The 143,963-nt window shown below is 39.3% G+C and overlaps 1 protein-coding gene across 2 annotated transcripts; it reads left to right on the forward strand.

The window, feature by feature from the left end:
- Positions 1–5,532: 5,532 nt before the first annotated feature.
- Positions 5,533–117,576, forward strand: scn5lab (sodium channel, voltage gated, type V-like, alpha b). 2 transcript variants are annotated; one of them, XM_036522610.1, is made up of 27 exons: positions 5,533–5,799; positions 13,205–13,323; positions 16,752–16,841; positions 18,702–18,830; positions 21,707–21,798; positions 24,532–24,774; positions 27,062–27,125; positions 42,142–42,283; positions 42,632–42,829; positions 43,397–43,576; positions 44,267–44,617; positions 52,051–52,180; positions 55,466–55,704; positions 60,343–60,516; positions 61,486–61,842; positions 83,935–84,360; positions 87,380–87,388; positions 96,884–97,001; positions 102,781–102,935; positions 105,150–105,323; positions 110,372–110,494; positions 112,994–113,266; positions 114,354–114,407; positions 114,802–114,943; positions 115,122–115,222; positions 115,644–115,914; positions 116,342–117,576. In XM_036522610.1, the coding sequence occupies exons 1-27, from the start codon at positions 5,533–5,535 to the stop codon at positions 117,574–117,576; spliced, it is 5,856 nt and encodes a 1,951-aa protein (XP_036378503.1). The 2 variants fall into 2 exon arrangements, with proteins under 2 accessions (XP_036378503.1, XP_036378502.1); XM_036522609.1 differs by lacking the exon at positions 87,380–87,388 and having other exon boundaries at positions 96,881–97,001.
- Positions 117,577–143,963: the final 26,387 nt, after the last annotated feature.

The following is a 143,963-nucleotide window of genomic DNA, read 5'->3' on the forward strand; positions in this document are numbered from 1 at the left end:
ACACATAAATTCAGAGAAGATGCAAAAACTACCTCCTAAAATAATTCAGTATGCAAAGGACGGAATGATGTGCTTGAGACTCAGGGCAGGAGATGTAATGGGAGTGAGAAGAGTATTCTCATTTTATATCTCACAGATTAACACATCTGGCACTTACTCCATATAAGTGATGGATTTACAGACCAACCAATCATGGAAAGGAAATAAATCACATCCCCAAGCTGGTCTATCCATCAATGAAGCCTCCAGAGGTTTTTTTGTGAGGAATTTCTTCATGAACGTCCGGCCAAGGGTGTGTGGCTCTCCTGTTCACAGAGGATTTCCATTGGCTTCTCAATGAAAGAATCAGTAATCAAGGGTGTTGATGATTTCCTGTGAATGTTAAGTCCTTAATCAATTAGCACACTGAAAGAGGTTCTGCTAAATTGAATGTCCTCTGTGAAAAAGGTACCATGTTCAATCAATCAGACTGCCTAAACTGATATGTTCATTATTATCAGCTATTGATTATGGAGGGAGACCTTGAATCCCGATTGCATTAAGGATAGGTCTCATTCCGCCCCCCATACCCCATGCAGCACAACCCCCCCCCCCCCCCCCCCCCCCCACACACACACACACACACACACACACACACACAAGACTGAATGTTCCCTGCTGTATTTCCCTCAAGTCTCACACTCCCCTTTGTTAATTCATTTGAATGACTGCAGCAAATATTTTCATTACCCACTGATTATTTCCCTGTCTGCTGATGACAGATTATTCATCACTGCAACTGTACTCAAACTGAACTCTGTGTAATCAACTCTTTCAATCTGCTTCATGATGGAAGTCCTCCGGTCCTCAGGAAAAAAGCTTGTTTTCATGCGTGGCAGCTGATAGAGGAATATCTTTACCCGGCGCTCCCAAATCCCCTGAAACAGCTTTTGTATTTAATCCTTGCTGTCTGATTATTCATATTTTCCTGGTAATTTTTTTTTGCCATACTGATGTTTTTCAAGGCATTGATTTGTTCTACAACGATTACAAATCTTTACATTACATCATTATATCACCCCAAACTCTTCTTATACTGTTGGGTTGACAAATAACAATGTGAATTGTATTCTTTTCTTCCTTTAAAAATAAGAGAATATAATTACAATAATGACTGTATGGAGTGGTAAAGAATGAATGAATGAATGAATGAAGTTGAAAAGGAGCATAATATGGTCTCTTAATGGAATCTCAACATATTAATTCCTATTCTATAGCATGATTTCTCTTTGTCAGTTTTAAAAAGGAGTGACATACTGCATTAGTTACACATGGATTAGCCCATAAAAGAAGAGAGCGGGTTGTAACTTATTAAAAAGCTCTGACTCTGTGTGAAAAAGACATGATAAAAAGTTGCATCATTTTTTTTATTTTACATGGATTACAGCCCATATTCCTTAGGTGATACCATCTGTGAGCATCTCAGTCTGAACATGTTGTTTTTCTTGCTGGTTCTTTATGTATGTGTTTGGAAGATGATCCATAGATTATACCTATTGGTCAGAAATTACATCAGTCAGATGGTGATCTGACTGGCTCATGTAACTGTCACTCTCCTTCAAAGTCGAATGCATGCCCGTCCCTTCGGCTGACCTTGGTGACTAACGACCATTGCACACCAAGTCTTTTGCTGTTTATTGTCCACCACCTGAAAAAATGTCAGATGAATGTGCTCCCAAAATGGGAATGACTTCACATGGAAAATGCAATTAGTGAAGAAAGGTGTACCCTAAGCAGCAGCTCCAGTGATAACGGGAAAAAAAATTGGTCAGTGGATTGTCATTGCATGAAAAAATGACCTTATTTCACTTGCAAAATTTATGGCCCAGGACCTCATGAGTGTCAGACTTGGTGCGGAAGAGGTCACAGAAGAATCACATATTTGTCATTTATTTCCATTGTGCAAAAACAATGTCTGTGAAAAATCTGAATTTGAGTGCAAGGGCCTTTAGAATAAGGGGTAGCAGGTGAAAACTCACAGCAAGACCCTTCCATTTACACAACCCAGTCATTCAAACTGGTTTAAGAAACCGAAAGCTGAAAATTAAGTCCTGGCTGTCCAGAACCATGGAGTTAAACAGAAAAATAAATTAATATATTTGGCATATAGTAAGACAGTAATAGTACAGTATAGAAGTATGATAGATTTTTACCAGAAATGTGCTATGTGAGTGGTGTAATTATTTTGAGAGTTGTGATGTATTTGCATGAAAATTTGTTACTTTTTTATTTTTTATTTTTATACATTTATTTTTGGATTTTCAAATATAATGGTATGGCAATTTTATCAGTGTTTGCCATCATGCCTGTCAGTTTCAATTATTGTAAAATCATGAGTGCATTAGCCCACCATAAGCATTCATTTTGCCATGCAACATCATTAGTTGTTTTTGTACTGAATATATTACAGCTGGTTTACTAACTACAATAATAAAAAATGGCAACACATTTTGACAAAAAAGGTCTGCCTACACTACTGTCAGAGCAGAAACTTGAATTGCAGAGAAACCATTAATGGGGATGCATATTTTAATTGGGTCAAGCAAACAAGAAATGTAGCATGATAGTTTTAGTTCTCATCACAATAATTGTCCTTTCTGACCCATGGTGTCTTGTAGGGAATGCACTCCATTGAGAAGATCCACATTCATCCAGGATGATTTGAGGATTTTTAACAGTAGAATTCCAAATTAACATTTTTTTCTAAATCTATTGGGAAATTTTGTTCACCAAGCTCTTCAAACATGCAACAAAATGAATCTGAAATGTTCAGTACATTTATACAATCAAAATAACATGATTCAGATTAATAATTTTTTAGTGTCTCCATGATAATTGGTGCTGTGATGCCTTGCCAGTTTACATTGATTTCAGGATGTGCCCCTTCTGAGTTCCTTGCAGAATCTTATACAGTTTGGGCTGTGGAAGGCCAGATTTCTCAGCTGCATTTCCTTCAATGGTCTTAAAACTTTAGTAAGACTCAGGAAGGCAGCATGTTTCATGTGCAGGAAGTGTGTTTTTTTTTTTTATCTCTTCTATATCGACTGGCCTCCTGGCACTTCACTAAACTGAATAGTTTTTTTCCTCAAAATATTTTACCTGCCAGATGCTTGGGTAATTAGCTGAAGATATATTAAAAGAGATGTGTAGTATTCAACATTTTATGTCTTTTTTCATTAATTTTGCACTGTTGCACTCCATTTAGTGCAAGCTTATTTAATATAGGATATTTTACAGGCACGGTTGTTGCAAAGTGCTGTGCAGAGGTTATCCAGAGGTTATATAAAAAACAGAAACAAACAAACCCCTTGCAAAGAGGCAATCAAGTGAATTATGAGCACGGGAGATCCCTAAGATAGAAGGTTTTACTTGTTCATTCTAACTCAACAGGCACACACAATACTCAGTGCCCATGTCTTTGGGATTCTGTGTCTTCTTTTACTGTGAGCCTGTCTACATTTGCCCGTATTTATAATCTCAACACTTTCATGCATTCTGAAGCCCATGAGAATGAGACACATTTAAAGAATATTGGAATGGACTGGTGTTAGCAGCACAAGCCTTATGGATTTAAATTCACTTCATATATCACTTCATATATGACGTCTTGTTTACACCTTTATAGCACAACACATGGCCAAAACAGGCATCTGTAACACCCCTCTACAGGGATACACATGAAATTTGCCTCGATTCCATGTGCTGGGTGTGTGGATGTGGGTCGATGGGTGCACTTTTAATTCCGACTGCTAGGTGGAAGATTTAGTGACTGTGGTTCAGTTTAAACAAAAAAGGCTTTTTATCATTTTGATTAACTTTAATTAACTTAATAAGTCCTGAAAATGGCACATTTTGCACAATGACAAAAGCTGGTCCCCTATCAAAGAAAGTCTGCAATCTGGATGATTTTGAAACCTTGCTGCCATTTAATTATGTGTACAGTATGGTAGAAATTACATGCACAAGAGTGCATACAGTATATATTTGTGAACTGTAGTTTGAGCATGATATTCTCTGCTTCCGCCTGAAATTGGCGAATCTTCCAGAAGGAACAATGATAATGCAGCAGAGTGCTCTCAGTGACAAGCCGTTCGGGTTAGTAGACATCAGGAGAAGCACCTCATGAAGAAATAAGCTGTCCTCAGGTAACCTCCAAACACAAAAACCACATCTTATCCACGTTCTTTTGTTCAAAATTTTTTGGACGTCTCTGCTCAAGTGCTCAGAAAAAAAATGACTGTGGAGACTGGTTATGTAATGAGTTTGAGCCCCATTTAACTTGTTCAATGCTCACAGTGACCTATTCAGTGTATTATAGTGTAACACTAGGTACTGCATTTCCCTAACTGGCCGTCTGATATCCTTGAAGTCAGTTGCTGTTATTTTTTTTTCTTAATTCTATTTTGACCAGCAAGTGACATAATGTGACAATGTGCAGTGGTATTTTTTTTTTTTCGGTTAGTTGTGGTCAGAAATACAAGTGGGAAGAAAACAACAGACTGTCAGCAATAGTGTAATTTCTTGTGATATTCGTGTTATATAACCCATCAACAGAAATCATGATAAGCTAACGGGTGAAGCAAACTTTCTTATTGTGTCGTTTATTAAATATTTCTTGTTTTTTTCACATTCATGTAACTGTCACAATATAAGATAATATGATATAATATAAGTATATTATATATAATAGTATATACTGATGTATTGCTTGTAAAAGATATTTTTGACCTTTCCCAAGCTTCTAGAGCTTTCTTTGCTTACCTGTTTAACAAGGCTTACTTAAGAGCAGAGTCAGTTACTCTGAGGTCACTCCCTTATCTGTTAGAATGTCACAGTTGCCTGTATTGGAAAACTTAAGGCTGAGTGGATTGAGTGTTCTTTTGGCGACGCACATGCCATTGAGGTGTACAGGAGATTGATTTGTGTCCAGATCTAGGCAGACCATGCCAGCTGCACACAAACTGGTCTTAGACAGTCAACATGAATAATACATTTAAGTAACTTGCTGCGGCATCGACAATGTCATGTGATGGTGTTGGTCTAAATTAGTTCATTTGTTGTTTGAACACATTATAAAACAACAAAACCAAAATGTAGTCTAATTTTGATATTTACTTTAATGCGTTTCGAAATTAAAAGGATGTGTGGGGGGACCCCACTTGCATGCTTCAAAATGAATTCATCATCTGTTCATTCATGAGCAAGCATAAATAACAGTGTAGGCTTTCTGACCTTTTTGTCACCACAAAAATAGGATCACATACATTCTTTGATTTTAAACTTGGGGTCCTTTAAAGGGGGAGGTGTACCAGTGTTAAGATACGACCTGATTCGATGACATTTGTGACTGGCAGCTTCTCTTGGATCAGGCCTATTAAGTGCAGGATTGTACGACATTTGTCAAGCAGGCAGGTATATGTATTATCTCTTTGTTTTTCTGCCTGTCTCCTCAGCTGTAAGTAAACACGAGTACAGGAGAATCAGGATGAAAAGATGGCAACCATGCTGTTACCACCGGGTCCTGACACCTTGCGCCGGTTCACTCGTGAATCCCTTGCTGCCGTCGAGCAGCGGATTGCCGAGGAGCAGGCCAGGAATGCCAAGGAGTACCAGGAAGATATGGGAGACGTGGAGCAGCCCAAGCCTAGGGCCGACCTGGAGGCTGGCAAGCAGCTGCCCCGCATCTTTGGTGACATTCCCTCTGGACTCGTCGGTGTGCCTCTGGACGACATTGACCCTTTCTACTTCAATAACCGGAAAGTAAGCGTGGCCTGTCTTCTGACGAAGCGTGTGTTCATGTGTGTGTGTGTTTGTGTGTGGTTGCACATGTGTATCGTGTGTGTATATACGTGTGTCTGATCTTTCCTCTTTGGGGGGCGGACGAAAAGCAATGTCGCAAGTCTTTTTATGATTTTCGATTTATGTGTATTTTGATGGTTGAACAAAGGTATTAGGAAAAGGACATTTTTACTGAGCTGAGGAAACAACATACAACAACTCTATGATGAATTTCGCTGAGGTGATTGAATTGTGATTGGAAAGCTTTGAAGTAAGCAGGCTACAATGTGAGTCATGGGCACTGATTCAGTGGGACGGACAAAGAGTAATTACAAAGCATTAAGAGAGCTGAGGACAAGCTTTTTGACAGGCACTGCTGTTGTTAAAGACCTTAACTTTAGCTTTCTCTTAAATATGCTATTGCCTTTCATTCAAACACAAGCAGCTGAAATCATGTCTTCTCAGCCTGTCAGTCCAGTGGCACTGAAAGGCTTGTGTGGAGGTCTGAATCACCTTATCCAGTTCTCAGCTAGCATTCATATGAATGTGTTTTCAAAAGTGATGTGTCTTGGATGAACAGTGATCTGTCCTCAGTGCATGTCTGACACATCCCAGAACTATCGCTGTCACTAACATACAAGTGTTTTGGACAGAAACCTTGTGGAGGCAGAGTACAAACTAATAGCACTCATAGATTTGATAAGGACTACAACAACTGATGTGGTGTATGATCAACAGCCACTGATGCAGTAAGGTCAGGTTCATTTGTTGATTGTTATGTGAATGGTGCTGTGGGTCAGGACAGTACTGCCACCAGTTTTTATAGCACAATGAGCTGTTACCTTGCTCTCTGTGTGTGGGGAGTCAGGCAGATGCAAAAGGTCAGAGTGATCTCCTTTAGCCCAAAAACTACACTTTGGCTCCTTTGGGCTTATGTATGCACAACCCAATGAGAACCCAGGAAACTTTCCACTGATATGTAGTGCATAAACCATGTAGTACAAAACAATCACCCCCTTGACTGTGGCTTAACTTCACAGAGCATTTGGAATGATACAGCATATCCCCAGTTCAAATAAATGCAGAGTACCACCAAGGGACAGCTAAATGCCCAAGGGCATCGCAGGAAAGGACACAGAGTAAACACAATAAAAAGTAACCTCCAGGAGGACAAGGCATGGGTCAGTCCCCTTGCATGAAGGAATGCCATAGTAAAAAAAATCATACCCCTCAAAGACCAGGTCAGTCTAAAACACACAGAGGCAGTTGTATTTGTCAGACTGAGGCTGTACACTAAGAGAGTCTCATCACACAAGACCTTCTTCAGCAAATGGGAGCATGAGAAAGAATGAAGAAAGCCCTCCATTTTGAGTTTTGCCATCCATTTTATGTGTAGAATATCACATTTAGAAGGAATAAAGTAGTATAAAAATTTAACATTGGCTGCCATTTCAATAAGGGCATATATATCCTGAATCAAGAAAATTTTGAACCTTTGAGGATGGCTCACAAGATACCCTGCCTGTTTCTGTACAGTTTCTATTTTACTTTTTTCCCTTTATTTCTTCTGAAACATAAATTAATTTTAGGAAAAAATGAATTGGAGAATTTCTCCTCAAGTGCCACTAAGAAAGGATTGGTGCAAAAAGAAAAGAAATCTCTTATGTGTTGCATTATCAAGTAATAGCCTAGCCATGAATGATTGAGTGATGGTTAAGAAACACATGTTGATGGCATACAAAAAATATCAGCTACTGAATATTACATTTAACAGAAACCTTTTACTATGTAATTCTCCAGTTAAAACACTTCATCCCTCTTGTATAGACTGGGTAGAAACGGTTCACTGTGTTTCAGACTGCCTTCAGGTGGAGACACAGTGTGGCAAAGTGTGAACAGCTAAATGAACAGAATCCTGGTCCTGCAGCACTGTGCTGGTCCACAGTGCCCTTCCTTTGTGACAGCAATCAAGTCCAAGGGATTAGTTAGCCATCTGCATTTTGTAATGGAGTTCATCCACAAGAAACATGCAGTTTTCATTCATTCTTCAACAAGACTTTCGCAGAGGATGATAGACTTTTTCTAGTCTCCAATCAAAGTCATTCTCTTTCTCTCAAGTGGAATGCCACCCCTTTGTGGCCCAATTATAGATCCATATGTTGTGTGATCTGTAATTGATGAATGTGAATGTGATTTTTTTTTTTCTCATCATTTGCTGGCTCATATACACGGGTGAACACCTCACAGGTGAACCAAATAACGCTGATCATCTCCAAACAAGCGCACTTGTCAAGGTCTGGGTAGATTAGATGGTAAGCGAACAATCAGTTCTCGTAGTCAATGTGTTGGATACAGGATAAATGGGCAGGATTAAAGACCTGAGTGACTTTGACAATGGCCAAATTGTTATGGCCAGACAACTGGGTCAGAGCATCTCTGAAACGGCAAGGCTTGTGGGGTGCTCCCAGTCAGCAGTGGTGAGTACCTACCAACAGTGGTCCAAGGAGGGACAAATCACAAACTGGCGACAGGGTGTTGGGCACCCAAGGCTCATCGATGTGCGAGGGCAACAAAGGCTGTCTGGTCTACTGTGGCACGAGTCACAGAAAATTTTAATGATGGTTACTGGAGGAATGTGTCACAACACATAGTGCATTGCACCCTGCTGCGTATGGGGTTGCATAGCCGCAGACCAGTCAGAGTGCCCATGATGACCCCTGTCCACCATGGAAAGCGCCTACAATAGGCACATGAACCTCAGAACTGGACCTTGGAGTAGTAGAAGAAGGTCGCCTGGTGCGATCAGTCCCGATTTCTTTTATATCACGTGGATGGCTGTGTACATGTGCACCGTTTACCTGGGGGACTGATGGCACCAGGATGCACTGTGGGAAGACGACAAGCCGGTGGAGGGAGTGTGATGCTCTGGGTAATGTTTTGCTGGGAAACCCTGGGTCTGGCTATTCATGTGGATGTCAATTTGACACGTGCCACCTACCTAAACATTGTTGACAATGGCCTTCATGACAATGGTATTCCCTGATGGCAGTGGCCTCTTTCAGCAGGATAATGCACCCTGCCACACTGCACACATTGTTCAGGAATGGCTTGAGGAACATGATGAAATGTTCAAGGTGTTGCCCTGGCCTCCAAATTCTCCAGATCTCAATCCGATTGAGCATCTGTGGGATGTGCTGGACTGACAAGTCCGATCCACAATGGCTCCACCTCATAACTTACAGGACTTGAAGGATCTGCTGCTAATGTTTTGGTGCCAGATACCACAGGACACCTTCAGGGGTCTTGTAGAGTCCATGCCTTGGCAGGTCGGTGCTGTTTTGGCGGCACACGGAGGACCAACAGCATATTAGGCAGGTGGTCATAATGTTTTGACTCATCGGTGTAAGTTGTACCCATCTGTTGTCTGCCTTTGTATATCTGAAACTGTACTTATCTGAAGCACTGGAGCAGTTGGTTGGACTTATGGAACATTCTGTGGAAAGGAAAGCTATGTCAAAATGTGCAACACTCCTCCTTTTCGAACATCAACATGGTGTAAATTGGAGATTGATTTGAAGGTTGCGTGTTAAGACTTGTTTGGATGTATCTCGGGAGAACCAATGTCACAGCTATTCTACTGAAGAGCTGTACAGATACAGTGTCCCTGAAGACGTCTGACTTGTAGTCCTCCCATGCTGATTCTGACTGCTGCTCCCGCAGAGTGACTGTGGCAGTGAGTAGGAGAGGTGTGGCCTTTCTCCTCTCCCGAGGATCCCATGGATACCCTCATGAGCGCTGTCAACAAGCTCCATCTCATTCCAGCATCATGACTGCTTCATGCGTCGAATCAACCGCTCGGCCCCAGCAACATTTGTCAGTTTAATAAGTGTCCCTTCTGACATTGACATGGCAGGTCTGGATTGAATTAAATCACAGAGGAACATGTGAGGGGCAAGTTTGTCAGGGGCTCCACGTGTCCATGGGAGTCAGAGCAGGGCAAAAGGTAATGTTTCTTTGAGAAAGATGCCGTAAAAAAAATGTTTTCCACATATCTTCAACTGGAAGTCTTGCATTTTTCCTTGAAGTGTGCCAGTTGCATATCCATTGCAGATAATTATAGGAGAATTGCAAATATTAATCATAATTTAAAGCAAACTTTTTAAGCACATACTATTTTCTGGCTTTTATGAACATGCATTAACAACATCATGTACATATGATGTGTATATAATATAAGAGTAAGAGTTCAGAGTAAGATGTGTGTTCATGATGGACCATGACATCAATGTTTGGTTTTCTCACCTACTATTTTGTCAAAATAATTTTATCCTCTATGCAATTTTTCCAGATGTCCAAAATGTAGAGCTCACCCCTCAGTGTTTATGTTCCATGAAAAATGTACTCAAACAGGCTAATATTTATCATAGATATATTCCAAAATGTATACGTTTGGGGGGCAGTTTCATTATATGTAAAAAGATTTGATGTTAATCTGCCATTTCATAAAATTCTGAACTTTAGTCTTCAAAGATTATGCTTCAGGGATTTAGACTGTGTGCATAATTACCTTTGGATGAGGTTTAGGATGGATTTGCATCTCAAAGTGGATAGAGACTACAACTGGTTTGTCTTGAATAGTCTCTGGTTTTCATATTAGCTTTGTCAGAAAGTATTATGAGAAGGGGGTGTGACCGGAATGAGATAAGAACGCAGGTGTTACTCTGTCAAGGCAAAGGAAAAAGGGCAGCGCTGATTCAGCTAGTTAGCCTGAACATAAATTACATGCTATATAGGCTAAGAAAAAAACTAACAGCTAAACAAAACTTACATGAAATCCAAAGTGGGCCAGTGCAGCATTTTGGGATAGTTGGGGTACAGTTGCTAGCTATACACCAACAGCCATAAGTTGTACTGCATGCTGTTTCAGAGGAGAGGAAAATTATAAAAGGAAGTGGTAACAAGGCTTAGCATTTGAAACATTTTTGGCAAGCTTGTGACAAGCATTTTTTAGCTCTCAATAGAGAGCTAAAAAATAGATAATAAAATGAGGTGTATATCATTGACTGCATATGTATCTTGAAAAGTATGCAGTGATGGCTAGGTAGCTAATAGTGTGTTTTGTGTCATTGTGAGTAAGTGTGATGTCACTGTAACATCAGCTGTCATGACTCAGCTATCTGAATTTAATACAAAAACCAGAGACCAGAGAGATTCTGAAATGATTTTGATTGAAAAAAAGTCTCTTTTTGCTGGCCTGATTTAGTTGTCTACAATGATTTTGAAACAGATGTAGCACTGAAATGAGTCTGTCTTTTTTGAGGGTGGGTTGTGAGACATTGCTGGGTAGGATTAAGCAATGATAACTCAGAATCTGTTCTGTTTTGGTTTTATTTGTGATTGACTTGTCTGTATTCAGAGAGAAGCTTATCTGTGCTGGCTGCCGCTTAGAGACTTTTGGAATCTGAACCCCCCCCCCCCCCCCCCCCCCCCCCCCCCCCCCCCCCCCCCCACCCCTCCCCCCCCCCCCCCCCCCCCCCCCCCCCCCCCCCCCCCCCCCCCCCCCCCCCCCCCCCAAACACACACACACACACACACACACGCACATTGTGAATGTGCACGACTAAAAGCCAACATGGAGACTGACTATAGCTGGGTGCTTGATTTTGACTGTTACCCCATAAGAGGAAGCTGGACTAGAGTGAACAAAACTCTGTATAACATGAGACATTTCTTCATTTGGAGATATGGATAAACACTAGTCAACACTTATTGGGTTGAGAAAGACAGACCATAATAAAGTTATGGAAGGATTTTTTTTTTCCTGGGTCAGATATATGTGGGAAATTCTACACTTGGCAGAAAATATTAAATATTTTATTTATTGAAATTCCTTTAAGAAATATTTGGTTTTCACAAATTTGAAACATGACATATGAATATATTTCAGGTCTGTGTTGACTAACAAGAGAAACATTATCAATAGAAGAAAATCATTCAGAGAGCTTTAAACATATGTTGGCAGTTAGGGTCTACAGAACTCAGTGTGACTCTTGTCCAAATTACATGGGAGAATGAATTGTTCTCTACTGAAAATGGTCTCAGGCGTTTTTGATCATGTCTCTTTTAAGTAGGGAGTATTCCTCCTTTGTTTTGAACATTGCAGTTGGTTGATCTTACCCTTTTCTCTTGAACTTTGCTTATCACCCCCAGTCGCCTACATCAGAAATATATTCCTGGACAAAATGAAAAGCGTTGGATTTCCAATGCATTTGATACATTCATAATCACCTTTCGTGAAATATGTTGCTCTCCACTGGATCACCACAACACAAATGTTGCTTTTTTCATCCAAAGTGCTTGATCCAATGATTTGGACAGATTTAGACTTCTGACATCTTGTTTTTATGCTTGGCTTCTTGGCAAATCTCAGATTGTAAATTTAAATTCTAAAGGATTTTTCCAATTCTGACATTTTGGGAGAAGTTTATAGCATTATTGTCTTTTGGTTTTGATTTCATACTTCTCGGTGTTGCGTAAGGAAATGGCGGTATGACTACAAGAGAGACATACCCTTCAGTTAGTATGCATTGTTGTTGGGAAGGCATATTGATGCTTATGAAATAGGTGGAGGTAAATGCACTGACATTTGTCAAAGGAGGTTAAATGTCAAAAGGGTGTGATGCTGTGGTAGATTCAGATTGCTTGACAACTAATGATCATGGGACAAACATGCCCCCAGCTGCCATCTTATACAGTATTATATACTACTTCACACAGTTCTCTAGATCTACTGTCATACTTGGCTCCTGACACCATATTTATATACTTACATTTTACTTAGAATGCAGCTTTACTTCTCTGAATTTCCTGTCAGATAGAGGAGGCATTATCTTGTGGACTCTAAAATTATTTAACATGGCTACCATCCTATTTTTGATGCAGGTATGATGCAGGATACTGTACTACAAATGCAGTGTTGTCAACTCAATCACTTGTCTGTGGTAGTCTGTGGCTCCTTACATAGATGGCCCCACATGGTTATTCAACGGGGTTGGCTCATCTTACCCACAGGCTCAACACAGCATGGTCTCCCCTAATGCATTCTGTCTTTGTGCTGAGAATCAGGTCAGCCCTTGTGACAATACAGCATATTTGATTTGAAGTTTGTTTTCCTCATTTGTAGTACATTTTTAAGACTAAAGAAAAGAACTGATCAGTGGTATTGCTTTTAACCTTATACCACTTGTTGATGTTGTTTCCTCAGTCTCAGCAATTTCCAGGAAAGATTGAAGAAAACACATTTTCAGTGCTGGAGTCATATTTTTACTTTTTTTTTGTCTTTTTAACTTTAACAGCAATGTATGTTTGTTGTGCTTTTTCTCCACAGACTTTTATAGTACTGAACAAAGGGAAGGCCATCTTCCGATTTAGTGCCACATCCGCACTGTATATTTTTAGTCCTTTTCATCCTGTCAGAAGAGCATCAATAAGAATTTTAGTACACTCATATCCTTTTCTGCTTGCTTTTTAATTTTCACAGAAAGTGTATTTACTGCTGAAGAACTGTGAGCTGGAGATCTACATATTATGTGATGTAATGTCTGGTCATATTTGTAACTTCACCGTGATTGTCACTGATGGAAGCTAGCTAAGTTGCTCTATCCTTTCTTGATTGATTGGCACTATTATTATGTTTTGTTTTTATAATCCTAGAGTAGTAATCATGTCTGGAGCACCTGCCATTGATAAGAATTGAGCTGCACATTACATTCGCCTGCTGAACTGCAGCACAAGTATATATATATATATATACATATATATGAATCATGAATATGCCCTAAAATCATTGAGACACAATGCTGTTATACAGTCTAACCATTCAATGCAGACTGCTGTGTAGTGAGCTCTAATATTTAAAAGATTTGTTAAAACAAAATAGTATCTACCAAGCAGAAAACAAAATGGTTGAAGACATGTAGCCTGTCCTCTATTCATCCATTTAATTTAACTTAATGGTATTGTTATGAATAAGTAAAATAAAACATCTGCTCATAAAAAGCATATGAGGAAAAGAAAAATATTTTATGTCTGGACAAACCTATGGAAAGTGCAGTTTAGGTTTTTGCTTCATAATGAAAGCAATCAGGATCATAACATTAGTTTATGCATAAATATATAAACATCCAAAGTAGCCATTCCAGTGGAAATATGTCATATAACACTTAATGCAGATCTGATTCCTTTCTGCATCTTCTCTTTTAAACTCTATTTAGCAAAGCAAGTGTTTCAAAATCAGGCTTAATTAAGACTTGAGATGTTGGTGCTTACAAACAATCTGGTCAGCATGAACTAATATACAGTATGTATGTCAGCAAGCATGAAACAATTATTTTTTAAATGAGGAAAAATAAACATGAGAGCATGGATTTCATCTTCTACTAAACTGAATCCATGATTAAATCCAGTTAGCAAAGCTTTGCAAAATAAATGATCAAACATCATGAAAAAAGATGCACATATTACCAGTGGTATTCCGTGACACATAATAAAAAGTATTAATATAGTTTATCAACTCAAGCCCCAAGATGAATCAAACATCATAGTTGCTTTGAAGGTTTTGATGGCCAATAAAAAGTCTCAATGACAAAATGTGCAAGGTCAGGCAACATAGAATATTGTCTCTGTTTAGACAGACAAACAACAAGCAAGCCATTTTAAGAAAGAAAATGAAATAAGCTACCACAAGTTAATTGACATGTCCCTTGCACGTTCTGATGCGATTGCTAGCACTCTGACATTTCAGAACGCTGATTGGGAACCATTTTGCATTCCATGCCAAGTTTGAATGGCTGTTCTCCCACCTGTATCCTGGCCAAGGCTCCACCACCTCCTCTTTCTTTATGGTCAGTTACTATAAATAAAAGGGCTGGTGTTCGCGGGTGTTGAGAAATATTAGGCTCGTGGACACTTTGTTCATGTCACTCTGATACGAGGGTGAAGAGGCTGATTCTGGAGGTGTCGGCCTGAAGGCAAGTGCATCCCGCTGCATGCGGCTCGAAAGTCACACGTCAATGCCGTCAGCGCCTACTCCACGCCACACCCCACTGTTCCGGGGTGAGCGATACAGAATACCACCCCGAAACGTGCACCCCCCCCCAGCACCCCCATTGCAAACGCAATCCACTGATATTCTCCTCTTGATTGTGGTCATGAAATAAGAGTGGGGTGATTTAGAAGCGTGTGACCGTTGCCTGTTCGGTTTCTAAGCTCCTCACTCTCTCACTGTGCATGCTTGGGAGATTGGATAAACATTGGCCTCTTCTAGCTTCATTAATTCTGACAAAAGGTTCCTGGCTTGTAAAGGAGCACAAGAGAAAGGGACTGATCATTAGCCAGTTCTATGAGTATTTTTTTTTTTTAATTTTGATTGACAATATGGGGTACTAAATTGCTTTAAGTTTTATATACCTCAATTTTTAAGTTTTACATAGATAAAAGTTGGAATAACAAAGCAAAGGTGGATAACTTGTTCTGGAAGGTTTATTTGCCTACAAATTTGAAATTGATGTCCTATAAAGGAAGAACAGATGCTTTCCAAGCCTTGGTAGAGCTTCATAAATGACCCATTTTAGTAAGTGCTATTCATGAAAAAGTCGTTCAGAATATATAAAGAAACAGAACATTTCATAAATTCAAATGAGGATAATAATACCTTAATAGTGAGTTATTTTACCAAATCGGAACATGAACCTGTGTTCCAGGAGGCTTATTGAATTTCTTGAAACTGTAAAATGTCTGAACTTACGTAAGTGCTCCTATATTTGTATGGAATTAGTGCCTCTTTGCTAAATCAGTGAAACCTGAACAATATGATGAGTCAGTAGAGGTCACATATTTAAGGAAGCAAAGAAAAAACATTTCTTTAGTCTGATGTCAAATTGTTTTGTCTTAAAGATGCATTATTTATTTATGCTTTATTTTTGAAGAAGCTAAAGAAAATATAAATGTTCATATTAGAGCAAAAATTCAGGTTTCTCAAAGAGACCTCTTCCCAAATGAATAACATACGCATCAAGTCTTTGATATTGTGTTTGTAATTCCAATAATAGTAATGTTTCAGCTTATAGCAAGGTTGCAGGTTTGCTGTCAGTGCCTTGATTTACTGAGCAATTGAAATACTTCATTTGGATAAATTGATACATGGCCTGAATCATTCAGGTTAAATCTTATACCAGGACAGTGGAACTCAAGAACATAATGTGCTGTATCTTACATTACTGTCAGTGAATGTGCTTCCTGGCATTCCAGTGTTTATGAAAGGGTTGTATTACTGAAAATTGCTGGACATTCCAAAAATATGTTAAATGCAAATTTCCCCTTAATTTAAATGTGAAAATTATGGTTGCATATTCATAACCTATCACATATTCATAGCATGAGCAATCCTATTTTTCCTACATTATGGAGGATAGCACTAGCACGACAGATTCATTGCGTCAAATTATATTGTTTGTATGAATAAATGATACTTGCTGTACAAACTATCGTAATGTCTGTTAGCTGACTAGCTATATGACCGTCATGGTTTTTCACATTAGCTCAAAATGTATGACTGTGAAAGGATCTTATTTATACAGAGAAATGTATCTTTTTGCCAATGACATTGCCTGAAATTTGTTATTTGGTTAGTTTTAAATTAAGGAATACCTGTAGATTTATGCTTGTATTTTCTGTTTACTTTCTGCATTCAGCAGCATCAATGTGATGAATACAATACAGTAATTTAAACAGTGTTTAAGCATCCGAAACAATAATGAAATTTATATATACTGTATATATACATTTAATTGAATGATTACTTCATGAATTCATATGCTTAAAATTTTTTTACAGACAGATGCTTCTCAGAATTTCCTTAACTTACTTTCCTGTACTTTATTCAGTTTGTTTATAATGTGCACTATTTTGACCAATTGTTGTTTTATGGCCATGTCTGAACCAGCGCCATGGGCCAAGTATGTTGAGTAAGTATGCCTTTTACATCCCTTCACTCAACACGCGCTTCTCCTGGCTAAAAATATGCTGTGTGAATTCTTCTCTGTTCTGTGCCATTTCCTAACCCACTTTGACTGTATTGACTTTTTGAACTGTGCCCTATTTGTCCTGACGTTAAGCTTTGCCAGGTGTTTGTTGCCTTGCCAACCTCAATTAGCAAGTAAGTTAATGATTTCAGTGTATCCAGCCCATGACTTTGCTAATTGCACTTGCTATGCTACATTGGAATGAAATCATGGTATGACGTCACATACCGTTACACCTTCCAGAATTTTCATTAAAGGGATTTACCTCAAAAAACCAAAGGTGAAGGAATGGGAATGGACTTTTGGATGAATTTGGCAAAACATTATTTGTTTATAATCATTCTGGACATGGGTTAAATCCATTCTTGAAAGGAATAATAACCAAACAAAACTCATTTAAATATTGATGTGGAAGGCTCAAACCATTCAGATAGTGTTGAGAGCAATTTTACCATATTTTACCACTATTTTTACACTTAATGATAATACATATTGTCATGCATATTTCATAATTTTCATGTAATTGTGCATTTTTTTCTCAATGTCAATACATTTTCCCAAGGGTTGCATACATGACTAAAAGAAAATTCTTGCATATTATATTCTTTCCAGACCTGTTTGGCTGATTGGTAATGTAACTGAAGATATCAGTTATACAGTCACCAACTGTAGATACACATCACCCAGTTGCTGAAATAGTCTCAAATAAACTAGTGTATTTGGTTCACAGAGACCTCTGGGTCATGGTATGTCACTGTTCTGGATGTAATCCATGTCCCGACTTGCAGCCGATGTAGTTTGCTGTATTCTGAGATCATTTCACCCCTAGAAGGTGTGTAGGACCTCAGACTTGGGCATCTCCCGTCTGAAGTGAGAACAAGATATCTATTATTACCTTTAATGAAGAAAGACTTATACCTTATGGAATCTGTTCACGATCAACACATATTGAGAGATGATTGTTGTTTTGTGAGGGAGAGGGGCTCATTGGCACACAGCATGCAATGAATCCCAGCAAACCATGACCTGCTCCAGCAGGGGACCGACTCGTACCTCTCAGCTCCTGACTGCACGGAAAATAGCTGGCACCAGGTTAAACACATTGTCTCGCAAGAAGGCCTCCATGTGACATCATGTCTTCACACAATTGTACCCATTACACAGTTAAAATCATTGTAAAACAAGCCTCAACTACTTGAGCAAACTCTGTAGGCAGAAAAAGCTGTTTCTGCAAGTGGACAGGAAACATAGCCAAAACCTGAGATTTGGGCTCTTGAACCAAACAAAGCACACATCATATCTGCACAGAAATACAGTGTTTGCTTTAACTATTATCTCCATTATTTTAACACCAGTCAGTCTTTCATTTTGAGCTCACAGGGTTGAGAGGTATGATATACACAACATCTCTTGCACAGCACTAAATCGGTGTCGAGAGAATAAGGGAATATGGTCGTGTGAATCAGAATGCTGCATCCTCCATCCCAGTCTCCATTGACCTGGCTAAAATATTATTTTGATGTCAAAAGTGACTTGCTAGATCAATGTCCATTCTTGTCTTGATGATCGCCCATTCATCAAGCAGTAATGTAAAATAAAAGCTTGCTTTTCATTCTTCTGGGGCTGACAAGTAAACACGCTTACCACATTACTGTCCCATGTACTGTTCTCTACCGTTTCCTGTGTTTTTTGTTTGGTTGGTTTTGTCCTTGCGTCGATGGCCGCCCATGTTAAGGATGGGGTTGACCCACACCATTGACTGCTAATGCTCTGAATTTCTCTTTCCCTGCATACTTTACTCAGGTACACTTTCACTGGCATTTACACTTTTGAATCCCTGATAAAAATACTGGCGAGAGGATTCTGCATTGGGCCCTTCACCTTTCTGCGAGACCCCTGGAACTGGTTGGATTTCAGTGTAATTGTCATGGCGTAAGTATTCTATTACATGCATTCTCAGACGCTGACCTGTGTTTGCCCCCACCCCAACTCCACCTATAGATACTCTGGTAGTTCCATTTGTAGTTTTCTTTTCCTCTCCTTGTATGACAAAATTGAATAACTGAACACATTGTGAAATGCTAAATGTTAACTTGAAATCCTCCCCCTTACCTCAGTGAGTTTCAGCTTTCCCTCTGTGTCTCTCCCTTTCAAACCTCAGTAAAATCCTTTATGTTTTCACAGAAAAAATGTCACAGGGAATAAAAGCTTGCTGCCTTGTTTGTTTTATTACCCTTTTGAAAGGACGTTTTGACTGCGCTGTGTGCTTTGATTGGTTCTGCCTGCAATTTAAATGAGATGAAAGGAAACCACGAAACAGTGGTGCTAGGAAACTCCCTTGATTTTTTTTTCCCCATACTAACATGGGATGACTAGACATTATGCTGGTATTGTACTGGTACTGAAACTGAGCAGCTACTGAAAACGGCACATAAGTACAGTATGAACGCTGATTTAGAATAACAATAAAACCTCCCTGAGATCTTATCATCATGTATGGTGACACAGATATGGCCTTGAACACCAACACAAATAAAGATTAAAGTATAATGCCTGATAATGAGAATAAAAGTCAAACATTTATTGTTCCCTGAATGTTTAACTGTTTATATATAAAAACAGTCAAATGTTTGTCGTTTAGCAAGTATGTATATACAATTAAAAAGTTAGAAGTTACTTACTTACCACCTATATATGGTAAGATGAAAGCAACGCAAGCTTTTGTTTCCTACATTTTTAATGCAACCTAAAATGTGTTTATTTTGTATCTTTCATCTCAATTTACTTCTGTTGCGAATTACATCGTATTTCACTAAATTATATAGCTGGTGAAAACCAGGAGAACTCGCGCTTTAGAAGTTGTTGATGTTTATGGACAAGAGTAAAATACACAGACACACAATCTTGATATCTTGAGGTTCTTTTCTAAAGTCACCTTTTTTGTAGCTGTTGCTCCTTATATGTTTTATGGCAAAGACAGTTTACTTTGAGCAGAGTTTTTCAAGGGAATGTTTTACCATTGCAGTGGTTTCAACAACAAATGTATCAGGTGGGATTGTGGTGAAAAATATAAATGCTGCCCTCTTCCCTCTTTAGCAAGCATGCTCTTGAGTAAGTGGTAAAGTGCTGATGTTTCTGACAAACTACCCCTCTGGCCCCTGAGGGACAGCAGAGATAGCCTTTCCTCTTGGGAAAAAGAACAGAGCCCAAATGTGACCTAGAAATCTGTCATTTGTTTTTCCCTCAGAAGGGATTTTTGAAAAAGTCCAGAGGAGGAGATTAGGACATAAATGGTGTCTATTTGAGGAGGTGACAGCAGGTATAAGCTTTACTAGAGGTGTAAGAGGTGCAAGTCTTACACTAACTTTGTATTCAGACAAAATGCCTAATTGAATGTGTGTTATGCTGTCTGTGCCCAGTGAGACAGTGTGGAACAGAGAAACAGGTACCCTCTTTGGGATTAAGCATAAAACCTGTCTATGCCACATTATGGCTCAGGACAAATCAGAGGAGGATTAGCTGAATAAAAAAACAAGGGTCACACATCACAAAAAGTGGGCCAAACTTCAGAGGCAATTTCCTTTTTGCATTTTAATCAAATGCTCAGACCGGCTGTCTAGTTACCTATAATGACTTTTCTAAAGCACAATGAGACATAGAAGATCTTAACCACATGCACAATGTTTTATCTATATTCATATATATTTTTCAATTCCTTTTTGCCAGTTTGATTGTTTAATCAGGATGGATTATTCATTAAAATGTAATCCCTGTCGATCAAAACATTCACAATGTCCTTGGAGATTATGCGTAGAGACAATTCATAGTCCCCACTGTGATCAAGTGCTATTTTCTCATTATAGTTTTATTTCTTTTCCTGAACAGAGCAGTCGTCCTTGAACTAGATACTGCACAGGGTCAGGTGAATTCCTAGCAAGCCTGTGGTACATAAGTCAAGCCACCTCTCAGATGCTGAAAGGCCAACTTCCCAGTGTCAGCCTTATTAAATCCAAACTGATGGCTGGGAGGATAGCCATTAAGGTGATATCTGTTATGAGACTCAAAACCTCAGATTCTTATATAAAAGACTATCTGGGTTATGGACTTGATGTGCAAATGTTTGATTAATAATATACGCAATATATTTGCTTTCTAATGCTGCCCAAGCCTTGCCATTACATCTGTTGACACTACATGTGATACATCTTGAATTTGCCAGCATACCCATGATACTCTCCATTTTTATTTCAATCAGTGTAATGGTCAAAGCGGATGAAATCACATATGGAATAAAGCCCTCTGGGTCCAGATGACTTGATTTCTCCTCCAAATTTAAGCAGCTGGTGGAATAGCACAACACTGGCATTTCACATAATATCTGATGTCAAGGAACTTATGTGAAGAAAGAAAAAAAAACATTCATGAAGCCTCTGCAGTTACTTTGGGGAAGGGATCACCAAATGACATTTTTTTTTTTACGTGTCCTGTTCTTCCAAATAACTCTTAATTTGATCCTGCAGGTTTCTAACCGAATTTATAAAAGTAGGCAATCTTTCAGCGCTACGAACATTCAGGGTCCTCAGAGCTTTGAAAACTATTTCGGTAATTCCAGGTAAGAGATTCTGCTCTCTGGAAGCAGGTTGCATTGTCGCTCTTGTCCAGCTGAACATGCCACGCCCCCTACGGCCCCTCCCCGGCCTCTCCTCCTGTCCTCTCCTGAACCAATCCCATCCTGTCCCCTGTCCTCTCACTATGTTTGCCTGTTGATGGTGCACTGTCATTGTATGTGTGACTTTCGCTTATTGCAGATATGTTACTGAGTTTGTGGACCTGGGCAATGTCTCAGCGTTAAGAACGTTCAGAGTGCTGCGAGCACTGAAAACTATCTCTGTCATTCCAGGTGAGAAGGGAGTTAAACACTAAGGCTGCCTTTAAGGAAAAACAAAACCTACCTGCCATTTCCTCTTTTCTCTAACTAGAGATAATCATGTTGTTTTTTTTTTAATGATGGGAAATGTCAAAAGGTGTAGGAAATGAGACCTGCGAGTGGTGTTGTGCCTTAATAATCTAGAAAAACAATGGCGGATCTCTTTAGGCATGCATTTAATTGTGCTCACACAGAAGCTCAGATAACTGGTTAGGAATCCCAAGGTATGAATACCCCAGCATTATTGTAATATATTATTTGACCTGAAAGTACAATAAACTTCAAGTTACTTCAATGATATTAATTGAACCTGATAATAGAATATTTATTTAAAGCAAAATGCTTTTTGCATAGTGGTTAAAATTTTCTAAAGCCATTTGCAAGAGCAAATTTATTAATTTATCGTTGAACACCATATTGTGTATGTAACAGTTTTTTTGTCCTATGAACCAGAAACTCCTTTATAACTACAAATAATCCTACATACAAATACAGAAAAAATAGGAGAAGGATATTGTTTCAGTTGACCTCTGCCAAAACGCTTGAGGCTTTTGTCACCTCATTCACAGGTTTCATTCAACCTTAGTGTTTAACATTTAACAGGCATGGGTAGTTAGACAGTTACCAGAGTTTGCATGGTAAAAGCACCATTCACACCAGACGCTGTCTTTCAGTGGAAACTGTTAATGAATAAACATTGTGCAGGACATAAAATGGTCCATTTCCATTTGTGTCATGAATTAATGGACTTTTTATTAAGAAAATTTCTTTTGAAACTTAAACCAGTTTTCAGATAAGTACCTAATGCCAATGAAAAGTAATGATCTTTTCCAGGACCAGTCTCCCAGTAGACTCTTTCCAGGGCCACAGCATCTTTGATTTACAGTGATGTGGGAAGCCATAATAGAGCTGTGGGGATGTGGCTGTGCTGGTGTGTTGGGCTCAGATGGCCGACTTCCATTGGCCTATACCTTCTGCTGTACAGGGCAGAACTGAAGTGATGGTTTAGAACTGCCTGCATTACTCAATGTTTATACTGAGCTCTACATGAAACCACATCTCCAGTCATTCTAATGTCAGAATCAGAATGTAAAAACAACCATCTAAGTGATAAGAAAAAAGGAGGTTGTTGTGTACACAGTTGTCTAAGCTCAATGTAGGACCTGTAAGACTGTTGTCTCAATTGACATTTTTATATTTTGATCACCCGGCATTTATGGTCAGCGTCTGTTGTTAATGACTGCATATTGTGAATTAACAGCAGGAATATTAATACTGCACAGAGAAACAGGACAATGTTTCACACTGTACAACATTTTCTGTAGGGGACACAGTTTGTGTGGGCTTTCTCTGTCTTGTGTTGTGTGGTATGTGCATGTGTCTCCTTTTTGTGTTTGGTCCTTCGTTACTATGATTAATGTTAGTGGAGTACATGATATAATTCATTCATAAGGAGGTCCCAAAACTCCATATCATTACAAATGTCTCTTCCCATGTAAATTACCTCAACAATTAATATCAGCCCTTGACATAACATGTGAAAAAGTTCATGTTATAACAGTGCACGTCTCCCTTTTGGGGAAATACTGAGCAGCACTAGCATTTAAGAAAAATTACACCTCTGGAGCAAGTTTGTGTTAATCTTTGCAACTTTTTTTTTCTGATGCTCCATTCAAAACACTTTACGTAAGTGTTTTGTAGTAAGTAGAGAAAATGAAATTGTGAAAGTGAGTGGAAAGAAACAGGTGATCATCTCACTTTCAGGAAAACATTTTCAAATAGCAGGTGCTCTTTCCTGAAGTATCTTAATTTTATGTTTGTATAATGTGATAAGAATACAGAATGAATTATATTTGGCATTAATTTCATATTTGTATCGGGTTTTAACAAGAACATTCACAATCTAGAATGAGAAATTCAAAGAGGTTTTTAAAGATACATTTACTGTAATTTTATATAAACAGTAATAAATCATTGCTGCCTTTGGAGCTCTTCAATATGATTGGACCGGATCCAGTAAATTATTGCCACTGTAAGGGACCAATGAAAACTTAATGAGCTGATGTACATTGAGCTGATGTATACAAACTAAAAATCTAGCAACAAAAGTAGCTAAAAAAAAACCACAGAAATAGATGCTTTGAAGATTGTGAATCTTTTGTTAAATCTTTGTGTGATGTCAATAAAAACATTATTATTTATTAATGATTCTCATTTTAATGATATTTATTTGTCGTATATCTTTTAAAGATTCCTTGGTTCATGTTCCTGTGCTGGAAGTCTGATTTTTATTCCTGTATTCTTCACTTTTCTTGATGCACAACAAATAATAACAAATAACATGTACATGAACATATAAATACCATACATTCTAACAATAAACAGCAATTATATACATTTAGCTTATATATTCTTAGATTAAGAAAAAAATACTTTATTTGTTAGCCATTCAAATGTTTACATGTCATTATTTGTAGTAGTTCTGACACTCTTAATGGACAAAATCAGGCACCCTGTAGTTCTGCCTCCAAAGCTTCCCAGAGCTGCCTACAAATCCAAAGAAATTAAGAGTTGCTATTACAAATTACAAAATTAGTATGACACTCACAGCCCACAATTCATAAAGGACACAGACCGGTGACTACTGGGTTGCTGGCGAGAATGTCTGTCCAAGGTGTGTTGTGACGATTTGATTGGTGTTGTCAGGCCTGAAGACCATCGTGGGGGCTCTGATCCAGTCGGTGAAGAAGCTTGCAGACGTCATGATCCTGACTGTGTTCTGCCTGAGCGTCTTCGCCCTGATTGGGCTGCAGCTCTTCATGGGCAACCTGCGGCAGAAGTGTGTCCGCAGCACCGCCCACTGCCTCAACGCCACCCGCGGCAACGACACCTTCTTCTTCTGCAACAACAAGACCTGGCCCTCTGTGGATGATTTCATTGAGGACGAAGGTAACTTGCCAGCTCTCGCCGAGTGCTTAGTCCCCCTGTCGCAGGAATCCACAGGGGCAGATGCTCCACAGAAATGCCCTCTTCAAGGAATTCCTATTCTAGGAGGCATGGTTACGCTTTAACTTGCATCCACTTCCTACCGTTGTCATGGCTGTCAACCTGGGCTGTCTTCATTAATGGGCAATGCAACCTAGATAGTACATTGTGGGAACATCTGAAATGGTTTTGTTAGTTTTTTTCTCAATTTCTGTGTTTGTGTAAACACAGTCTTTTCAAGGTTACTATTTAAATAGGACAATGAATTTGAAATTACAGCTTTTATTGTGAGGGCAAAGGGTCACATGACAGAATATAAGTAGTGAGAGAGCACACATATATTATACAGTGTAAACACTGCCTCTGAAGATACATCCTCTATTTAGCCTTTTTTCTTGAAACACATTATATGGACACAAAAAAATGTCAGATTGAGGGTATCCCAACATGTTTAATCCATATAAGCTTTGTGCCTTTTGCAAATAAAGAATTGCTTCCAAATTTCTGAGGAAAGGCTCTAACATGACAGACTAAAGCTCTTTGGACCAAAATGCAACTTCAGCATAATCCAGATACTCCCTGTCTGAAGTGATTTCCTGTTTATATTAGGCAGCAGTGCAACACTGTGCCAAAATGAAAATTGAATATATTTGCTGCCTCTGGCACAATTCATTTGGTTTATATAATGGCATAAGCCTGAAGTGTCCTGCACTGGAGGGCCAGGGAAGGTGTGGGGGAAATTGGTGATATGACACTAAAAAACCTGCATGTGTGGGAAACAGTATGGAACCAAACCAAATTATTAAACCTGCCAAGGGGCTTTTGTCTTTGTGACATTCGTTCATAGAGAGAGAGCTTATACTTGATCTGCTATGTCTGCAGGTTGACCCAAATAGTAATACTGGGACCATATTGATCAGGATACAGTACTCTCTGTGCAAACTGCCGGTCTTACTGTCTTACTGTTGTGTATAAGGAAAGCCATTGTTACTTGTAACATGTTGGCTGCATATCCTGTATGTTGCGAATGAAGAATGATGTCTCAATTTCCCCTGCATCTACTTTTAATACTGTCGGTAATTATCAAACCAGCTTTAAATTTGTGCTTTGCGTGGACATTCAGGGGGCTGTCAACAGCTGGTTAAATCCAAGGATAATCTTTTTTATGATATTACATAAGATGCCTTGCACTAAATAGCTATCATTCCTACTAGATCATTAATAATAATAATTTATTTCAGTTGAAATACTTGGCTTTCACTATAATGCTTAGTTATATTTCCAGTCCTGGCTTGCAGCTTAAATCTTTAAAACATCAGTTTTTGAAGCTCAACATTAAAAAATATACAAAAAACTGCACAAAAACAAACAACAACCTCAGGCAGTTTTTGAGACTAACATGACTCTAGCCTTGGCATGAGACTCTTATCTCTCCTTGTTTCAGAAAAAAAAAGTAGCACCTAATCAACCCCACTCTGTTGGATGGATGAATGTGCAATCTAAAAATTGACATTGAAGAGCAGCTTTGAGACTCCATTGAGTCAGAGCATAAAGAAGAACATTTAAGGCCATGTTGAAAAAAGGAATGCCGACAGCTGAAGACGGGTAGGGAAAGTTGCCAAAGCACTCCCAAACCCTCTTAAGTCCGGTCGCCCATGAGCACTTAACTAGTGGAGTGGGACAGAGTGAAACTGAAATCTTGTGAAAATGAGGGAAGATAATTTGAGGGTTCTGTCTGCTTAGCAGAAGGAGGGCGGAGTGGACATGGAGACTATTGTACAAGTAATCTCTCAAGGTCCAAATCGCATAGAGTGGGTAAAACACAGCCATGCTATATATTTATTTATTTCCTTAAGTAGACTGAGCTGATATCCCCTAAAATTACACAAATGCACAATATTCATTTGAAAAGCCAAAAGTGAAGAATGCTGCTCTTAATTTCATAGGTAGTGAATGTTACGTTTGAGTGTTGACCAGTTTAAGGTAAGATAATGTTTACCTTGCTTTTCATACCCAGGAGACAGCAGAAAGAGCAGCCCTGCGCAAGAAACACTGAATCAACAAGCTTTACAAAAATATCTATACGTATCTATTCTGGTTGAGGATTTCAAACCCAAAAACTTGCAGATACTAATGTGAGATTTGACCTTGGAAAAGTTACAACTCAGTTATTCTATAGTTATAGTGCTTGAGTTAAAGGGAAATGTATTGGTTTAAATCTTCACTACAATATTGACTTTTTCATTTTCAGACAATTTCTATAAAGTTGAAGGAGCCAAGGATGCCTTAATTTGTGGAAATGGAAGTGATGCTGGGTAAGTGATATAAATTTAATCTTTTTCACATCATTTGGGTAATTATGTGTTGAGATTTGCTCTTAAAAACGTATATGTTCATTTCTATTTAGGTCTGGGAATATATTAATCTATAAAGTAAAGGCACCTGCATATTTTATCTCCGAATTCTTCAGCATTCTTTCCAGAGGGACATTGTGTTGCATTGTGGTTTCTGTCACAAAGTAAGAGAAGAAACATAGTTTAATGTGGGAGTTGGTTTTGAGAGGTTTTGAGGTTTTGAAGGGCATGTATACTTCATCACTCTTTATTCAGCCCTGATTAAGATTTCGTGCTTAGTGTTTGAGACAAGATTTCACAAGGTAAAAATGAACATAGCTAGCCTATGACAATAGCAAGTGCTCTGCGTTTGATAAACAGTGCATGGCTGTGACACAAGGGATGACACTAACCTCATTTACATCCTTAAAATGTGCCGAAGGACAAGTGCTGACAACAGTCAGAGATAGGGCCTAAGTGCCAAGGTAATTTCTGTTCATCCAGTGCACTCCACAAAGGCATGTCACAGTTTCCCCAAAAGTGGAAGGGACATGATTTTGTCCAACAGAAAGCGGTTTAATCTTTTTTTCATTTTAACTGAACTTTACCACAGAATATTGACAAAAATTGAAGTGGTGAAATATATAATATTTAGAAGAAGATGGACACACACTGAAGTCCATTTTATCATAATTTTGATGATGTGCCAGCAATATAAGCTATCTGAGTGACTGACAATAACAATGACTGTTGTAGACATGTCGGACACATATACCGTACACTTATACATGTATTTCATTACGTTTTCCACAAACACAGGTACTTCTGCTGTTCTCTTACTGTTGTGCATTCATGGTGACATTCACAATATTCAGAGCAGTGCTGTCCTCTCTATCATGACTGTTCATTGGGGTCCCCAGTGATGTTTTGCATGGATTACATTGTTTCCATGAATCTGAAGGGTGGCCATTCTGAGAGAATGCAAATAGTGCATATATGGTAACATGTGTTGGCTAATCACTCCCATGTCCATGATCCTTTAACATGCTAATGCCCAGCTGCCACTTTAGCGACAGCATCAGGGGCTGGCCATTAGGGACCATGGTTAACATTTCCAAATGTGACCTATGACCCCTGTCTAGCCATCTGCAGGTACTAATTTGCTGTCTATTGGAAATAATCCTTTCAGCAGTCAGTTTCAAGAAAGCACGGCTGATGTTTGAATTGCTGAGGATGTACATGGTAGAGGTATGCAGAGCTTGCCTGACTTAAATTTAACTACTTTTTTCTTATTTTCCTCCATGTGGTTTAATACAAACAGTATGTTAGTCATATGTTGGTCAGTGTCTGAGCTTTATTTATTTCTTTATTCAAAAACAATTTTAATGGAAAGATATAGCACATTATATCGTAAGCGTATGTGCATTATGGAACAGTGCTTTGAAAATATCTGTAGAAAAATGATACATTTTGTATGAGAACAGCTATTCTAAATTTAAAATTGCCCATGTGACCTAACTCCTACCTGTAGCTACTCACAAAGAGGAAAGTGAATCTACTTATAAGATAATGTCACTATTACTATCATTAGCAACAGGCAAGATTATCTGCTCTAAACATCAGATACAAAGTGCTTTGTGCTGATCATTGGCTGTGTTGTCAGGAGTTTAATCATGCTGAATCATGTCAAAGAAGAGATTTAAAGCTGGGATTTTGAGGTTTTGTCTGTTTTGTCATCTGTTTATGCACAAATGCAAACTGAGAAAATATGTTTCATACAAATTGAATTACTTTATCTGAGAGCTTAAAAAGCACAATCGGAGGTTCTCTTTCAAACAGGGAAAGGGCTTGCTCTGACAAACAAGCATTTATAAACCAGACCAGTTAGAACCGATGTGTAGTTGGGGACCATTTAATTTCTGCCTTCCATCTTTTTTACATAACTCTGATTCTATTTTCCCCTCTTATGGACATGTATGTGATTGTGTTCACAAAAGCTTTTTTTGTGGGAGAAAAAGAGGACTGGATTGATATCTGTATTGCCTCTCACAGTCGTACTTGATTGCATCTTCAAGGATGAAGAACACTCCCATTCTCTTGAATCATCAGCAGCCCTGATGCAAATTAAACAGGGTTGTGTCGTACATGCTAAATATTCCCACACATCATCTGCGTCACTAATCCCATAAACCCAAGCGTTTTTGGAACCAGAACGGGTAGATGATGCCTATGTTGCCAGGGCAAGATCTGGGTTTTTTTTTTAACTAAATACCCATCTGCGTTAAGGTTTAATCCCAAGGGGTGGTGCACACCAAGTTGCCATTTTGTAAATAATCAAAAGAAAGTGCTTCAAGAAGTCTCACAGTCTAGAACGAATGGTACCTAGTGGGGTTAGCATATGAGCATATGAGATGAAATGTCACTTGAGGTGAGACTTTTGTGATTACCAAAGAGATCCTTATGGAAGTTTTCAAATCACTCATACCCTGTGCTAAGACATGAAAGGCATGGACAGTATGCAAAGTTTGGAATTGGGAAAGATGAACAAATACTATGAAATGCATTATAATCCATCATTGTGTTTTAATATATTTGTTCATGATTCCCTGGCATGTAAAATACATTAACATTAACAACGTTTATATCCAACCTTGGCATTGGTTTCCATTGGTAGTAGCAACTTAAAATAAATGCAGGCACACTCACAGATACCATAGAGATGGAGTGATTCATACATTGGCCCAACTGATTAATCAGGCTTTTTTTTTGACATCCCCTTTTTTCATGAAAATTGACTTCATTAAGTACATGCAGAGGTCTGTTACAACTGTTCTGTCCCACTTTTTGGCTGCCTCCTATTTGTTATTGGTGTGGTTTTGGTGGGAGAAGCATGGGGCATAGATTAAATGGCCAGATAAATAAATTTGCCACAGTTTTCCTTCATGTGGCTAGGTTTAAGATCTGTATAACAAACATAGATAACTACATGTTTCTCAGTTCATAAGTCAGGTTATGATTGACAAGAAATAAAACTTTTATATGATTAATAACCAGAAAAATGAAGGGGAGGCTTCCACAACAGCTGATGTCACTGTTTTTTAATATTTAAAATCCTGACTTTATCAAACTGACATACCTTGCTAGCTACTTCTGTCTCCATATAGATTATAATAAGTAGTCAACCAAATAATAAAACAGTGTGAAGACAGAAAGCAAGGAAAACCCAATTATTGAGAAAATAATTGAAAAGATAATTAGGCTATACTGCTGACTGCCTGTCCTCCTTAATACGAATACTTGACGTTGAAATTGAGCCCTTGGTTAGATCAAAACGTCTAGTAAACTAGTTCTGCAATAGCACAGACAATAATGTTTCCTTACCAACAACAATTTTGTCAAAGTACTTTTCATTTGATTTAGTACTTACCTAATAAACTTCAACTGCATGTGTTTAGGTGTATAGTGGTGACAATTGTATTTTGAAAGTTTCACGCATCTCATCCTGTAAGACTTAAGGGTGTATTTCACGCAGATAACATATTATCCCCTTGGCACAGATGTATGGCAGTTAATCTTTTGTTCCCCTCTGAAAATGATTTGAGGTACAGTAGTGTGCTCATTTCTAGGTAGCTTTCTTGTTTTCTTGCTGCTTATTCTCATTTTAATCATTTTATAGTTTTGCATGGGCACATGCCAAATTATCATGCAGTAAGCTTAATCTTGATAATACCCTGCTGTGCATCAAGACTAAGTGCTCACTATGCTATTTTCTTTTTGGGCAAAAGAGAAACATATGTACAGCCATGTAGATTAAACCACATTCTGTCAAACTCCCAGATGGCACTTTGAGCCTAAATAATGTCTATCACCAATTTTCACTTTCACAGATGCAACAAAACACCTTCATGGAGAACAGCTATTGAGATAAAATATTTTTAAAAAGTCAGTAGTGTAGAGATGAAGACTAATTTCTATTTTAATATTTCTCTGTAGCCAACTGAATGTTTATTGTCCCAATTTATTGTGCAGACAAACATAAAAAACAACATTGGATATAAGATATACATTACTCTTACACTTAATTAACTCATTTTTATGTCTGAAGTTTCTGACACTGAAATGTCAAGAGGGGCATAATCGAATCATTATAGTCCCAATGAACAATTCGGAGTTGGGGGGGGGGGGGGTGTTGGTTGGGGGAACCATAAAATCCAACATTCAGTACAGAACATTAGAAATCAAGAAAAAATAAAAAAATCTAGATATACAGCAAAATAGGCCCACTGCTGTGGACAGAAATGTTAAAAAGGGATATCATAATAAATCATCGCTAGACAGAAATATACATTTCTGCCACGTGTGTATTCAGTGCTTTACCCTATTATGTTATAAGGGTGTGTGTGTGGTGGAATTGTTAAAGCTCTTCCAGGTGCCCTATGGTGAACCAACTGCTGGTATGCTGTGGAGACTGTGCCAGGATGGAAACCCAGACAACCTCCTTCTCTTGTTGTAGGCACTGGTCGCTGTGGTCGATGTTCTGTTTCAGCAGAGATCGCAAATGGTTAAATCAAACACATCCAATAGGTGACGGAAAGTGCAAAGCATTTCCACTGAATTATTTGCCTGGCACAGTGGTAGCTGCCTTGCTTAATGGTGCGTTGTTTTAAATTATTGCAGGGCTTGTACATGTTGATTGTAGCACCAGCCTGAAGCCAGCGCAAGAGAAAGGCATATCTGTCAGTCTCACAGGGAGATAACACGGCTTCCAGCACAGAATACAGCTTGTGCCCACTACAGATAAAATGTCCCATTGAGCAAAGTTGGGCTTTATCAGAAAGGAAGAACTGGTGCCCTTTTAGAACTGGAAAGGCTTATTTTATGTGTGAACCATACACTGTCACTGAGCTGTTAATCTGGGGTCTGTTTTTTTAACCAGTTAAAGGAAAAATCCTTAGACAAATACAGTCTATTGCATTATATGGGGCGAGGGACAAGTGGGGCAAAATAGGACCCAACTGAAACCCATGAAACACTGAAACACAAAATACTCTTATAAAATAAAAAAAGAAAATTGTTAAATTAGGATAATATAATTTACTACTTGACATTCAAGAGCAATTGAACTACACTCTATTAAAAAAAAAAATTATTCCACCAGAATGGTGTGAAATGGTATGAACTGGGCCAGCCCTGAGAACAGTCTTTTCAGCTTCACTGAAGTAATAGCCAGACTTAGATACAAATAACACAAATAAACAGACTCGGGGCATCATTCTCAAATACACAGTTTGTCAAACAAATAAACTGCAGACAAAACTGAATCACCTGTCGTGACACGTGCAAAAGCTCAAAGCAAACTCGAATCCTATCAGGCCCTGGAAAAGACAGCACATCGTGGCAGACTACCTCTTAAAACATGGCAGACTGCCTCTTAAAACTTAACAAAGTACAGGCTCAGTGATCACAGCCTGGCCATTGAGACTGGTCAGCAGAGTCAGACCTGACAGCTCAGAGAAGACAGGCACTGCTCTCTTTAGTAGAGGTTTCACAATGATTTCTCAGATTTAGAAACAGCCCCACTCTGCAAAAGAAACTGTCTGCTGTAGCAGTGTCTGTGAACTATCAAAATAAATACTTCATTAAATTAACTCAATGTGGTAACAATCACACAAGAAAGAAAATCCTGTCCAGCACTGAAAATATCTTACAACAGACACCTTTTTACAGCTTACATAATATATCTTTTTGCTATCACACACACTGGCAATTTTGCCAGTTTGGCGTTTGCCAGTTTGAATTGTGCTGAAAGGGACAAGTGTAGTCAGTTCTCCAAGTCACTTTCAGGTCAGAGGTCATGCTAATTTAATTTGTGCCATATAAACATGCTGCGATTAATTCAACTGCAAAATTTTGGGATTTTGATTTTTGAAACTTTCATAACGCCCTAGATTTTATCCATCAGTACTATTTTTTCTGACATTTGTATGGGGATTTGAAGAAGTAAAGTTGTTTCAGTATCCAGAAGCAGTGCTGGGTCTCTGTGTCACTACCCGATTTGGCAGTCCTGCCATGTCTATACATGCCTTTCTCTGTAATCAATTCCCCCAGTGCCTTCCAAAAGCTGGTCAAACACCACTGGCTGCTTGTTTTGGCTGCCTTTCAACACAGCTGATTTGCTCACATGTCCAATGCCATCGTCAAGCTGTGGATTTAAAACTAATCGTAGAGATGCAATGTAATGCAATACATCTAACATGCAAACATTAAGAAAACCCCTTACCCCCCCCCACCCCCCACCCCACCACCACCACCACCACCACACACAAAGAAATTAAATCTGAAAGCAACAAACATGGCATATATTGCTGTGCTTAACTCACACGTGAGTTCTGATTTAGAACATGCTTCCAAAAACTGGATGCTTGCAAACAGCAGTTCTGTTTAGCCTCCCTATTCACAGAAAGGATTTCCCCACTTTAGTCACATTTTATCCCTTTTTAAGCTCTTTTGCTTCTCCCTAATGGGTTTGTTAATGGCTGCTCTGACCTTAACCGCAAAGTGAAGATTACTGCCTCTATTTCTCTCCTATCCCCCCATTCTCTCTCTCTCCTTTTTCCTTTCTTCATCTTGCATTCTCTCATTCTGGAAGGGAATGTGTGATTATCACCATGGCAATGCTATAATGTTTAACACCTGCTGGAGAGGTATTTGAAACTTTAGCTGTTCAGATGAAAAAAAAATGTTTTACTAGTATAAACTACTGTGGGTTATTTTATCTATGAAAGTCCTCTCTGAAAGCCTAAACAAAATACTTTTATCATGGTGACTTTTTAGGTTTACAATATATAGTTGCTGGAAGTCTGTTGTTCTTGTTATTTTTTTTTTTTCAAATACTGATGTTGTCTGATTCTAATGAAAATGACTGCTTATTAGGCTTACTCTCTACATTCACGTAAAACCATATCCAATTTGTCCAAAATAATCCTTTATTCAATAAATTGCTCCTATTTGCATGTGTCCAAGATAAACATCTCAGGATATTCATATTGGCCCTTCAAAGTCCAAGATAGTGCAGAAATGGAATTCCAAAGAAATAGTTCAGATTTAATTTGTAATGTCTTTGATGTCAATGTAAGATCAGTTGGATCGGTCATATAACATAGCAACTATATTGAAAATGACAAATTTGTGTCAATTTCATTTAATCTAGAGAATTATTTGTATAAATCTCAAAGCTTGCAAACAGGTTCACCATGTGACATCATTTTGAAATGTGGATTAAAATATGAAACCTCAAATGGTATGTCAGCCATATTGCAAACATGCATACAGATACATATGAAAGTCTGGTCTGTGTATAACAATATTTTGGACAGGTTCACAATGTGATAAGACTATCATACGTGGCAGTCAGCTGGGTCCCATGCCTTTGCAGCCATATTGTGTTGAGCAAGTACATGCTCATGCACACAGAAACTGTTTCTACTAACCTTTGACTTGTGTAGCTGAATAAAATTTAGTAAGTAGGTATTTAAAGTGAGAATCCCTCAATATATGAATTACAAGTGTTTTGGTCATATGTCCTAGTGGCCATATTGCATGTGATAAATATACAGTATACATTACTGGAACCTCACAATGGAGAACACCATTCAAATACAAATTCAAATTAGCGTGTTGATCAGCAAGACATTTTATAGCTTGACAAAGTTATGCTTACTATGTCTGACTGACGGACTGAAAACCTACTTCTAATGTAACTTTTTCGTATACTGTTTTCTTTCTGTTGTTGCTTGCTTATAGCCATAGTTTTGATGTGTGGTGTTCAGTTGAGGCATAGACATAGTATTAGACAGATCAAGAGGGGAATTATTAGTGGAGTATTTTTAAATCTTCTGAGGACATGCCAACAAGTAATCCCCACCCTGGCCTCCACATGAAGGATACAATTAAGTTATGATGGCAACTAAATAACTCCTCTCTTTGATACTGTAATTGTTATTTTCTTGGTACTCCAACTATTTCTATTAAAAAAATAGACCATCTGCCATAATGTATTACACTGTTGATTACAGGGTGTGAGTTTGTTCTAATTATGCAGTGCATGACTATTAATAAACTGTAATTATGATGTATTTAGATGTTCAAAAGATTACATTAGTCTGTCAACTCATACTGTAGCTTAGTCATGCAATGTTAAATGATAGGTCATAGCTTTATTTTGCAAAACAGCAACAGAAAACAAGATTGTCTCAAAAGAGCTAGTTGGTAGCTAGTTGGTGATTCAAAATAATTGAAATGAACATGCAATGTTGATTTCTGAGCACCTTTCCAGGGGACTTGAATGTTCCTCTGAACTGTTCAATGGTTTAAGCTTTTGGCTCACTGAAAGTTTTAGAGCAAAGGACATCAAAGACCAGAGTTATAAAATCCTTTCTACAGTAATGCTAAAAATATGTACTTTATTAACTGTGAGTCAGAAAAAAAAAACAACTTTATTTTATCCCATCAATGATGCCACTGAGGGGCATGTAGATGCACAGATGTAGTCCTCTGAGTACGATGTATGTCAATACAAAATAAATATTCTGTTTATGTATGCATTTTTTGCTATTAATTCTTGAACACATTCTCTTTTGGGCAGTTTTGTTAGAGTCATGTTCTGTGTCTTTGAACATTATTATTGAACATTTGAATGCATTTAATTTAATTCTATTTAATTTCAAGTGGTGAGTCAATAATTTAGGCTTGCTAAGTCTGTCCTACAAATACTTTGCATGAAGATTTTGGTTGTTTTGGAAATCCTTGAGAATGCTGCTTTAGCCAGTAACTTGCCACATGATTAATGATTATACAGTGAATATGTATTGACAGAGAAACTGGAGAAGTCAATAAATTAATTAACATAAAAGCAGTGACAGGAAGTGCATGCAATCATCTCTATTAAATATTCATGTATGAGAAATACACACATGCAGATCTATATTGACTAATATTGCTGCATACCAAATTCAATTTAACCATCTGGCTGGGAAAAGCATTTTGATGAAAATGGAGTTCACACTGTGATTTAAAAAAAAAAAATCCCAATAAAAAAATTTTTGACCCTGGAACCAGAAATATTCCATATTTATCAGCTTTTCTGATGAAGTTTACACATGAAGTTTCATGGTTTCTTTTTTTACTTTTCATAATTTTATACTTTATTTATGTCCAATGGACAGTGATGAATTTTTGACAAATCTTAAATGTAAATAATGATATTACAGTTGCATTACCTGCCCTCTTAGAAACATTAGTGGAACCAGAGAGACAGAAAAACAGCACTCAGATGTAACAAGAAAAAATCTCCACGGGCAACAGCCTCCTGGATACTGTTGCTATAGAAACTTTAAGTACTTTTATCCTCATGGCAACCTTGCGATTCTAGTACCTTGGTGCATAATATTAACTCATATGCCTCTTATCATTCCATTTCCTGTCTGAGCCGAGATGTCACCGGCTTCAATATACAGTAGGTACGGCTACAGTAGGCTGTCTCATATGTAAATTCCAGTAGAGAAACTTTTAAATGCTCCCACATTACATTAACAAATGCTTTCAATATCAGATGTCACCTTTTACTGGCATAACTGTGCCTGTGACTCATTTTACATTTGATTAATATGCATTTAAGTGAGTAATTGAACGGAAGTTCTGTATTTTAGTTTTGGCCTCTGGAGACCAATTTACAAATTGTTCCTATCTTCAGTGCACCACAGACCCACACTGAGACACACCGAGATGACCGTGTAGCTTTCTGATGTAGCTGGCTGGTGGGGCTATGTGGTCACCCGGTGAACCTTTGCAGATATCTGAGCTGAGAGCATGGAAGGGCCCACGTGGGTGCCCCTGCCTCACATGGCTGGGCTTTGAAGCCTGCCCCGGACACTCTTTGTTGTTGCAGGGGAAAGGGTGACTCAACTTCAGCCAATGTTCCTTCTCGCTGACCCCTGAGAGCACAGATGCCAGCTCCCGCAATCCCCTCCGCGGGTCCTCTGCCAAGAATGGGAGCTCGCTTGTGGCCAGGAAGAGGGCCGGAGCGGGGGGCTGGTGATGTCCCTGTTGCTCGCTTCATCCAAGGCATGCGCTCTGATAGTCGTTCTTTGCTGTATTTAAAAAAAAAAAAATCTAAAATGGAGCAGGCACTCTGTCCTGCGCAGTCCAACAAAGTGCTTCCGAAGCAAACCTACCTGTTTTCGCACTGGGGACATCCCACAAGACTGGCTTGTAGAGTTTCATTAACTTTTTTCTTTCTTTTAAGGATGATTTTATGCTGTCAGGTACACCACTAGCAAGGCAGTTCAGGTCTTTATTAGTGCTGATTCGTTTCAAGGCATTGCTTCCTATTTGTGTATGAAGGGGATCTGATTGGTGTACATGTCAAAACTGCAATTTGAGCTATCTGGAAGAGTGCGGGTGTCATTTGAATTTAGGCTTGTGGCAGACATCCACAGGAAGTAGGTACACTCAATACTGACTGTCCCTAATGCTTAATAACACAGCCTTCTGGCATAGTGCACATTTGTGAAAGGGCAATCAGTTGGAAATGGCAAAAGGGGATCCGCATTAGCTTACAGAAAGGAGCACCTAACCATATTGTAAAACCCTCTCCTCCTGGCCTTGCTGTATCCCTGTTGGACCCGAACAGGACAGAGGGGCTCGGTGTTGTCTAAAATAGCCCCTGTCAGAATGCCGCTGCCTCGGCCATATCACCCATCAGGCTCCCAGCTGCCCTGGTGCTGAGTGAAAACAGTTCCTCTTACAGATTCTCCATGCAGCTCTGCGCCGAGCCTCAATCACTGCCACAACGATACTAATCGTGCCATATCGTGTTTATAGTCATTCATCTGAGGATTCAGAGAGATTTATGTTCACCTCACGTTGGAGTGTTGGATTTGCAATGTGTGTGTGTGTGTGTGTGTGTGTGTGTGTGTGTGTGTGTATGTGCACCCACCCTATTTTAGTGATATCCTTTACATACAGTATCCAAATAATACTTTGTAATTTGTCATGTGAATATAAAAAATATCTTATGGCATACCATAAACACACACACACACACACACACACACATATATATATATATATATATAGTGTACATACAGACATAATACACAAAGTTATTTCAAATACATTTATCTTTAGCTATTACTGTTATTTATTTAAAGAGAATATACTTCATTGCAACATTTTGTTTGGTACTTTTTATTAATTGTTTTGGTACTTTTTTGATTATTGATGCTTTTAAGGATCTCACTTTACAAGTAATAGCATATGTTTATTATTTATGTTTTCTTTCTTTCCATGACACTCATTAAACAGTGATCTAAACATCCATCTATTGAAGTAGTTTCACAGTGCATATGTAAAAACATTAAAGTCCACTCAAGGCTGTTTATCAAGTTCAGTGAGGTATCATGTTAAAGGAAAACGGTGTTTGAATATTCTCTTTAGGATAGGCTTTCATTTTAAACATTCATGTGTCCTAGGGTTAAATATTTTTTCTGTATCTGTGTGTCTTAGACTGAATTGGTATTGTTAGCAGTATTGAAGAGGTATGTGTATAATTCAGCATTCTTTGGACCAATTGCGAAATTTACCCTTAAATACCAAAGATTTACTATTCCTGTGTGAATAAAACTGTATGAACAGCATCACAAACAAGTAAGTAACTTCATACCCCCTCCAACCTTCAGCTTGAGTTTTGCTTTGGCATTTCTGTCTTGAAAAATTCTTGTCTAGCTTATATTCAGTAGGGTTTGACTCCAGCACAATGTATTTGTCATTTTTATTATGTTCATTTAAATTGTGGAGTAAAAGTTGTGGCTTTGTTACTACTGAAAATCTTACTCTCACCTCACATTCACTGATTAAACTTTTGGAAATTGCCTACCACAACAAAAATCACAATTATTTCAGAGCCTCTTTAATGGGCTTTTACAGTTTTACAGGTCTTGTGTCATAATTGTTTGGCTTTCTTCACAGTTAAAACAAAACAGTGTAGTAACATAAAATGAATTCATGTTTTATTCAAACTGTAGCCTCCATGACATGTGCTTTTGCATTAGTTGAATCTGAAAATGATTAAAATCACATGAATGGCATTGTAGCGCAACCCATTTTCTAAGAAGTGAGTTGAGTTCTTCTCAGGTGGAAGTGAGGATAAAGAAAATAACAGCAAGCTGTGATGCCAAGTGGATCTTTTTCTGAGAGCATTACAAAGTGATTATTTTTATTTAAAGTGACATTGTTTTGTGGTGCTGCGCTTGTTCAAATGGTAGGACAAGGGGCCTACAGTGTAGCTACCTGTTTGTTTTTTTCATCTCCATTTCATCTGCCTTGCTTGTGACACTGCAGGTTCCCTGTTTCCCTCTGTAAGTCATTGGCTGTTCTCTTAAATGGACAGCTGATACAGTGAGATTTGTCAAGTCAGTTTTGCAAATGTTCTGAAAATGGTGCACTTGTACTCAGCTGTGCTGGGCCATTACTAAATTACTTTGCTCTGAAACTGAGATGACAGCAGGGTTGTCATTAGCTTGGAGTACGGTGCTAACCTTTCCCATAATATCTCCACACTCTGTAAAGGGTTGGAGCCAGAGAAACATGGATGGTTCAAACTAAAACTTTCCCATCTGCCTCCCTCTAATCCCTTTGGCTCTGGTACATTTTAGTGCTTTCCTGAGGTCTGGTTTGGTTTTAAGTCCTAGCTCCAAATAAAACGAACATAATTCACAAAGAGGTTTTCGGACATACTTTCACTTTAATTTATATGCTTGCTATGACATGTTACTAGACTTAAAAGACCTAAAAATTCCTATGCAGATCTCAGTCCATCATTTGCTTTAAACAATGAGGCTATTAAATCTGGCCATTAAGCTGTGGTAGAGGAAAATGGAGTCTTTTTGGTTTTGATTCAGACTTGAACCCGCTTGGTACTTTCAGTAATATCATACCACCCTATTTACAAATTCAGAAGATAGCACTTTTTGCTGTTAACAAAGTCTATGAAAAACAGCCCGAGTTGAACAGATGCTGGATGCCATATAGTGTGCTACATGTACTGTGATTCTTGAAAATTGCAAGCTAGTTTACTGTTAGTGAACCTGATACACTGAATGACTGAGCTGTTGCAGAATCAGTTGAGTCGGGACTGACCTACAGTTTTGAAACTGGGCAATCTTATTGTGTTACCAATTCCATAATGATTTCCAAGTCATACAATGCTCAGTGGTCAGTGGTGCAGCTCTAGAAGGCTATGAAGCACTCAACATACTGTAACTTTAAAACGGATTGTTCATATATACATTGTTCTACATATGAGTGAGCTCAAGAATTATGCTATGTAAATTGTACGTTAAATGATTTTACAGCTTAAAAGTATACAGTTACTTTAATATAAACCCACGTGAACATATGTGAACATGTTAACATGGGTGCCTTTATATATGGTTATATATGTGCAGTTCATGCTGTAGAGTCAGGAGCAGAGGATGTCACTCAAGTAAAACTGAGGCCCCCCGTCAAAACATCATCGAGGCAGGCCTGTCCATTAACACGTCCTCCAAAGACACGGTGAGGTGCCTGGCGGCGATAGGGCCCATCGCCCCACACCCTGACACTCGGCGAGCTGGGGGGCCCTGGTGGCGGTCACACGCCGACGGCGCCATGTCCTCTCAGCTCCATCTCGCTCTCAGCCCCGCCAGCCACCATGTGACCGCATCACAGCTCAACAGCGCTCAAGTGCCAGAGTCGCTCGCCCTTTCCGCCGCTCTGGCTTTCACGTGGACGGAACCGAAGCTGGCCGTCTTGCGAGACGCGTCACGGAAGCTGCTTGAGTCAGTCTGTTTATTTTTAATCCAAAGGGCTCGCCGTGGGAAACCATGAGACGTCGGCTCTGTTTGCAAAACATTCAGCACAGTTTATGTAATGTTTGTTCTGCCTGGTATCACGGGCCCATGCCCTCAGAATATTGAGTCAAGTGTTGAGATAGATATTCACATCTCGGAAATGACTGAACAGGAAAAACGTCACACGAGTGCACTGTTAGCCATAAGGAATCTCCCCTCAACATTCAATGGAAAAGGACAAAAGGAAAATAAAGTGGCTGCTCTGATCCACTAAATTAAGGCTTATCTCCTAATTATTTTAAAAAACAAAGTACATGAGTTGCATAGCAGAAAAATTATTTAGCATTTAGTTGCCTCAAAACCTTCCCCCTCTTACAAAAACAGCCTAAGTCTGTAGGCTGTTGCAGTACATATTACTTTAATTAATGAACCTGATTCTCCCCTGACCTGCTGTATCCTCCTGTAACCAGTGCTACTAAAATTCGTTTTGCAGCTGCACTCCAGACCAGTAATAATGCACATTAACTCTTTGTGTGTGGATAAACTTGCTGGCCCACATATGGATGTTTAGCTTTATGACCTCTTCCTAGTGAGACAACAAGCGAAGGAGAGCTGGATGACAGAATAGTAATAAGTGAGTGTGTGTGCTGGGCAGACATGGGCAGCTTGTTTTCGTGGGAGGGAGAGTGAGCATTGTCTACACCCTTAAGAAAAAACTTAGCCTAGATTTCACAGGGCTGGGCCAAATCTAGCAGACGTAATTCGGCTGCAGTGGAATTTTCTTGTCCCTCATTGTTTTTTGTTTTGCATGTGCTGATGTTGCTGCTGTAACTTTTGGGTCACAACATTTGTGGATAAAGATTCACCAATGAATGTTAGCACATTAGTGCTGCTGGAACAGCTTATGTATGTCTGGAATCTACCATTGGGTTGAATTCCTGCAAGTCCCCAGCCCAAGAAGAAAGAGGAAGTTATTCTGGTGAATGTATCAGTGATTTTTAACAACAGCATCACTAACAGTGTTCAGCTCTGCTGTTAAAATCTTGTTCTGACACACAAGATGTACTATAAATATGCATTTGAGCAATATCGTTTGGTATGTTTTACAGGAAATGTCCTGATGGATTTGAATGTTTGAAGACAGGAAGAAACCCTAATTATGGTTACACAAGTTTTGACACCTTTGGCTGGGCCTTTCTATCACTCTTTCGTCTCATGACACAGGACTACTGGGAAAATCTCTATCATCAGGTAAATAATAGCAACATTACCCATGATGCCCCTGTTTTCCATGCAACACTATTGAGTGTTGCATGGTTTGAAAATATTTACTCCCAAATCAGTTGCCACTTGAACAAAATAAAGCCATTTTGTAGCAGAGATCGTATGACTCTGTGATTACATTCTAGTATTTTATTTACTGTACCTGCATGTTTTCCTTTTATACATATTACCATTAGTATATTTATATGTTCTATTCCATAGTGCCATAATTTTATTGAGCAGAGATGTTCTCATTAAGATGGGAGACGAGCAAAAATTGAGGAGGCTATTTCCTTGCCTGTGTTCTAATGCAATGTGTATCCCTTCTGATGTCAGACTCTCCGGTCGGCAGGGAAGACGTACATGGTCTTCTTTGTGGTGGTGATCTTCCTAGGATCCTTCTACCTGGTTAACTTGATCCTGGCTGTCGTGGCCATGGCCTACGAGGAGCAAAACCAAGCCACCATCGCCGAGGCTTGGCAAAAAGAACGGGAATTTCAGCTGGCAATGGAACATTTGCGAAGAGAGCAGCAAGTATGTGTCACATGGAAGGATTGCCAGTTTGCATCTCTCTTGTTACGTAGTTCTTGTTATATATCCTTTGTACATACATTGATGCAATCACTACATGATCTGGTTCTTAAAGGACCAGAATACAGTATAGTGCAGCATGTGCCCCAAGTGGCAATTTGATAGCAGCACATATGAAATCCATATACCTGTATTTTTATTTTTGGGTTATTCAGATGTTTTCCTTCAAATATTTTAGTGTTAAAGTATGATGTAAAAATGTGTGAGATATCCTGTACATACTTTTTGCATCAAATCATTTTGGGGAAAAACGTGTAGATTGCTTTTCATTACTAACAGTGTAGACAACAAGAAAGCCTCGAGTACTGTTATATAAAGAACAAAGCAGGAGAAAAAGGGGATTTCTCACAAGATATCTTGATTTCACCCTGAAAAAGAACATATTTCCTGACTTATCTAGTATAGTGGGGGCATGTTTGTACTGTACTTTTGAAATGTTGCCTCTGCTTGGACGAAGAGAATGATGCCATATGACACCATCCGTGAGTTTTCTCTCCTTCTGTCTCTAAGGCAATGGCGCAAAAAACTCACGAGACAGACTCGGTGCTGTCGCCAGAGTTATCTTCCTTCACTCTTCAAGATGCCAAGGAGCGGAAGAATAGGAAAAAACCCGAGAGGACCTTGTCGGAGGAAACTGAAGATGATGCAGATGAGAAGACAGCAAAATTAGAAACTGTGGAAGCACCCAAGGTAAACAAACTCACTTGCTCCAAAAGGAGACCACCCAGTATTCAAATGGGTACGATCTATAATTTATAAGAGCACAATGATTTGGATTGCCTTGTAAACTCAGTTTAGAACATGAGGTGAAATTCACAGCCTTTCTTGTGAAAACTTTATGGATGAATGAATGTTATATTTATTTATGAGTGTGACTTTTTCCCATGTTTGATGAATATATCCTTGAGGAAAATGCATAACATGCATTAAGTCCTGGATGCAACCACCATTTGTCTTTAGCTCTGACGTACAAAAAATGCTTGTTTTTTTCCTCTTCATAAACAGATTTTGGCTAGTTCAGCAATCACATAAATTCATAGAAAAAGAAAATTGTACTGAAAAAGAGTAACGCTTGCATTTATCTGTTAGTTAAGGAGAAATGATGACTGAATCCATGGGTAAGAATATTGTTAATCCCATTGAGTTATGTATAACTTAACAGGTTAGAACATAACCTAGGGCAAGAATTTAATTAGGACAAGAATTCAATCATATCATTGGAGCTCTGATATGAAGTTCAGTCAGTGCTGTCTTTCAATTCAGCACTTTATATTGCATCAATTCGGCCAAAAAAGTGCCTTGCTGATATGTTTACTGATATAGAAAGTTCTTTCAAAATTCAGGATGGGTCTGCTCTCATGTCCCTCTCTTCTCTCTCAGCGGACACACCCCCTTCTTGCCCGTACCCTCTCATCTCACACCAGAAGAGGAAGCCAGGTCAGCATCTTCAACTTCCGTCCACGAAACAAGGACTCGGAAGCCGATTTCGCAGACGACGAGTTCAGCATGCACGGGGACAGCGAGAGCCGCAAAGGCTCGCTGATCATGCCTTGGTCTAAAAGGCGAACCAGCGCCCAAAGCACAGCAAGCCACTGCTCCCAGGTCTTCGGCCCCAGCCTGAACATCAACGGCAGGCTGACCGTGGCTGTAGATCAGAACGGAGTGACAACGCTGGGGCTCACTCCCCTTCCGTTAACAGCCTGCACCATGGAGAAAGTCACTGAAGACAGCGTGAGTGCTCTGTATTGCATCATCATTCTCTAGAAGTCTAAAAACAGATGTCTATGTGTGGTGTAGCTTCATGTCTTCAGAGAGCTTAGTGTGTATGCAGTTATGTCACTGATGGTATCAAGATAAGATTATGATTACTGTCCTACATCAGGGCCATGGGTCTTTAGAATTTTATCACCAGCAGATTTGAAGGCCATGGGTTCAGTTCTAGCTTGGATTTGCACCCTTTATGTGTATGTGTTCCAAAGATAAATTCTTGATTATTGATAGGCCAATCTGACACATATTAATTCAGAGTATGCAAGGAACAATCATCAACGCAATTAGCTTTTTTAACACATCCCTTCATTTAGGTCTCACTCATGCCACTGTGGAGCTTGACATGTAGTTGGTTTGAGACCTACAGCAATGGGTTGACAAGGGGTAGGCGCTCAGCCAGTTAACTCACAATTTGACAGAATGTTCTTGAAACAGTATTAGCAGCTCGCAACCTTAGGTAATAGCTGATGATGTTTTTTTTTTTTTTTTTGTATGAGTCATGTGAAATGAGTGAAGGTACCTTGAGGATTCCATTTACATACTGAAAAAAGGAAGGCATCTTGGTCTCTGACTGGGCCTATTTTCTCAAGAATCACCTGAATATTTTCTTTCAATTTATATAAAAACACACATTTTTGCACCATACTTTTGTCTTGTAAGTTGTTATTTAATATATAATTTAATATATTGCAATATATGGAGAGATGTGTTGTTCAACCGAAGTGTATATTGCAAAATATTTAAATTTATGTATTTTCAGTTAAAAAATATATTCTCTAAAATATATTGCAAATATATTTTGTATGGGAAGCAGTGCAGATTCTGTTTGATTATAATGCTACAAACAATGGCCAGCATTAACAGTTGCATACTGCTTTAGTATCTGTATTCAGTGTCTGCACAGTTCACAGCACATATTCATAATATCGTTTCATCTCTTGCCTGTGTTATGACAGTTGTGAGGACAGTGGCTCTGAAACTTTGCTTTGGCTGCAACATAAGCAATCAAATACATTCAGAGGATGCATCCTAATATTCTTGTCAAGACTTAATTCTATTATTCTCAATATGGAAATAATGGGAAACAAGACATTTTTTGAATTACTAGGGTACACGTGCTTTTGAATTAGTTGAATTACTTTCGGCTGAAAGGTCCCCAGTAGCTCATGGGCATTTGGTTTTAGTAATGGCATTGCATGTGCCCTCCCATTCAGGCTACAACGAGACCCATATTTTAAAACATCCCCATTCATTTCATAGGATATGTCTGACTCTGACTCTGTCTTGTACTTTATAGTTTTGCTTATCCTTAGTTTTCTTTTAGATGATTGTGGCACAATCTTATTGTGTAATCCTATGTATTCTGGCACATTGCTTGTACATTATACCTTTAATACCCAAAAAGAATAAAGTAAAAAGGTAGCCCTCTGTATTTATTCTTGACTCTCTTGGACAAACCTGCACATTCCTGTCAATTGAGACATAGGATTGCTGGCTTACTGGTGAATGAGATTGTACTGAAGTACTATACTATAAGCTTACAAATACAGTGTGGTACTCTATTTCACAATGCTTCGATAAAACGTTAACCATCAGTTGACGTTGCCACTTGCTACTTCAACAGGTGAGTTTCATTGACAATATTTTGAAATCCATCTGATCTGATAAGGTGCTGTATGCCTACAAAATAAAACTAGAATGTGTCAAGTATGTGTTTGACAAAGGCCTCATAGAAAAACCGCTCATAAGCCTGCCTTTGAAATTCTTTTGGTCGTCTTCAGGACACTGGCATAAGGTCTTTGTTTGTTTGGCATCTACGTGAAAGGCTTAAATAGGAGGTGATCGGTGGATTAACTCCTTTTTCAATGGGGTCAGCACATCACAGACCAACTGTCCTAATTAGCATATGACAATCATTCTCAGAGAAGGTTCAGAGAGAAAGAGAGAGAGAGAGCAAAAGACAGAGAGAGGGAGAGAAAGAGAGAGAGAGAGAAAGAGAGAGCGAGAGAAAGAGAGAGAGAGAGAAACATCTTTCTGTCTTGTGGTTGAAAAACATATGCTGTGTAATCTCCAGATGTTAATTATGAGAGGAAAGCATTAACATTGCATCACATGATATGGTTTCAGATCCTACAACTGGTAATGAGTGAGCAGTTGAAATTTGTTCAAATGGAAATTTCATTTCAGTTTATGGGTATTACAATTATATTTTGAAAAGATGCTTTTAACTCTTTGTTTCTGCCTCTGTAAAAGTTTATGCCCCTGTGATTCATATGTGCAGCTGAGTCGTTCTCTCTGCAGAACCCAGAGCCTTGTCTGCCCTGTCACAACCAATGCTTTCCAGATGCTAATAGAATTTCCTCCCCTTTGAGTTCCTCAGCTGCAGTGCAGATTGAACAGTGCCATTATTCAAATGAGAGGGACACCAGCACGCTGTTTAAAACAAGCATTCTTTCCTGTGTCTTCAGCCACTGAAAACAGAGTTTGTTCCATTTAGGTAATGTGTCTCTTGAATTTGCTTTAGAAAGGAACCCAAAATTTAAACATTGTTTATATATCGTTGAAACTGAATTTCAATTCCTGGCATGGCCAGTATCTCAAATAAATGTCTCTAAAATACTTAGAAAAAAATAGTTTTTTATGATGATTTGAACACACCCCAAGCAGAAAGTCAAAATGCTCATATATAAATGCCTAGGTGCATCTAGACAGCCTTTTTTAGAACCTTTGAAAATGATTTTAACAGTATTATTTGTTACTTATCAGATTTATCATGAATGCTGTACAAAAACATTCATGTCATGTTTAAAGTTCAGCAATATGATACACACAAAGTCCTTTAAAGGATCTTTCATGGATGATGTTCACCATTTGATGAATAAAATTCCACCTGATTAATCTGAATGCACTTGGAAACATTTCTCAATTAAGTGCAATTTTGAAAATTGTAAACACAATTGTCATTCAGGGAAAACCTTCCCATAATTATTAATAATAACTGCCAGCAGGAATAAGCCTGTACCTAGACCTACTTTATTTTCCCTTGACTTTGGATGCTATATCCCTTGATGCACGTATGCGTTTCCATTCACAGCCATCAAACACTGTCATAAGTCTTTTCCCTCTATTTGATCATATCTGATTGATTTAATTGGGACATACATTTTAATGCCGCACGGCATCAGGGTTATCTGTCCCATTTACACAAATTACAAGGATTATCAGTCAATTATTCCATATTTGTCCTCTTTAAAAACCTTGCAATTATCTAATGTCATTCTGATCTCAGGTAATCAGGGTTGTGACAGAAAGCCACTTTGCTGCCACTCACACCCACACAATGTTTTGGCTAGTGGAGAAATTTTGGACCATTTTCATAGTCACAGACAGGCACCAGTGACACATCAGTTCAGGGTCTGTTTGTGTTGGCCCATTGCATTATTTTAGTTGCATTTATTATCATATTGTTAAATATTGTATTGTTTTGTGAAGTATTTTGGGAATTTTGTCACTAGAAATAAATTAGAGAAACTCCTAAAACGGTATGAAATGTTTTTTTTTCCCTCCAAATCTGTTATAATCTGCTAGATATAAATTCAGGACTGTGCTTGTCTCATTGTGGCCCTACAGACTTGAGCTGAAAAGGCATACTTAAAATCTTCCATTCAGTGTTGTCTTTGATAGAGTGCAATGAACAGGGACCGTGAGGACAGTGGTTAGCTCACACCACGAGCTTGTGTTGCTGCACCCATTATTATTGGCTCATGACGTCAGCCATACTGTTCCATTACCCTTCTTCCCCAGTCAATTGTCGACATGCAGGGCTGGCCAGCGCTGCTGTGACAGTACCACTGGGACAAAAAGATGACACAGTTTGAAAACAAGCTGCAGATAAAAATGTATACTGTACATAAACTATATACCGTAAATATGTATAACTTTGTTTGATACTGCTTTCGAAAACACAAACTGGCTTTTATTTTTTTTTTGAGCATGTGCTGCAAAACTGGGAAAAAAAACCTATCGAAGTCATAAACTCCAAAGTGGTCACACAGTTGTATTTGAGATACTGCTATCCTTTCTCTTCCTGTTTTTCAAATTGATAATGTTTATTTTAGCACATGCATTAAATATATACAGTATATATGGATACTTGTGGTGGTAAAAAAAAAAAAAAAAAAACCTGTTGAAATGATCTCTTTACCTTTTTGTTCCATTGAAGGCACCCTGGGGCTACTGCTGTGTATGTAGTCATCCAAATTGATATTTCCTATTACCTTATTAAAAAGCAATTTATAAAATCCCCAGAAGGGATGACAAAATAAGGGGAACAATGCCAATTTTGACAATCCATCCAAAGACATAGGGAATTTAAAATAAGTAGCTGGGCATTGTTATGCAATGCTGTCAAATAGGCCTTACAGGTGCTTGTATAGCTAAGGTATATTCTTAGCTCGGTGCATCACTAAACAACCATGTCTGTATTTACATCAGGTACAGCAACAAAAGAAACTTTGGTACATGTACCCCCATAACTCACTAAGAAAACTTACAGTAGTGAAGAGAGAGTGGAAAAGAAAAAGAATAAACCTAAATTGGAGACAGAACATGTCCATGTGAGATTTACCACCCCAACAGCCCTGACCCCCTTCCCTCCCACTCTCACTCCACCCCTCCCTCCTCTGTCATTCCACTGTGATTGAACAAACTTAAATAAAAACTCCCACCCTTCTCCCACGTCACAATCAATGTGAGAAATGTAATGTGCCTGGAGTGACTGTCAGTGTTGGGGTGCAGTTCATTCTGTACAGTGCTAGTGGGAAGGTGCTGTCTGCAGCAGGACTAAAAGCCCTGTTGTCACTTACAAAATTAATCGGCTTGACTTGTGACTTTAAAATGCAAGACTGATAAGGAGTCAACAACTGCTGTTTCATTCAAAATGTACTTAGCGCATATTGCTATCCAGCTCTGAAACCTTAGATTAACTGTTCCCAATGAGCGGCTGAATCTTTTTACTTGGTCTTTAATTTGTGTCTTCAGTTTTGATGTTTATGTGGTCTGTTTAACTGCTTGATTGTTGGATTTTTTTTTGTTCATTTCTTTGTAATATTTGCACATGGTCAAGGATAATTGAAGCATGTGAAAGGCAGCGAGAATGCTCAACCTATGAAAGGCTTGTCAACCATCAGCATTAGTGCTGTTTGTTCTTATTGAGAGCTCAATAATGTGATCGTGTTCTCTTAAGCCGGGCTGTTATTGCATTATTACATCACTATACTCTGCTTCCTCTAGGGTAGTGTCAACATTGCACTGACGTGCAACAGCTGCAGATAGTGGCGTGTTTCACAACTACAAGCGTATAAATGTAATTAGTAAAACAATTTTACCAGGAATAGAATGAGATATTGCACTGGGTTGTAATAATTGCAATCACAATGTTAATGTAATAATAGTCATCCTATAATTACTGTATGTGTTTACCAGTCCAGTATGTACGCTCAATTTTAGTTCCGGCTGTGATTAATAAATAAGGGCTTACTGAGATGTCATATATCTGCTGATCTGGATTTGATATCAAGTCACAATCATCTTAGATTTATAAGTTTTAAGCCGTTATTAATAATATATAAAAAGTAAAGGCACTTATCAATTGCTTTTCTCAATTTGTATTCCATAATAAATTGCTTTGAATGTAATGCATGTTACAGTCAAGACAGTATATTATTATTATTTTCTTATTCTATCAATAAATTGACTGATTGGCCCAGATTAAACACTTATTAAATTTAATTTAAATTTAATTCAATTTAATTAAACACTTAAATGGACTTAATTCACTGAGACTGTTGTCTACATTTAGTGGTGCAATAGTTTGAGGAAAAAATATATAACATTACTGTTTTTGTCCTGTAATGGCGGTTCATATATTCTCAGTGATTACCCCCAAAATGGCATCAGTATGATTATTAGACATGACTTATGAAATAAATTAGAAAAATACAACAGTCAGAGGATGTAATGCTGTACAAGACAGAAGCATATTGAAGTCTTGCTCCCAGGAGAAGAAATGTTTGATGTTGATATTAAAGGTGTTTGTGGGGAGTTACATACAATAAATGAAGTGGTGTTATCTAAAAAAACTGTATTTGTAAATGTAATGTGGCTAGCATTTTTAGTGTGATTTTTTGCTCTGCTGCCTTTTGGGTTACGGTAGTCTGTGGTGAAATGGCATGAATGGAGATGTAGGGGGATATGAAATTTGTCAGCACTATAAAAGGCAAATAGGATACTGAGTGTAAGTCAAAAGATGTCCTACAGTGACTTCAGCACATTGTCAGATCACATTTAGAATACTGTGTCCAGTTTTGAGTACCATACTGTCAGTAAATAGAGGCCTTTGAAGAAGTAAAAGAAAAGGGCAACAAGACTGGTCCAAATGATCTAAAGTAAAAGTTGTATGTAAGTGAAAACTGTTACTTTACTGATCTTTACAGATCTTCAGTCTCACCAAAAGTTTACATTTTTAAAAGTGATTAAATCATTATTTAAAGTAGGTTACGCTAGCAGATTTATATTTTGTTGCAGGTGAATATGCAGGTGAATATAAAAATGTCTTGATCAGTTTTCATTCAGAATGTCATTCAGAATGATGGTGCAATAAGGTGGTAGGATAAGGTGATATAAACCATAAACCTGTCTTATTATTAAACCTGTCTCATTATACTATGTATTAACTTACTTTAAGTAAAAAGGCTTGACATTGAATTTAAGCTGTTACATAACTGAAAACTTTCTATGCCCCCACCCCCAGTCTACATTGACTTTCAAAACAATATATTTTTTTTTGTTCTTGCTCTGAACTTTTTTTTCTTTTTTGTACAGTATCATTATGTTTTGAATTATTAATTATTATCACAGTGGGGGGTTTGCCAATAATTTTAGGTGAAAATACTTGTTCATGACTGTGCAATGCGTAACAAAATCTATGCTTGGAGACAGATCGTTCTCATATCTAGCTATGCATGAAATGAATTGTTAAATCACACTCGGGCAATCTTCAGCTTAATTTTCATTACACTTTGTGACTGAAAAAACTAAACAATTATCTCTTTCATTTCATTCTTGCACAGTATTTTTCACTAATTTCAGGAGCCTCCAAATTCATTGTAATAAGTAATATGTGGACAAATTCATTACTCATAAGATAAGAATGTAGCACTGAAGCAATAATACAAAATGTAGTGAAATGTTTATAATGGTTATCATGCCATCTATTGCTGTTCAGACCGTAAGCTCATTCTGTCAAATATAAAACATCAAGTCATCTGATTACAACTATAGTAAATTAGTGATCGTAGTGTTAATGATTAATGTTTCCTGTCTGATCTCTGCAGGTGACCAACTGTACAAATGAAATGAGCACCATGCTGATCCCTCGCAGGCTGTCACATGACATCCCTGAGGAACCTTCTAGAAGGGAAAGAGCGCTGAGCGCTGCCAGTTACCTCACTGATGCCATGGAGGGTAAGGACTGTGGCATCTCTGAATGCCACTTTCTTACTATTTATTTCAAATATTCTTTCCTTTTCTCTCCCCCCAAGCATGTCACGCACACAAGAATTAAACATGCTTACCAGTAAAGAGCACCATATAGCTGATGTGTGCTTACTGTTTGTTACTGTTGACGATACTTTTTTGAATTACAATCAAATAATTATACAGTTTCACCTTGAAAAGATACAGGAATAGCCAATTTGAATCAGTAACTTTACAGACTACGCAATCCTATCAGTGCTTTGCCAGTTGGGTAACAAATATGTAGGAGTAACTTGCTATGAAGCTGATTCCATGACTGTAAAGGGAAGTCAGTGAAAATAAGCAGGAGCAAAAGCTCTGATGTGTTTCTGTAGATGCAAAACTAGTGATTATGCCAGTGTGGGCCTTGCATGAGTCAGACCATGGGTTACAAATTGTGATTGCACTTACTGAGCTGGATCAAACTGGAAGGAAGTTGTGTTCAGGTCTGATTTGAAATGATCGTTTCTATTGTATGATGCAATTTGGTGTACATATATGTGTCTTTTGGGTGGAACACTATTCTGATATTCCGGCATCTTTAAATTACATTAAGACAATTACACGGGATTGCTTATGCCATGTGTGTATAAAGACAGCTGAGATAGACAGTATAGACTCCTTTGACTGCAATGTGTCCTGTCCCTTGAACTAACTGGCTGAGAAACTAGCACACCTCCCTTGGTCCCTGTGCGACTGTCCCAAAAACACCCAGTAGGATTGTGCCCATCTGGTCCCTTAGATGTACCTCCCTAGAGGTATCTTTTTGTTGTTTTTAATGCGAGGTGTAATCTTTGATGAACTCGATTAAACATGAAACCGTTGGGCTGGAACTCTTCAGAGACCAGAAAGCCTTACCGTTTTCAAAATTTACAGTGATCCTCAAGGCAGGACGCTCACTTGACATGAAAAATTTCTCCGCAGCTATTGTTTTAAGTTGCTTATGATGTTTCTAGAACATTCTGTCAAGTTGCATGTTAACTGGCTGAGCACCTAACCTTTCAGATGTTTATCCAGTAGAGGTCATATCTGTGTGCCAAGCTCCAAAATGGTATACTGTAAGTAAGTACTAAATTAGTTGGCTTCATTTATCAGGGAGAGTATACAACTTAAAAGCATTAATGTCACATCATGTGATGGATTGTACCAAGGTCAGCCATGGGAAGTGCTTTATTGGTAGTCTCAATTTTTTTGGTGATGAAAAACACACACAAGAGGTTCTTCCTCTTCTTCTCCAGTCATACAGCTTCTTCCACCATGAGTGAAAGGACCATTGACTGTATTGCATTTTGTGGCACTGTTTCAGTTAGAAGGGAATTCGTAATGACTAATCCTTCAAAGACTGACTACTTTTTTCAGAATATCAACCTATCCAGTTAATGCAATTGCTAAAATATGTTAATCATGGTTTTGTGAGGAGGATTTTGACACTGACAACAGAATATCCTGACTGTTCCAGTGGAAAGAACTCAGAATGTTTCATTACCACTGGTACTAATGTTGAAAAAGGTCACCCTCATTCATCAGTGAATTTACAATTTGTTATTGTTTTCTCATTTATGCACAAATCTTTACTTTTGATAATCTCGAAAAGACACATTTTGCAATATACATGTACAAATGAGGAAAAACAAAATAAAGTGATCATATGCCAAAGGAGATAATGCCAGATACGAACAGAATGAGTTTCACCACGAGGGCCATAAAATCTGCAAATTCCCAAATAAAAAACAAATAGTCTGACTAACTTGAATATTTCTGTATTAACTAGAGAACAGAATTCTAATTGCACAATTTTTAACACATAGATTGTGTCAAGAGTCCATTACCAAGGGGAGGGGGGCAGAGGATGACCACTAAGCCAAGAAAGAATAAATCAATCTGTATAAACACTCAATACATTACACTACAGAAATAAAATTATGCTGAGTTCAGTGAAGGTGACAAGATTACAGCAATCACAATAGAAATGTGCCCTAGATTTCAGATCTGCGACAAGCAGTATAACATGAGGAGAAGAGCAATGTTAGGCGACTGCAGTCACAGTAAGCCGCCGTCCTGTTCTTCCCCTTTGTGCTTTTGTTCAGAGTTGTAATTAAAAAGACAGGGGAATTCATGCCCAGAGGCCTACCGTCAATTCTAAAGGCTGATAAGCTAATTGTTTATTCGCCGGGTAACATAATATAGCTTTAATATTTGCTCAGCATTGTAGCTGAATTGTTGTCCTTTTCATAAATTTCATTTATGTTTGGGACTGTAAAGCACTTGCCCATTACAGCTGTCTAGAGTTTCAATAGATCAATTCTTCCGGGAAACAACAGGAGGTGTAGTTGTGAGTACTTTCCCCTAAATCAATAACACCAGACAGGGCCCCTGTGCACACAGTGCAAAAAAGGATATGAAATACAAAAACACACACACGCACGCACGCGCACATGTGTGGATGCACGCACACACACACACACACACACACCAGCAGAATCATACCAAGCAGTCAGCCTTCCAGTGAGTGATTCTCTGTCTTGGTACTTGGGTTTTTGGTATAGTTACATCCCTCAACCCTCTCCTTAGTTTGCTCTAAAATATGACTTTCCTCCAGGGTGAATCACAGTTTCTGGACCCCATAAACAATAAACAAATTTCTGCTTTACTGCTCAGACCAGCCTGTGGTTTGTATTTCATAATTGTATTATGGACATTTTTGCCACTGTCATTGTTACATCCTACCTCCAATATAAGTGTCCACCAAGTAGGTAATCTGGAGTAATAACTGGTAGGGAAGATGTAAATTTGTACCTACATTAAGTAGTGGTTGTTATTGCAGGTAGTTTGATATTTTTAATGAGCAACAAAGTGGAGGTGAGGTATACTATGCACTTGCTCTGCTTAAAGCAGGCAATGCACATGCAGTGGAAGGAACTGTGAATACATCTGAGATTTTTAGCACTGTTCTCTTATTCTACAGAAATGTTACTACATTATTGACTTATATTCATGCCACTTTATCCATTTGGAGCCCCCAATATCGACCCACGAGAGTTAAGGTGCAAGATCTCATCACTTCATCACCAATATTCACAGAAGATTAGGAGTGTGGGAACTGGGGACAAGCTGTTTGTTTTCAAACGGGTCTGTGTACATAAGAAACCTGAAAACCATTCATTTTGTCATGATGTCTGATGTACCGGCAAAAGCCATGCGAATGTAATGTTAAGTTAAGAAATCTGTCCACAGAACTGGAGGAGTCCCAGCAGAAATGCCACCCTTGCTGGTATGAATTTGCTCAGAAGTACCTCATCTGGGACTGCTGCCCATTGTGGCTGAAGGTGAAGGAGTGGGTGAAGCTCATGGTGATGGACCCTTTCCTCGACCTGGCCATCACAGTGTGCATCGTACTCAACACCCTCTTCATGGCCCTGGAGCACTACCCCATGACCGATGAGTTCAACAGGATGCTGTCCGTGGGCAACCTGGTAAGTGAAGCATGCTGCTGGTACAGACAAGAGGACCGAATTATAAAAATTGTGCACACTAATGGTTGATGCAGTCAGGACGTTGAGACCAAAAGTACAAATTACCTCCTACCATCGTCGTTTATCTGTCATTCTGTACGTATGTTTTATCGCTGCTATAATGTATGCTTAATGTTCCTTCCCACAATAGCTGGCCTTATAAGTCACTCTGGATAAGAGGGACCTTCAAATTAAAAAAAAATACAGATAAATGAATAAATACATCTGTCACTCAAAGAGATAATTCCATTTCAGTCCAGAAACTCCCTTGCCTGTCTCTGCTTTTTTGTAGATATTCATTTGCTAGAAAAAAAGTAATTTTCTGAGCTTATCTGAGGGGAAACTAACTGTCTGATAGTCTTATTATATCCTTGATAGACGGGGGATCACTAGATGAAGGCATTGTGGAGAGCCATCCAAAAAGATAAACATTTGTATTAGATTATGTAAGGTGTCATAGTTGGGGTATTAAGACTTGAGCAAAGGCATTTTTAGATCCATAGATTATATTTTCTAGAATCTTTGAATGTGATTGCTCTTGGTTGGTTTTGTATTTACAATATGTAGGCTGGTTTACAGTATCCTGAGCTCAAGACAAAGAAACAGCTTTTTGCAAAATGTGTTTTTACTGCTTACTGTGTGACAAGTTGCTATTTTTGTGCAGCAGATCCGCTGAGAACATATGCTGCATCCCACAGCAATCGTGTCAATGTTTGTGAGATAGTTATGTCCTTAACTATCAATCTCTGTGGCTGCAGTTGGGACAGAATGGCAGTTTTGGCCATGGGCACACACAGTGCAAGCTCAAATGGCTCAGTGAGCTGCAGGAACTGAGAGGAACAGCACTCACAAAATGGCCCACTATTTTACATCTCTCGTGACAATTTGTGCCATTTCTGCATAATGAAATGATTACAATAATTATAATAATTGTCACAATCAATGAGAAAGTTATAATTGCTGCAACAATTTTTTTTCATATTCCACAATGGTGGTTGTATTTACTTACAAGCTGACTTTACGTTATGGCATAGATATTGTGTTAGTGGTGATTCATGCATTCTGCTTCTCTGCTTGTTTTGAATAAAAGGGTGGCCTAAAGTGGAAAAAATGCCCCTGATAGTGGCAAAGATGAAACTGTGTGCGCTTGCTTGTGTGAATGTATGTGTATGCTTCTGTTTCTGTGTGTGTTTGTCTGTGTGAGCATGTTTATGTGCCTTTGTGTATGTATATGTATGAGTGTGCGAGTGTGTGTACGTGTGTGTGTGTGCGTGTGTGTGTGTGTGCGCATGCGTGTGTGTGTGTGTGTGTGTGTGTGTGTGTGTGTGCTGCCCAAGTGGCATCCCAGGGAGCATGTTGATGGTTGGCAAGAACCTTGCTGTAGACCCTCAGCCATGTGTGCAAGGCACCCAAAGAGAGCCTGTCACAGGGCATTTCTCCTCAGCGTCTCACCCCAGCGGGCCTTCTGTTCGCATGAGCCTCAGCACGCTGGTGCTCAGCATCCGAAACTCCGCTCTGTGGCCCTGGCGACGGCAGGCATCCCGGCCGCTCGCGTGTGTCACGCCTTGGCCTCTCGTGCCCTCTGTCGATGGCACAGCCTGTAGCAGCCCCTGCACGATACGGGCACTGCTGGGAGGGTGACGTGTAGGTGGGCCCAGGGTCAGCTGCGAGGGCCACATGAAACTGAACTGTCACTGGCTTGTCTTCCGACGGTGCTTTGTGCAAGGGTGATCCAAAAACTGTCAAGAGGGGATTTTGAATCAGATCCCTGGTGTGTCCATTGTGTGAGTTTCGTGACGTTCGACAAAGCAAACACGTTGAGAGAGATCAAACCCTTTGAAACCACAGTGTCATTCAAGCTCAATATGTGGGCTTTCTTCTGTGTCAGTTCATATGTTGGACACTCACTGATTGCAAATGGCAAGTGATTATGCTGCAGACAGTTCAGATTTATTTTAACACGCACACAGTTATATAATATTCTGAGAGATCTTTAAGTTGCTTTTTTTAAAATCTTTTTTGTAACCATCATTTTTTGGTTGTACAAAGATTTGTGGCTCTCAGTGGCCCCACCTGCCATGGGTCTTCCCTTGAAACAAATCTTTTGCCCAATTAACAATAAAAGTGTGATATAGACATAGAGTTAAATGAACATTGATAGGGTCACATCAACAATGCTGATTTGCTGTGTTGGATCAATGAAGCCATTCTTTTTTGATAGAATATCTGAAAAGATTTTTACATATTTGATTTCACATGGAGTAACCCATTCTTTTTACTGTATTTATTGAATTGAGGATATTGTTTACATTTATACCACACACATAAGAGGGATTATCATTATATCATATGGCATGTGTAGATGCAGTATTTCAGGACTACTCTACAACATCTCTGGGGACATATCAGAATTTAAAGCTTATTTAAATGTGGCTATTTTTCTTCTTTTCCCTCAATCAGCCATGCAGGGTGTTACTCTGTAGTCATTTTATCTCATCTCTCGACACCACCCACCCCCAATCTCCCCAAGTTATTACAGGGTGGATTATTTCAGATGATGAAACCTGCATGAACGTCCATTGCCAGACCCACGGATATAGCAGTTTATAAAATAGATTTTTGGAAAACTATGGCCCTGGTCAAAATGCACTTGCAATGCTTGCATTGTTAACCATTTAAATCAGAGATCTGTATAATATTCACACCCTCCCCTACTTAAAATGCCACTTGATCAGTGCAACTTCCTCATTTTATTCTCCAGATAATGTGTGGAGCCTGCAAGGTTTATGTTTTTGATTAATAGCAAGTGTTTGTGTTTTTTTTTGTTTTGTTTTTTTTACAAAATGATGTTACAACTTTATTACTGATTTTACATAGAAGTAGTAAAGCTAAACATGCTATAATCCATAGAAGATTACATTGAACATGGTTGTATGTACTGTAGGAACTGAATAGACCTCTTAAAGATAATCTTTTGAGACATTCTGCTTAGCAAATGCCTCTTATCCGGTGAAATGCTGTTTTGTAGCTTAAAATTTTCAGAGCCATTGGCCCAGACATATCAAAAAGGTCTTTGCAAGGTTCATAACAAAACAGCATGCAATTTCAGACACTCAGATGGATACAGAGGTCCATGCTGACAGAGAACACATCATATCAGTGTTTGCACACACGACACATAGCCTTGCTGTTTATTGCAAAGTGAATGTCAACAGTTGAGTTGGCCAGTGCCACAGCAGCAGCTGATCTCATGTGAAGAAATCTGCAGTCATGTATTGCAGGTGCAGTAATTTAAGAAAGAAACAAAAGAAACAGCAACAGTGCCTACATGTTTCAAAATCTGACTTCATGGCTTTTACTGTAGCCGAAATTCATACAGACAGAAAAAAAGTTTGATTAAATAAATAGTTATATAAGAAATTACTGTCTAGAAGGAACCATTGTATTTGCCCTAAAATAAATCAATGGAAGAAAATTTTGCATGAGAAAACTGCTGGGGGCGGAATTGAAAAGGGCCGTGGCGTAAGCCACATTTAGTGACCTTTGCCGTTTTTTGTTTTGTTCGTCAGTAAGTGCATGTCTGAGGATCTTTGAGTTCCTAATTTAAGGTGCGTCTTGGCACATTCACCACAAAGAATGCATTCGCCTTTCTTCCGCTCTCGTCTACCAGGATCCAATTATGAAATTTGCGACGTGAAGCATACAAACCTGCCTTCAAGGTACTGGGCTCAAAACAGACGCCAGATTAACCCATTTAGGTGCCTCTGGTCTGCGGCGTCTCAGAAACATAATGTCTTAGGCAGGGCGGTGTGGCCTTCGCCTCCCACACCGCCCTGCCCCCCCCCCGCCCCCCGCTGCCCCTCGCCTCCTGCTCGTGTGTCACGTATCCCGTGTCAGTTTGGGGAACGCGTCTTTGAGGAACAGCAAGCAGAGCAGGAGTGCTGCGGCTGCATCTTGTGAAAACTGCACGCCTGTCAGCGGCCTCAGCTTTTTTTCCTGCCGAGGCACAGAGCAGCACGTTGGCCTCGCTTCCCGGACTCATTAAATAACAGAGCGGCGGCTCCTGCCTAAGTGCAGGAGTACAAGGGAGGGAACAAAATTATCGCTGCGACATGAAAGCGATGGGTACATTACCACAGCTGCATGTAAGAAAGGAAAAAAAATGATGACCTATACGTGTGCAGTAAGCAGGGTTTTGGAACTGAGAATAGTTATCTATGTACAGTGCTGTGGATTCCACAACAATAAGCTCTACAGCCTCATTTCACAACATGTTTGTGATGTACTATAACAGCAACTAACATTGTAACTGAATATGATTAACATGTTGACTTGGCAAAATACATTTTGTGCTGTACATTTTTTTTTTTTTTTTTTGTAATATTACGAAATGCTCTCCTGAAACTTTTTCTCATCTTAACTCAGGTACTGCTTTTCCCACTTCCTCTTCATCTGCAATAATAATGTCCCAAAGCAGTTTGGGAAGTAATGCAGTACAGGATGTACTGATGAGCAGTACCAGACACAATATGATTTTAACATTGCAGTTGGATCTGGATGCTATGTACTGAAAATCAATATGTTTTTTGTGTTTACTAGGTATTTACAGGGATCTTCACAGCTGAGATGGTCTTGAAGATTATCGCCCTGGACCCATACTACTACTTCCAGCAAGGCTGGAACATTTTTGACAGCATCATCGTCTCCCTCAGCCTGATGGAGCTAGGCCTGTCCAATGTGGAGGGATTGTCAGTGCTGCGTTCATTCAGACTGGTACCTCATCAACTTCCTGTCTTCACCGTGACACAGAAAATGACATTCGCCTTTGTTTCTGACTAATGAATTCATATCAAACCAAAGTGGTCATCATTCCAACCTCCTTTGGCACAATGAGACAGTCGTCCAACTTTACCCACACAGAGAGAATGTCCTTAAAACTGATAACTTGCCACCTTTTTCCTTTTCAAATCTTTAAAAGCATGTATGACAAAACAAAAGGAACTACAAAAGTAGTTAATTCTGAGGTTCTCATAGAAAATCTGTCAGTATTAGGCTGCAAATACAAAACTGATAGCAAGCCCAACTGATAGGTACTCATAAACATGTACATGTACACACACAGTATTGCAATCCATGCACATGTGCACACACAATACATGCATTATAATACTGTAGGCCTTTCCTCTTTCCCATTGTATTGATGCATTTATACACTTTATGCATACTGTAGGTGCTGCTACATTTCAGTACAAAGTCTTGATGAAATAGCGTGTGGAATCTCACTGAGTTCCTGAAGAAATGCCCTAAACACAGTTCCACATCACAATGCTCCATTTGAAACACACTCACAGTGGCTTTTCTCTTAACTCTGTAATGAAAGCTTTGGCATTATGAGCAGGAATCCTTATCGCTCACTAAAGGGATGCTGGCAGGAGATGGTCTTGGCCTCTGCGAACACTGTGGAGAATCTCAAAAATACCCGTAACTGTAGGATGGGTTTGAAATTCCTGGGCAGGTGAAATGCAAATGTATAGCCGTTATAATGATGGAGACCTTTGTTAATGTTTAGTGTTTGCTGTGTACGTACATTCCTTAGGGAATGCTGTCTGAGCATATTGGATGTAAATGGTAGAAAAACTCTGCTTATCAAAGGATGAAGTTTCATTGTGTTTCAGCCAAAATGATCAAATTTTTGATTCACGATTTTCAGTGCTTGGACTGAATACTGCTTGTTTTCCTCAGCTGAGAGTCTTCAAGCTGGCGAAGTCTTGGCCCACCCTCAACACCCTGATTAAAATCATCGGGAACTCCGTGGGTGCCCTGGGGAACCTGACCCTGGTCCTGGCAATCATTGTCTTCATCTTTGCTGTGGTGGGCATGCAGCTGTTTGGGAAGAACTATCAGGATTGCGTTTGCAAGATCTCCAAGGATTGTACCATGCCCCGCTGGCACATGAAGGACTTCTTTCACTCCTTCCTCATTGTCTTCCGGGTTCTGTGCGGGGAGTGGATAGAGACCATGTGGGATTGCATGGAAGTGGCCGGACAGCCCCTTTGCATCCTGGTCTTCATGCTTGTCATGGTGATAGGAAACTTGGTGGTGAGTTGTTTCCCTCTTCTTATGTCTTTTTTATGCGTGTTACTTTGTCACAACTGTACAGCACTCGTGCGGTTGAAGTAGACATGCTATATGTTTTAGTGTGCTTTGTGGTGTATTAGTGCTGTGTTGAAGATAGTGATGCATTGTAGTGTGGTGGCAATAGCAGAGCAGCAGTTGCTTGGTTTTCTCCCTGAAAGACATGGAATATGCCTTCTTTCTCACCTGTTTTGGTCTAAACCCTTGGCATGGATAGTTTGCATTTTGTGGAATTTGATACAGGAAATCCTCATGACATGGTTTATATACTATATAAAGCGCTGTATATACAGTGTGTCCTGCGTACCCGTTGGGAATGAATGTTGATGTGCTGGACTAAATTTGGCATAAATTAGACGCAGTATGCACAAAATTAGAGAATTAAAAGGTAGGCACAGTTGTGCATAGAGTACTATAGATTGTTGAGTTGTTGTTTCATGAGGATCAATGCCCTCAACCAGCCCTGGATTGTTAGCCTTGTGTTTCAGACTGTGCCATTAAAAACTCAGGATCTGGGCTATGAGCAAATTGATTTTGGAAAAAGAAAAATGTGAGTTTTTTTGTTGTAGGTTAAAAGACTCATTTAACTTCAAATATAGGAAGGATTTTAACTGCACAGTATTTGGTAAGCTCAAAATAAGCAGTTTGGAGACTCGTGTATGTATCAGAAAGTGATAAGAAGGTGTTGCTGTAAATATAGCGCAATATGTTTTGAAATGAATATGATGAATATGTTTTAGGAGTAGCATTATTATACTTAGGATTAAGTAAGCAGTACACTATGTATAACTACATGCGGTTGAATTCAATTGATCTGCATGTTATCTCATGCTGTCCTCATGCACCGCTAACACTGTGGTGCTGGTGTTGTCCTTCTGTGGTGCTGGTGTGACTTTGACGGGGCACAAAGATAACACATGCCCGCGCTACATTAGCATGTAGAAACAGACGTGCATATGGCTTTCTCCGTGCAAAGGATGCGTCTCTAATGTCATCTCGGCTCAGTCTCGAGTTGCACAAATGTGGTCCATGTCACTGTCAACATCCCTAGCTATTATCTCTACAGCTGCACCAAAGTGCCCCTGGCCCCCCTGCCAATCCCTCTCATTTTTCCCATGGTTGGAGGTTTTGGCAAAGGGTGAGCTAATCTTCATGACTCTTTGCAACGGGATGACAACACGATCCTCTGCACCCGGCCTCCCTGATTGGCCAGAGGTCCCCTGCTTTGCATAGCAGTCTCGGTGGTATGGCTGGCGCTGCCGGAGCTCTCGCAGGCGCTCGGAGGTGCCCTCCCCTCTTTGGCCAGGTTCAATTTCAAAAGGGCTTCTGTGCCGGATATCGCTCGCCGGTTCACATAATGCAAAGTGGCCACAGCCCAAATGGCCGTCTTTAACAGGAACAAAAGGACACGCCACGTAAGGTGCAATAGGGTTTGTTTTGTATAGTTTTAAACCGTTTCTAGAGGTTTAAGGGACTACCCCTCTTAACTGGCTGGAGTTTTTGTTTTCTAATTATGCAGTCATCCTTCCACTCAATGATGTCTGATGTTTTGATGTCTGAAGCGCTTACATAAGAAAACCTGAATGCGTGCAACAACTTTTTGGCAAACCACAATTTCCTAAAGCTGAAGGCGGAAAGGGGAAATTTAAAAATAGCCCTCTCAAATAAAGACAACAGATGTCACTGATTCTATCATGTTGTTAATGTGGAGAGAAAGAGATCACTCAAGAAGAGGGGAACATGGAAGCTACCTTGCTGCCCCCTGGGAGATGAAGATTCCAGGTGTAGCTGGATCACAGACACAACTGCGAAGCAGCTCTAAGCCCTCCTCCACATAGCACTGGCCACTTAACTCTGTTTTAGTCATCCGAATGCGTGCGCATGTGCACACACGCACGCACACACACACAACCAGACAAACACACACACACACACACACACACACACACAAGGCTTCAAGCCGTGTCCTTAAGGCCGTCAGGGTGAGGGGTTTTCCACCCTAAATGACACATGGACAGGTGCTGCTGCTCTGCAAACATTGTTGGCCCTGCAGTGCTGTGCCACTGTCAGTGCATCAGGGAAAAGCAATGATATATTGAGTGCCATCGCATGCGTAAAACAAATGTTGCTTGCTGTCTTTAAAACATAAAACCTCTGATTAGTTCTCTATCTACAGCTGTCTACAGTTGTGGTCAGTTCCATTTCAGTTCAGTCAATAAAGTGAAAGTCACTTCATGAATTAAAAGTCGGTCATCATGAGAATTGAAGTAATGAATTGAATTTAAATTCATTTCCTAAACTGACTGAATTGAAATGGAACTGATCCCAGCCGTGGTCTACAGAATGAAATGAAAGTCAATTGAAAAATCTTTTTTTCACTTTTGAAATATATACCCTTTCCTTGTATGCACTGCTGTAATCTACAAAGCATAAACCAGCAAATAGTTTTGCAGTCTGTGAGGTCCATTTCCTTGTGCTGTTCCAGTATATGGCAGTTATGAAGCAGTCTGTGATGGAGTGAGGTTTGCCCTGACTGAATCACAGGCTGGACATCTGCTTGGGGAGACTATAGAAAGCAGAGATTTGCACTATCCCTGCCTTCCCAGAGTGCTCTCCCTCTGGATGGGAATGGTGTGTTCCATTGCTTGTTGTCCTTACTACAGGCTACGTCGATCCTGGCATCCAGGAGGTACCAAAGCTAAATGTATTTGTCAACATACCACAGTAATTTGTTTCCGGAGGAAGCAATTGAGTCAAAGGGTTTTTACTAAGGTTGTTCATACGCAGTGCATTGCATTAGAATAGATTCAGCTCAGCGTGGTACAAACATATGAAGCAGTTGCAGGACATACTGATTTTAAAGTTAAAATCAACCACTACATGAAGGTTACTCAGCTCTGTATCAATAGATCTATTCCTTCTGTAGATGTCCAGAGTGTATAACACAGTTAGCAAATACTAGGTGCTGTTTTATCTGTGATTCTGTCACCATAGATACAAGCGTATTGGGCCATGATGCGTTTCCATGCTCATGATTAAGTCCCAATTAAGAGAGGCATTAACAAGACAAATAGAGGGGAAACGAGCATGTCATGTGACATGTCTTGCCTCTAAACATGCCCTGACTGTAGGGCAGGCTGGTAGAACATAAATTACTCAGCGATACACATCAACCAATGTTAAGTTTCTCTGAGAGGGCACCCCCAGTAATGGTTTGCCTGCTCATGAATACGTTTCCCTTGTTATGTTTGTCGTGGCTGATCTGTCAAAAAGGAGGACAGCTAGACGCGTTGCATAACCATTATGAACGTCACAAGATATCACCTCCAAAGATTTACAAGGCTAATAAATGTCTGAAGTTAAACCCCTCGCAAAGCATCTCGATCCCAACCACGCTGTACTGACTAAGCAGTAACACACTATTATTTAAATTAGATACAGTATACACTAAGCAGCAGGACACCGTGACGTCATGTGGACACGCTGAGAAGGTCTGGTATTCACGTGACGCGTTCATACACGGGCACAAAACAGTTGTAGAGGCACAAGGTATTGTTTCAGACGATGCTGTGTGAAACTAAAGATCGATGCTAAAAAACAAGCGTTGGCTCAAAGTAAGCTCATATCTGGTATGGTACGAGATACGTGAAGTGCTGAGTGTGAGACTGATGTTTTGGAATTCCAGATTTCTCTGACAGCAGCAGAATGTTGCCCGGATCGTTTGATGCAAGGCCGTTTGACCTCCGCTTCAGATGACATTGGCTTTCCCGTCGCTGTTTTGTTTAGAGGCATGGCTTTTGTTTTTCTTGAGATGTTTGGTGAAATCCCCTCCCCTCCCCTGTCGGCCCCGTGCACGTCTCTCATAGGGAGTAGATGACAGCTGCACAGACCGCCGCATGGAAATGTCACTTCCACGTGGGCCTGCGTGGAAGGTGGTGGGGGGGGTCGAATTCTGCAGCGCCATGGCGATAGCATTCTCTGGAGTCCAGTCAGAGTCCTGCCATTTATGCAGCCCAGTGGCTCTGAAAAGCAGGCTGCTAGGATCTTTAGCTAGGTGTGGTAACTCAAGATGCGTATTCTACCATAAGTGGGTCACCAGGGGTCAGGTATACACTGGCCCTGGATGGAACTATGGGGATACTTTTCCTTTTAATCATCCCTTTAATCTCGGTGGAGGAGTGTTATCTTACCATGTTCAGTCTTACACATGAACGCCAAAGGAAGCTGGGCTCGCGCAGTGGAAACCGCCAGTGGCGGATATTTGTACAGTAAAGAGACAGGGACACTGCGCAGAGGGCAGAGTGCATGCGGCTTGCTTCAGTCATCATTGCTGATAGGAATGGATATGCTTTCAGTTTGTGTTGCTGTGAGAATAATTAGAGCTATATAAGGCGGGACATGGTAACCAGAGAGGTGAAAGTGGTATTATCAGATGGGCAACGTTGCCTCTTTGAATTGAAGTTTTTGAGACTCAAAATGGTAGCATACATTTGTGCCACTGCGGCTCACGTTCTACTGTTGTGGAAAACGAAACTGACGTACTGAAAGTAGTCCTCATTCTACATGTCAGTGTCTCTCAAATTAGCTTGACCGCATGGGCTTGTTCCGGGCAAAGGTGATCCTTGAATCATACAGATACGAAACACTTTCACATAAAAATTGTATTTAAGGGGTTATATGCTTGCATTTGTATCTAAAATTGAATGAACATACAGTATGTGATATCAGAGAATTTGGCTAGGCTATGGTCAGAAGCACTTCCATCTCAATGAAAAGTGAGTACCCTTTCCACTTTTGACCTGGTGGAAAAAGCTAGCCAGATATATGTCACTGAAATAGTGAGTGATCAATGTTGAATACACTGGTTGCATATTCCATAGACCAGAAGAAATTAGATTGGTTTATGATTGGGCTGCAGCTGGAACTCACAGTGATTTTTGTGAATGCTATTCAGTCAGAAGTAATTTGGAAACATCATTCTTTCTCTTAGACCAGCGTTTCCCAAACCTCTCCTGGAGGACCCCTTGTCTTGCATGTTTTAGATCTCTTCCTGCTCCAACACAGTTGATTCAAATGATCAACTCGTTTTGAACTCCTGAAGCTGCTTAATAACAGACTGATCATTTAAATCAGCTGTGTTGGAGCAGGGAGAGACCTAAAACATGCAGGACAAAGGGGTCCTCCAGGAGAGGTTAGGGAAATGCTGTCTTGGACAAAGCAGGAAAAAAACAAACACCAAAAAGTGAATCCACTTCTCCCTCTCAGAGCATTATTTGCACCTTGTTATCCTAGAGTTTAAATTACAGTATAGCTGTGATAAGAACACACACCCAGTCTCCTCACGACAACTCCTGAATAATTATTTAGCTAACTCCAAGTCTTCTCGCCTTCCCTCTGTATCAGATGTGTCCCAGGAGCTTCAGTTTCCTGGTCTCAAACCTTCCCCTGCTGCCTGCTTGGTGTCTGTAACTTAGAGCCTCAAGTGGCTCTCTTTTAATAGTCACCCCACTATGTCATGTGTCATGCTTCTGTTCCTCTTGACTGGACTCAGCCCTATCTGACTCTTCAGTATGCAAGGTGCTAATGCCTTAGCACGTCTGTCGGTAGTTAGCGCCTCACCGGTGTCAAGTGCTGCTCCTGGAACACCGCACTTCTCTCTTTACATTTTTCCCTCAGATGCCATGTGTCTTTATTTTTCCATGCCATGTTCCCCACATCCTAACAGCAGTAGGCCATCGTCCCCCAAAGTTGAAATTCCGTGCTCCTGGATTTCAGTTTCATCAGGTCTTGTCCGATCTGCAAAATGAGGTTTTGATGTTAGATGTTATTCACTTTGGATTGAACTGGAAACATGTGCTTTTTGTAATAAGTACTGAAAGTTAGCCTTATATTTGCAGATGGCGGAGATACTACTATTGGTAATGTAGATGCAGGAACTGCTTTCAGTGCTTTTACACAATAATGTTTTTTGGAAATTGTCTTGAAGGAGAATCATCTGACATGTATGCTAATCAATTACTCATTCTGCTTGGATGGGTGTGGCAGGCTTGCAGCTCCTGTACACATACTTAATTGATGTCACAAAGAAATCCAAACATCAGGGTCTGGGAAAATCTTGTGCAGTATTTTTTTTTTTTTTTGATAATTTTGATGGAATTAGAAATTAATTTGTCAGGGTATGTTCCAATTTATAATATAATTTTCCAGTATGCTTTAAAATATGTCCTCACCAATGTTAAGTTGGACTCTCAGTACTGAAAGGAAGATTTTGTGGGGGTTTTTTGTCATTAGTTAATTTAATGCTTTTAAGTAACCACTATGGATACTCTAATATTCTTCAAATATTGAATTAAACACAAATAATATGGTACTTTTTAAGTGAACATGCTTTCATTCTTTTATGTATACCAGAATCTGTGTTAGAACAGCAAAAGAAAGTAAGGCAATATCACATTTTTCAACGAGCATTTTATGGCAGCCCCTGATTGCTGTTTGTCATCTTGAAAGTGCTGTTTTGCGCAATTAAAGTCAATTCATACCGTAATGAAAATGGCAGATTTTAATGTTCTAGCCTAAACCAAGTGACCTTGTCAGTATATTCTTATATTGTATAAGGGAGCCTCCTGAATGGCTCAGTGGTTGTGACACAAGCTGCAGCCTGGCTGTGTCATCATGACCGGGAGCCTGCAAATTGGCTTTGCTTTGCACAGCGTTGCACGGGCACAGCGTCCCTGTCTTTCCACTGCTGTGCTCCCTAATGGCTTGTGAGGTGCTTGCAAAGTCCCCCAGTGACATCAGTGGAGGTGCACCCATCCTCCAATCACTGTGTGCCCTGCTGTGGTGAACTGTCAGGCTTGCAAGTGTGAAAAATAGCTTCTGGCTGCGTCGGAGTGCATCTTAGGATTGCACTCACCTTGCTTCACTGCTCCTGTTTGAGCGCAGAGGGTGTGATTAGGAGACTTGCCTAGTGCACAATCGGCAGTTTCAAATCAGGTGAAAAAGGGCAAAAGCATAACAAATTGCAATAAATACGCATTATGGAGAGAACAACAATAGTTCTTCATAGTTCCAAAATTATACACTGTTCAGTGCTTTGGTTACACACAATTTGACAGCCTCAAAATTTGATGTGTTGTTACTTTTAAAGCAGTTAGTCAATAACTAACTAAATAAGACAGGTTATTTTTATCCATACCTTCTCTCAAGTCTCAGATACAAACCACTAACCCGGTATTGTAGAACAAAAGTATGGCCTCAAATCTCTTTCACTCAGTGACTGAGCAGCTCAGGGTCATTAATCTTTAAAATATCATAGAAATGAAAGATTCATATATGACATATTCATAATGTTGTGCTTGTAAGTCTTGTTAGATACAAGGTTTGTAAAATAACATATTTTTATGTTTTTTTGTGTGTCTTGAGAGCAAAGCAACATTAAAATAGAACTGACAGTCTCTAGCGAAAACAGAAGGCAAAATCCGACAGTGGTTAAATTACGCTAAAGTATTTTCATTGCTTACTATGATCATGTGACTGCCCTACAGCTGGTACTGTACGCAAAGTTCTGGGAAAACGGATGTGTCTGCAGGGGTCAGAGGTCATGGGTTTAACTAGCATTCCAAAAGGGATTAGCCCTCAGTGAGTGCCTTCACATGATCCGATGACATCTGTCACTCTCCAGCGTAGCATTATATATAAAACAGGTTTCTTAAATAAATACTGTCCTGCCTAAAAAAGACCATGCCCCAGGTTTCCCTGTGTAAATACCACTCTCCCCTACGCATTAAACATATTCAGGGTGAGTGGATCACCACAAACACAATAACTATTCTGATGTTGTGGAGATCTGGATGTGTTGTAAAGTTCGTACAATTTAGTAACTAAATATGAAGCATCATGGTGCTCCAGCCAAGAGATAGTTCTTATCAAATGTGCACAGTCACAAGTAAAGAATAATGGCTTTTTTGAGCAATGGGCATAACCTGATCGCATTTGACACAAGAGTGCACAATATTTAATGAGAAGAGTACAGCCTGTTATTTAGATTTTTGCCTTATTCTCACATTCTGTTACTGCAGGGTCTTTTGCTGACTCACTTAGCTTTTTGCCCCCGCTCTGACTTCACAACTCAGCTTGATTTTGTTTTAAGATTAATACTGAAAGCATGTACAACATGAACAATCTAATGTTGGCCAGGAAAACGGGCAAAACATTGTGCTTTGCCATTCAAAAAGAACATGGCTGAAATGGTCAACGATCAAGGCAAAACACAAAGTGGGAGCATTTATGGCTGGAAAGGTTAAGTAGGTGTCATGATGCCTGTTGGGGGTTGCCATTCTGTATCACCTGGACACTGTGTTTTGCTCAATTGTAAAGTGTTAAAGTATCTCCAACATGTGGCAGAACTCCAGTACAACAAATAATGTATATTTACATACTTAGTATGTAATTACAAATTTTGGAAGATTTTTAGTTCCATTCTTCGGTGGAAGTCCATAGTCTCCAGGACATTGTCAAGAGTGCAGGACTGAGCTGCCATTAAGAGAACAAATTCGACTAGAGTTTAGCTCCAGGTTGAACACTTTTCACTGATGCATAATTTGTTGGCGTGCGAATATGCTCTGTATAAGGAAACAGACATTCACTGCGAATCTTTTGTGAGCCAGGCTGGAAAACCCAGGAACGGAATCACAGATTCTTCAAAATCATTCCATGTGTATTTTATGACCAATCATCAAAATATTTCAGCTGGCTCACAGAGTCCTCAATAAACAGTTACAGGTGGAAAGCATCTAACAAGCTATGTTGTGGACAAGTACATGCTGATCTTTTTCAGGGCTTGACTTTAGGATGTGGTCTTTATGTGCCTGATTAACGCAGATTTCATTTTTTTGGTCACAGCTCTACAATCCGTTTGAAGGACCTCTTGGTCATAAAGTGCACATTATGGCTTCAGTCATGCTTTCTCATTAGGGGGAAAGCAGTCAGTTTGTCTAGCACAGAAGTGTCTGCTGAATGTCCTGCCCCCTGATGTGGGCCGCTGTCATCAGATCATCCACCAGATCTTCTTTAACTGAGGCCAGACTTAAGCACACATTACATATGCAAATCAACACATATTTTTTCTCAAATTGCTGTTTGATCCATTGCAAAATGTCTCACTTCACCTCTTTGTGCTGGGTGAGTCAGAGTAAGCCGCTCTGTGAATGCTTAAATGACAGGCTGATGCCTGCTACTGTTTTTAAGATAAAAAAAACAAACAGATTCAAGGGCTCCGAAAAGCAGATGATGCCTCCAAAAAGAGCACAGACGTCAACAGCCGCCAAGGGCATTGTATTGGACGTTCAGCTTCAAATGCTGGCCATAGCATAGCCTGCTGTGGGGAGATCCAGCATCTGTCCTTTCCTCTCAGACTGAAAAGTGATGTCAGCTCATTTCCATCTGGAGCTGTTTATTTAGGATTCCGAGCCAGCCAACTTAATGTAAGCAAAAATTATTATTCATAATGATGATGATGACAATAATGATGATGATGATGATAATAACAATTGTCATAATCTCCTCATTATGAGTAGTACTAGGAACAGTAGCATTAACTTTATTTGTTGTATGTACTTAAAATATTTACTATTCTGAGTGTGGATTATTATCCTCATGTGTTTTTTCCCCTTCCTGTGTTCTATGAAAGAGTGTACAATGACTGGCATAACTACCACCTGTTGTTTCTGCAAAGGTACTGTATGATAACATAGGTCAGCTGCCTGTGTCTGGCTTCATAGATAATGGTCTATTTATAGCCTCAAGACTGCGAACTGAACAGGCTCCTATTGCACTTTAACTAATGCTGGGGGGGGGTTCCACATCTCAAGAATAGGTGCGTTAGTCGGATAGCACACTTACAGTACAGTGATGACCTCTTGAAGTTAAACAATAGACGGTGGAGATAGCAGGCCATGGATGTTAAGTTTAAGGTTGTATCTTAATCCTAGATATTTTGAATAGGGAAATCTAGGTTGTGACCCTCATTTGGTGTTTTCTGGTGCCAAGGAAAGGAGACATCTATGGTTTAGCTACCCAGATGTTGCTTTAATACCAGCTGTAAGCTGAAAACTCATAACTAATGAGCTTGGATCAAGACTCCTTCCCAGAAACAAAGGCCAGTATTACTTTGGTTATTTTTAGCTTTCAGACATCACACATATGGGGCACTCAATCTGAGACACGACCTCCAACTACAAATAAGTAACTTGTACAAGAATGCCCCTTTTATACTTTGGCATTGAAATCCTTTTGTATCCCAAGGTGTGTTTATTTCTATACCTTTTGCTCACATTTTAACCATTTATTCATTGACTCGAGAAGATCTATTTTAGATCTCGACTCTGTACTGTGGCATAAATACAGTGGTGTTCATAAAAAATAAATCTGCTGTAAGCCTTTGGATTCAATAGAATGGTCCCATGAAAAATGTACAGAATATTTTTTAATTTCTGCAGCAATTCTACATTCAAAAAGCCATTCTGCAGTCATATGCAAACCTCTTGCTACTACATTAAGCACACAATTTGTAAAATACTGGTATTATACTTTGAAATAAGACATTGAAGTATTATTGCAAACATGTATGTAAAAATACATAATTACTATTGTTATAAACATTAAATTTGTGAAAGAATAAAAATCAAAAGCAGATGTAAAGGACATTTAACTTATTTTTTCAGCTTTATCAATTTAAGTGGAAGAGAATCCTTTTCGTTTCAAGCAACAAGCAACTGACTTAAGCAACTAACAAAAAATATTGATAGCTCTTGTGTAATGATCTGTTAGACATAAATCCATGTTGTGGTAATGTATTCAAATGGGAGATGTCATTAAAAGCATGTTTCTGCGAAAGTTCTGCTGCAGACACCTGATTCCACGGAATCCGTGCACGATCCACAATCACAGATTCCTCTGGGGGAACACCTCTTCAAGTTACCTGCTGCATCATTCTCCATAGTGTAAAATGATATACCAAGACACAATACAGCCAACTTAAATTATAAATATCTTAAAGGAATATTAAACATAGACAAGGTAGACAATTACATGGTTCAATATGAAATGGCTTATATGGGTGCAGTAAAAATCAGAATTATTCAGACAATAAAGAAGTATTTCTTATAAATATACCCATTCATTATTTATACGAGGTCTTTTTCTGAACAAAAAAGTAACACTGTTTTGCATATTATGTTGCGTTTTGAGAGGCTGCACCCTCAAAAAGGTGTACTCCTTTAAGAAATGTCTGCCATTTTGTGTCATGAGAATCGTAATTGGGAAGGAAAAACATTACAGTTCCCACAGGGCTCAGAGCTACCTGGAAGAAGCAGCCAGGTGCAGCTCATTACTAATTGGCAGCCATGTGATCGCCATTGACAATTAGTAGCTGGAGCTCACATATAAGAAGACTGTCCGATGTAAAGAAACATACAGCGGGCTGACATGCAGTGTGAATCTTGATGAGCTGGAGGAGACCCAGAGCTCCATTTTAACCCTTGGAGTGGAACATTGACCTTGAAAATGACATCCCCCTTCCAGTATTGTTGCAATTTTTTTATGACCTTTTATTTCAAGCAGCATCCAGTAAACCTTTATAGATGCTAGCCCTTTTATTTTTTTAAGGAATGTAATGTTTATTTCTCAATTCAGTGAAGAGGGGTGTGGCTGTAAATCATGATGATGTGATCATATGCTTGTCATTTTACTACTCGGAAGCCTGCGGTCTGTTATGTATGTTCTTTATTTTTAAAATTCATGCTTTAATGGTTAATGTGCATGTCAGATTCAACTATTCAGTATATGCACTTCTTTGACAGGGGCTAGTTCATTCCCAGATGTGAGGTTACATGACTTGATTCTGAACACAGGAAAAGTAATTCATGGTGCTGTATATTTGTATTTCAGGTGTGTACAGATAATTTGTGAACATTGAAATATTGCACTGGAGGTTATAGGGACAATTTAAAGGATTGTTGAATTTATTTGTTATTTACTATTTGTATTTGTTGTGCTAAATTGCTACCCTATCATTTCTATATTTTCAGATCACACAGGTCGTACAAACCAAAAAACTTTTCTGCACTGCAGTCAGTTCTCCTTAGTACTGTATATGCAAAAATGTTGTAAGCATAAACATATATGTTTGCACTGTTTTCATTGTGTTTATTGGGAATTTCCGAAACTAGTTTGGCCTGCCTTATCAGGTCACCTACGCTGGAATTACTGTGATCACAATAAACCGCCATGAAGACTCCGATTAACTTTCACAGCCATTGAGACACATGTGCAGCACCTCTTCAAAGTGGTGCTCTCTGCTTCACGAGCCCAGCCACTCAATGGAAGTTCTGTTTGTAGTGCTGTGGCAGAGCAGCTGTTCTTCACACCAGGGTGCATCTGTGTCAGACGCTGAGAACAAACTTTAATCACTCGTAATTACAGACAACTGCTTATAGATGGGAAATCGTCAAGGTTTCCCTGGAGAAGTCTCCCTTTTGGTGATGTGACTCCGACTCTTTACCCCAGCCTGCCGCCTGCCAACCATTAGTCTCTGTCACGTGGCACAATACCATCCACCCATGCAGAACTACAATAGCAAAGTGGTCCTATGAATGAGCCAACTAGTCTACTCTCACTCCCCAACACCCCCCCCCCCCCCCCCAATTCAGTTTTTCTTCTGTGGAGACATGACGAACTAAGATGGACCTAAAATAATCCGAGTGCTGCTGCTGCTGAAGTTGCAGATGAATGGCAATCTTTCAAAATGAGCAAAGTGTCTTCCTGAAGCATATTGTCTGGGTCTGTTAACATCACATATACCACTTGACCTTACACTTGTCCTTCTTACACATACAGTACCTGTAGGCAATATAATATCCAGGCATAAGAAGAGGAAGTGGCCTTATCCTTGGCCCGTATGACTCACAAGTGATCTTTTTATCATGGAGGGCATGTGGAAAACGCAATCATTTGCACAACACTTACAGTGCACTCAGAGTACTTTACAAAACGATGAAAACCATAAAACCCAGCACTGAAACAGTCAAACAATCCAAGTAAGGCTTCAGGTGATAAAGGTAATAAAAGAGGTGAGCAAAACAGAATTTACAAAAAAGGTTTGAAAGAAGTGAAAAAGACAGTTTTTGTAAAGGCAGTAATGTAAAAGGAATAGCAAAGACCATGAATTTAACCCTTTCGCACGTGACTTATTTTATGCTATGTAGCGTGCATGTTTTGTTACATGGTTTGTTATGTTTTCATTTCTTTTATTACATTACATTATTGGCATTTAGCAGACGCTTTTATCCAGAGTGACTTACACAGGTTACAGTTTTTTTTACAATGTTATCCATTTATACAGCTGGCTATTTACTGAGGCAATTGTGGGTTATGTACCTTGCCCAAGGGTACAACAGCAGTGCCACAGTGGGGAATCGAACGGCAACCTTTCAGTTACAAGTCCTGCGCTTTAACCACTATGCTACATTGCCGCCTCTTATTAAGCATCACATAGTTTTCACTGTTGCATTTGCTATACTTTTTAACGTTAAATCGCTGCTTTCTCAAAGCTAACATTAGCTAGAATTTTTCTCAATCTAGTGTTCTAATCACACTGGATTGACCGTACCCAATAAACAGCTAATCACACCACTGTGACCGTATGCGCGAAAGGGTTAAAAATAAGATCTGTGTATTAACAGCTCATTTGAAAAGATGTGTCTTCAATAAGGATTTAGAAGTGACCCACTGTTCCTAAAATAAGGGAGTTCCACCATCTGGGGCAGCATCAGCAGAAGAGGCACAACATATACGGCTTAATGACAGCAGGCCTTTAACGCATATCACGCATGAGCAGATCTGAGATAGCACAAACGAGTGTAATATCTAGGATCTTAGAGATTATCTGTGAAGGGGAGCTGGGCTGCATAGGGGTTTCCGAGTGAATTTTGCGCTCCTGTGCTGCATGTCCCGTTTGCTTTGTCATTGGACTCATTTGACCAAAGCATTATGCAATGTGTTTGGATAATCCAGCCAAATCCAGCATCTTGCTTAGACCTTGAACCCTCAGCATGCTCCACAGCAGATACATTAAGGATTGTTTGCTGGTCTTCTTGAAGTACGATTTGGGTGTATGTTGACTGCTGCCAATCAATTCCACTATATAATATAATTGCCAGATGGGGCTGTGAGCTCAGGTAACTGACACGTCTTGTTGAAAATATTCACTTGCAATTGGTGGCTGAGGGGAGAGGGCTGTGTGATCACTCCCCAGTAGAAATGCAGACTTCTCATTCAGGCCCTTTGCTTGTCATGGCCCCAAGGCAGCGAAGGTTTCTTTTCCCAAGCTGACCTCAATCAGGGCATGGTAATGCCAGTGTTCTGTGTTTGGTCTGGCTCTTTGTTTTCATTTCTTAACCTGTACCTCTGTTACTGTATATTTCCATTTTCTTTGACAAAGCTGAGAAAAGACATCTTCTGAAAAGACAGATGTTCCATTGTTGAAAGCCTGTTGACCCATATGTTATGAGGAGACCCTGAGGTTGTAATTCTTCCTTTCCTTGTAGCATAACTTATAGGTCCTTGCAACATTGTGTCCTCATAAAGAGGACGTGGCAGACCGCATTTCAGCTGGTTTCATATACGCCTGAGATTTTTTAAAGCAGGGGAAGATTAGACAAAATGTATTCCAGTTACACTTGAAACACTGCTGTAATATACAGTACGTGTGTGTGTGTGTGTGTATATATATATATATATATATATATATATATATACACATATACATATATTACAACAGTGCTTCTCAGTGTAACATACATTTTTACACTCATGAACCATGAATCCTCATACAGTATGCAAATGTAGCTCCTTGTTGCCTGTATGAGTTGAGGTCTTAATATGGCAATATTGCTGTGGGCCTCAACAGTGTCACTGGTGCAAGGCCACTGAATGAGGTAAACTGTATATGCCCCAGGAGGGTATTTCATCTCACAAATTGAAAACCTGCTGTAGTCGCCAGCTGTTAACGTGATTTATTCTTTAAGCGGGACTAAATTCCTCATATGTGCCCCTTATTCATCTTTGGAAAACCAGCGCATGGTTGTTGTCACTGCTGTTGGTGTGTGTAGGGGTGTACAGTCTCACATAAGCCTCTGGTTTCATGCTGCATTTAATGAACATGCTGATTTCTGCAATGGCAGTGACTCACCGTGTCATTTACTGTACCATTGCGTCACCAAAGCTGACAGCAGGGGGGCAAGGATTGGGAAGAGTGCTCCTTTCTTTGGCATTGGGAAAATCAAACTGTGCTGTTATTGTCCATAAAAGTTATGTACACGCAATTGACAGAATTTTGTGCAAAAGGGTTTTGCCCAAAATTAAGATCAGAAGCGCAAGTGAGAGATAAGAAAGGACATGCATTTGAAAGGTGAAAAGAGTCATGTAAATTCTTGTAAAATCCTGGGGGCTAAATTCAAGGATGTCCCTTAACAGTTCACAAAAATGAAAGCTAGTGATGCCTTCTATCGTTTGAACGTGTGGTATCACTGAGTGACCTGTGTGGTTCATCTGATAGCAGGCTGCTAAAATGGCTGTACCCAGGTTCCTTTAATTCAGTAGTGGAGTCTTCATAGCCTTCTTCTGTGTACAGCTAAAATGGATGATTGGCCATGTTTGCCAGTAGGTTTAGTATTTATGTATTTCTTTACAACAAAAAAGTCCAGCTCAGACTGCTCTATAGAATGACAAAGACTGAGTTCATTTTTAAATTAAATAAAATAAAAATGCAGATTGCACATCTTTATATACATAATGAAAATGATAAAATCTGAATATAAGATATACATTGGTATGATTAAATGTCAAACATTCATATATATTAAAATATGAAAACAACATTTTTATGTTTAAAATGTATTATATAGAATTGCAGTTTTTACAATGCCTATGTACATCAGTATAAATGAATGACGGTGACAGCATAGTCTTGAGCCTTGACATATATAATTTTTTTTTTGTTGTTGATTCACGATGTGTTATCATATATGCACATCAATTCCCTTATCATGAGGGTGCAGAAAGAGGTGGAACATAATCGCTCTTGTGTGGGAGGCAGTGAACTGAAACATTGCTTGGAAGAGCCATTTTGGCACAGCCTGATATGGGAGCCTTGAGCTGTTGTATAATTCTGTACGGGCGACTTTCTGTTGAGAACGGGATATGGGCTATCGGTTCTGAAACTGTCAGGGTGGATTTTGACGTAACCACTGATGAGCTAAACATATTGATCTGTTGCTGCTTTTACCCTCACAGAGCTGCCAGAGTGTCCAGGCTGCCTGTAGTACTGATCCTACAATGACCCCCCCCCCCCCCCCCCCCCCCCAAATCCATGCCGGATGTTATCAGTGTGTTACACTGCAGAAATCAATTGTAAACCAAACCACGGCACTGCTCAGCTATTAAAAGACATTGTGCTTCACACTGAGGTCTGTAATCAGAGTGTCTTCTGTGCAACACAGTTTACGGGGGTGGGATTGTTTCTGACCCAGTAGCACAGTTCGTATTATTCTTTCCCTTGTTCCCTTAGGCAGTGATGGGTTATCTGTTCTTGATGCCTCTCTGCCCCACAGTGGCCTGCATTTGTACTGTAGTGGCCAGGGAAGTTGTGCAACTCCTGCCATATACCCTGTCCTTTTTATTTAACACCCCTCAGGCACTGCATGTCAATAAAACAGATGGCAAGCAGCCCACAATAGCTACTTTGCACATAGCTATTCTGTTACAGTGCGGTTCATTCCTGTAGCAAGTGTCATGTTTTACCACCAATTACATTCTTTTTTTCAGCTGAAGCATCCAGTCAGCAAACATCCAGTTAGAAACTCCTGACAAATCACCAGCTATTGTCAAATGTTAGAAAATCATGCGGTCTTGTCAAGAGAGTAATAATAAAATGTTAATAATATCATTTTAATAATGTTTCAGATCAAATTAATACATTTACTGTAAGTACATTCCTCATAGCCTGAGACATCCAATCCATTTCCGCAGAGGAAAACATAAGGGTCTGCCCTTACCTCTGCTCGAATCATTTCCGCACAGCAAACCACCAAAAATAAAACAGTTCACCAATGTCTTTGTTGGTGTTACAACCACAGTACAAAAAGCACAACTATACTGTGCATCCATTTTGCTGGAACGCAGGAATGGAATTTAGACCGCAACCAGGCAGGGTCATCTCAATATCTAATTTCTCACATGACCACACCAGCTGAAGGTTCTACAGCTGCATGCTCGTGTCCCTGACTCACAGATTTGTCACCGCAGACAGGCGTTTGCCTTATCGATCTGCAATTCAGAAAATGCGCCACAGCATATCAGCCGACAGCAGAAACAGGATTTCAATGAATAGGAAAGGCCATGATTATCGAGTCTGCAGTGTCCCGGTTGAGTTAATTTATTCATAAGTATGATGTTACACAGTAGACATACACACCATTGTCGCTTGCAAACCTGGATTTCAAATGACAATCGTCTATTCACCACGCTGTCTTGACCCCTTTCTGCTCAGACTTGACCTACTTTAGATATTTCAGGTCCTCTGAACAAGTAACAGATGTCCCTCTTTTCAATAAAGATATTCTGCATTTATCCCTACATATTTTGTGTATATTGTATCTATGTAGCTACTGTTCTACCATTTCCACACATTGTATCCATACCTGCCTGCTTATGTATTTGATACTGTCTCTTATTTATTTTAAGATGATTGCAGGATTTAACATAATGACATAATGTTGCATGTTACCTCCCTGTAATGTGTCTCTATGGATGTGTCAGAACAATGAGCAAACGAGATGAGTTGATCCAGTTGGCAAAATCTGTGACCTAGTGCCACCCCACCACCAGTGTCCAGAAGTCAATTTCGTTAAGAGCAGCGCAACAAATTATTTAACAGCCAGCAAGAGGGCTTACAAATTATTTAAAAATGACATCTTAATTAAGTTAACTTAACACTGGGCTTGCAACTGCTATCCACAAAGGTAGCGTAACCGAAGCAGTGAGTCGTTTGTGTGACGATTCAGCCATGAGCACGTTCCTTCTGCAGGGGAAGCCCACTGCCCAGCCTTATCTGTGACAGCAGGGTGTGAACCGCGTGAATGTCTCATTTGCATAAGAATCAGGTCCCTCAGCGAGCCCTGTTTGAAGGCTGCATGTTTTTCATACTCAGGGAATCACATTACATTGTCAGTCAGCCCAGATGTGCTTGTGTTTTCCCATACGGTGCACGTGTGCGCGAGATGGTATTCGCAACTGGACATAGATGGCGCTTGAAAAATGCAATAATGCCAGACTTGTGCACCTGAGATATCATATAATTATTTGATCTCGGTGTACGTATTTGATTATTATGCTGTAGCGTATCTTTAACGACTTTACTGGCTCATTCAACCGAATGGATGCTGAATCAGTACAGATATATCGTTCTCCATGCATTAATCATGCAAAAGCTGCTTACACCCCCCGGGGTCATGGGTAAGCCAAGGTCTGTCCCAGCTACTTTGCATTGTTTTGGGTTGACATCACACACACAACCAATTAAAGCTTGTGTCTGAGATATGGAATTATCCCCATCAGTTAGACTGATTCCCGTATACAATATTCACAAGGAGACAAATTCCCAGCATCTGGAACTGAATATTGGATTCTCCAGCCATGAGGCTGCAACAATAGTGTATGACTGAGACTATATCTTTAAGACCACATGAGACCACAAGACCATATCTGTGAGGCCATTAGAATGTATATGCATTTCCTAAAGCTCATACCGGTAGATAGATATGTATTCAAGAGTGGCATGTGTTCATTCCTTGAAAAAATACAATCATTTTATTTTGAGTCCTGTATGAAGGCCATTGACTTATGTCATCCTTGCGATATCAAACCAAGTGCTTTCCTAGGGTTTAATTTTTTTCTATTTCTGTGGTATATCCATAATATTTTAACTTACACTATACAAAAAGCAAATGTTAGGGAAAGCATGTTTTCTGGGAGTGTGGGATTGGTATAGCTGGTTAAGTTTAGTAGGGCAGAAAATAGAAAGGCAGACACTTAATTACTCTCGTCACAGCCAGTGGAAAACATGGTGAGCCTGGCAAAGTCACACAGTGTCCAGCATGTCTCTCAGCCAAATTTTAGCCATTCATGCCTCTGTGCTCCATGTGGAGATGGCAGAAGCATCTTCTTTGTGCATTGGCAGTATCTTAATGTATCTCCTTGCTTTCTTCCCTTCAATGAGGGAAAAGAGAAATATATTTTTGAAGGATCTGAACACCAGCACACAGTGTCTCAAGACAACAACCTCAGGATATAGTTATAACCAAACAGTTTACCCTTGTGCTTCAGCTAATTTGTTATGGTTGTATTCAGGAAAGTTTCTTTGATTGATTATTGCGTGCTCAAAACATTTATGAAGCGCTCGCTACAGAAAAATGCACTGTGACCCCCGACGAACATCACATCAACATGTGAAAAAACGATATCTACCGAGCTGGGAAGATTTTCCCCTGCTTGTTAAAAGCATGATCCTAAATTGTGCTGATTGTGGCCAAGAATAAAACTGACAGCTCTGCTGGTAATCTGTCCTGCGTTCCAATAACTCTTAGTTAGCATGTAATTTCCTCACTCAATCAGCGCCGCCTGTGCACCCCCCAAGAGACCTGCGTCTCCGGGATGTGGCTCCTCCTCATCTCTCTGGTGTTTTCCTTTCAGCAGAGCTCTAGCAACAGTAGTTGCTAAGCATCCACCCAAACACATAATTAAAGACTACAGGGTATCCTCACAGAATGCACGCCACTCGTTTTTGCGAGTGGCGTGCAATCACATTGCAGTGATAAAGAAATTTCAGTTCTGTACCTCGGTGCCAAAAGCTGTAAGTCATTTACAGCATAAATGTCTATTTTTTATCTGTTGATCAGACATCATCCAGAGCACATAGAGCTTGCACTAGCATATATTCTCTACTTCATATGTGCATCTGTATTTTTACTGGTACATTACCTACCTACATTACTGGTACATTACCTATTATATAATACCAAGATGAAGTACTCAGCTCAAATGTATTACAGTTTCCCTCACAACATTCCAGTCTGCCATCTTCTGGTCCAGAGTACTGGGCCAGAACTCCAGCTGGGGACGAAGGAGTGTTTACAGGATTCTGTCTCAGACAAGCAGTGTATTTTTTCAGAAGTTTCTCACTTGTTGAAATGGGAGACAGAAACAAGTGAAACACTGTCAGTCCAATAATTACTCATTATGCCTTGAGCATCCCTACATTTGGTTTCAATAACACAGTTTTACAAAAGGGTGTAGAAACAGTCACCATGTTTGAGGTGCTTCCTTAGCTCAGCATTTTAAGGAAGTTGTTTGTGCCATTCTGAAGGTCAAAGGCAAAGCTTGCTTGCTGGTATAGGAATGGTCTATCACACCGATATACCTTGTAATGTATAGTAATATATCTGTACCATAATTTCTGGTGTATTGCTTTGGCCCATTGTTTAGTTCACATGCTGTGCCACAGAGCACTCCTTCCAAAGTGAGAACCCCCCCCTCCCCAGTTTCAGCTGGTCACATAGAATGAGATCCCTTCCCTCTGACTGGTTGGAAAGACAGTGCTGTCTAAGCATACGAACTGTACATCCCTGATAGTGTTACGCTGTAAAGGCGACAACCTGGCACAGTGAGGCTGACAATGAGATACATGATTAAGCGTCAGTACACAAGGGCTCCTTTGTAGAACGAGAAGCACAGGTGAACAAGACAATGCAGCGTCATGGCAACAGGTTTGGCAAGCAGATATTTGATCGGGTGGTTGTGTTTACTTTCGAAAAAGGAGGGGAACTTTAATTATGCACTTTTAAAAATCTCCTCCATTTTCCACTTTCTCCTTCAGCTATCATACTGTTGGGTACTCCTGTGAGCTTAGGTTGATATCTGAGGTGATATCTGAGGTGCAAGCTCAACTTCAGCTTAATTAAACAGGTTGTTGACATTGAGCCTCTAAGGTAATCTACCTAAATGTAGTATTTTGAGTGTGTAAATCTCATTTTGCAAGTTATTAAACAGGTATTCGTCTTTCTTGATCAAAATAATAATTCAGGTTAAGGTCTGAATACGGTAGGTTAAAAATAAGGAAGTGAAAATGAGAGGCACTAAATCTAATGTGACAGGTACTAAGGCAAAGAGCAACGCAGCAGTTTCTGCAGTGCTTCATCATGTGCTGCCTCTGCCTTACCTGCACGCAAGCAGCATTTGCTTTGATAAAACATCTCCCTTATTTACCTGACCAAACAAACGATTTCCAGTCTGAAGTGTACAGGTCTCTGCAAGCCTTTTTAATCAAAGGCATTCATACACAATCAGTCCACAAGGCCCTCGGAGACACAAAAGCAGCTGCAAACACACAGGGTAGCTGGTTTAACGGGGACACGTAGGCCTGATTCTTCAGAGCTGCTGGCAACGTGACATTTCAAACCATCTCCAAATCACACCTGTTGTTTACATTCCCGGGGCTCCACATCGCAGGGTTCCTCTCAGCGTCCCCACACGGACCAAACACAAAATATTTTGCTTAGAACCAAGGGGTGAAGGAGAAAGTACTTTGACAGTTTTGACCGGCTGTGTTACAGGACCGCGTCCCGATTTTCCATATTTACCGCACATGCCCATGGTGCAGTTCAGACAAAACGGCCCTAATTTTTTTTTTTTCAGTTGAAAGGCCTATGCTTCACCTGTTTTAGGTATCTTATGTCTAGCAACGCAATGGCTAAGGTGTGATGAAATTGCTGCCCTCTGCTCCTACTCACTGTAGTCACTGTAAATGCAGACAAGCTCTGCAGATTTTCTAAGAATCAGACGGCAAAATGTCTCTCAGTCAGAATTAATGTGTGGAACGGATAAACCTTAGTTTGTCACGTGTCTGTGGTCATGTGATCATGTGTCCCATCTCCCCACCCCCAGGTTCTGAACCTCTTCCTGGCTCTGCTGCTGAGCTCCTTCAGCGCAGACAACCTCTCGGCACCCGACGACGATGGTGAGATGAACAACCTGCAGATTGCCATCGCTCGCATCCAGCGCGGCATAGGCTGGCTACGACGGGCCATCTGCGACTTCTTCAACGGCAACTTCAAGCGGCGCCGGCAGAAGGCCAAGGAGGCCAAGGCCATGCTGAAGCTGAAGCGCATGAACAACCACGTGGAGGGCAACGGCACGGTGGGCGTCATCGGCCGCCATGGCGAGCGCTTCGTCGTCCCCGACGGCGACAGCTACATGACCAACCCCAACCTGACCATCAACGTGCCCATCGCCCCCGGAGAGTCCGACGTGGAGTTCCCCGAGGAAGAGGAGGAGCAGAGCGAGTGCTCGGAGGAGGAAGAGGCCAAGCAGGTGAGCTGCTTTGATGCTTTGAGCGCCGGTACCCTTTGGCTGCAGAGGTGGTGGTTCCTGTCGTGGATGTGGGACAGTGAGAAAACATGAACATGAACACATGTAGAAAAGACACTGTACTTCGAAAATAAATGATTCAGAGTCAGGATGCCACGTTGCAGCTAATTCTGTCCAAGCCTCCAATTCAGGAAATGCCCCATCAAATATACAGCTGAAGTAACGATCGTCTTAATTTAATGATCAAAACACTGTTACCAGCTCTGATGTAGTTCTGAGGTGGCGATTTGTTGGCTGTCTGGTCCTCTGGTCCCCCTCAAGGGACAGAATTGGGCACCCCTGATTATGAGAGACTCAAGGCCCCAGCAGCAGCTTGATTGTTTGATCATTTTGGGATGTTTCCTCTGAGGTTATGCTTTCAGCTCTTCTGAGGGTCACAGTTAAACTTGTTGATGGGAGGAGAACGAGAAGGAGGGACAGTGATTTCAATTGGAGGGTCAACTGGATGACCTACTGGGGAGGGCAGATTACGCTAGGGTTAAGCAACCGAACATAGAGGCTTCTTGATGTATAAACTGTCTAATCTGAGAAACAGACAATCCAGCCCCTGATGACTGGGAGGATTAGTTACGGGAACGTGAGCCGACGTATGCACTCAAGTGTGCTGTCTGCTGTAGATAAAGTGCAGTTTTGAGTCAAGGTTGGGTTCAATGTGCTTTTTCAGCAGTTTTCATTTCCATCATATTGAATTTCTAATCTGCCATCGCACTGCCTTTGGATCTTGACCTGTTTGGAAATGCAGAAATGTGTATGCTGTTATGAAAACCATTTATGGAATGCTATTGCTGGGTGTTTACAATTCTTATATTCATCAGCTTCAGCTTTCAGGATATTATTAACATGATTACCTTTAGATTTAGAAATACTTGTAGCAGCATTGGAAGACAATGGTGGTGTCTATTTTCATACTCAAACCAACTGAAGTCAATTGAGCCAAAGCAGAGGCAGAGAGCACAGCTGGACATAGAATGTTTTTGTTCCTACTAGTTATTCCCCAAGTTTAAGAGCTTACATATAGTTTTGTAAGTTTTGACAATGGGTACGTGATCCATTCTGAAATGACTGTTTTGTTACACTAGCAAGCATTCCATTATAACTTGTGTGTAAAGTTATGGTACTTTTGACGTCGCTACGTTTGACTGGGAACCAATGGTAGTATGAAATTGGTGGAGTTAAACCGAGTTTAACATCATTTCGTTTTTATGAGAAACAGAAAAGTTCCAGAAGTTCAGAATGCTAAATTGTGTGTAACATAAGTTTGAAAAGCTCATCATCTATTATTCTGACAGCGCATTTTAAGAACAGAGAGCTTTCAGATACCTGAGAGTTTCTTGAATCATTTGAAGATATTGTCCACATATTTTCCTGTTATCGTGTCTTATTGGCTGGCCTCCCCACATCACCAGAAATTGCAAAGACTTATGTTATGCAACCTCAACCTCTCACGCATGTGTTTGCTAGTATATATTTGGCATGCCGATTATGTGTCTCTTTTTCAGTGGCACTGTGTTTTTGCATGACTGCTCAAAGCTCAACTAAAAAAAATGCTTCTTCTAACAGATAATAATCTTCCTCCTTTTAGATAATTTGTTGAGATACGCTTCTGTTGGCCTTCCTGCTTGTGTTCCGCTTGCGTCTACATGCATTTTTAGTTGTACGAAAGACACTAACATGTCACATTGATTATTGTTCCGATCCGACAGCATCTTCACTTTCTTTCGAAAAGGCCGTGAATGATGCTTTTCTCCTCTGCCCAGAGACGGGGCGCTGAGAAGTTAATAGCCAGCTATCAGGCAGGCCTAAGCTTCTCTCCAGATAAATTGAAATGCTGCACACCCACGCAGAAATGTTTTCTGTTCCGGTTTGTTTCTGCTTTCTCCAGAGCCATTTCACCAGGAACATTTCAAGCTCATTTTTATCAAACAGAATGGATGCCATATTTAAATACATCCCGCACATATGTTCTCATTATAGCCTATGGAACTATAGGTACTGTAGCAACAATGATGAAAATGATCCATTGAATCCCGTAATTACTGCTGTATTTCTGAGGATACAAACAATAAACTAAATACCTGTAGCTGTTCAATTCATGGCAAGATCTATTCACCTAGTCTTGTATGTAATGTACACCCATATTATACAGTATATATTCTTAACTGAAGTTTGTGCTGTGAATTGATTCAGAAGATCACCAGTTTAATAACCCATAGCTAATAATAATTGGCATGCAGCAACATATAGAAATCAAATGACACAAAAACAAATGACAGAAATCTAACAAGTTTATACGTATGTTCGTTAAATGAAAATCCTAAAATCCTGATCCCTTTATAATTATAATTAAAACTTTCCAAAAAAAAACAAAAAAACTGTATGTGGTGTTAAAATGCCCGCTTGTCCTAAATAACTGCCCAGCCTGGGTGTCTGTCACTGTGCTGGCACTGTTCTGGGACACGTGCTGGCTGCCCATCTATGTCTGTCAGAACCGGGGTGTGAGGTTTGTCACCAGCAGCCTGGCGGTCTCCAAGAGCAGTATTCCCTCATGCAGACCCCCCATGTGACCAGTTGTGTAACCAGGAAGCCCTGGCGGGGCAGGCTCTTTTGTAATTGTCACATTGGTCACAAGGCCCCATGGAGCCAAGCATAAATAAATGAAAATAAGAGTGCCAACAGAGACCCAAATGATCACACACACGGACACTGAGCACGGACGCCCCTTGTAACACATACACGCACACACACGCACGCACAAGCCATAGTTTCTCCATCGGCTAACTTCCCAGATGAATCAAAGGGGTTAGAATTTGGTTAGGGGCAGGATGGTGAGACTCTTGGCTCAAATGCTAAAGTCAGAGTCTTTTGAATGATAGGTTGTTATGCAAGGATGGGAGGAGGAGGCGTTGAAACTCTGTTAGCAGGGAGGTTCATGCGAGAGACAGCAGTCCTACTAAACCAGCAGCGGCCTACGGTCCCCACCATCCCAGCGCAGGGGTCGCTGGGTTGGCCCTGCTCAGGGGATAAAGATTCCAAAGGCCTGTGCCCCTCTCAGCGCACCAGTCTCATTCTGTCTGCTCTGAGTTTCTTCCTCTCTGTGTTTTTCTATCCTCGTTCCCCCCCTCCCTCTCTCTCTCCCTCCCTCTTTCTGTCTCTCTCAATCAGCTGGCTTGGTGATAGGGCAGGCCCCTTGCAGCTTGCTGCAGCTGGCTGCACAGATCCCCATGTAACAGATTAAAGGGGCAGCGGCTGCAATCTGCTTCCTCTTCTCTCCCTTCCTCCCCCTGCTCCCCTTGTACAGCACAAGATTTAGTTACCAGGGAAATGGAAGTAAAGCTCTGAGAGAATAGACGCAGCTCCCTCAAACCGTCTGGCAGCTTAGCGGTTGCCCCTCACTGTACACTGAAAAAAAAAAGGGGGGGGGGGGGGGGATTTTTTTTTAATTGTGCCCTATTCATGGCATTACGGTTCTAAGCAGTCATAATAGTACAAAAATAGGAGCAATTCAATTTAAATGAATGATATCTGTAAAAGAGGAGCTTGATTTTTAATTATTTTATTTTTTTTTGTCAGCGCTTGGATGAGACTGAGTTCAAGGAGATCACCTCATCCTTTTCAAAACACCTTAATGTCAAAATGTGGCTGGCGGCCAGTATGAGTTGCTGTTTTGCAGTGTGACAAATCTTCCACAGCTATAACGCTAGAATGAGTTCAAGACCACCGTAAATGAATGGAATTTTTCACCTTTGATGCTTCTCCATCAACTCTGATGTTTCTCCATCTCCTACCTGTCAGGGTGTGCTTTATCCCCCCTGGGTTCAGACTTTACATCTCTGACGAAAGGGGGTCTCTATATCTGCACCATAACCAGGGCTTCTAGCTTCTGTAATGGCTCTGGGGTACCCACTTGCTGTCTTGGCCTTCTCCTTAAGAAGTCATGCTTTAGCTGTGTGACAAGATAATACTATTCTGATGTACTTCCTGAAGTTGCCACTAGAGGGTGATGATGACATTCCCACCAATGTCTTTTACTCCAATGTGTTGGTCTGGAAACTGATGGCAATGCTCACTGACCTTATTTCTACAGCACCTCCGTGATTAGTTTGTCATGATAGCTATTTAGAAAGTTTCGTAAAAAGACACCTTGCTGATGTGCGTCCAACCTTCCGTAATCATTGTTGATTGCAAACTTAAAAAATCTGCAAGAACAGGGTTTTTTTTTTCACTTTTTCCACAGCAACCAATTGAGGAGATTATGGATGGACTACACTCTATGGCATTCATCACTGTTACTGCACTAAATTAAGGCAGAGTAACAAAGCTGAAGTATTGCTTTCATTCCTCTTCAGTCTTGCATCACCACGATAATCAGTTCTTTTGTTTCATGACCAGCATGCCAGGCAATAACTGGTTTGATCTGGATGAAGGTAATAAAATTCTATGACTTACTTGTCTTAAATTCAGTGTACATTTCACTATACAAGAAAATGGATTTCATTTCAAAGTAAATTGTATGGTCAAAAACTGTATACATTTTTTAAAAGACAGTCTGTACTTGAAATAGCTGATCTATTAATGGCTTTACATTAATATCCTGAGCAATGGAATAGTGCTACTTTTGTTCAATGTCCTTCTACTTTTCAGATCTTACAAGGCCTCTGTGTGAGCGCTGAGAATTTCGCGTGTAGGAAGAATCTGATTTGTATGAAGTGAGGTTGCCTTGGGTAACACCCTCCAGTTCATTACATTCACGAACAGAGACGTTCTGACTGTTAGAGTACAACTCAGGTGAAGTGTGGGTTAGCCAATTCCGGGGCTGGGGAGTCCTGATCTGAGGTCAGCCACGCTGCCCGGAGTGAGATTTATATGTCTGGGACAGGCCGCCGCTGCCTGGAGAAATGACTGCGTCACTTAGCATTAGTCCCTCTCCTCCATATCTGTGTCTGGGAGGGAGTGCTCAGGAAATCCGTTCTGAAGAAGAGCATCTTCCTCGAAACGTTGCACGTCGAGTCAGTATGAAGGGACAGTTGCGTTACCTTGTTCTCAGACGATATACACTACACGAAACATGCACTACCATTGTATTAGATATTGTTCAGCTCTCTGATTGTTAAAGCTGTGATCATCAGCATAGTGAACGCAATGTTAATAATAAGGCATTTGAAGTACATGTGACCCCCCACCTCCCCGTAATATAATTAATTTCAGAGCATTTCCATTGCAAAGCTTTGAGAATATAGTGGAAAATGCTCAGATGTGCTGTAAAAAGGGAAATGAGTTTTTTGCAAAATGCCAGGCTTCCTGGACTATTCCATCTGCCACCTCAGCTTACATATTAAATTTGCCCTTTGTGTAAATGGATTAAACCAGCTGACCCCCACCTATACCCACACATGAGCATTGTGTATGTACGTGTGTACACACACACACACACACACACACAGAAAAGAGCATCCCAGCATGGAAAATTATCCCGCACAAATATACTAAATTAATTTACTTGCTAAGGATATTTATCAAAAAATTATCAGAGGGAGCTGGTTCACTGGGATAGTTCATTAATATGAAAACCCCAGGAGGATTTTTTGGTATTATGCATCAAAGAGCAAATACATTACCTTTATTTTTATATTTTAAAACAAGTAACCACGGTGCCCTATCTATTTTGAGGGTTTTTTTCCACTTTTGTTAACTTCTGTGTCCTTTGCACTGTTTTCAATAAACACTGAAAGGTTTCAGACGAACATTTTTTGAAAGGTAAAGGTCACCGTTGACTTCAAGAAAAACAGTATGCCTTTTGGTAAGATCTTTCTTATTGGATATCTTGCTTTCCATGTCTCATAATGTAAAGCAGCCTTTGTATCTTACTTTTGTTTTCACTAAAATATAATATGATAAGGTAAAAAAAATGTTTTTAGAAATACCTTTCAAAATCTGAAACATATACAAAATCATGTAATTCATCTTTTGCGAAAGATAGTAACACCTATGGGAGACCACATATCCATATTGATAAACACTTTTCTGTCTATGTCTATCCTTATAAACATTAAAACAAAGAAATTTTACATAGGAGTTGTAAGGATCCTTTTTTAGGTGGCATGAGATTCTGCATATTTTAAAAGGGTAATCCATTGTGAGTTTTTAGGGAGATATCTGTTTATATCTTTTTATATTCAAAAAGATAATACTGCTATTTTAAGGAAATTGCATACTCTAATACTAATTGCATTAGTATTAGAGTATGAAAATCTGTGTCTCTGATATATAGGTATATATGAGTGTTACAACAGAGACATTCCACGGTCACAGATGCTCTCGGTTAATTCACTGTAAAGCCAGCTTCCACTGTAATTACTTTATATCAGGTTTGCAGGAAGCCTATGAGGGTTAACACACCAGCAGGTCAACTTGTCGGGCTAATCGCAGCAAGCCCAGCATAGCTAAATGAGAGGTGGGGGAGACAGGGTCATGCTGTGGTTCAACAGCATTTCCATGCTGATCCCTCACGGAGAGCCGGTGAAAGCCTTCAGCCGCATCTTAAAACCCTAGCAGACAAATAATCCCACCCACCCCCCCCCCCCAAGATCCCCAGTGCGGGATTACATAGTGCCGTTATTGGATTGGAGTGAAACCTGTAAGATTCTCTCCCGCCCTAATCCCAGTCAGTGGTGATAAATATGGTTCCATTATGAGACTTGAAAAGAAAATCAAATCGAAATGGCATTAGACTGGCGAGCGCCAGAGGAATGGTATGAGACCCATGGAAGTAGCCGTTTAACAGAGCCGCAGGTGAGCAGCATGCTGTGCTGAGTAGACAGTTCACAGCCTCTTTGCTCCAGGCAGTTGCCCATAAGTGCTGATCTAGGACCACATTCCTTAACCACAAACATCCTTTACATTTAATGAGGTCATGTTACTCCATAATGCACTCTGTCTGTCTTAGGTGTCTTCTGTATTGACTTACTCCTATAAATGGTTTTGACATGACCAACTATGGTAGGCAGAAGTGCATTAGCTTGATTTTAGCTGTCGAATGCTGACTTAGTCCAGACTCCAACATCTCAATGTCAGGATGGGATTGTTTTCTTGTTATGCAGGACACAATGCTTGCAGGCTTTGCATGTTTCTGTGTCTGTCTTTCAAAAGGCTGAATCACCTCATGACCTATGGCCAGTCATCTCCTTTTAATGAGGTTATAAGGTGTAAAATTGCTTGTGTGAATCATGATCAGCAATAAATACTCAATAAATTATATTATTGCCAGAACACATTTAGTCAATGTCCAAAATCCCTACTTTCTTTTTTGAAAACATTCATGGATTCTCTCTTATCTCTCCACCCATATTCCTTACATTCTCATTAATTGCAGGCTATATATCACGTATGTGTATATAATATTGGTGATATCAAAACAATGCCTATTTCTAAACCTCTGAAAGACTAGATGTGAACTGTAGACATCAGACATTCACTGTACTTCTGCAAAACCCAGTGAAAGGACCTCTGCCAAGCACATTATATTGTAAATTCTATATTGGTAAGCATATTGTTGTGGTAGTCAGTCTAGAAGTAGATTTTAGCATTGTAATTTATTTTTAGAGCTTTCCTGTAATCTCATCTCTTTCCAACTTCTACTAACAAAGTCAACAAAGGTCCTCCCCCTCACCCACCCCATACCCCAGCCATGTGAAACCCTTCCCTAAGCCTAGATGGAGGAGTGCCAGGGTACAGCTGGCATTGCCAACAATATATGTGGGTCCTATTTCATGGTGTTGTGATGGAGGATGAATGCTGCTTTGTACCCCCTTCCCTGAGGGGGCTATTTATAGTGTGTTTGTGGTGGTAAATGCCCCCGGTATGTGCAACACTACCGGGCCTCATGCGTTCGCGGGTGCCCACTGCCCTCCGGGATGCCAGGCATGCCAACCTCGCCAGCTTGGAGCCCTGGTGCTGAGGATGTGCTCCAAACCTGAAGGGAGACAGAGCATACAACAGGGTGGCACAGACACTTGCGTGGCATCAGATTCCTGCCAATCAAAGGCACCGGCCTTTAAGCACGGACAGAATGCTCTGCTCACGGACACATTCCCCCATCGCTATCAGTATATATCGCTGTGGCTCATGAGTAAAGGATAATGAGTTTGATCTGGGGTGCTTTTTTTAGGAGCAGCCATTGAAATTGAATACCCACAGGCGTGAGAATGTGGGAGTGGAACCGCAATAAATGTGCAGTGACAACACAGAGAGCGAAATGTGTCTGTGTGTTCGTGGGTGAGGTCTCAGGCTTCCTGTCGGAGGGAATCCATCCAGTGCAGGGGGATTGGAGTGCGGAAAGGTTTGGTATTAAGCAGGAGTTCCCTCAGCTGTGCGGTGAAGACCACTGTCCTTGACCGTTAGAATGTGCTGGGTGCCCCTCTCCCCCCACACACACACACACACACACACACACACACACACACATTGTGACCTCAGTGTTCTGTAACAGGAAAGATTGAACAGTAAAGCCCTTGACCGATGGAGTTCGCATTTCATTTGCTATAGATAAATTCTGGCTTTCTTTTCATTTGCCTTCCTTATATGAACTGAGAGGACAAAGGGTCTGTGGTTGCGAATTCTTTACTTGTTGGGGCAGGCTGGGGGCAGTGCACTTTATTGGAATAGACATCCATATAACCATGCATTTTGTGGAGCAAAGCACAGGTGTGAGAAAGGTGTCTATCACCAGTTTTTGAGGAGGGGGATTTTTGGAGACAGGTTTTGTCTGGTGCTCTCCTTAGAGTCTGCTGCCACTGGTTTTAAAGGGAACATTCTGGCCATTCAACGGATGCCCATATATTGCCTGTTCCCAGATCAGACCATAGTCTCTTGGCAAGATTAAGCAGCAGGGGAAACATTAGAAGGTAAGCTGTACACAAGTCAAGCCTTCTATGCAAAGACCTGCCCCATCAAAAGCAAAAGAGAGGCTGTGTCATGCCTCGTATCCAGGGCTCAGACTGGCTTGAGTCACATACACTATAATCATTTATTTGTCAGTGTGCATTTTTTTTTTCATGCTGAGTTCAGTAAATCCTATGCAGTGTGGACGTTGTGGTTGGAGCAGCTTTTGTTGTGCTGACATTGATCATTCTTTTGTGGCTTTACGAAAGCATGCAATAAATTCAGCAAGTTTCAGTCTGTGAAGTTCTGTTCTGTTATTTGCTGTCCTGCTCAGCAAGGTTTGAATCTTTGAAAAGAACACAAAAAAATAAATGATCCCAAAATGTGATGATGCGTTAGTCTTCTCCGTCTCCCCCTCATTGTGATGGTCTCCCTGTGTTATCAGCCCCTGTGTGAAGGCTCACTGTGATCGTCACGCCTCCCCGGGTTCATTATCGTGGTGACAGAGCATCTGCAGATTCTCTCAGGTGCAGGGTAGAGTGCCAGCCAGATGAGGGAGATGATTTGCACTCTTTGTCGTCTTGATTGGTGCTTGATCTGTGTCCTCTTTAGGATACCGGCCCTCAAATGAGTCACCGCACGCTGTAATTACACATAAGCCATATTTGTTTCTTGACTCCTCTGAAGTATGACGATGTCATGACAATAGCTTTCACATTTGTTTTAAGTGACAGATTTTCACAGTTAATACAACGTTGCAGAATAATAGACACACCAGCAAACTTTATTACTTCTTGGTCCATCCCCAGTTTCAGTTATGAATCTGTTTTGCTTTTGTCACTTCTTGACAGTGTTGTGAGGCTTTTGGCTTTGTCATATTATTGAAGCTGGTGGCTCAAACTGACATCAGCAATGTATAGCGTATCTAGGCAAGAGGAATTTAGCGTGGGGATGGTCATATCATTCAGCATTTAAAGCAATAGCCAAGGACAGTGGGATTTGGACGGTGGCAAGACTTTTTCTGTATGTTTAATGGTTTTAAATGTGCCCTTTTGTGACTCCACTAAACATACACGTTTGACACTCTGTGTGACAAACATATTGGGAATTCTAGGAAATTAGGCCCTCTTTGCTATATCCTTTGTCACTGGTGTAATCTCCTCCCATATTTTTGGATTGCTTCATTCATTTTGACCTTCTGCTCAGATTGAAACATATCAGCAGATTTCTTCTTGAAATACAAAGGATTAAATTATATTGTAACACATGGTAATTGCGTGATGAGAAGCATAAGGTTATGTATGATGTAGGACAATACATGTGAGCTTTATTTCATAATAGTATTGCATTTTATTTATCATTTGAATAATGTGTACTTTTCAATGCTAAATAGTCATTTCAGGTTCTGATTTGATTGTTGAGGGCAATCTTTACATGAATCAATATATTCTTCCATCTTAAAATGATAATGATGATAATGCACCAGTATTTCAGTATTTCAGATTTTTAATTTGATTCATAGTTTTCTCAAACGCATTTCCTTACTTTACGAAGACTCATTATTTAAGTGAAAATCCATGATTTAAGGGTAAAATATAAGTAATATAATGTGGGATCAGATTTTTCTTTGAATATTAAAATATTTATTCTTATTGCATGCATATTTTTTTTTGCAAGTCACAACAATAAAAAAATATTTTTCCATTGTTCTTTACTGGGGCTTTAAAGAAGAGTGATAAAAAAACATGCAACATCCAAACAAAAAGTGTGTGCTGTGTGCTTCCTTTAAGTTGCAACAGTCTGATCCATAGGATGGAAATCCCCACTAAAAAAAACATTTTATTGGAATGGTGGATACGTCTCTATGCTTCTCTTTTGAATAGAGACGATCAAGGAGACAATTTCACTATTATACAATACACACATTTTTGTGCATACAGTGTGTGTATGATCAAAATAACCAACTTTTCAGGTTTCATCAATTTTGTTGTACCTGGAATTTATTCCTATGTATGAATTTCACGTCTGCTCCAGACCGCTTGTGCCACATAAGCAAGATGGCATTTTTTGTCATACTGATAAAAGTGCACAAGTATCAGATTTGTAAGTGAACTAAATGATTTGCAGTTAAAATATTTAAAACACGATTCATATTGAAATAAACCAAATTTAAACCAATTTACTAAACTAATCTAATCTGCGGATTTATACCGCAATTAATTGACTTGCCAAATTATGTTTGCAAATCTGTCTATACTGTAGGTAACAGAGGTTACCTGCTGTCAGTTTGATTCTGCACCTATAAGTGAAAACTGCACTTCATTACTATCTGAGACTATAAATGCCACCAGAAGAAACAAACACATGTGAAGTGCCCGTGTGCAAATTAGCAAACATTTCAGTCAAGTGACCTTCATCAGAGCTGTTCTCAATTATGTATAGTTACGTGCTGAAACCTTGACTGATGACACTGCTGGCAGACACCCTGTGAGGTTGCATGATACCACGTACATGCACTCTCTCGGTGATGGAGCGTACTATCGGCGTGGTAAAAGGCTGGTGGATGTAGCTGGACATAGCAGATGGCACGCTTTTTTACACAGCACAGATGTTGTTCAAGATGACGCTGGCCTGCTGTGTCCTCCACAGCATGGCCATGAAAGATGGCATTTGTTCGCGGTCAGACGAACAGCAACAAGTGGAACCTATGCCCGAATCGCTCCAGAGAACAGGGCTAAGATTCAGACTCACATTGAACTAACGAAGTGCCTTTGAGTAAAAGTAAGCACCTTTTTTATCCCTGGCATATATCTCTAAAGTGAAGTGTACTCCCATATTCCTTCTATAAGTCAGATACAAACTTCATTTGTTGACAAGATAAGGACAAACTTTTCGATCTGAAATTGATTTAGATGTTGGAGTCCTTTCAAAGTCATTTTTGACCATCAATTTACCAATGTCGTGGACATTCTACTGCTCACACTACAAAATAGATTTTTTTTCTTGCCTCCACATCTGTCAGCGTTATCCCTGAATCAGAGAGGATATCTTCCTTTTTTCCATTTCGGCAGCATCGGCTAAACCCTTGACTTGGAAGTCACAATGTCCTTATATGGGATTGTTGAGGCGTTTGTTGATGCTAATCTGAGATAACACGCACAAGCATCTATTTTATAAACAGTGGGACTGCTTCATCATAGGAAAAAGGGTAATAAGAAAATTGGCTTTTTACACACATTTCCCTAATCCACTGTATATATTTCATACGCACTTTTGCGAAGAACAAAATATTTTCGACAGACATTTCTACAGACATTTTGATGAATGAGAACCACGAAGACGAATTGCTTTGCTCTGGTGGTCATCCAATTTGTGAACAGTCAGAAGGCACAAGGCATTACACAATATATGTTCCTCCGTATAATGGTGAACCTTTTATGTAATCATGCTTTTTCTCTCATTGCTACTTATAATGTGCCATTTCCACTGTGCATTTACTTGCATGAAACTGTGTTGTATATAACATTTTCATAAAAATCCCCCTGGCTCTGTGTGGAACCTAACGTGAGTTTTTCTCCTCCCACAGAAGGATGAGATCAGCCTATCAGAAGGCAGCACAGTGGACCTCAGAAAACCTGGAGAGGAAGAGGACGAGTACTCTGAGATGGCTGAAGAGGCCATGGACCCAGACAACTGCTTCCCTGACGGTAAGCGATTGCAATGAGCGGCTGGCAGAGAATTCTGGGAATAGTGTGCATGCGAATCATGAACCAGTCACAGTAGTGCAGATATGACTTATCAGCCAGTCTCAACAGTGCTGATATGAATAATCAGCCAATCCAAGGAACTCTGTAAACCATGCATATACATTGGTCTGGCTGTGACACCCGAAACAGGGTCAGCATCATACCTTCGAAGTTAAGAATGTACATAGAACTGCATGGCCCACTGTCATGCAGTCATGGTGATCTGTCTCCACATGCTTACTCAGCCTCCACATGTCCACATTCTGCCAACTCCAGCTGTAATAATGAACATCATACCCACACACTAATTTGAGGATTATTTGAAATTGTATTTTAAGTTGTATTTTCTGTTTTTTTTTTTTTGTTTTTTTTTCCCTGTTTCCAGACCACTTTTATTTCCTGTATGTTTTCCCAGGCTTCTGGCATTATGGTATCACAATGGTATTACTGAATCACAGTATCACATTACTATTACTGGTATTACTGAAATTGTCACATAATGGAAGCTAGCAGAATTAGATACACACCACACACACCATCTCTCTCTGTCTCTCTCTCTCTCTTTCTCTGTGTGTGTGTGTGTGTGTGTGTGTGTGTGTGTGCATTTATGTAATATGTAACCTTATGCTCATCTTGGCTTGAGAGTGATGTGATACAAAGAAAAGTGTGTGCTCCCTCAGTTCCTCCCAGCATTCCACTTTGTTCCAAATTGACACGATTTAACATAAAATCCTACACCATTAATTGACATTTTAAGGGGTAGTGGAGCGTCAAATGCATGTATTGTGGCAACACAGATTTGAAAAGACAGTGTTGTTAACAGAGAACAAAAAAATCTCTGTTAAGTTGGGGATGACTAACACTCAGTTTTCCGTTTTGTAGAACTAATCAATCCCTAGTTGGTCTGAAGTGCTTTAATATGCTTACCTAATAAAAGTATGCCTTGGAGATGACTATTCCGTGACTGTCTGACTGTATGTGAATGAATCGAATGGATTTTCCTAAAAGAAATGCAACTTGATTATAAGGTCTGAAATGTCATGAAATACATTTACATTAATTTGATCTGTGTGTTTTGATAGCACCTTACTGTTTGTTTCCATTTTTTATCATTACTTGTGGTGATTTATGAATCTGGATAGGCCTACATTATTGGGTTCATGAGCACAGGAGCATTATCACACTACTACACTCTAATTGGTCCTTTTTTTATCAATAGAACAGGATTTTCTTGCTCTCCTATGGACTAGATACCAAAAAAATATTTATTTTTTGGCTGGAGGGATACAGTTTGACAACAGTGTGTATGACATTTGTGACATATTCATACAGATTTTCCAAACTGATCATGATTCATAGGAACAAGATAGACTACAATCATAAGGAGATTAGAGGCGTTTGAACGGTTTGCATTATGTAAAAATGGGATGGACTCAAGCCCATAATAAGGACAGTTGTTTGTCCCTGTAAACAGCTAACACTGATTGTGATGGGTGTGGATTTCCTGGTGGATGATGGTGCTGCTTTAATGAGAATTGATAGCTTGCACCCTCTATCTCTGCAGACTAGGTCTGTCTTGAGGTGAGTGGTACAGCTGTTGAGCTGTGCACCATAGTTAAAATACATTATGAAGTAAAGCGGTGATGTCTTAGCATTGCTGACAGCACACCCCCTCCCACACACATGCTCAAATTAGTACATGCCCTAACTGAGCAGAAACTGCTGAGGAGGATTTACATACATGGTTGCATGTTTCATAGCACAAAATACGGAATGGTATTGTGCCTTTTCACCAGTCTTCACAAATGCATGAATTGTTTTTGGGTATTTTCAAGAGCCACAAACAGACCCCCTTCCAAAACGGTGTGGCATGGTTGTTTTGATATATTTAGCTCTTAGGGAAACTGCTGGATTGTAAACTTACATCTTAGATGTCCCACTGTCTCTCCAATATGGTTATGAAATTAAAATCAGGTCGTAATTTGCAGATATTAACAAAATAATACTTTTCATAGATATCTGAAGTCTAATTGTTCTTAATTTCTCATAAAACAATTGAGGTACAGCTTGAATGCTTTGCTCAGCCATTTGCTCATCAGTCGTGACTTCAGTTCTTACTTGCATCTTAAGTATTCATTGTGAAAAGGTTGTTTCTTGATCAACAACTACCTGAGATATGTATTATAAATGAGAGAGCTTTGCATTTGCAAAAAATTGCATTACAGTTTTCCCAACATATTCTACAATACCTGAAAGTGTGTTAAACCTCTGACAATCTGAATCCCACATGTATGTTTTCTGAGATCATAAACTTAATTGATGTCGTACTAGAACCATTCATGCGCACACACTAGTTTTGAAGTTGTAAGAACCACACTTTAAAGTATAGAGGATATGGAAATGGAGTATTATAAAACAAGACACATCCGTGTAAGAGGATAATTGTTTTCTGCTGTTAAATCTGTCGGAACTGTTTACTTTAGGTACTGAATTGTCGTTTTAAGGGATGAGGGGCAAATAAAACTGAAAGAAACAATTCAAACATATGTCGAGGGGATGGCGTGCTACACAATGCAAAATGCATTATGATGCATTAGGGTACTGCCTTTCATTTCAACAAAACCCAACTTTCAGCTCATGTTGGCAAACAACAAGATTTGTTAAAGTGTACAGCCGCTGGCTTAAGTGCTGGTTATGATTCGCACAGATTAAAAAAAAAAAAAAAAAAAATTGGTATGCAGCTTCTCAATAAGTGAAGGTACAGAAAGAGTCATCAGCAAGCATCCAGGGCATCAAATACATTGTCCAGAGGCAGCAGCAGTAAGAAGGGACACCACATAAACCTGAGGCTTTTGTCACCTGACCAGAGCTTATCTGCAGGATACAGCCTTTCAGACTGTATAGGAAAGTGTTGTATTGCACTCTGTCAGGTGCAGTGTTTAAAGGATTGAGCTAGACAAACAGCAAATGTGGACACAACTTATTTGAGGAAGTTGGTGGGGCTGTAGAATCCATATTCTGAATGATCAGACAAAAATGTACTCAGATCAACTACTTTCATGCCTGTGGAGTTTCGCTCCTTGATCTTTGGAGATGTAGCAAAGTTGAAGGTAATAGCTTGTTTGAGTCCTGAGTAAAATCAGTAGGGTAGCAGGTAGCAGAGTGGTTTCAGCGGTGGTGTGACTCCCAGAGAATTTAGCCAGAATCATTGCCTTTGGAGGTAAGAGCAAATTGCCTTTAGTTCAACAAGTAACAGTGCTGGTGATTAGAGTGAGTTGTGCAGTGAGAATTTAGGTGTGGGCCTCTTTAATTTTCATATCACAGACATTTGACTCAATCTTCATTTTGGTCATGAGTGTTGCAAGCCATAAGTGTTGCAGAAATTAAGCTTATGTCACCACGTGCATACTGTCTAGACTCTAGAGCATGTATATATGGGTTATTTTAACATACCCCAACATCAGAACCTCACACCTCTGTGGAGTGAATTATAAAACGAAAGATAAAAACAGCCTCTACTTGAACTATAAATTCAAGATAAATGGAGAACCTTCTTATAAGCCTTTTAAGACACGAAACAGTATTCAGTGTACCATTAGCATTTTAATAATGAAAATATGTTCAGTTCCTTTTTAATCTATTTGCATTCTATTATGCAGATTTATTCTCAGATGATAAATTATAATCTGAACACAATCCATGGATAATTCATCCAAAACTGGTTGTTGGTACCCTGTAAAACAATAAAAAAACACTGCAGGAGTACCACAATGAGGAGTATCAGAGTGGGTTTTCCTGTGTGGTCAAGCTATGCTGATGATGCAATCATAATACATATCCGCAGCCATTGCTCCTCCATGATTTCCCCTTAACAGCTGTTAATTGTTCACAAATCATTGGCGCCAGGGTGCTAAAGCGTCTGTGCCTTTCAAGAAAGAGCTTGAGCGTCATTACAAATTGAGTTGCATGTACCGTGTTACCCTAATCCCATTATTAGGCTTACAGGCAATAAGTTAATTTGGAGGATTTCAAATGGCAGTAATGGAGACAGTGAGATGAGACCATTGAAAGTTCTAATGTGATTTTGTGGCAAAGCTCCATTGTTATGGAGGTATGAAGGCAGGCTTTTAAAGAGTAATTGATACTGACGGTTCTGTTGTGCAAATGCCAGTGCCTCTTATCAATTGGGGCTGTGCGATTATCCAAGACATGGGTTTTTATAGCGCTGAAACTGGATCAGGACCAAGGGGAAATGTGCGGGGCAACGTGTTGGACAGGAGGTCTGTTCCACTGGCTCAGTGCTGCTCCAGTGGGTTTCATAGGAGATTATCTTTAGAATCCATCTGAAGAGAGAGACACACAGAACCATTGAAAGAATGGGCATATGTGTGTCTGTATGTGTGTGAACTCTTGACCTCCAGTTGTATTTACAGTGTCATAGATTATTGTAAGATTGCACTATAGCCCACATCCAGAAAGACCTTGAATTCCTCTTGTAAAGCCAGCTATACAGTGGAGATTCTGAGATTTGAATTACATTAGCATATTGATTAGCAATATATTTTAATTAAATATGTGTATCATTTAATAGAATTATTATAGCCAAATGGATCATTGATAATATTGCTGTTATAATGAAATGCTGTCCAAGACTGCCCTGGACTGTGGTAAGGGTGATGATTCATTTTATCTGCACATTTATTTACATGATTAGGGTTCTCATAACGTGTATGCCATGTAGTGTATCTGCTCTCCAGTCTTATGAATTTTGCCAATCCATTTGCATTTGTAATGGTGCTGAGTTGTCTTATCTGTTTTTAATTTTATGTAGTGATTTGTACAATGTCAAGGTCAAGTGTGTGAAGTCAATATTTACTCTATATAAAAGCCAAGTTAGACAAACAATGCAAATTATCTCTAAGAAAATTTTGTTAAATGCTGCTGGTTTAACAGTCAGGATATTATGTGACAATCCAGTAAAACTTGAGAACCTAGAGAGGCTTTTTCCTCTTTGTTAGTCGAGGTCAAAGCCTTGAGTGCAGAATTCGGTGTATAATGTCACAACCGATCAGTGTCAGGGGTGTGAGTGCTGTCAGAGTGCAGTGGGCAATGACCCCACAGTTCAGACCTGGGTGGGCAGTGGGCTCAGTGATGTAAATAACCACGTCCTCCATGCGCAGCAGTGGCCATTGGAGACAGACAGCTGGCCATAGGTGTGGGAGCAGTGGCACATGTGGGCAGCAGGTTTCATAGTCAGGTAGAGATTTTAAAAGAGTGGTATTCCAGAACTGGAGCTTTTCATTGACTGTGTGCTGCAGTAGATAGCCAGTGGAGGGAGGTAAGGGCAGGAGGGCATTGGAATAGCAGGGAGGGAAACAGCTGAAATGAGCTGTTGAGTTCAGGATCACATGGACAGTTTGGATGCCATTAACAGGACATCCCAGGCAGAATGGAACTACTGAGGTTTAAGTGGTAGTAATCTACCAATTTGGCAAATAATGTGGTGATGAGTGAATGGGTTCTCTGTTGGGTTGCAGGGTACCTGACATTGTTCATGTATCAAGTGTGGGCCATTTGTTGTCCCTTTGTGTTAGATCAAAACCAATAAGTTAGGTGACCACAGCTTCTGGTGATATTATTCATTGTTTTACTCAACAGTCCACTGAGCCGATTAAAGGGGAATGCCTGAAAATGTTGTGAAAAAATCAGGTGAGATTAACGTGCCTTTCCCCTGTGGCAGGTTGTGTCCGTCACTTTCAATGCTGCGATGTCGACGTTACGCAGGGAATGGGCCAGATCTGGTGGCGCCTCCGCAAGACCTGTTATCAGATTGTGGAGCACAGCTGGTTTGAGTCCTTCATCATCTTCATGATCCTGCTCAGCAGTGCCGCCCTGGTGAGCCGTCCAGCGCTGATCCTTCCTGTCCGACACGCGACCGTCAGGGAGCCAGCTGTCTGTCATTTTTCAAAGATCCCTCAAATAACCCACAGTCACAGTCTAAGCCTGTGTGTGTACATTTGTGGAATGATCTCTTCATAATTATCTTTATTATTTTTAATCTTTAATCTTTTTTATTCCCTATCTGTAACGCTGTTACTAATTTGCTTGCTCATTCTGTGCCGCTTAAACTGATTGGTTTCAATGAAATCCAGCGAGACAGAGTATAACTAGAAGAAATCTGATTTATTACGACACAAATGAAACACAGAGCACAATTGTTAAATGTGTAGGTGCAATACCATGCTAAAATATGAAACATTGTACTGAGACCAAAATACAAATAGAAATATGAACAAACTAGAGTTTCAAAGCAATAATAGCTCTATGTCAGTATCCAGCTGTTTACCTCCCACACCCTCCACATGGTGTTGTTGGCACTGAGTGTACTGTACTAATCCCTCTTTATAATTAATGTCAGTATGAAAAGTATGACCTGTCAGGTCTGTATGGATATACCATTTAACTGCCACCAACAGTATGTGCTGTCAGACCCCAGCGTTGGGAATGAATGATGAAGTAAAAATACAGGCTCCTTCCTAACCGCTTGCTAAAACTTCTGGTGTGCTGACTCTGACGTTTCCTTTGACTGCCCCTATATCCCAGCCAGTGTAAAACCTTCAAGATATGAGCAGAATTGGTGTTTGCTCTAGGGATTCATATACATATATAAGTGAATGACACAAGTGTCTTTTGCTTTATTACCCAGGACTCATGGTGGGAGACATGCGACTTATGTGTTCAGTTCAAACAAATTACATTTATTGCCATTTAATCATTTAATAAGGGGTTTCAAAATCCTACGAAAAAAGAATAATAATCTGACCACTGTCGGAGTAAATCAGGAATCACTGTAATAGGAATACAGTTTAAAGGGTTAACAGATCAGCACAGTGTCTGTCAGGGTTTTATTTCCGGGCGGCAGTGCATTTGCGCGCAGCTGAGAGGAGTCAGGTCAATGATTGGTCAACCCTTCTTGACTCTAATCTTAATTAGTATTTGATCACCCCGAGGGTGAACGCAAGAGCTTCAGCTGCTACCAGTGCCCCATCCATTTTATTCTGTCCAAGTAGATATATGTTGCAGTGAGCATTTTCCATTTGGGCACTGGGTAGGAAGCATTGCCCATATAGCAGAAATACAAGGAAAATGACGTGTAAATCCACTAGGCTGGAGCACAGGGTTGATGGCTCGTTTCACTGGGCAAGGCTCTGGAATCAGTATGCTTGTTGCAAGTGTGTGTCCTCCGATGCCTTTTAATCTAAGGGAGGATTTCCCATCTCATATGGTCATTTTAACTTAATCTACAATTACCTGGCTCTTAAAAAACACCTTTTATGTGTGTTTCTAGACACAAAAAAAACAGCATTTATGTTGTATAGTTTACTGAGTAATGAAATAATACATTGTACAATGCTAAAATAATTGAAATGTTTCTTACTGATAATCACTGAATAAATTAAGATGCAATTTATGAAAATCTACAACAAATTAGTTGTCCTTTCTTTTCAATGAGGTCAAAAACAAACAATGAATGATGACTTCAGTTGTAAAGCTTAAATTAATTCTTTATCATAACAACAAATCTTGGAAGTTAGTCTAAATACTACAATATCACTGCCCTGTCCATGATTCGAATTTACAAGCAACAGGTCATTAATCCAGTTCTCTAATCATTGGTTCACATCTCCTCAGTACTATTGTCTCAGTGGTTCTCCATTTGGTCTGAACACAACAATAAATGTGTCACTGTAGCCATGCTTTAAATGGAGGTGCTCAATCTGTAAATACTTGGATAAACCGTTACAAAATTACAGTCACCCAAACTATGAAATTTTGTGTTTTGTGTACTACATTTGATGCATTGCTTGAACATCCACTATGCACGCTTCAGATCACATTGAATTGAATTCTTTTGGGAAATTCATAGAGCAGGGTTGTTTGACAATTAGTGACAGAAGGCAACAGAGATGGTCTTCAGTTGGTTCACCAAAAATCAAGCATGTTGAAATTTACTTCATCACTAATGCTTGCAGCTAGAGACTCAGTCATGCCACATTGCAGAGAAAAGTCAATGATATGTAATTGTATTCTGTGTCTCCTTATTCACAGGCTTTTGAAGACATTTATATAGAGCAAAGAAAAGTGATAAAAGTCGTGCTGGAATATGCGGACAAAATTTTCACCTATATCTTCATTCTGGAAATGGTCCTTAAGTGGATAGCCTACGGCTTCAAGAAGTATTTCACCAATTACTGGTGCTGGCTAGACTTTTTAATTGTGGATGTAAGTACATATTTTCTTCATATATATCGTCATGTTATTCATTCTTTTTTGGAAATGCTTATTTATATATTGAACTAGAGATGCTGCAGATTTAGAATGAAAGAAATTCATTTCCCTTGACATACATTTAACATAGCTTAAGGACAAGATGTACAAATGTGTAAACTAGGGGATGGTGAACTTGGCAAGACAATCTTTTCAGCCAAACATCATCTGATTTGTAATTTGAGGAAATGCACCATCAGTTCGAAATATCAAATCTGTTTGCTAATTGACGGGTTTCATTTGTCAGTTTCACTAAAGTCCCATAGCAGCCTTCAACAAGAAGAGCTGGACCTCACCCATTTAATTGTTCTTTCCTTTTGAAGTCCAAAAAGTCATCAGTGAAGGAAGAAGCACTTCAGGATGCAGAAAATACTTAATAAGAAACGCATTGAATTTAAAATAGCAATCATGTGGTATGAATAATGTGATGTTAAAAAAATATTTCTTAGCTGGGTTTATTGCAATGAATTGAAGCAATCAAAATGGATGTTTGTATTGAAGAAAGTGGAACTTACCATTCAGTGATTTTGATGGCATTGATAGCTGTTAATTGACATTTCAATCCACAGTGAGAAGTTTTATAAAGTAGCCCATTATTAAAGGTATAAATGACATTATTTCTGACAAATGTATATAAAGTTTATATAAATGTTTGATGATTAGTTTCCTTTATTCTACATTTCTCTGTAAACGATTTCATAATTTAATTGCATGTTTTAACAACATTGACACCTGTTGTTTCAACCATGAATTTCATTGATCAGATTGTACTTTTTCCAGATGAAATTTAAGTCTAAAGTGGTACCACATTTTAATTACATCCAATACGGTAATCTGTGGGTACAATGACCGGTGGTTTTGTGATCTACACAACACAGACACATTGTTGGTACTATGTCATCAGTGCAAGGAAAATAAGTTTATGATCCATTCACAGCCCTGAAGCTGCTCCACATGGTACTGATACTTAAAAGGGACATACAAAAGCACAAAGAACACATGTAATTTTTTTAAATCATATTCATGTAATTGCTGTTTTTCTAAGATGATGATATCCTAATCTGGAGCCTTTTGTATATTTCATACTAGCAAATATATCAATTACTTTTACAAGTTTAAGTTTACAAACGGTACACAAAGTTAATACATTTCAGTAACAGATACATCTTACCCTACATCTCTTCAGGGGAAACATAGACTTGGTGACAACAGTTTTTTTAAGAAACTGTTTCCATTGTTTACAAAGTTTATGTTGGCAGCATTTATATTTCTGTATACCATGACACTGTGGGGAAAACTTTCGAGTTTTGATAGGAAATAATTAATGTTCAGCTTCAGCACAAAAAAAATCTAAGAGCCAGGGTAAAGAGCAGCACCCCTGTGTCTAGGAAGTGCATCAGCCATGTCTTCTGGAGTTTGTCCTTTCGTGTGTGCTTCAATAACCATGCCTCCTTTGGCATGAATTCATGAGATTTTAGAAAGCTGATTGAAAATTGTGACTCATCTAATGAAAATGGGTACTCTACATGTGAAAATTAAAGTTATTCAATGAAAAATGCTACATATTATTACTTTCACTAAGTTGATAAGCCACAGGTTAGTCAAACATGACTGAATGTTACTGATAACTGTATGGCCTCTATAAATCTGAAACAGTGGTCAGGTTGCAATTGACATCCCCAATGCTGACTGACAGAATGTTGCTTCTTATGTAATTAATTACAGGACCTTTTCTTCTGGACAGAAAAGTATCACTGGTATTTGATAGGTGTAGAGATAGGACAAGATCCACTCTTCTAATTCCATAATTAAGTCAAATGAATAATTTTTATTATTATTGACATTAATTACATTAGTAATTGTAGTAGTAGTTGTAGTGTTTGTAGCGGTCATAGTAGTGGTAGTGTAATCCATTACCTTTATATGAGTAAAGTTAGTAAGGATTAGGGAGACTAAATAAGTAGATATACAGTGAGGCTGCAGAAAAGGTCCTTTCCAAAATGTGCTTTTTCCTATATGTACAGTTTAGGGTTCTATGTTAATGTTTGTTTCATTTGCCTTTATTGGCACACAATGTCTTTTGAGAACATTGCTGTGTTTGCACACATGAACAGATACTTGTGGGACAAGAAAAGAGGGAGTCAATATGATGATGTTCTTGTTGACACTTTTGAAAGCTCTCAATGATGTGTTTGAATGTGTCTAATAATAGCATGTGTAAGACCCAAAGGCCTCTTAGTGTTTAAGTACCACATCCCTATGGCAAAAAGATAACTAGCTTTTTTTACTGTATCTCTTAAAGTTCTTCTGCCTGTCATGTTCTGAAATGATTATAATAGTTTCACCCATTTTATCTTTCATACTTGGATGAATCAGAGAAGCAAATTGATTTGTGTTAGGATCTCAGTTATTGATTAAAGCAATAAAACCAAAAGAATATTTTAAAATATTCTAAAAGGAGCACACACGATTATTTAAACATTTAAATCATTTTAAATCTTTTAGCAAGTTATGGGCCTTTCCATGTTGTAACACACAATAATCATGGCGAGGACACTTAGTCAGGATTGGTAGTTAATTTTCTTTGTCTCACAGGGATTGATGTTCTGTAGGATTGGAAATGAGAGGTACTTTTAGAGGTGTGATCCCAAGAATTAAAAAAAAAAACATAGTTGGTTTTTTATTCTTGTCTGCATTTTTTATTCTAATGAACATTTTTTGTTTTTAATCTCCAGCCAAATTTGCATGCATTTATAAGCATGAAAGTATGCTATTCCATTATTATTACATAACTCTGAATTATAAATTACACCAGTGTTGTATTTATGGTACAAACAGTTATGATAATCAGGCCAATTTGAATAATTATGAATTATTTTACAGTACTAGTATTGATCAATGAAGGAATGTTGAATTAAACATAACAGCTACTCTAGAAATTGTTACCTTCACAACATGATCTTTCAACTCACATAGGTAACAAATACCATACATGCTTGTGCTAACTGGTAGATGACCACAGAATCCCCTAAGCTTTAGTAATGACTAGCCCTTTGCTGCCAAGCACCCAGTGCTGTAATAAAAATCACACTTTATGCATTTCCTGCTCATATCCGTCTGTGTTACACAGCACATTGCACTGGCTTGCAGGATGGGGCCATTGTTTTACAAAGAACTTCTTAATTCACATGCAGTTAGATAGGTCAAGAGAGAGACTTATTTTGCTGTCATTAAAACCTCATTCTCAAGTTTTCAATTTATTACTTGTTTGCAGAACACAAAACCACCTATCATGTTTACATCTTCCATGTAATAAATATGAAATACGTAAAAGAGCATAGAGTGCAGTAAGAGTTTTTTGTTTGTTGTATTTTATCCAAACATTATTCATTCGCACTACTGTGAGTTGTATGTTTTCAATCTTATAATTTAGATATGATTAAAGTATTTAAATAGTCAATATGCATCTGCCCACAGTTCAAATTAAGAATTTTACATAACTTACCTGAACGCCAGAACACCACCTCTTACCCATAATTCAACTTCAACAGTTCAGTTTTCTGTTGATATTGTAAGAGAATGGACTTTGCAGCATGGATACCATTAGAAGTAGTGGTGCAGCAGTGTAGCATAGTGGTTAAGGAGCAGGCCTCGTAACTGAATGGTTGCCGGTTCGGTCCCTGCTGGGACACTGGGGCTGTACCCTTGGGCAAGGTACTTAACCCACAATTGCCTCAGTAATTGTCCAGCTGTATAAATGGATAACATTGTAAAGAACTGTAACTTATGTAAGTTGCTTTGGATAAAAGTGTCTGCTAAATGAATAAATGTAAAGTATAATGAAATTGGCTCCTACAGTATAATAGTTAATTGCTTAAATTATTTATTCATGTAATTGGCCAGTTGGAATTTATGAGCGTCTTAATTAACTCAATTAGACAGTGGCCTAAAGGTGAGCAACTAAGTGAATATGATGAACTGTCTGAAGGAAACCCAGTTCAAGTCGGTTGGAAGGCTGTAATTGGGCTTCCATTCTTAAAAGGTAGCACATAGGACAAGTTGGATTACAGACACGTTAGAAATCCCCATTTGTTCCCCTGCTTCCCCGCTCCTGTCAATACTATTTATGTTTACAGAGCACATTTTCAGTTTGCGTTGCAACAGCTGGTTCAGTCAACAGAGAACATTTGGCTTTGACAAAGTATGGCATCATTGCATATCTGTAGTTGACCATGTGGCCACACATTTCTGTCAACATTTTACTCTTAAAGGTGTCTTAACTAGTTGACCCGTGTGATGCCATTTGCTGAGGCATAAAGCAGGAAAGGATTTAACAGCATAAATGTAATTTGATTTACACAGATCTCAGTGGTTGGCCTCTTGGCAAGTGCTGTCAGTTTTGACCAAATTTCCACCATGAGAGTCCTCAGGACCCTCAGGGCACTTCGGCCACTGCGAGCGGTGTCCCGGTTCGCTGGCTTGAGGGTAAGGCCTGCTCTCACCGCAATGTCTTGCCATTGGTCCTCAGCCACACACATTTAGGATTTATACGACATTTTTTTCTCCTCTTAATCAACATAACCTGCTCTTTCCTTCCACAGGTCCAGGGGGCACATCTAAGAATAATCTTTTCCAGGCTCTCGTGATGAGGGTATTTTTCTGAATTGTTTTCATGGTCAAAAATAGAGAAGTAATTTTTTTCTTATTCCTATGCTTAAATGCTAGAAAATCAAAGTCTGCCTTTGTATGAAGGTGCTCATATGACCAAGAAAAATACCCTCATGCTTGTTCCTTGGTGATGGTGATACACTTTGGTGTTACATCAGTTTACCTGTTGATGCTCTGCTCGACAGCCAGTAGGAGGGGAAGACCGTACTCCCTCCCGTGGCTTTAGAGGGAGCCCTTTGTTTTCTCTCCTTAACAGGAAGTGTGTTGACTTCTTATCTCGCCAGTCGTGGAACCAACCTAACAATCTTGGTTCTTGAATTTATGTCTCCATGTAGGTGTCTTTAATAAGCCTTATAGCTAACACACTTGGGTACTCGGACTTCGCAGCCATCAAATCACTTAGGACCCTCAGAGCACTCAGGCCGCTAAGAGCCTTGTCCAGATTTGAAGGCATGCGGGTAAGAGTTTCTCCTCTCTCACCCTCTCTGTCCCTCTCTCAAATTTTCTCTCACCCAGTGTCCCTATTTCTCCCTTCCTTTTCCTCACTCTTTCAAAACTGCATTACAATAAGAAGGATATTTTAAAGGATATGTATAAGATCACAGTGTTGTCAGGTGATAGTCATTTATGCCATGTGCATTACCAGAATCTGAAACACTTGGGAAAAGCTGATAACACAAGGCTACAAGATATAAATTTTGATAAAAACTGTCTCCAACCTTAAAAAAACAGTTTGTCAGATGGTGCTTGAAATGGTTTTCCAATCAGACTTTGGCTTATGTTACACAAATGCATTAAAAATCTATATTTTTTGCATAATTCTTGTTACTCCTCAAGTGTATATAGCCCTATCTACACTTTGGCTCTGACCACACCAAATTAGCAATGCAGAACTAATTTATGGCCAGGCTTTATCTTCATAACGATTTACATTTTACATTTACATTTATTTATTTAGCAGACGCTTTTATCCAAAGCGACTTACAAAAGTGAATACAGTAAGTACAGTTGGATATACAGTTGGATCAAGCTTGATTTAATCAACTTTTCAGCACCATGCCCTGATAAAAGCACATGATTCTGTTCATATTGAAGGGCTGACCTGCCTAAACCAGAGAAATTCCCACTGCTGTCTCAGTTTATTGACTTTCATACAGGAATCCTTAACTCTCCCTACCAGTATTAAAACTTCTAACTTTCCCCAGAACATGATGGCCATCTGACAGTGAAATTTGATTTTTATTTTCAGCACTGATAGATTCTCTTTATAGGGAAGAAGCACTGCATCTGCACAAATCCAAAGATAAGATCTCTGAGCAACACCTAGCAGTATTATGCACCTGCACTGTGTGCCATTGCAGGAGATGAGTGGATTCTCTTCTTGCAGTGGAACACCTTTATGGGAATGTAGCTGTGATGTAGAGCAGGACTGAACATCACCTTTTCCAAAACCCAATTCCATTGAGTATTAATGTTCATTTAATTGCAATTACATCTTTTTCAACACTGATTGCATCACCCTACATTTTTTTTTCAGCACTACTTATAGTAGTTACATGCATATCTACTACAATCATGCTCTTTTCATGTATAAACCTCTGGAATTCCATCTGGAATCTCTGTTTTCAAAGGCACATAACGGTACACTCTTCTGAGACCTTTTACTTCCACAGTTAATACATTTTATTCAATCAAAAACTATGGCCTGATTGGAACATAACCCAATGATTTCTCAAGGAGTGCTTAAAATTCACATTCTGCTCTCAAACCTGTAGCTTACTGGTGGAGGACCATGAGATATTCTCAAATATTCTTTCCTACGTCTACAATTAATATGAAATAAAAAAAATGCATAAATACGTGTGTTTCTCCATAAGCTGCTGAATGTCTGTTGGAACTGAGTTCCTCAATTAAAAATAACAAAGCACGGTTTCAGTAAATATAGTTTACATTCTCTCCAGATTTAAAGCTGAGGTCCAGTGCATGCCTGTTTTACCCTTTAAATGTGGCAAAGGGGCTCTGATGTTGCTCTGATGCTCTTTAAAATGGCTGCCTCCACTTTTGAGAGCAGAGCAGATTGAGGGAGTGGAAGGTGCTGAGATTTCTTTGAGATACAACTGCAGTGACAGAATGCCCAAGGCCCACAGGCGACACAATACCCAGAGTACCCGGAGTTACTGAATAATCAAACAGAGAGGCCCCATGTCAGCATAGCTGTGAGGTTTTACTGACTCCCTCATTCGAAGCAGCTCTCATTGAATTTGTAGAAGAAAACACCGTCAAAGTAGTCCAAGCCAGTCTTAGTGATGTCTGGTTAGTGAAAGTTACTCTTTATCATTATATGTCTTTCTTTGACAAATGCCTTTACGTGGGGTGATTTTTGTACAGCCGTGTGTATACAATAATGCTGAGTTGTCAGCTCAAAAATAGAAACTACTGAAAGTCTCCATACAAAAATATTTTTGACAATGGCTGAATCACAGAAATTCCTGCTATTATTTGCCATTGCCAGACAATAAACAAGGCTTCGTAGTTTAGGCAAAGGTCAGGGTTACAAAACAGTGTTTGTTTCACGTTAGGCCTCAGTTGATGGTGATGATGTCAGTCTGTGTTCTTCGACACCTTTGTTCATTGCATTCATGTGTTCAGAGTTATGTTCCAGTCATATCCTACCTCACCCACACACTGACTAACTGATGAGTGAAGATTTCTGTTAACACTAGCAGATTGTTTCACAGTACAGTGAAATAAAACCACAGTGCAGTCATGGTATATACCGTTTTATATTTACTTTGTGTTTTATATTCATAAATGCTATTTGAGTTTAATTAAAGGTTAATTATGTATTAGAATGCATACTGTATGCACATTTAACTGTCTGTAATACCAATATAATTACTACAGCAGGCAAGGAGTAAGAGGTTGACATGCTGTTTGTTTTGTTTTCGCGGCAACAGGTGGTGGTGAACGCCTTGATTGGCGCCATACCCTCCATCATGAACGTTCTGCTGGTCTGTCTCATCTTCTGGCTGATTTTCAGCATCATGGGAGTGAACCTCTTTGCGGGAAAGTTTGGCAGGTGTGTCAACAGAACCGGGTATGTGTACAACGCCAGCCTGATCAACAACAAGTCCGAGTGCGTGGCAATGAATGATACGCAGTTCTACTGGACCAAGGTGAAGGTCAACTTCGACAACGTGGGAGCTGGCTACCTTGCGCTCTTGCAAGTTGTGAGTTCAACATCTCTTTTTCCTGTGCGGTTTGAGCTTTTTTGTACTAATACATGTTGTTTTTTTTACTGCTCACATTTTTCAAAAGCCAAAATTGATCACCAACTAAGTAGAACTTTATTTTTAGTGGTGACATGCCCATTACAAAAAATTTTTGCTCTGCCAGACTCCTGGCATTCGCTCTCCAATGTAACTTAGTGGGTGCAGTAGCCTAGCAACAAGTCACTTAGCTCTGTTCCATCACCTTCTTCTGACTTCACTCAATACAAACCTTTCATTTGCATCTAGAAATAGTCTGCCCCCAGTCATTCACAAAAGCCTGTAATTACCGGTAACCAAGGCAAAAGGCCAACTGTTGTGATTTCTGTGGATAAGCACTTGCTTGTCTTAAAGTAATCCTCCTCTTTCATTCACTTTTTCCTTTTATACTATAAAAATAATTCATTGTGAGGAAGCCCATATATGCCATTTCCAGTCTTTATGTCAGAGAAGAGTTTTAATATTTTCTACATTCATCCATTGATTAATTTTGACATCCTTAGCATAATGGTCTACATTATACGAAAAATATGAAAATTACGTAAAACTTGAAAATCTTCTGTCTTCATTTTTCCCTGTTTGTCTTTTTCTTTATGACTGACTTTCATTGCCTGAGAAAATTTGAGAAAATCAGAGGACATTGTTAGCACTACAGTGCTATTCAGCCCGATGCAGATATCAATACACAGCTCTAGTTCCATTAATATAATCCTCTGGCGACTATAGACTCAAAATCTTTATTAGAATCTCCAAAAAATTAATTATTAGCAAAAAAGGTCATGTCTTCAGTAAAAATAATAGTCACATAAAATGCATACAGCGTAACACATTTTATGAATGTTTTTTTTTTTCTTTTCATTCTATCATTACTTACCAACTTACCAATACCATTACTTACCAATTCTTACCAACTCTGAATTCTCACAAGGCAAACTATTAAGTCAGTCAAACACCACTCTACAGTGAAGTATGTAATGTTTATATCCATTTTTAAAGAAACTGGATGTAATTTAGAAACAAATTCTGAATCTGTTTCTCATGTCTTAAGGCCACTTTTAAAGGCTGGATGGAAATCATGTATGCTGCTGTGGACTCACGTGCTGTAAGTACAGTGATGTGTGATTTCTTAACTCTGGAAAAATATCTTTATAAATATATGCATGTGAGGTGTAAGCTTATTAATACATTTAATCACATTTATTCTAATTTAATTGAAATTAGTTTATATTTTACAGAATATTTTTATAATGTGTTTAATAGATATTTTACAGAATTATTTTACAGAAGACTAAATATAATTTTTAAATAGCATATGAAATGCAAACAGAGACAGACAGACAGACAGACAGACAGACTCTTTGCATTACATATCGTATTTGTACTCTTTCTGGTGAATGAGACCAGGCATCCATTGATTACTACAAAGTAAAAGGTGTAAAAGGTGAATTTAATGTCTGATTTGCTGATGTGGATGATCTTTGTCCCCAATGAAATAGATGGAGGAGCAGCCCATCAAGGAAATCAACCTCTACATGTACCTGTACTTTGTGATCTTTATCATCTTTGGGTCATTCTTCACCTTGAATCTCTTCATTGGAGTGATCATTGACAATTTCAACCAGCAAAAAAGAAAGATAAGTATCCCAGTCATTCAGTGGAATTTTAAGCAATCTGTTATTTTTGTAGCTTAATTATTTAAAAAATGGAACAACTGGAACACATATGAAACATTTTAACTGCATTGCTCTATTGAACTCATGCTTCTCGTGCTACTTTTGCTGCCCAAAATAATGTTGAGGGATATTTTTGTACTTAGGTGGACAGGATATCTTCATGACAGAAGAGCAGAAAAAATATTACAATGCCATGAAGAAGCTTGGATCCAAAAAGCCCCAGAAACCTATTCCCAGGCCAGTGGTAGGTATAGATATAAGAGATATGTATGTCATTCTAACTGTCTGAAGGTTATTGATGTTTTGAAATCAATTCATATTCAGTGAGAAATATAATTTTGCTGTTAATGCTTAATTATTACATATTTGGCAAATAGTGATAATTTTACCAGGTGATGATTTCATCAATTCATGTTGCAACAGCCTTACTCCATTTCACAATAGGCTTGTTGTAGGTTTGAGCTGGAGCTGGAGATGATATATATGAGTTTTCCCATAAAGGCTAGCTACATTAAAAGAAACAATATTTTCCCATAATTAATTTCAAATAGGTAGGGAGTTCCACACTTGTGTTAGATAATGGTTGGATCCCACATTTGGATTGTGTTACACTGATTGTGTTCAAAAGTGTGTCTGTTAACAGCAATCTCTTTCCAACCGTCTAGAATCCTGTGCAGGGATTCTTCTTCGACTTGGTGTCAAAGCAAGCCTTTGACATCATCATCATGGTGCTCATCATCCTAAACATGATAACCATGATGGTGGAGACAGACGAGCAGCCGCGCAGCATGGAGTCCATCCTGAACAACATCAACCTAGCATTCATTGTCATCTTTTCAACTGAATGCCTCATCAAGATCACTGCCCTCCGTTGCTACTTCTTCACCATTGGCTGGAACATCTTTGACTTTGTGGTGGTAATCCTTTCCATTGTGGGTATGTAAAAAGCAGTTTTTCAAAACTTCATATGCAGACATCCTCTCTCATAAATCTGAAATCCTGAGGATTGTCGCTCTGATGATGCATTCAATGAACATCACACTGTAAGTCATTATTATTATTGTTGTTAACCAATACATAATTTCATCTTGGAGCTCTGTTACAGCTGATACGGTTTCCTTGACTGATATCACATTTAGCCGTCAATTTAAAAAGAAAAACTCTCCAAATACACCTAACTGACATCATTTATAATCAGTTGTATTTTACTTGTACTCATATAAGTAGCCTAAAGTATCTCTAGTAAGCTCTCAGCGAATATTTAATTTTCACCATGCTTTCTTCAGTTAGCACTCAGACTGAGTGAATTTGATTTCGCATTCAACATTTTTGGTTGCTGACATAGTAATTCTTTTCTTTGCAGGTATTGTTCTTGCAGACATTATAGAAAAATACTTTGTGTCGCCAACTCTGTTTCGAGTCATCCGACTTGCGAGGATAGGACGAGTCCTTCGACTTATACGTGGAGCCAAAGGAATCAGAACTTTACTCTTTGCCTTAATGATGTCCCTCCCTGCCTTGTTCAACATAGGCCTCCTGCTTTTTCTTGTGATGTTTATCTATGCCATCTTTGGCATGGCCAACTTTGCCTATGTGAAGAAACAGGGCGGGATTGATGACATGTTCAACTTTGAGACGTTTGGAAACAGCATGATCTGCCTCTTCCAGATCACCACATCAGCTGGGTGGGACAGCCTGCTGAGCCCCATCCTGAACAATTCCCCAGAGGAATGCAATCCCACAATCCCTCACACAGGCACCAGCGCTAGGGGGAACTGCGGGAACCCCTCCGTGGGCATCACATTCTTCGTGACCTACATCATAATATCATTTCTCATTGTTGTGAACATGTACATAGCCATCATCCTGGAGAACTTCAGTGTGGCCACAGAGGAGAGCACGGAGCCGCTGAGCGAGGACGACTTTGAGATGTTCTATGAGGTGTGGGAAAAGTTTGACCCGGAGGCCACCCAGTTCATTGAGTACTCCAAGCTGTCAGACTTTGCGGACACCCTGTCGGAGCCCCTGCGCATCGCCAAGCCTAACAAAATCAAGCTCATCTCCATGGACCTGCCCATGGTCAGCGGGGACAAAATTCACTGCCTGGATATTTTATTTGCTTTCACCAAAAGGGTCTTGGGAGAGTCGGGGGAGATGGATGCTCTAAAGCAGCAGATGGAGGAGAAGTTCATGATGGCCAACCCCTCTAAAATCTCCTACGAGCCCATCACCACCACGCTCCGACGCAAGCAAGAGGACGTGTCAGCTATCATCATCCAGAGGGCATACAGGAGACACCTGGTGCGGCGCCAGGTGAAGCAGGCCTCCTTCCTGTACCGTCAGATCAACATGGACGGTTCGCTTGAGGCAGATGATGCCCCAGAGAAGGAGGGGCTTATTGCATCCATGATCAAGGAGAACTATGGACCTGAGATGGAGATTATGGAGACGCTATCTTCCACATCCTCCCCGCCATCTTACGACAGCGTGACTAGGGCTACTAGTGACCTTTTCCAAGTTCTAATACCTGACTCCAGGAACACAGACCTGAGTGAACCCTTTCCTCCCCCTGACAGAGACCGGGAGACATTTCTGTAACACTGCTTAGGAAATTGCTATACTTTGTTTACCGAATGTAACATAGCTCAAACAACACTGACTCTGTCTTGATATACACGTGGTTGTGCATCAAAGCCACAAGGTTTCATAGGAATATATATATATATTTTTTGGTATAAGCTTTGTTGGAATACACAAAGGGAAAGTGTAAATCACATAGACGACGCTTTGACCCTGCTTACGTCAACTGTGCTTCACAATTATATGCATGAATGACCTGTGCAGGGTCACAACGATTATATCACTGATGTAATAATCTTTTATTAGAGTGAAAGGAATACATTTTATCAATATTTGAAAAATATGCCTGACTGTATGCATTCATTAAAGGTCTTACTTATATTGGTGTGATTCCTTATGAGAACGTACAGCATTTAAATTATAACAGAGATTACAGCAAAATTAATATAATTCTGGTAGGAAAGTATAAACACTTGTGTACATTATCAGTCTTTCATAGGAGTATGATTATTATAATATTTGATATTTTTCTATGTACAAACAATACCTTTCAACTGAAGTAGCTAGCGATGAAAGGGAATATTACCACACTGTAACATAATAATAAACTGACAAATTTAAACTTTTAAAATAAAAACACTGTACTATTAGCTATCTCTTGGCATCATTACACTTTGAGTTTACATGCAGGTTTATGCCTAATGTGTCCATTTCTCCGTCAGTAGTCTGCAGCAAAGCGTGACAGTGCTATAAGTAAGGTGAGCAAATGACAATCAAACGTCAATTATGTTTTTATGGTAAAAACCTGACAGGAGCAGACTTCTTCCCTAATATAAAAGAATAAAAAATAAAGGCCACTGCCAGCTTATGTCACAAATAACAGGCAGTGGGAGCAGAATAGTCAGGTTTGTTTATTTTCTTATTTATCTGTTTGACTGTTTTGCATGTATATTCTATACAGACGGTAGGCTTCAAGACCATTTTTAGAAGAAAAATGGCCGATTAAATACAGTTTCTACTTTGTCTTGCACACACCATGTTTAGCAATAATGTGGTAGAGTTTTAAGGATATATGATTTTTGTCAAAGAAAAAGTGTCAAATTCTGTGCTGCTTTGATTTGATCTCTGTGGAACGTCACTATTTTCACCATATCTTCATAACCAATACTCTCACTTCTGGTTTTAATGGTTAGATTTTGCAATTGTTCCACTTTTGTTTTCAAAGTCGTACCTGCGAGTCTGTTGAAGGGCTGTATTCAGTAGCAATAGCTCCAGAGTGTGCCTCGGCGCTCCCTGTCTTGTTTCTACAATATTTTGGAGGGTTTACTCAGTTGTTAATGGATGCCATAGATGGGGCTAGAATTACTCCCTTCTGTGTTAACAACATGTCCAGTATGTGGATTTTTTGTAACAATCTGTTGGATTGCGTGGTGGATCACTGTATTTAAAAAAAAAAAAACAGATTCCTATGTATCTCTACCAACTCAAAAGGAAGCACAGAGAGATTGCCATGGGGATTTTTCACCCATAATTCAGACCAGTTTACCCCCACCGATCTATCTAATAAATGAACTCTTGTCTTCTTTAGAGAAGTTGCTCAATCACAAAAATAATTTACTGTGGAACTCACAAAGCGTTTATTATTATCTTTTGCACTGGATAACATATGCTATATGGCAGTGTACACCATCTTTATGTTTTACTTTTTCACCACTATCTGTGTGACAGTAACCTACTATGAGAAATAACTCATTAATCTAACATATTTTCAAAATACCAAATGAAAATAACAAGGAAAATGTATGTAGAACATGTAAACAAGAACTGTTTTTGTAACATTAAAAGGTCAAGGTACTGTGTTTATAAAGTCGAATTAGTTTAGGTCAGTAATATCAAGGGAAGCATAAAAATGATTACGTTTTTTATTATTATCATTTCTTCAGTGTGAAATTACAATGAGATTATTACAAAATAAGATACATCTATGTTTCATACTTGTAAAGGTCCAGATTTGGACCTTCTTAACTCCATGTTTATTTATTTATGTATTTATTTATTTATTTATTTGGGTCTGTCATTTCAAAATAAAACTATTATAGAAACAAATGAAATTAAATCATTTACATACATATGTATTTAAAAGATGTAAATGATTTAAAATATAATTCTTGTCAAATTGTTAATGATTATAACAAAGGGAATTCCTTAAGGATACTTTTTGAGGAAACTCACATTACTCAGTGTACTAGCTCCTATGATCTTCATCACCATTTTAAAACTCTGGTTTTTCATGTAACTTGGCCTTTTGCTCCTTTGGTATTACATGTTTTAGCACATAATGCAATACCTCAGTTTCATGCACATAAACACTCATTTTAAACCAATGATGTCCCAGCTTTTGCAAAGTTATGTAACTACACTTATTCTTATTACTTTCATTTTTTATTTATATATATATATATATATATATATATATGTATTTATATATATATATATATATATATATATATATATATATATATATGTTTTTTTTCACAGGACTTTGACAAAATGAATGACCTGGACCTTCACAAAATTGGTGTGTCATTTTAATATATAGACATGCAATGCAAATAATCCTCATTGCCTCACAAAAGCCATGGTAATATTTAGTTAATATGTCTAATAACGGCAGCAGTTACAGGGAACGCATGTGTCAGTATGGATCTGAATGATAAGCGCTTCCACCAAAGTGCATGCCACAAGTTGTAGAATGTTTGGAATGAAACACGGAAATCCCCGACCAACAGGACCTGTAAACATCTCATGAGTCCTGGTATGTACTTAATGGCACAATCACATACTTCCCTTTAGTTTTGATATGGAGTCATTGCAGTGTAGCATAGTGGTTAAAGAGCAAAAGGTTGCAGGTTCAATTCTCTGCTGGGGCACTGCCACTGTGCCCTTGGGCAAGGTACTTAACCCACAATTGCCTCAGTAAATATTCAGCTGTATAAATGGATAACACTGTAAGGATCTGTAACCTATGTAAGTTGCTCTGGGTAAGAGCATCTGCTAAATAATGTAATTTCATTTCAAACCGGATTAGCATCAACAAATCTATTTGTATTTCCTAATTTGTTTACTTAATTATTTCTGTAATATGGTGCACATCATTATGTATGGTTTATTTTCTGGCCTAGTTTCAAACCAGTGGCAATGAGCTTTTTCCTTTATTTTGGATAACCAATTTAAGTTTAACTTGTTCTTCTATCTTTAACTTATTCTTTAACTTAAGTTTAACTCACTCATTCTTTAAGTTTAACTTATCGTCTGTTCTTCTGTCTTTCATAACTTTTCACTCATGTCAGCATATATTTATTATTTATGCTGAACATATTATGTTGTGTGAGACAACAAACAACACTGTTTTCTGCAATACTCAAAGTTGCAAATAAAGCACCAGACTGAAAATGTTTTAAGATACATAACTGAGGAGCTGGGCATTACAAATCCATAATGTAAAAGAAGTTCTTTGCAAGAATTTGGACATCATCGGCTATAACAACTCTGAAAAATGTCTTTATTGTTAAGTGTCAAAAGAAGTAAAGGGTTAACCTATTTAAAGTGGTGATGATAAGCCAAAGATCAGTAAACTATTTGGGCAACCTTTGCCTTCCAAGCCTCAGGGGTAATATAATTACCATAATTTAAGATTTATTTTATCATCTTTTTATTTAAAGATGATCATATGGTTACATTGATCAAACACATCTTATTTTCTTAAATAAGAATAAATGTTTAGAATCTAGGTGTGAAACTATACTACAGATGCCATAGGTGTAACACTCTCCCTTTAGGGACTAAGATTAACAACAACAACTGTGTCCATCTGATTGATGGAGGCCCCTGCCTAAGTTTTGACTCTTTCTTGTAGCTTACACTTTTTGTGACATTGCCATTTTCAGTGGCTGGTCTCTTGTTTTTAAACTTGACACTTTTAATGTTGAAAACATTTTTGTTTAGATTACCGTAATACAGGTGGGGAGCAATACATGCACACGGCTGCTATCCTGTGCATTTTAAAATTTCAGTGTGGCAGGCAGCTACAGCTCCTTAATCTGACACTTTGAGATCCAGACAAAGAGGAGGAATTTGAACACATATAGTTTGACTTTCACTGTTGGGTAACTGTGGCTCCTCTGTAACAAAATTGGTGGTACATTGGCTTAGATTTCTATTTAGTTTAAGAAACAGTATAGTAGTCATTCCCCTTTTACAGATGAAATATGGGGAGACCTGTAGGTAGACATGTATGTGCACAATAGAAACAGAGTGAAAGCAAAAATACTTACAAATTGGAGGCAGAGTAGGCTGTGAGTCATGTGATTACATGCAGCACATTCACACATACACACAGTCAATCATATCTAAAAAAAGTAATATTTCAAACTGTCGTGGTTATACAAGGCCATGATTTCATATTACCAAAAAAAAAAAAAAAAAAAAACTATTTTCAACCAAATAGCATCCAGTCATACATCTGGTGAACATTATTTTGACTACTACTGGGGGTTATATTTTGCTCCTCTCATTATGTCTTTTACTATTATTCTTTCCCTATGCTTCCTTTCTGTTTTATATTAGAACAGAAAAGCTTGGAGCAAGCAGCATTTCTTGTTCTGGAATCACTCCCCAGCTATCATGTGCCTAAAATTTGAAAAGCTGGATGAAATAAATGTAGTAAAGCAGACAACAGAAGCTGAAATCCTGTTTGACATGCAAGCTGATGCACTGGAAAAATGCAATTCTGCAATCGCATTGCCATTATAAAATGGCATTTCATGGAAGTAGTTCATGGAAAAAACAAATGTAAGAGATCTGTGGTTGACAAAGTGCAGGGTGCAATAGACAATGCTGGTGACAAAAAAGTCAAGGTATAACAAAGCCATATGCTATATTTACAGACCACATTCTCATCTTTTTCATAGCCCTTTTTGAGTTCTGAAATGTAATTGTATTTATCTCACTTTGAGTTGGAGTACAAGTGCTGGTTGATTGTCAGAATGTTTGATTGGGTTAACAGCCAATAGCTAAGCCCAGTGTGGAGGCAAGAGCATTTATTATTTCTCTCATTCCATTACACCTGGTCTGGGTCTCAAAAATGCAAAAGATGTATCTGATTATTTCAATATGAATCATAATTATGGGAATAAATTCAGGAAGCAATGTTACGTACATAGTCGCTTCTTTTTTTAAAAAAAAGAACAAGCATTTTTAACATACAATGCTCATGCTATCATTTACATGTTATCACTAAGTCTGTTGATTGAATTGAAACCCATGCATTAAAAAAATATATATTCATGCAGGAGAGTGTTATCAACAGTTTATTTATTGGAATATTCTGAAGGTGGTTCACACCTGGTACTTTGTAATTTTTGTAATACACTTTTACATAGAATGTATATTTGTTTTCAAGACCAAATAATCCCTTATTTAATTTTACCCATCTCCACTTTCATGTCTGTGGCTCAAGAAATGGTTTATGTAAAATGTGTCATATCCCATATTATAGCACAGGCATTTGTGTTTTACTTGTTCTTAAATCTGAAAAAAATATGCATGTGTGCAATGTGAAGGCATATGGTTGAAATGGGAAATTAAGGCATATGTTGTATATGCTTTATATATAAATATAAATGTATAATATAAGTTCCTAATATAATTTCCTAACGTAGGTGTATTTTATATTATAGAACGCACTGTATTTAAAAGCAATTTTTTTATTTTAATTTTTTTGTAAGGAAATTCAAAAAGGATTATGCCAAGCAATGCGTGCAGATTGTGTGTACTGCTCAATGAGTGCTGCTTCATGATGCCCTACTTTACCTCTGGGAAAATGCATGTTCTGCAGGGACTGTCTGACTGAAGAATGAAGAAAATGATTCAGCAAAGATATGAATGAGTGATCCCAGCTAATCTGTGCCTGGTTTTCAAAGCTATGGGAAGACTTGCATGCTGCAGTAAGATGTAGGCCTTCATTTTTCTTAGCTAGGACTGAAGTTTATATCTCTGTGTGTAAATTCCTGTTTCTTTGTTTGTTTTAAATAAAACCATCTGAAAAAAAAAAAATGGAGTCCAGAGGATCTGGCCTATTAGAAAAACAAAGAATCGGTAGCCTTGATACCTTCACAAGAAAAATCCGCAAATAATTCTGGTAAATCAAATTGAATCTAATCGACAGTTACATTCTTAGGACTCACACTTTTATCAACACATTTTAATGTAATAATAGGAAAATAAAAAATTCACACCAGGTATTCATGCATATTCACGCAGTGGTGCAAGTAGATTTTAATGCTGTGACAGGAGTTTTCACAGTCTGAGGTCATACTTTGGGGGAATGAATAAGACAGTGCTTCAACATGAGATTAATTTAATTCTACCGATAAATGTCATATCACAGTCATTGAAAGAATTTAAATATGTAGTGGTATTATGTGCAAAAATGACAAATTAGAATACTAACAAAAAAAATAATAAATCAAACCCCACAGGAGTATTCATAGCTGGCAACAAGTTTAGCTTTTTCAGTACTACCACCATCACTGAATGACCCTGGTACATTATCAGCTTAACATTGCTATTAAACAATATTGAATAATGTTGAACCAGGGTTTCTCGACCTGTTTTGCTTCAGTGCCCCCTTGGACTAATACAAGGAATTACCCTACCCTATGCAAAATGTGCATATTGCGTATTTGCCAACTCATTAATTTTGACAATTTGACTCTTTTTGGAAAAACACATGTAGCCTTTAATTATTTAATTAAAACGTTTCTTTTATGTAATAATAGTTCTTACTTTATTATTATGTTTATGATCATTATTTTCCAAGACATTTGTGAAATGTATTAGCCTATTCCCCAGTTTCTAAAACGCAACACTTTGGAAAAAATGACATAGCAATCATAACACTCAAGAAAGGCTGATGGTACTAGTGGAAACATTCATGAGGATATTTCCACACCAGAACAAACCTGGCAGTTTTGTTATGTGGAAATTTTTTTGCATTGTGGAGTGAAAAAATACATTACTAGCTAGCTCTGGTGGTTAACCTCACGGCAATCCCCTTAATTTCAGCTTGTTGGCTATTGTAGGTTAGCTACTGTGTATCTTATCATTCATTGACTTGATGATGTCTAGCTACAATGATCACTCAAACTAATTAATTTTTTATTAGATGAATTCTAGCCATTTTAATTAGCATTAACCAGTTTAAAATGTTCAAACAATAATGCTGAAAAATGCTTAACACTAAATCCTCAAAGTAAATGAAGGTTTAGCTGTCCCCAAGCGTTCAGACTCATAGCCTTCATTTTCTAAATATCAATACTATTGTCAGTTTCTTCTTCCAGTACGACTGCAGTGTTTTATCTGCATTAGACATTCAGAATGCAATGACCCTTTCTATCTGGAAAGCCCCCTAGACTAACTTTTGTGACTAACTTCACATTAGCTAGTTAGGTGTAACAACTTGATAGCTACATAATTTTAACTGGTAATTTGTCATGATTGCTTTTTAACTACTTTGCTTTTAAGTAGAATTTCTGGCGTAAATATATTTCTAGATCTTAAAATCTCAATGGCAAATAAGAGACAGCAAACAAAATTTGGATTTTTGGTAATTAGATGCAGTCTACTAGGTAATTAGAAGTCTGTTAAGTCTCTTTAGCGCAGTCAGCAAAAATGGCAACAGTGCAAGAGCTGTTTAGGAAGGTGATGAGTACTGGTCAAACAAATTGGGGAATAGATGAAAATACACTATATGGACAAAAGTATTCGGACCCCTGACCATTACACCAACAGGGACATTGTATTCAAATACATACACTTTAATATGGAGTTGGTCCCCCTTTTGTAGCTATAACAGCTTCCACTCTTCTTGGAAGGCTTTCCACAAGATTTTGGAGTGTTTCTGTGGCAATTTGTGCCCATTCATTCTGTAGAGCATTTTTGAGGTCATGCACTGATGTTGGACAAGAAGGCCTGGCTCTCAATCTCCATTCCAGTTCATCCCAAAGGTGCTCGATGGGGTTGAGGTCAGGGCTCTGTGTGTGCCAGTCAAGTTCTTCCACACCCAACTCATCAAACCATGTCTTTATAGTCCTTGTTTTGTGCACTGGGGCACAGTCATGTTGGAATAGAAAAGGCCCTTCCCTAAACTGTTGCCACAAAGTTGGAAGCATAGCATTGTCCAAACTGTCTTGGTATGCTGAAGCATTAAGATTGCCCTTCACTGAAGATAAGGGGCCTAGCCCAAACCCTGAAAAACAGGTGTGGCCAAATACTTTTGTCCATATAGTGTATTTGGAGCACAATACATAAGGTATTTTTGACCTGTCAAACTCACAGAAATGTAAACTTACGGAAAGAGAAAAAAAGTGGTAACAAAGTGATATTTCTTGAAGTTTTATTTATTGCTTTGTAAGGGAGAACACATTAGCTCTTCAATGGGACTGATCATGATGGAGATGGCTGTGAACGTACAGTATAAATCTCTGGATGAATGAATGATTTCCGCTCAATTTCAGAGGAGGAGTATCAGATGAAGCAGCAGCTGACCTGTCTGTGAATGGCGGCAGTGTAATATAGTGGTTAAGGAGCAGGACTCATAACTGAAAGGTTGCTGGTTCAATCCCCACTGGGACACTGCTGCTGTACCCTTGGGCAAGGTACTTAACCCACAATCGCCTCAGTAAATATCCAGCTGTATAAATGGATAACATTGTAAAGAACTGTAACCTATGTAAGTCGCTTTGGATAAAAGCGTCTGCTAAATGAATAAATGTAAATGTGATTGCACTTCACCCCTTATGATCGTGAGTGTATGTTCAAAGCGTTCTTGCTGTCTCTACTGTAAATTTTGTCTGTAAAAGTGAAAGCATGTAACTGGGACATTTCAGCACATTGTAGAGTAGATTTCTGGTATTTCCCAGTCTGCTGCCAGACATTCAGCAATTGGCTCGTGTTTTGCTTTTGGCATATGTTGCCGTCTTCTGCCTCCTCACAGCTCATGGTGAAGCCAATAATGCAGCCGTTATTTTCCATTGTTGGGAAAACAGAGAGTAATATTCACACCTTCTTTTCAGCTTCAACATTTTACCAGCCCACTTGTTGCATCAGCTGGTGTCCGCACCAGTCATAAACATACTACAGTTGGACTGGCCTCAACTCTTTCTACCTGCACGAGACTGTTTGTGTTAGAATGATGCCAAAGGTGCTTTTTAGCTCTGGGCTGCAGTGCCCCTCTCAACTATTGTTAAGATTTCAACACTTCATTAAAATTCATTCCTGTATAGAACAAAGAGTGGATCTGGTGCTCCTAAGCTTCTGTCAGATAGATGCCATCAGATTACTATAGTATGCTCACCTTTAAACTGATACCATACAGACAGTGATGTGGAGATTGACTTCTTTAGAGACAATTTTCATCTCACTGCCATTAAGGGCCTCTGTGATTTTAAAGTAATCACTTTGGTAAGACAGTTTTTAAATCCTTCAACCTGTATGCTTATGTCCAGTACAGCTTGCCACATTAGCATATTCAAATAAAAAAAATGTGCAGAGGTAATAAAAGAAAATAAGAGGCAATACAAAAAAGTTACATCTTAAAGCACACCAACTTTCAGGTAGGTTTCTGTCTTGCTCATGAGTGTGAGCAAAGTGAAATGTGACGACTGGTTTATTTATTTACCTTCTGCGAGGTTGACCTGCCTTCCTAACTCAAGTGAAAACATCACAAGGATGAAAAACCTTTCCAAGATATCAATGGAAATTGCTGCAGTTGTGGTTCAACACATTTACAATTGTTCTGTGGCTAAAAGATCAGAGTGCTTTGCTTTTCTTTTCTGTCCCTTGATGCACCCTGCTGCCTTGCAACCTGGCTGTGATAGAAGAGAGTGCTATCACTGGGGTAATCTCCTGTTCCGGTTTCTGGGGCTGTATGCAGGATTTTAGCATATTGTTCCTATCATGCCACTGGATCCCTTGTGTACACCCAAGTACATGTCATCTCTGACTAAAACATACAGCCTGAGACTGGAAAACTGGAAGCCTGACTGACAAAAGGCTTCTTGTCCCATTCTGTGTTTTCTTATATCAAGACGATTCTACACCTACTCCTCATATATCAACTGATTCACACGATGACACACATTTGGGAGTTGTCTAGTGTAAACTCTATTGACCTAGCTATTGTTTTGTCCACTGCAGATGGTAGTAAATAGCGTTTCAGTATTTACAAACAGACAAAAACATTGTTTATGTTTTTATATAATTACTGTATTGTAGGGAAGAGCAAGAGCAGTCGCCCTGCCCGGCCTTGAACCCGGGTCTACAGGGTACCAAACATGCAACTTTGACCGCGACGCCAAAGAGCCGGGCTCGTTGATAGGGCAGTCAGAGCGCATACTCAACCGTAGTGACGGCACTCCGTCACATGTATGAATGAATAAATGAAGTGACTGAAGGTGTGTTTGGGTTAAAATGCAGAGCCACTGTGGAACAGAAACTAGGCACGGTCACTATGTTAACAATGCCCTTCACACTAAGTAATATACGGAGAGGCAAAAGAATGAGGATATAAGCAAATTCAAATTTGTCCAATAAAAATAAAAGTCAAATAAGAGGAACCAATTTGGAGGCAATGCCAATGAGATTTATTTTTTCTGTGTATTCGGAGTCAAAGGTGGTCAAATCCGACCCTGACCAGCTGGGCTGGAGGGATAATCTGCACATAAAAGGACACCAAATATCACTAGCTTTAATTGCAGTCCCCCCTTCGCCTTCCCCATCCCTTCTGAGAATTGTATCAGAGAGTGCCCCTTGGCAGCATTGAAAACATTAGGTTAGCTTCGAGCTGATTGCATTTCTGATCAAGCATCATTAGAGCAAGATGCTTTGCTGCTTGAAATATGATTTCTATTTGTGCATGAAAAAGAAAAACTCACAGAAAATGGTCTCTGTGAATGTGACCTCACATCTCATCTGGTTTGAAAGAATATCAGTACATATTCTAAGAATGTGAGATATTTCTGTGACATTAAAAGAGGGTAAACTGATTTTATGGTTTGTGATTTCTCATGATACAAACTTGTTTTTCTTTAGATGTTACAGGAGTTCTTAAAAAAGTGATGTACAGTTAGCTCAGTAGTGAGAATGTACTGGATTGGGAGAAATCATTGACAAGATATCAATGCACTAAGCTAGGTACTTATCCTTGATACCAAAACAATGGCACAGCTTTGATTGTAAATACAGTCTAGAGGATGGTCAGAAAGACATGGTTCAATTATTTTCAATGCTATCATATTTAGAAAACTGTCTGTGTAGCTCGCTAGCTGCTTGTGTAAAATACTGGTAGTTATGGATAGCCACTGTTATTTGTTGTCTAGCCCATATACCGCAATAACAAACAACTTATACAACTTACTATCTAGGTATATTAGACAAATTGGCATTTAACTTTAATAATGAATTAGTACTGAGTACTGAAATACTGGAGTTTGGAAAAAAGAAACTGTAATCATCAACAAAATGTAGAATTGCCTAATTTGGAATGTGAAATCAAATAAAAATAGATCTATAGAATCAAATCTAAGACACTCTGCCTTGATTACACTGATTACAAGAATCAGTAGAGAATGGGCCCTCATGTTCACAAACTGAAAAACTAGCCTACTACCCATGCATACCGGTTCTCAGGGTCAATGCAATAGTAGGAAAAATGGCAACAATATTTATACACAAAACATCAGAGATCAATCAAACTAGACAGTCAAGACATTTTTGGTTTCCATTGCAGTTGAATTCCTAGACATTTTACTTCTTTGGTTCATGTATCACAAAATTGCTTACATCATTCTACACTGTTGTAATGGGGTTTTTTTTTTTGCAACTTTGAGTTTTCTGAAAACACCTCTCCTTCAAATCTTCCTTCGAACAATTTATATTTTTTTGCTCCCCCCCTTATACAACCAAATTCTGGGATTGTACACTAATCTCATCTCACCACAGCAACTTCTGCACTCATGCAAGAATGCTGAGGTGAGATGAATGTAATTCACAGGCAGCCAATGGCTATTTTTGCACTGCAGGTCACACAGCAAAGTACAGTGGAGTGGGAACCCATTGGAGGACCCCTTGAAGACCGCTGACAAGATGTCGGGTGCCTGAGAGCGGTGAGACAAGGGCATCCTGGCCAACCTACCCACCCCTGTCCCCGGTGGAACAAAGCCGTTGTGGTGGCCTCCTGGTCATTGTCAGCTCATGACATGGCTGGGATTGCACTCGGGCTGCAGAGCTTAGCTTCTGCTAAAGGCTGAGCTACCCGGAAGCCCCAGAGTTTAAATATTTGTACTTTCAAGTCCATCGACAAAAATAAAAAAAAATACCTGCAATCTTTTCTTATTTTCTTAGGATGCGTAAATGAAATAATCTCATGCGAAGGAAAAACCTCATTATCAATAAATGCACATAAAGGGGAAGCTGTTTCATGTTCTTTTTCATCACAGTTGGCAATTTACCACGCTGGCGGATAATTATCCAGAGACAGTTTAGGAGCATGTTCAAATGTTGCACGTGTGCTCTGCCCCTGGTTGCTTTTGATGACTCCCAGCCCCCTCCCTCACTTCTGCCAGCTTATTGGCCTCCTGTAACTGGGGAGGAGTTCTGGCATTCACCGTCCCCTAAGCCGCCACCAGGCAGATATGCTTCTCAGATATGCACTCTGAGCGATGCCTCACAGCTGTGAAAATGTTTTTATACCTATGAGAACTTCCTTGTTATAAATATTCTTGATATTTGATACCATACAAGTATTTCTGTCATGTTTTTTTTCTCATTTAAGAATACGTCTGTGTGTTATGTCTATGTGTTGTGTATGTGTTGTATTGCAACCTGACAACAGTGGATCATGGTAGAGACTGGTGAGAGGGAAGCTGAACTAGATGAAGGCATTTTTATATATGCATATTGCTGTGTGTCAGCTTTGTTCTGTCCTCAGGAGGCACTATATAAGTAATAAAAGTTGCAAACTGCAAAGATTACAGTAAACACAAGCACTAAAAAATAATACATTATATTATAATATAATAATAGTATTTAAATTTAAATAAATAACTAAAAACACAGCTTAAAGGAACTTCAAGAAAATTAATGTTTTTTTTTCTGTAAAGGAGTCTAACCTCCAGAATTGGTGCTGCGTATGGAAATGCAATGCAAGGATAAACTGCTGCATACCACTTTAAAACAATCTGTAGGTTTTCTTATATGGTTAACTATAAGCGTGACACCAGCCTAATCCCAATCCAGATTTAGACCCAAGACTCCACCTTTTAATATTTTCATACCATGGTTTTAATAGTGTGGTTAATGCTGTGCATAACTTTAAGTAAGCTATGTAACACTTCAAGTGGTATGCTGTTACTCTGTCACCTTTCGCTGTGTCAAACTGATGTGGACAAGTGAGGCATGCTAATTGGGAGACAGGCACAGACGCTGCAGACGTATGTGTTTAATTTCTCTTGGCAGGGAGGTCAGGGGTGGCACCTCTGGGGGTGCATCAGAGGGCACTCTTCCGGACATACTAGGGCTGAGCGCCTCTCTGCTGTCTCCAGGAAGTTATGCAACCCGAGTCAGAGGGTGGACATTGCTGGACCGCGGTGCCAAACAGCTCTGAAAATAACAGCTTTCCGTTCTCAGAGCCGCCGAAAGGCCCACCACGCCGGTCCCAGACTCAGACGGTCATCTCCAGCCATGGGGGCGCCTCGGAATATTTGTACCATCATGGAGCTGTGGGGGTGTGCCAAAGGATAGTGCTAGAAGTTAGCAAAGCGCAGCATGCTGTCTTATTAGCTATAAGAATGGCAGGAGGCAGGGACCTGCATGGTAGCATCTCGTGCATCCTGCAGCTGTCTGTGATGACTGCGGGAGAGAGTACTCTGGAAGCACACAGGTCTCAAGTCCTTGTTTCCATGTGCAGAAGCCCAAACTCACCTTTTTAAAACCACTGTTGGCTTGAGATATTGAACAAATAAGACAAAAAAAACCCACTATAAACACCATAACAAAGGGTTAACAACGGTGAAAGTTTATTGATACATTATGTCAACCAGAGACTTTGGTAACATTTCTAAGGATTATTTTGTAATCCTGATGTCTTTTAATAAGGCTTCCAAGCACAAAATGAGGAAGCCTTTTGTTGTTATTGTGTTTCGTGTTGCCATTTTTACACAGAATTTCAGAAGGTTTATCTTGCTCCATCTCAGGGCAGCTACTGACTGGAGGGCAGAAGCAAGCTACTGAGGTATGAAATCTGAGGTGTTAAATCTTTGATTTCTATGTTAAGGCCACTCTTCTTCTGCATGAGTGTTGGACCTTTCATAAATAAAATTACCTCCTTGGTAGGTATGCTACAGAGAGCAATACACAGACCTTGAATGTACATTAATAATTTATTGTAATAGTTGTACAACTTTCCATTGTGATAACACTTTTATATGATTTATATGTTAATAATCATTTAAATCATTGCTGCTGCATTTGGCCCTACATGATAGAATTGCCATAGAGCACACAGAAGACTACAGCACTGAAAAGTAGTGTGATAAATGTTGACACTAGAACTAAATCTTACAAAAGTTAAAAACAAGTCAACAAATGATACCGGGCATACATTAGATAAACTGGAAGGCACTGGTAAAGAACATGATGTAAATATTGAAAAAATATAATAATGTAAGAAAAATATATATCATGATTGTAACATTGAATTCGGAAGCTCATTTGATCAGCTCCAGTATCCATAGATCCGGTACCCAAATATAAGCTTATTTTGGCGTGTTAATAAATTGCTTCATATTTTTCATTATTTTCACATAGGAACAATGCTCTGGTAAAAATGCACTTTCAAGCACCAATGCAGTGCCACCATACAATGTTTACCTGCCAGCAAATATACCTGCTCTCAATTGGCATTACATCTTACTAAAGTAAACAAATATAAAATATGTTTAAAATATTAAAAAGTATATATTAAAGATACAGCCCGTGTTCGAACTCGACCGTGCCACTAGCCAACAGTGACCGGGAGCTCACAGGCGCAACACGTTGGCTTCGTTCCGCGGGGGATAGGGGTGGGTATATCGGCAGGGGCTTCAGTCCCATTAGCAACAGCGACCCCTGCTGGTCGATCGGGCACCTGTGGTCCACATGCCAAACCTGCGTACGAAATGTCTTCCTCCGACTCATCTCTGTGTTAGCTTAGCTTGTGGACCGCAGCGCGAAAAGAAGCAGCGGCTGACATCACCTGTCTCGGAGGAGGGCACGTGCTTGTCCACGTCTCTCCCGGATTGACAGTGGGGGTTGTGCAATGGGACCGAACATCGATGATGACAAATTGGACATTCCAGAATTTGGGAATTGGCCATTCCAAATTGGGGAGAAAATGGAAAAAGGAAAAAAAATATATATATAAAATATTCTGTTCTATTCTGTGTGTGTACAAAAACTGCCTTTTTTCAGTATGACAACATGACAGCTAGATGAGCATGCTTACATGAAAGGATATAGGGAACATGATGTATGGCTCCTTCTGGCTTTTTCAGTACATTTTGTAGTAACACTGCCCTGGGATGGGAACTGTGAAAACACTAACTAGCCAAATTTCCACAGCTAGGTCAGCCCAGGCCAGGGCATGCCAAGGCATGCCATTTGCTCTTCCACTGTCTTTTCCAGGCCTCAAGGGAGCTATGTGCAGGGCTAACTCTGAGCTTCAGGCCCTCCCACCTGCCCTGCTCAGTCTCCTAATCCTTCAGTGGGCTAACTGGGTTTAAGACAGGGCTGGGGCTTAGGGTGAGGTTATCATAGCTACATGGTTCCAGATATTACAGATCAAAGTGCAGTGGTGATGTTTTACACTGCGTCTAGTTAGCTTCCTTGTTGTTTCATGTTGTTCAATCTTTATGGAATAAATGAATGGAATAAAATGCTAAAAAAGCTAACATAAATTCTGGACAACTGACAAGATGAAGGAGCTCTAGCTGACATTTGTATTGGTAATAAAAAAGAAGAAATAGTTAAATTTTACATACAAGCTTACATGTAAAATATATAGCTCATATAGCTATAAAAATACATACTACATATAGGTTATATAGTTTGTATAAGTATAAACTAAGCTTATCTAAGTAGGAGGAATAGAGATCTCATTTTGGACTGCTAGTGAAAAACAGAGGGAGCGTTTATTCCCAGTCTTTGGCACAAAGCTCCTGGTCCCTGCACGGTTGTGCTGTGACGCAATGGGGTCTCACTCTGCAGCAGAAGTGTGGCCGCTGACGCCAGGTGTTGCAGGTACTGAGGCCAGGTGAAAAGCTCATGCATGGTGCTACTCACTACGTGTGCTGACAAAAACGTCACAGTAAGTCAACATCAATGCTTCTCTCTGTCTCTTTGTGCTACTTGAAACAACATTACACTTATTCAGCCTTTGCAAGCATCGGTTAATTCAAATCAGTCCACTCTGGTAAAAAAATGACACTGGTTACGCTGCACCGACATCTTAACTTTAGCAGAAGCAAAGACAGGGATCGACAGGAAGCACACGAGCCCAATTAATTTAGTGAGCACATCCACGCTACCACAGTACTGCGTGTTCTTTGTCTTTCTTCAGTTATTTAACGGCAGAGACTTGTCTTTCATGAAGGAGGAAGTTGCATTCAGGCAATGTCCTGGGCTGCGTGGGTGTGCTGGGGAAGGTGCCAACGTGCCCTTGCTGTAAGTGTCTCACTGAGCAGGGGCCATTCAGCAGGCACACAGGGCTGGGTTTTGCTAGAGTGCTCCTTAAATGAGCATCACAAGATGGGACAGCAGAAACAGAGGCTCCTTCTGGGCAAGCAAACTCCAGGGATGAGCAAGTCTCAAGCAATTCTGAATAGGACTGTGGACCTCGCTGTGCCAGACAAGTGTCCTCCACAAAAAGGCTGCATTCAGATTTGTCAGATCTTTGAGATCTAAACATCATGGGAGGTCCCGTCTAGTCTTCACTTCTCAGCTTGGTATAACTTTAAAATACAATAATGCACAACACTCTCTGGCATTAAATGTTTAACCACACCTATATAATCAACTTTCCATGTCAGACTGGCCACACAGTAGCAACCCACAGCACAAATAAGCCATATATTGACATACACTGGCAGAGAGGACAATGTGGACCCGTGAATCAGACAGTCAATTTCTTTAAAGCCAAACACTTCTCTGTCTAGTATGGAATACACCTTGGTTTTTATGCTGAGCAACACATACGGCCCACGCTAGCCTTTCCTCCCTTTTTTTGTCTGCCGCTCAATGTGCCTAGTGATAAGCAACACCCGGGAGACCCATGTTTGCTGTATGGGGTTGCCATGGCAGCGCAGCCCTGATGAGGTCTCCCGACAACCTGGAAGATGAGTGTGTTCTCCCGGTAGGTGCACTGACCTCCCTCTCAAGAGGTTAATCCTCCTGTTTGTCTCCAACCGTGGAAGCCAGAGAACCCAGGCAAAACGGAGGCTTTAAACCCATCTGATAATTGCTGATAATGATAAAGTACCAGGTGTCCACGTATGTGTCACATCTGTAAAGCTTTTGAGTAGGATTTAAGAATTTTTTTTTTTTTTTCAAATCAATAAAGATGTGCAGCACACGTTCTTCACACAAGCAACACATGGCATCATTATGCTGTGGTGTTACTGCTACTAAATCAATAATGAATAATGTTAATGAGTAATAACCATCACTTCAACCATAGAAGGGGCATTTATGTGTGTCTAATGAAGATGTACCTTTAGTACCTTCCTGTAAATCCTAATTTACTGCAGATTGACTGGGTACATTAAAGGGGATGGCACAGGGTCATGAGCAATAAACCCTTTTATCAGGTGCAAGCCCTTTTAACCTGCGCAATGTTTCTAATAAGATATAGCGCAAATAATTATGATATTCTGACTGTGCAAAGATTGGTCCCTACAGGGGGTGTTTCCTTGGTTCACAGTAATGCAAACACCCCTTGGCAGAGACTGTGTCATCCCAAACGAAGACTGCAGTGTCAATTAAATATTATGCTATTGGACTGAAACAAAACATTGTCTTATAGGCCATGCAAAGGGTGGCTTCTTATTAAGAGTATTAGATTAATTTTGAAGAGATGACGAGAACAAATGAACTCTTTGGGATAATGAACTTTGTTTTGTAGATCCTTTTGCTGTTGTGTATGCTGCATGTTACATACGTGCTTTCTAATTATACGTATTTTTTCTTCTACCTGTTTCTGTGAGTAATATCTGACACCTGCTTGGAACCACACACTATTGTGCCCCAAAAGGCAAAAGTGGAGGGAATTTGGAAGTCGTGTTTGCAGTACTAGCAAGCTGTCATGATTAATACCGGTAAATTAATTTCCACGGTTGGTGTGGATCGTCAGGCATGACATTTGATCTTTTTTTTTTTTTTTACTATTTTAAGAACTTTTGTAACAAACAGAGGGAATGGTAATGTCACAAAAAGGCTATTTTCAACCATAGAAAAAAAGACAGTCCTCATTGATCCTTTGACCTCATTCCCCTCAGGGGTCTAGCTAGGCTTTTGACCTTGGCAAGCATTAGTCTCACATCTGTCGTTCTTGCATCCCTTTCCTCTGTGTAAACAGAACCATACCCCAGGAAGATGTATACATCTATTGTAATGTAATTTACTATATCTGTGCTCAAATTTTAGCAAGACATGATTTTAAGAGCTCCTTAAAATATATCAACAAATCTGTAAATATATGAATGCATATTTGTCCCCTTGTATGTGGGCCTTAAGACTAAAGCACTACACTACCACAGCAATTAGACCATGTTATGTGTCAAAATGTATTTTACACCATAGATCTGATTTTGCAATCAACAGTTGTTGTTTTAACTCATATTAACTTGTAAGTACTTGTGCAGCTCTTGCCTTGTCACAGTAATTAGCATGCCTATGTTTTTCAAACAGCTCTGCCTTGGTTTCTTAGTGGTAAACCCAGCTGCTATCCCCTGAACTATTTCCTAGAGAGGAGGTTGGCAGTTTACATCAACAGTATGGTTCTGTATTGCATTTAGTAAGGAAATAACAGGCGCATCACACTAGCAGCTGAGGTCGAACCACGCAGAGTCTAGCCAGTCGAGCAGACTGATAAGATGAGTCAGTGGGAACACATCCCAGCCTTCTACACTTATCCCTGAATAACATGCCTATTGTTACAGTGGTAGTCCTCAGCCTGCCATTAATCTAAAACGTTGATAAACAATTGCATTCCGGCTCCTCTTGGCACAGTAAGATCGTAACAACACTGCTAGCTGTCTCTGGATCGTTATCCCAACTTTGGCAATTTTCCAATAGATTATATTAGATTAGTTGAGATTAGACTAGATCAGATTAGATTAGATTAGATTATATTATTGTCCTCAAATGAGGATATTCTATCCATAGCTTGTGCAGGTAATAACAGTATAGGACAGTAGCATATAGTAGCAGATGTGCGTGACCCCATAGTCCTGTCAATAGAACAAAATTAGCAAATAACCAATTTACCCTCAAATACAAATCCCTATCACTTGTCATTCTGACAGACAGTAACAACTGGGTTGAAACCCTTATTGAAACATCGGCAATACAAGCAGTGGCACCTACAAACTGAAGAATACTTGCATAGGGGCTGTTCCAAATGGCAACTGATGGCACAGGTATTACTCTGGACGGTTTACTTGAGCATTCAGCTCAGAAATTAAATACATTACTATACAGCATCATAAAATATTCTAATGCTGAATTCGGTTATAGAGCATTTTTTTTTGTCCATACAGTACACATACAATCAGCAGTGGACACAAGGCCTGAACTAGAAGGCATAAATTCTCCCTCTTCCCTTGGACAGCCCCGGAATTGCTTTCCAAACTGAAAACTGCCATAGACTAACACCACCATCTGCTGGCCTTCACAGGTAGGGATGAGGAGTTTCCAATAAAAGTAATTATTTGGCATTCAATAAGATCATGTATTTCAAGAAATGTTGGCTAAGAATCAAGCTCACTGAGCAAATGTATGGACCAATGGGTGGACGTACAAATAAACTCTATTTCTGTGCTTCCAGAAAATATTTGGCCAAAAAAAGTCACATCTGGACATATATGTTGAAAGATCATGCTCAGATGCCTTTTCAACAACCCTAATGCAATTCAATATGCTTAAGGTTGTGCTTAAGTGGAAGTTGCACATCTGTTTCCCTGGAGAATACCCATTACTTCTGATAGTCTCACAGTGTGTTGTGTGACCCAGAAGTACCCAACACAGTTTCCATGGAACTGAATATCCTGGAGAGAGGATGGGGTTAAGGTGTAGGATATAAGACTTCACCCTGTGTTGGAGGGGGGGGAAAGCAAAGCTGATGGATGTTAACCAAGAATATCCATCCGTGAGTCAGAGAGGGATGCAGAAGTTTTATTCTGCTCCCTGTACTTGAAAAAGCGTAACACAGAATCAATGAATCATTTAAATGTGGATAAATATAGCTTGTTTGGGAAGGATTTAAGTTTGTTAAATTCTTAAATTTAGCGTTGTTATTGTAATTATTAAAAGCCCAAAGTCCAGCAGTTGTATAGAACCATCGGCAGCAATAATGGTTGGATTTCATCAAAAACCCTGGTACAAAGCATATGAACTCTGCAAAAATGATATGCCATGGAATCTACTGACATGAAATATCCAGTGTAGTACTTGCAATTGGAACAGTGCAATAACACTGAGAAAAAAAAACATGTATTTCATTGGAATTTAAGGTGAAAAACCAAACAGACACATAAAACACAGTACTTTTCAAAGACGGGTTCAGACATCTCTTACAATTATTTACATCCAGCGTTCTGTCTGCTCTAAATGATTCACAGCTGCGAGACCACATACTCACTTGCTGTTATTTGTCTCATACCATATTTTCTGCAAGAAATGGTTACACATGCAAACAGTTATAATGGGCCTATAAAGGATGTTACTTTGGCAGTATTTTTGTCAAGAGGACACATCACATTGTAGTGCTCTAAAAGCAGAGGCTAATTGCAAATATAGTTGCTCTAGTAGTGAATTCACCACAACAACATGGCAGACTGCAGTTGCTAATTACAGCCTGAGGTTTGATGTGGTCTAGCTGTTCTGCACCTGCTCCACATCAGCACAGGGCTATAAGGAGTTCAGTGCAGAGTGTGCTTCCCGAATGTACTTCTTCACAAGCTAAGAGAACTTCATATCATTGGCAGCTCAATGATAAAGCATTAGGTCTGTGTTGTGTTATTCCATATGAGTGTTCTTGAAACACTTGCCACTTTACACACTGTACATTAAAAGATAAATATTTCTAAAAAAATCTTGTCAATGAGTTAGACTTGAAGAGATTAATTTGTTTATGTGCACAAAAAATACAGGCACACCCTACAACTACTAGATTAACACAGTGCTCAATGTTTAAAGGACATCTACAGCTGCTCTCTGGGGAAAAAAGGCAGTTGTATATCCTTATTAGTTGTATATTACTTAATATGTGCAGGTAAGTGGGGTTTGATAAAAGGTCACTGAGTATATGTAAATATGAGAAATTAAATCCATGGAATGTTTTTGTCTGAATGTACTGTACCGAGCAAGTCAAACCACAGAGCTGATAGTGCCTGCAGGTGCATTCATAACTCTGACTAAATAGGAACGTAAAACAAAGTATAAAAGAAAAAAAACAAATTTGATATTCTTCTCTGTAAAATAGAGATAAGACTATTCTTTAAACTAACTAGCACTGCACTGTTCACAAAGTATTTACATGCAACATTCAAGTGTGCAAACTTGAATGGTTCATTCTGAGACTTTGTAGCTTGAAGATAGTAGTTTGATAAGGACATTTCTCAACTGCTGCCTTTGACTTTATGGTTGCCTCTTGAACCAGTTCTCACCACCCCTGGAGACAGATTATTCACATTTAAAGTAGTACTAGTGTAGAGAAGCTGGCTGACACCTCTCTCTAAGTAAATAATAAAAAAAAAGGTTAAAAACCAATAATTTATTTTTAAAATCCATACAAAGAAACCAACTTATGCAAACCCACCAGCAGGGACAAAATAAGCCTCCTCCCTGCTCTCAGGCCACACCTGTATTTAATCCACTTTCCATTAGTCAGGTGTGGCTCATTACCCAGTAGGCTGGCTCCCCAAACAAAATGCCAACATGTGCAGATAATTACATATGATTGACACAATTGTCAATTTACAATTAGCATTTAGATTCAAGGGCAGGTGGTGAAGGCTCTCCTTCACAACTAGTAATGGACACTGTAGTGGAAGAGGTAGATTCAGCTCCTTGTGAATTCCTTCATTGCCATCGAGACCTGTAGTGTTCACAGAGCTCTCTGACCTTAGTCACGATAATGTACATTACTGATATATCTGTGTGTGTTACCTCTCTTTACTTTTATACCACAGGGAAACAGGAGGCCTTTGGATGCTTCTATATAATTCTAGAAGCTTCCAGTGAACTTCTAGGGAGCAGAATGACTTATTTTGGTGGATTGTCTTCAAAAAAAAAAAAGTTAACAAATGTGACTGATATTTTTTGGACTGAAATCCATTTTTTGCCATGTAATTAGCTTCATGTGATGCTATTAAGATTGACATGAATGCACAGAAATTTGTCAAACAGAAAAAAAGTCCAATACATGGATTTTTTTTCCTTTTATAGCATGTTTTTGTTGCAGTTTCAAAAGTCAGGCAGAATGCTTAATTATGGTGTATACAGTATTTAATGAACATCTCCTGTGTTTGATTTTGTCATGAAATCACCCCTAGTGACATCATGTAATTTAATGTTGAGGTTTATCAAAGAATATATAGAAGAAAAAAAAACACAAGAAGGGGAAAATTGGCTTTTATCTGGTAAACCCACTTAAAAAGAGATGTTAGCATGAAATGTGTACCGGTAAATTTTGTAACAAGCAACCATTTGTATTTTATTTGACAATAATAGACATTTTTACAAGTCTAAACATATAAAAACAATTAAGAGAGATTATGGTATGGTAATCCACATTTATTTGATTTGGAATGTAATGAGTAGGATTACAGAAAAATTTGATTACGTCTGTTCCTAATGCATGCAATTTCTTTTATGGCACATCCTGCTTCTTAGCAAGGGGTTTAGGAGGATTTGTGTAGCAGAAAAAGCATTTAGAAAACATGTATATACAGTATCATGCCAAAAATGTTTTCATACGAATGATTCATTATGAGTCTTCATTGCATTCTTCTTTAATTAATCAAATTGCAACAATGGCTGGTTTTACATTTAGCTTCAGACACTTTTAAAGGTCAAGCCTCGCAAGGCAAAACATCTTTTAAAAACAAAACTTTTTCCATAAAATAGTTATTGGAATAAAGATTTTGTTTATTAATAAACATAATCTGATCAACATAAACAGCGAAAAAAAAAAAAAAAACCCTAAACATACAGTAATTCCAATGGGAAAACATTTCTGAAAATGGAAATGGTGTCTGTGCAAATGAAGCAGCGGTAGCAAGTTACATTATACTCCTGCACTCATGACTAAATGTGAGGAACTGCAGTTCAGTAGTGACTAAATGTAAACTTTGTGGTTGTGCTTTTCCTTTAAGGTCAGGATAAATGTGTAGCTAAAAATATGGTAACTCTGCAATGCTAACATTAACTGGACTCCCCCCAGAGCACATTGCTGATTGCACAGACACAAATCTCCACATAAGTTACCATTGAAATGAAATGGTATCAAAGCTTTTTGGACACTTTCATATTCACTTATTTTACCATGAAAGTTACATTAACACAATTATTATTACGACGACTGCATCAATGACTGTCTAGCTAATCTGAGTCAAATATAGGCCTCATTGTGTGTTCACCAAACCAATGGAACATTGTGCAGTCTGAAACACAATTTCACAAATGGTCACTGGATGTAATTTTTCATAAAAGTTGTATCGTGGATGACCAGGCTATAATGTTTTGCATTTCACAGGAACTATATTTGCGCATACTGCAGGACCTACCGGCTTGTTTGCGCACTTAAAATGAAACAAGGTCACTGCATTTTCAAGTAGCCTTATCACAAGGAGATACATCAACCTACCGAGGTAAACAGCTTAAAATAAATTCTGTTCATGGATGTTGGGCCATCTCAAGTGTAGATTTTAGGTACATAGTTTTGATGCTTCAAAACAACAGCAGCCAGATGTTACAGATTAGCACCTACCAGAAGTTGCACTTACACTAATTCAGGTATTTACCCCTTATGGGTTTATTCACTATTCTAACAGGATGAAATAAAAAGCCAACTGAGCCTGCCGCAAACATGGACCAGGGGTGGAATGTACCTTGGGAGTAAACCATTATGGCTGAAATAAGAATCAAATACGGGGAAGCAGAATAATCATCATGAACATAAGAAAACAAAAATAAGCGAATGCAGCTGTATTGGGAGAAATTCTGAAGCATGTGATATATGTCCAGGCCCTTTGTGGCTTATTAAAATTATGCATAACAAAATGAGGGTGATCAGGTGATCTAATGTCGCCACCCTGGTTTGGGGAGATACAGTGGGAACCTACCCAGGAGGCAGATGGTGAACCACACAAAGTCTTATCCCCCAATAGCCCGCCTCTCTGCCGGCAATGCCATTAGCTCTTTGACCTTCGGCGGCCAGTGATCTCTTAACAAGGACAAATCCCGCCACACACAACTCGCCAACCACTGGCTGGGGGAGAAATATTAATCCCAGCCCACGGAATTATAGAGCATGGCTTTAGCACGCTTTGACCTGGTCCCCTCTGTTTGTAGCCTTACTTCATTCCCGTGGTCAGGAAGACAATACGAGATTGATATACAGGAAGAGTTCACAAGCTCTTATGCAAGACAGGGGGCTAAAGAATGGGAGTTATGACCTTTAATCATCATTGGCAGGTCTTGTCATTGCTGCCCCTGTAATTTACAGAACACATTTCTCAAACAAATCTGGACACAAGTGCTGCATTACAGCTTAGGGTAATGTATTGTACTCTGTTGAAAGATAATGCAGTCAATAGACAATCAGCAGTGTCTGTACTTTTCCTCATCTGACAAGTGGATAGACTGTACATGTTTTTGTTTTTTTTGTTTTTTTTCCTCGGGTGCACTTTAAATGTCAAAGGCAATTATATGTGACTGTTGTCAGGAAGTGGATTCCACGCGGCTCCTGATTAGCTTACTCCCCCATAAAAGCCAGATGAATAGATTGAGTTATATGAGGGCCTTCATTGGAAATGACAAGACCCTGAACTCTGATCCCATTGATCTCAGGCTGAAATCCAATTTCTCTCCACAACACTAACAGGAACCCCCAGTCTGGTTTAAGGCTGGTAGGGACAGAAAGCCACGTCCGTTTCAGTATATCAAATAAGAGCTAAAAGCTATGTTTGTTTTTGGTCTTTTTTACTGCACATATCAAGAAGACAGGATTATTTGTGTGTGGTTCCTGAAGGACCCAATTGCCCACAACCCAAAAGGAAGCACAAAATTAGTTTTTTGCTTGTTTAAGAATAGACGGATAATAAATGAATTGATTGCACTCAGTGGCAAGATTGTTTCCTCTTCTGTGAGACCTGACTCACATTTTTGTTTTATCTTCCACTTGATTCGAGGGAAGAATACACAATAAAAGAGGTACTGTGCATTAGCCAGCCAGAATCTTTCCTTGTCTTCCTAATCAGAAATTTTACTTCATCATTGACTTGCTTTATTATAAACTACATCATAAATGAGTACCAGTGCTTGATTTTTATGTTCGGAAGTGGCCAAGATGTTTGCTTGCAGACAACTTGTGCTGATGTCTGATCTGCACCACAGCTTCACCTCACACTGCTAGATCAAAAATCCTGGGTGAACAAGAGTGCGGTTTGAAAAATTCTCTGCCCAGTCCCATTTCTGGAAAACACTAAATAATTACAAATGAGGACAGGGGTAAAAAGAACTCATGTTAAGTACAGTTACCCTGCCCAAAGAGACGACAAACTTCTGGCGTTTTCAAAAAGCATAACCCGCTGTGCACTCCGCCGATACGCCCTCCATCCACTTTATCTTCAGCGGTTGCTTAAAAGGTCAAAATGGTGTTTGGCTCCCGGGGGGGGGGGGGAAATCACTCTTCTATTTCAACAACAATGCCACCGTTCATCTGCATTCTGTCATTCTGAAATCTTACTGTGGAAAAGGGAACCCATGAAATAAGAACGGATTCGCGTTTGCCAGTGCCATCCGAGTCCACT

Source organism: Megalops cyprinoides, chromosome 2, assembly GCF_013368585.1.
Source record: "Megalops cyprinoides isolate fMegCyp1 chromosome 2, fMegCyp1.pri, whole genome shotgun sequence".
In the NCBI taxonomy this organism is placed as follows: domain Eukaryota; kingdom Metazoa; phylum Chordata; class Actinopteri; order Elopiformes; family Megalopidae; genus Megalops; species Megalops cyprinoides.

Excerpts from the sequence above, each read along its gene's own strand:
- scn5lab (XM_036522610.1), top strand. The coding sequence starts at position 5,533 with ATGGCAACCATGCTGTTACCACCGGGTCCTGACACCTTGCGCCGGTTC. Across the intron at positions 113,267-114,353 it reads ACCTTGCGCTCTTGCAAGTT|GCCACTTTTAAAGGCTGGAT; the intron begins GTGAGTTCAACA and ends TCATGTCTTAAG. Across the intron at positions 114,944-115,121 it reads CCAGCAAAAAAGAAAGATAA|GTGGACAGGATATCTTCATG; the intron begins GTATCCCAGTCA and ends TTTTGTACTTAG.